The sequence below is a fragment of the Melanostigma gelatinosum genome (genome assembly GCF_949748355.1).
Source record: "Melanostigma gelatinosum genome assembly, chromosome: 6".
NCBI classification, from domain to species: Eukaryota; Metazoa; Chordata; class Actinopteri; order Perciformes; family Zoarcidae; genus Melanostigma; species Melanostigma gelatinosum.
Genome location: NC_136639.1, coordinates 4,580,992 through 4,713,808, shown reverse-complemented (window position 1 = coordinate 4,713,808; position 132,817 = coordinate 4,580,992). Strand labels below are relative to the sequence as shown.

General features: G+C 43.6%; 7 protein-coding genes across 37 annotated transcripts in view; 4 read left to right on the top strand and 3 right to left on the bottom strand.

Annotated features, from left to right (window-relative positions):
* Positions 1-31,213, bottom strand: part of kremen1 (kringle containing transmembrane protein 1) — a 49,654-nt gene extending 18,441 nt beyond the window's left edge. For 2 of the 3 annotated variants that reach the window (XM_079269863.1, XM_079269864.1), the window contains exons 1-3: positions 15,738-16,117; positions 13,385-13,547; positions 6,068-6,159 (exon numbers count right to left, since the gene is read on the bottom strand). In XM_079269863.1, the coding sequence (XP_079125989.1) occupies positions 6,068-6,159; positions 13,385-13,547; positions 15,738-15,909 (427 nt within the window). In that variant the 5' untranslated portion in view covers positions 15,910-16,117. Of the gene's footprint in view, positions 1-6,067; positions 6,160-13,384; positions 13,548-15,737; positions 16,118-30,906 lie in introns of those variants that run through there. The other variant, XM_079269865.1, reaches the window with a different exon arrangement.
* A 15,873-nt stretch (positions 31,214-47,086) lies between these two features.
* On the bottom strand, positions 47,087-62,860 carry susd2 (sushi domain containing 2; the record flags this gene model as incomplete). The annotated part of the gene is made up of 13 exons (XM_079270731.1): positions 47,087-47,199; positions 54,593-54,769; positions 55,030-55,308; positions 56,692-56,943; positions 57,044-57,196; positions 57,651-57,794; positions 58,373-58,641; positions 58,733-58,818; positions 59,697-59,898; positions 60,408-60,765; positions 61,176-61,324; positions 61,933-62,131; positions 62,791-62,860. 13 exons carry the CDS (start codon positions 62,858-62,860, stop codon positions 47,087-47,089), a joined length of 2,451 nt encoding a protein of 816 aa, XP_079126857.1.
* A 428-nt stretch (positions 62,861-63,288) lies between these two features.
* LOC306778083 (retinol dehydrogenase 14) lies at positions 63,289-65,707 on the top strand. The gene is made up of 4 exons (XM_079269452.1): positions 63,289-63,613; positions 64,049-64,291; positions 64,502-64,804; positions 65,307-65,707. The coding sequence occupies exons 1-4, from the start codon at positions 63,493-63,495 to the stop codon at positions 65,564-65,566; spliced, it is 927 nt and encodes a 308-aa protein (XP_079125578.1). The 5' UTR covers positions 63,289-63,492; the 3' UTR covers positions 65,567-65,707.
* A 2,282-nt stretch (positions 65,708-67,989) lies between these two features.
* LOC306778761 (zinc-binding protein A33-like) lies at positions 67,990-70,341 on the top strand. The gene has a single exon (XM_079270424.1). It carries the CDS (start codon positions 68,119-68,121, stop codon positions 69,544-69,546), a length of 1,428 nt encoding a protein of 475 aa, XP_079126550.1. The 5' UTR covers positions 67,990-68,118; the 3' UTR covers positions 69,547-70,341.
* A 2,423-nt stretch (positions 70,342-72,764) lies between these two features.
* LOC306778760 (nuclear factor 7, brain-like) lies at positions 72,765-75,300 on the top strand. The gene has a single exon (XM_079270423.1). It carries the CDS (start codon positions 72,868-72,870, stop codon positions 74,293-74,295), a length of 1,428 nt encoding a protein of 475 aa, XP_079126549.1. The 5' UTR covers positions 72,765-72,867; the 3' UTR covers positions 74,296-75,300.
* Positions 75,301-77,377: 2,077 nt separating this feature from the next.
* LOC306778762 (zinc-binding protein A33-like) lies at positions 77,378-78,802 on the top strand (the record flags this gene model as incomplete). The annotated part of the gene is made up of 1 exon (XM_079270425.1): positions 77,378-78,802. The coding sequence occupies one exon, from the start codon at positions 77,378-77,380 to the stop codon at positions 78,800-78,802; it is 1,425 nt and encodes a 474-aa protein (XP_079126551.1).
* Positions 78,803-79,128: 326 nt separating this feature from the next.
* camk2b1 (calcium/calmodulin-dependent protein kinase (CaM kinase) II beta 1) lies at positions 79,129-132,354 on the bottom strand. 29 transcript variants are annotated; one of them, XR_013772058.1, is made up of 25 exons: positions 132,134-132,352; positions 128,181-128,275; positions 121,848-121,907; positions 120,832-120,886; positions 120,096-120,161; positions 113,406-113,478; positions 110,700-110,802; positions 109,788-109,871; positions 109,571-109,665; positions 108,756-108,878; positions 108,473-108,556; positions 107,022-107,064; positions 104,812-104,907; positions 99,638-99,675; positions 94,832-94,900; positions 94,643-94,702; positions 91,326-91,370; positions 89,095-89,143; positions 86,830-86,919; positions 85,566-85,724; positions 85,127-85,297; positions 84,377-84,452; positions 84,187-84,281; positions 83,421-83,812; positions 79,129-83,108 (listed from the first exon to the last, which is right to left on the bottom strand). XR_013772058.1 is itself a non-coding variant. In XM_079270136.1 (25 exons), exons 1-24 carry the CDS (start codon positions 132,193-132,195, stop codon positions 83,580-83,582), a joined length of 2,061 nt encoding a protein of 686 aa, XP_079126262.1. In that variant the 5' UTR covers positions 132,196-132,352; the 3' UTR covers positions 79,129-83,108; positions 83,531-83,579. The 29 variants fall into 29 exon arrangements, 28 of the variants coding, with proteins under 28 accessions (XP_079126262.1, XP_079126258.1, XP_079126235.1 ...); XM_079270136.1 differs by lacking the exons at positions 104,812-104,907; positions 113,406-113,478 and adding exons at positions 97,590-97,622; positions 115,580-115,652 and having other exon boundaries at positions 83,531-83,812; XM_079270132.1 differs by lacking the exon at positions 94,643-94,702 and adding an exon at positions 97,590-97,622 and having other exon boundaries at positions 83,531-83,812.
* Positions 132,355-132,817: the final 463 nt, after the last annotated feature.

Here is a 132,817-nt window from a genome sequence, read left to right as displayed (position 1 = left end):
TCATTAGCAAACACTACACAACAGGCTTGACTCGTCATCAATACCTTTAATTCCCTAATGGCCCAGGCTGATTTAACCCCAGCCATGTTGAGAGAAGGACGGAGCCAGAGAGCGAGAGATTCTAAGAGATTAAATCTACCTGACGTCCTGTGGCTTGTTTTTGTGAGAGTTTCTACTCTCTAATTTCTGTCTGAGAGTTTCCTCACATCACTGCAGACAGGTATTTCCCCCAAGGGCAGGTGTGGGTGGAGCTATGAGGAGGTCAGGGGTCAGAGCAAAATAACAATGAGTGTGTTCAAGGCTCCCCAGTAAGGACAGGCCTGATACAGCTGAAAGGGGACGCCTCAAGCGGACACATACACAAAAATTAGCACACGTCAAGCGCCAAATAACCATACAAAATGTGCAGGATCTTCGTTTTTAGAGAACTCAAAATGCAGTAAAAATATGGCTTTGTCACAGGCTCCTGGATTCGCTGCTCTAAATCTGTAGTGGCTAAACATCTCTCCTGTTTCTCCAATGTGTAGATGGTTAACAAGTCTAAGCAGAAAGTGAACTTCATACCTATATGGAGGCCATGTAAAAGATCGAGACAAAAACTTCCATTGTACGAGTGCGCAGGTTTTAAGTTGAACCTCTGAATTTACTAATTAATTCGGTTGGAAGGAAATAATCTTTCCGGGTAATTTCTTTATTTACAAGCCTGGGGCGGTGCGGCTAATTTTGGACACTGGTTGCATGCGAGTACACACAAATATTGTTTTCATTGGCTCTTTATGAACGAGGCTGTTTTATGGGGAGCCGCCTGATAAGCTTTTTGTCTTGCTCTACGGGATCATCTGTTAGACATCTGTCTTTGAGTTTTAACAAGTTCCTATTTTGCGGAGTTGTTTTAAACTTCCTTTTCCATTTTTTAAATGTGCGTGACAAAAAAAGAACAGTACGACGGCCTCGCCAAGACTTAACCATCAGCACAACATGACTGACCTCACTCCAACCTTATTCCTCATCATTTTTAGCCTCTTTTAAAGGCAAGGAATGGTTCCCTGTCCTCACCTTGAAGGTCGAAACCTCTGACCGGTTTTCACCCCGTCGGAAGCACAGGAACAAACACACACACACAGACACGCACAGCCCTCTCGACTCAGTGATGCCTGAACCTGCCTCAGTGTGCTGGTTGGTTGATTGTGGTGAAAGCTGGTACAAGACCACCTAGGGGAAATATGCTGCCTCTGAAAACAATGACAGTTGAGTGAGATAAATACTGCAATAACAGAACCTGAAAGCATCCCTGGTTCAGGCTACCACAACAGCCACGAGGCAGGGCTGTGGTGCTTCAGTCTGGTCTCGGTTTCCAGACCACATGTCCGACATGTTCGGCTCGTCTCGGCCTCTTGTTTATTTCGACTCGCAATTGTTCTTGTCTCGGGCATGTCTCAAGCAACCGTTTCACTTTTCATGCCGATTAGAAATTCTTTTAAAAATGCTTTTTCCCCCATCAACCTGGTCCACGTTCTCTTATTTTGGATGCACCGAGTTGGTGCGGAGATAGGTACACCTCATCTTGGGTACCTGGCTCAGTCTTTACATGCCATGACTTGCTTATTTCCCATTTTGGTCTTTAACATTCATTGATTTTGCTGCGCTTCTGTCTGGTCTTGACACCTCTCAGAACCGTTCTTTTCTCCAAATCCACTTTGCATTTCCCTGGAACTGATCCGGACTCGCCTAACACGGTCTTGACTTATTGCAGAACATTGCATTTTACTCTGGATATGAATTTTGTGTCTGTGAACTTCCATACATCCAGTAGATGTGGAGGAATTTCACTGGATAAGTGATAACTTTGATCAGCAGGTGGAAGAAAAATCAACCTTAGTCACTACCAACCAACTGACGATCCATCCAGAGAAATAATCCAACCAATAAAGGAAATAATCCTTAATCGCAGCTCTATTTCACAGCTCTGCTACCTGACATGTTTCACTGTTTGTGAAATTAAAAAAAGACCTGTAAACCCATTGACTGCTCAGTTTCATCCAAAAACATTGCGCACAAGCAACTTGGACATATCTGGTCATATTCATTCAAGCTGGCGGTCTTCTCAAGTGTCTCACAACTTCAAAGTGCCATTTAGCGGCTTCATAAATCACTCTTAATGAAGGCAATATCTCATCACAGCATATTTTCGTCAGCGTTCCGCAATAAAACCTTGGGCCAAGCACATAAGTACTTTGTTCTAATGTCTTCAAGGTGTGGCTGGTTAGCTTGCCAGATGGATGTGGTGCCTCCGGTATTAAGACTATTGTTGCACGGTGACAGACAAGGTTAATCAGATGTTCCCTGAATTGTTAAAGTATAGCCTACTTGAAGTGAGGAATTCAAGTCATCAAGTCTCTTAAAAGTTCAGGTGCTAACACATTGATGGTTTTATAACAAAGAAAGATCATAAAATACCATGAAGTAGCTTACGGGAATCTATTTCCATATAATGAGACTTAATACCCAACACAGCAGGTATTGCACGCCAAAATAATGACAATTACTTTATTGATAGAACATTATTCATAGAAAATATGTTACTTAAGGAAAATGTTTATTAGTCCATCCTGTTAACAGGTCTTATCTTCATTATGAAAAAGTCCTGCATAAGTTACTGTGCTGAACGTTTTTAACTGGTTATGAAACAATGTAATCATGATGACTCTATATGACCTATGTAAACAAGACCATCAGCTATTTCTACATAGTTGTTCATACTTATTCCTCACAAAATCAAACTTGATTCCTGCAAGCTAAAAGGTGGAAGACGTCGCAGTTTAAATGTGTTTCTAAAAGGGCATTGTCCCATGAATGGAAAGCCTCACAGCTGCTGCAAGTCTCTTTTCTGCAGCAGAAGACAGTGGAACAACAAGTTCTTCTTGGTTATACAGTATGCTGTTCAGAGATGAGCGCCGGTCATGCAGATCAAAGCGTCTTTGTCTTGGCAAACGCTCGAGGCCTTAACCTGTACAGTTCCACTCCGCGTCAATGAAATTCAACCGAGGCACACTGTGAAGCAAATGCTCGCCAGCCTAAAGGAGCCACACCAAAGGAAAATATCCTTCCAGTAAGAAACAGAAAAACAGGAACCATCACATTGTCAACGGTCAAGTTAACAATCATTTTGACATCTGCAGATGTCACAACAGTTAAACACGCAGTACAGTTCTGCTTGAAATGTGTAACCACAGCTTTAAAAATCTTTTAGAAAAACCTGTTTTGAAAAACAGGATTTTCTTCAAAATCTCAAAAGCAAGTCCTTTGATATTTAGTCCATCAGTAATATGAATGGATATCACAAGTGAGTAAAATGTACTTTCAAACGGAGCTCATTCTAGAGGGACTGGCCTCAACAAACCAGATTTTTCTCCAGGCCTTCAGGAAAGGACATCTGAACTTCTGAACTTCTGAACAACTAACTAACGCAATTTTTTTATCTTTCGAACCGACTGGTTTGTAGAATCAGAGTAGTGATTTCCAGCACAATGACCCTGATGAAGACCACAAGTCGAAATACAATAAACTTGTTCCATACACTGCAAGTGCTGCTGGGGTTTTACCTCTTTGAACCTATTAGTTTGGCCAGAGGCTCCACCAACAAACCCCTCATACCTCATAAGAATCCTTCTCTGCCTTACGGACTGATGTAAATAAATCAGTAACGAACTGACCTACAGCACAGAGGAAAAGGAATTTCACACAAGAAAAGTCATGCATCGCTGAGCATTTAGTGGCCTGGGAAGCAAGAAGGGCCTCAAAACCAGCGTCCACCGTGACACACCGTGGAAATTTCAATTTGTCCAGTTGTCGATGTGCCTTTTTGAAGTGTTTAGATAATTCCACCACATGATAACTGCTGCCACGAGGGATTACTCGGATCAGCAATGGTCGTGACCCACGCTATAATCCACCCTGTCCAACTATGTGTTTCTGGCCTCATGTGACCTGCCTGGCAGTGCACACTCCAGCAGGGTGTGTCACCGTCACCAGGGTGGCATGACCCCAGATGACAGGGAACCCAGCTGGATAACAGACCGACCGCTGGCAGGCTCCAGGTGCCTCAGCGAGTGGCCGCCGAGTACCGACCACGCGACATCAAACGTAAGCAAAAAAAAAAAAAAAAAGCAGACAAAACAAAAGCCAGACGAAATGAAAACAAAGAGCCCTGTTGCTCTTTCTCTGGCACACCGCTGTGTTTTTCAGCCTTTTGTTGCCAGGCGCTGATTGACAACACCGACACCGAGAGAGCATCGGCATTCTCTCACTTGGCAGCTGAATCTTTCAAACAGCAGCAGGTTGAGAGCAGGAACCGCCGGGAAGGTGAGGCACCAGCGTTCGTTTCTGAAAGCTCCCCGATATCCCCGCAGGGAGAAACCGTCTCACGGCAGACCTCATCTCCCTTTTCTCACATTACGGGGCGCTGGACTTTAAATGTCCACACAGAAAGAGGGACGCTCATGTAAGACATGCATTTGATACGGGCGAAGCTCTCTGCTGTTTGGAAATGGGCTGCACGTCGCAAAGGATGAGTTACACGCTGCACAGTACTGGGTCCTTGACAAAAACAAGGCTGAACCAGCACATGGCAAACCCATCTGGAACAAAAGCTGGCCTGATTTCACCGAAGATAAGGGACGAGCCCGACTCCTCGCAGAGAGCTTGTGGGCTGCTCTCCTCTCTCCTCCCCAAACAACAAAGGTTCGGGATATCGGCCTAGAAAAAAAAACGAGCTAAATGGACAGTAGTCTGAAATAGGTCAGTTAAAAGTCTAATGGGATACACACAAGCTCCTATACACATGAGCACGCAAGCCATTCAAACAGCGCGCTTCAGTCAAGCATGCTACTCAGACTGGAAAATGGTGGGATAGCTAGAGGGGTCCTGAGGTTCTACCCACTGCAGTGAAAACTCACAACATCTCTCAGTCTCAGCTTCGCTCCTCCACCGTCTGATCGCAAAGTTCAAACACATGCTGCACCTTATCTTTTAGACTTTTATCTGTTGTATTACAACAAAATTCCTTCAACGCATAAAATATATTTTTTTTAAATCAGTCAGGCGGAGAAATAGAAGTGTAGCTAGATAAAGACGGGTGTTTAACCGTGTAACCTGCAATTCACGATTGAACAGGTAAATTCAATGTTTATTTTAGATAAACAGAATATTTCAGTTCTGCTTGGCTAAAGTTCAGCTGCCACCTCTATTTACCTTTTAAATTGTGTTCAGTCACCAGATTCTTTTCGTTACACAAAGTACGCAGTGACACTTCTGACCTAATCTGCCATGCAAAGTGAAGAGTGAAGTGAAGTGAAGAATGTGGGAACTGTTGATACAACATCACGTTGCCTTGGAAATACCATCATGTGTGACAGATACTTTGAGAAATGCTCGGAGCAAATCGCTATATTTGAGCCTCCGATCTTTGGCATCCAAAACTGTGTAGGTTGATCCACCTGAGTCGGCTTTCAACGGCAGCGGTTGAAAAGGTGCAGCGAATGAAAGTAATGGGATTAAAGCCAAGCAGCTCTTTGGAAGTGTGCGCCAAACCGGTAGAGAAGACAGAAGCGCAAACTCTCACACATTCATCCAGGAAATACTGGACGTGGACACTCTCACACTCACATAGAGATGTATCCACAAACAGGTAGATGCACATAAGCGCTCACATTTAAAAAATAACTTGTCAAAACAAGCTACAAAGCCAGAGGGGACACCTACAAACACACACACACACACACACACACACACACACACAAAAACACAAACAGAGGCAGTGATTGACAGCTCACATTAAAGTAAGGGCAGGCCCGGGCACGGCCCGAGGAGGGGTGACGGGAGGCAATTAGAGACATTTTTTAGATGATGATAGCTGTGAACATGCCAAACAGCCTCTAAAAGCTACTCAAGGCAGGCGAGCAGATGAGCACAGCGATCAAAGCGGCCGGTCTTGATACGGTCCTCAGGGCTCGGAAGGGCAGAACAAAGGGCAGGAGAGACCGAAAGAAAGACAAAGGCGGTCCCTTACTCTGGCACGTAGGGATGTCGCAGTATCTCCAGTAGATGCCGTCTTCATGATCTGCAATGTAGCACCACGGCTGGACGTCCCCATCAGGATTCCTGCAGACATAGAGGGGTAGAAGTTAGACCATGTCCACGCTACGCTGGTTCAACTTGATAATATATCTTGTTCCTCTCCATTTTGGCTTCCGGTTGAGACTAAGCCGAGTTTGTTTCGGACCCAAATATTCATCTTTTCATAAACTTTCTCCAGATAGGATACAACCAAAGACGTATCCTTCTGTCTGGACTTTTGCGATGCCCTTTTCTCTTGCCTTAGCCAAACCGACGTGGCACTTCTTCAGCTTTTTGCAAAGCCCAGCAGCGAGGCTGCATTGGCTGCCAGTGAAGATCAGGTTTGATTTTAAGATTATCACTTATTAAGCACTCCGTGGCAAAGCCCCTGCTTACATCTCTGAGTTAGTTCCTTACACCCCCGAGCGTCCACTTAGATCTTCCAACCAAAAACAGTTGGAAGATCTGCTGCTTAACTGGTTAACAGCTGCAATCAAATCACTCTTTTTTGCTCATTCGGACGGGTGAGAATCTGCAGAGTGAAGGGGTTGTGTTTCTATCATTCTTTACCAGATGTTGGCTGTGATGTACATTTACAAATATACCGTGAAAAACACAGTGTGGACGCACATCAGCATTTTCAGATCCGTCTGCCTCAGTGTGGAAGCAGAGGTGGGCAGGGGATGTAGGATGAGTGAAAAGAGACGGGGGGGGAGAAGGGAGGGAGGAAGGGGTGATGGCAGAGATATGAGGAGCAAAGAAAACACAAAGACCAACAGACGACTCCGCCGCAGAGGGCTGAATACTCAATATTGTTCGGAGGGAGATGATCTTGGCTGTGTCAATCATCCCCAGTAGCCCCCCTTGGCGCTTGTTAGTTTAGCCTCTTCCTCTGAGGGGTTTGACAACGCATGTCAGTCAAAGGCCAGACCAATGGGTCTTTGATGGGCGGAGATGGTTGGAGGTCGGGGGGGGGGGGGTAAGGCCCTTTGTTCCGGGGCCAGACACAGACCTGAAAAAGCGATGGGTGATGGGGCAATGCCTTTGTCTGAGGCTCTGGCCTCTTTTGAACATCATCAAGGCACTTTTAACCCATCATAATGAGGCCAACAGGCCCCCTCGGTGCTTTTTGCATTTCAGTTTCACTGACAAAAAGCAATGAGAAGTGGGATTGTCGATAAAAAAAGCCTCAAAAGCTTTGTGCAAGTATGCAGAGGGAGCTCATCTTGGTGCCGTTTCAGCGCCTTATTAAACTCTATTTCAGGATCAGTGTGAACTGTAAGAAAAGATACCCGGTCGACTAAAAAAGCCCTGTGAGATGACTTTGCTCTTTTTTTTTCCAGACCTGCCTGTAATTGCCAGAGACCTCGTCTCTTCTCTTCTGACACACCTCATTGTAGCATCTTGAAAAAGCCCCGCAGCGCCGCACGATCCAGTTACGCCTTTTGTGAGCAAAGTTGTGAAGGGCGTTTCCATTTCTTTTCTTCACCTATCAAAAACACGATCCGGAGTTTCCTCCTCTCTTTTCACACTCAGAATGAGGAATTGACAAAGATTTCGGTGCAAAGACTTTTTTTTTTTAGGGTTGAACTCAAGTTTAAGTGCCTCAAAGCTTTTTACTCACTTTCGATATCCTTCTCTCTCCAGCAGCCTGTCGTCAAGTGGAATGTGCAAAGAAAGAGCTCATCTCCTCACATTGTTATTCGTTCTTTATTCTAGCATTCTGCCGTCGAAACAACCCAGAACGCCTTTCAGTCTCAAACGTCCACATGTTCACATAACCTTGTTTTCCGGTAAATCATGGTCCCAGATCTGTTTGTTGCTCCGCCCAGTTTGGAGGCAGACACCTGTTCGTTTGGCCTGAGGCTACTGCTGAACTAAAAAAAGAGCAAACACTCGGTGGATTATAATCCCTTTCTCTATTTCTATCTCCCCTTATCCTTTTCATGCCTGTCAACGAGTAATAGACCTATTTGAAATAAGACTCCCAAGACCTCATCTATAGCCACTTATGTAATTTACTGCACTTTCCTAATCACACCCCAAGGAGGCTGACATGAATTACAACCATCAGCAACAAAAACATCCTCGGTAGACCACCCATCCCATGTCGGACCCGCCGGCATCTTTGATCAGTAAATGACGCGGTGTGCCCCTCCAAGCTCTCGCTCCAAAACCCCTCGTCCCCAAATGTGTTTCATCCTTCTCTTCCATACACACCTGCGCACACACACACACACACACACCCACACATACCTGCACACACCCTTTTAACAGAAGCATGAGAACATCATCCACGGGGCTAAGGTGAATAGGCCAGCCGACATGACAGAGAAACATAATCAATCCTGCCCCGAGGTGCCAGTGTGTGTGTGTGTGTGTGTGTGTGTGTGTGTGTGTGTGTGTGAGTGAGGGAGGGTGGGAAGAGACAGTGTCAGAATAGCCGAGGTGCAACAGTGCAGATAAGAGCAGACCTCGATAGACGGAAATCCATTAGTTTAACCCGACAGCACAGAGAAAGACATCGGTCCATGTGGTGACACTCTGATAAAAGTTGCTGCCAGTGTGTGTATATGTGTGTGTGTGTGTTACGTTTCTGTTTTTGGGATGGGGGGGTTGCATTCACATCCATGTGCATCAGAGATGGCCCGCCAATTGGCTCCGAGTAGAAAAGCTTGTTGAAACACTCCCATACCCAGAGGTAGATCACAGAAGATGTTTGGACACTTAATTGGCACAATTACGCCGATTGACTCATTGTGCTCGGAGTGAGCCACACACTTTGGTACGGAGCCAATTATAGCCACAGTGCGTTTTGCCTCACAGGCTCTATATACGGTCCTGCACTTGAAGGCAAGAGTGGCTTGTATCTGAACACAGAGGAAAAACAGCTGTTCTTGGCTGGCTGCTGCTCAAAAGGTTTCTTTTCATACTTTTTCCACGCACCTTAAATCGGAAAATTTATGGTCAACTTTAAAATGCCTGGCACTGAGAAACTACATATAAAAATCTCAAAAATAATTTACATCAAACTATGTGTGCAAGGGCTGGGAATAACATGCCGCTATTTGTTTTTTTAATGAGGTAAACTTTAAGTGAGATTTTAGAGGGAACTTTGGTACTTTTCAACCTGGACCTTGTTTCCCCATGTTTTTGTGTCTAAGTGACTGAAATTGTTATTATAAGAATCTAACATTATGGGAAAGACCCTACAATGAAATAAAACATTTTTCTTACACATGTGTAGAAAAATACCGACGTTACAAGTAAAACATGATGAAAGCTGATTTTTGACTGTTGTTTTTTGCCCAGGATGTATGGAATCTGTTTCTGAAGATGATCCACAGTAACATTTATACTGTACTGTTTATTGGATGAGAAGAGAAGATGACATTGACTTTTCTGAGCACCAAACATTAAATGGGAGGAGCTATTTTGGGCACACCTAATTCCGGAAGTCTTTTTCCCGAAGAAAAATGTACGTGACTCACAGTTGGAGCACTTTGATCGGCATGAGACTCTACAGGTTAGATCATCAGTACAAAGCTCTGGTTCTCTGACAACATTGAGGTAGAAATAAACTGTAACTACGAAGGTGAAGAAACAATCACGAAGCTTAAAATTCAGGGACGTGCACTGCCAACAGCGGCCGAAAACTAAAGATTGTACTGTTAAAAAAACATATTAAAATCTGAAGCTTAAACAAATAGACTTTTGGATTCTGGGTCAATTTGGATTTATTTGAAATGTGCTGCAGCTCCGATTCACACCTCTGACACGCTTCTACTCTGCAGCAACAGCGGCTGAGGCTCATGGGTGTTGTAGTATTTTTGAGCTATCCGCCGCAACAAACTGACGAACAAAACAGGATTCATCAGAAACAAAGTTGAAATAATTCAAACTGGTGGTTGAAGCGCACATCTGTACGGTTTTTACATTATTCGGAAGACTAATTGCCAAAACTAAAGTGAAAAAGTTTGAAAACCTGTTTGTTTGTAATTTGGGTGAACTGACGCTTCAAAGACAAACGTACAAACATATAAAGGGTACATTTTAATGCATGAAATTGGTCCCTACTCCAATTCTGAGATTACTATAATGTTAGGCTGATGCTTTAGCTCCACGCAGTACATCTTCTCGCGGGACACTTCTATTAACTTCCTCAATTTAACAAAGCTGCGCACTGGGGCCGTAATAAAGTCATACAAACGGTGGACAACTTGGCTGCAGTTTGCTTGACCTCAGCTTTGCACCTGACATCATGGAGATTCAATTACAATCAACTTGGGGAACACTATTCACTCTGGCATTTCCATTATCTCATCTATGTAAGGGAAAAGCATTAGAAACCATAGTGGACGCTCATAAATTGTACAGTACACACACACACATGCATATAAATCGCTGAGAAATGGCTGGCAAAGCTATTCAACCGCCCACTGAACCGTCATGCACTTCACACCCTCGTGCTAATGCACCCGGGGGGGGGGACGGTCTGATATCAGCCTGGGTTGGTTGGAACAATAAACAGAGTATATACCAGTACTTCAACCTGTGTGATGTTCTTCTTATGAATGTCATGAAGTATTTATAAAAAGGTCAAAAAGGTACTTAAGACGTGAAAAAAGCTTCTTGTTTAAGTGTAGAATTGCAGAACGACTGCAATGCAACGTCCAAGCTCAATACCAGACTTAAGAGCGGATCGTTTACTTTCCACTCTCATGTGCACTGAATTCTAAAATCGAACTACGCTGATGATAAGTAGTGTCGAAATGAGTCTCCCTAAGTCTCAGCTTAGACACGAGAGCTGTTGTCCTTTTCCTGAAGCGTTGTGCTCCTTTTTTTTTGCAGGGGAACAATGTGACATTTCCCCTCTGCCCAGTTCCTCCCGACTTTCACTGGGCTTTTTTTTTTACAGCAGGCTATAAAGATGAAATGTGAGGGCTGTTCGGGCTCTTTCTCCAGCACCACTATGGTGGCCCTCTCGACTAAATCACCACCGGGAAAACGCCAGCGACAAGAAATGAGTTTTGTCCTCCGCTTCTCAACGTCTGATACGTGCTTAGAGCCGTGGTAAAGCTAAGACATGCAGCTTCACATTATCCACCTGTGCTTTGGCCTCAGCTCTCACCTCATAAAACCCCAATTTGCCTCAGGGTCAGACATGCCAAAACTGCACTGGCTCTCCGTTTTTTTTATCCCTCCTTCTCATTTTCATTTTGCTATACCCTCTCCCTCCTTTTGTCTCAGAGTTCATGCAACTTCATGCAAATATAGAGATTTGCAATCCAAATTGAGCAACAACGTCCCGAGACGTCTCACTTCCTGTGACAAAACAAATCACACATTACACATCCTGCTTTGCGGTGGGATGGACCCTCTCCTCTGCAGGGACGTACATGGTGAGCGCACGCACCAACGACGCACACGTGGGTGTACGCGCGCACGGATACTTGACCCCTGGAGCAGACATACCATAAATGCCATCCCTCATCTTTTCACAATGAAGTGGCCACTTTGGTCCCCATAGCCCCGCCGATGGGTGACTCTTTACAAGGAGGATGTCTGAGAGGGGACTGAGAGTGGTTGCAGCCACAGTGACAGATATCCCTCTGTCAGGAAGAAACAAAGCTATGAGCTGTCATTGAGTTGGAAAAGCTGCTAACTGCATCGGTGGCCAAGAAAACAGCCAAATCCAAACAATGAAGATGTCCATTTTGGATCGCCTGTTGGACATGATACACTCCTAATGTGCGGGGAAAGCGTTCCGCGATGCTCTGCATGTATCCTACTCATAAATCTTCAGAATTCCCATCCAGTTCAAGTAAAAACAAAACCGTCCAGTTCCACTTCAAAGCATTGCTGCGTTATGAGTTTACAACCATGACTTAGAGAAATGTTTCAGAGGCTTTGGGCCGAGGAGAGGAAGGGAGTGGGGGGGTGTTCTGTTTCTTACGGCTTGGCGATCCGGGCCAAGCCACTGTTCTGGACGTCTCGGTGAATTTGAACTGACTCATGAAAGAGCGTGGTTCCCTGCAAATACACAGTCGTGCACACATCGCCGACAGTCGCACTTGGAGTGTGACGGGCGGATAGAAAGGGTATTCTGGAAACCCAAAGCCACCGTGCCCCTTCACATTCCAGGGATGAGGCATGGAGATTAGTGGACACAAACTCTGTTTTGATGTCCTTGTGAGGGCTAAACGTTCTGTTTGGGAACCACCGGTAAAATATTCAGTGGCGAACGTCTGAGCAGGTCCCCTGTGCTCAAACCCTTTGCAAAGAAACGACTGCGACCTGGTTCTAAATTATTCAGAGAGCCGAGTGCTTTGTCTAGGAAGTTCAAAGCTCTGTTTTACAGGTGCTACTCACAGCATTTTGACATCAATAACATCAATCAGAATTGTCATCACTGCGAATTAGATTGCCAGCCTTACACTGTGAGCCACTGCTGCTTGATGGATATCCAGCACAAGAGAAGATTGCTTTATATAATAATAACAATAAAAAAAACCCGAGAGGGAACAGTTATTCTTCCAGGGCAGAGAGATAACGCATACTTTAAATGAAGGGTGATGAAATGAGTGAAAAGCTTACAGAATAATATCTTTCTAAACTTTTACCCTAAGCTTCATCTGTAGCCTAGTAGGACGGTATCATTTGCTTTCAGCAATCATACCAGCACAGTCTAATCCTGGGGTGGCCAAACTATGCCCGTATTATACAAATAAACTACAATATGGCTTGATATGTCTAATAAATTACACTGTATGAACATTGCACATTCTAGTTTGAACACCAGATGTCAAGTTAAATATTTTACTGTTTCTGCCTGTTTTGTTTGTTTCATCTTAATTTCAAATTAAAATATTTACATCTTATATCATTTGCATCGTAATCTGCTAAATGGGCCCTTAGACCATTAACAGAAAACAAATATTTGGCTATTTCTGCCTGTTTTAACTTTTTGCAACAGATGATGCTACATGTGAATCATTAAGATGAGTGGGACCCCCAAAGAAAACAAATCTGATGCTGATTTGCCATCATTTTTACAGACGGACTGAAATACTAGGTACTTGTACCTCTAAAGGCCTCCAACAAGTTGGCCCAACTTTGCAATAAAGTGTCACAAGATTGGGAAACACTGCTTTAGAGGGATCTGCTATTAATTTCACCCATCACCTCGAGACAATGTTGTCTTTGTCCCTCAACCCTGCCGCCCAATAACTTATTGCACCGTCAACACATTTCAGTAAAAGGGACTCACCTGCAGTAGTTGTGGCTGCCCAAACCACCCTCTCCATTGGGGTATTTGAGGGTGTTGTAAGGGTGCTGGAAGGTCTCATTCCAGAAGAGGCAGGGTTTACCACCAAGCAGGCTGGTCTGGTTCTGGAAGCCCCTGTAGTCCTCTCCATTGGCGGTGTAACACTCTGAAAAGAGAGCAATGAGATGGAGAAGGTGAGAGAAATCCCTGCAATAAGGGATTAGAAGTCTATTACGATGGAAATCAAAAGCTTGGCGAGGGCTTTCAAACATGCTCGTATGAAAGGCAGCCCCATCTGTGATCTGCTTTGTTGACAATCTGGATTCAGTGAAATACCCTTGTGCTTATTCAAATGTTTAAATGTGTTTTGGAATGATCATAGACGTTTCGTTTGGAATAATTGTATTCTTTGCCCAGGTTCAATTCATTACAGATCCGGCGAAACGAGGCAAAGCGAGATCAATCACTGTATTGTTTTAATTATTGTCAACGCGGGAGCACGGAGAAGAAAAAAAACAAAAGGCCCACAGATATGAATCAAAAGCAAACATGGCTCCAATTTCCAGGAAGTGTATGACAACCATGTGGCCAAGTCAGAGAGAGAGATTTTGTTTCCCCCGAGGCAAAACAATGCTGGTGGAAGGTTTTTTTCTTCCCTAAAAGAGGGAATTCAAATAAACAATGGCTGATGGGAGCATTATGAGCCATCAACGCTCATCGCTCTCAGCCTCGTGGGGGTGGAAGGGAGGGAGGGAAGGAGGGGGGGGGGGGGGGGATTCCCGTCAAGTGAGTTTTAGCAGCAACAACTGAATTCCTCTTTTGATTGCATTAGGATGGAAAATATGAATTTATTATGTGACCGTTATGATTACGCATACTGCAGGTGCTCACAATTTTAACTTCGGTGTGGTAAACAGCGTCTATATGCAGCATTTATTCATGAAGTCGCACAAAGAGTCGATGCAAGGGCAACAGTTTGAAGTTCTGATCTTCAGCATACATTAACACTTCATATAGCCTTGACTTATCTGCTTTTCAAATTGTCAAGCAAGAGCACATGAAACTATTTGCCTGTCAATCACACATCACTAAGATAAAACAATACTCGCTTGTTTGGCTCGTCTCTATGGGGTCTTGTTGCTATGTATGCGGTTCGTCAATGACCGGCCCCTTTCATCAAGTCGAGCTGTCTGGGCTACGAGTATGAGCTAATGCGTTGCAATATGACAGTCGTTACACCCCTTGGTGAGCCAGCTGTGCTCAAAGGCTCTTTCTCATTCTCTATTGACGCCAACGTTTCCCAACTTCCTCTTTCTTTCTCTTGCATCCCATCGTCTGTTCTCCTCTCTCGCCGCTTTCTTTTCTGCCTTCTTCTGTCTTTCCCTTTCAACTCATACACAGACAAACATTTCTTTGGGGATCCTTCTAATGCAACTTTCGGGCCATCCAACCTCTAGATGCCATTTCACAGGTCTGGAGGAGTTAGGTAGCATCAATAAAAGACTTCAATAAAAGACTTAAAAAAGGTTTTTCTTTTATTTGTTGGAGAAAGTGTATGATGTAGAATAAACAGGGGGCCTTGACAATCATTTTTTGTAATTTTTTGTGAAAGTTCCATGTGTTTAGTATAGCTTTGCAATATCTACAGCAGTTAGCTTGCACGCAAACACGCATTCCAGTCTCCTGCAGCCCCCGTAAAAGTACTGCACTTCATTTTAGAGTCAATCAAAGGCCCCAGCTGTTCTCAGTGTGTCAGCCAAAGTTGCTTTTAATGAAAGTTGTTTCGGCTTTGTTGTTCAGTCAAGCTTGTCAGCCATCCATCGCCTGGCTGACGGGAGTTCAACAGCAGCAAGGAGCTGCAGGGTGTCGGGTTCCTGCTGTCACGATGCCACTCTGTCGTCTCTAAATTGCTCCCTTAGTGAATTAATACCACCTCGGTATGCAAGGATATCAACCACCGGATCGTAAATCCAGTTCAGAGTGTCTGAGGCCGAACTCCATGAAATTAGAAAAACAGCCTAATGGTGCTACAACAGTGCGTTTGCTGCCCTTACACGAGGAAAGCGATGAGAGTGGTGGAGGACGCTTTCGTTTTTGGGCTTACACACACAGAGGGCAGGCGAGGTGTGTTGAATAAGGCACTTTGAGAAGGTCTCAATTGTTGCTTGTGCAAAGAATGCAGGTGATCAGCATGGACCAGTGTTCAACCTGAAGAAGACTTTGGAGATAAGCGGCTGTTCTGATATCAACATTAATGTACGCTACCCTGGTATAGGTCAAGAATGAAGGCATATGGATATGCATTGTTTAATATGATATTTACAGAAGAGATATGATGCATTTTTATTGCATTTACTATTTTTCTGGCTGCCACGGCATGAGAAAGAAAGTGAAGGAAACACAGCTATTGAGCGTTTGGCAGCGGTACAAGCACAATCATGAGTCACTGCTCCCCAAAAGCAATCACGACTGTTACTGCCCCAGTCACAGAGGACACCATCAGGCAGTGACGGGGCAGCCGGCTGCATCCCGAATGAGTTCACGTCCTTCAAATATCTTCTCCTCGGAAAAAAAAGCAGGAATTAAAATGACTGAACTTGGCTGCTCTGTATCAAAAAAGAAAGAAAGAGCCAAATGACTTTGTAAATGTCTCCCCTCCTCCTTCAGGAAACTTTCCTCTGGAGTTTCAGGATGAAGCAGAGCTCGTCTGCACATGGTCCGCTTGGAACGAGCTGCTGCTGGCAACCGTCCCGCCCTTCTGCGGCCAAGTTAGCTTTCCAGGACGAGATGGTAAATATGGCAGCGCTTTTTGCCACCGGGAGGGAGATGGGGAGGCGGGTGTTCCAGGTGGTTTCAAGGCACCATTTGCTTGCGGTGGGGATGGGAAGCAGCAGATCTGCAAAGGACTCAGAGATAAGTGAGGCCGTCGTTAAAGATGAATGGTCCTTTTAAGAGTCCTGCGGACGACCACACATCTATCAAGCTAAAGGGAAAAGGACAATTTTACTTTGGAGCGGTGTGGACGTGAGCATTTCATCCTTGTCTTGGAGGAAAGGAAGAGCTCATCTGCTGATTGGACCGTCACCACTCCAGGACCACTCCCCACGTCACACCCCTTTCCTTGTCACCAAGCAACTGTTGCGCTCTCGTCACATGGGCCTTGGCTTTCTTGTGGTTTCATCAGAGGCCGTGATGGGAAACAGAACCACCACCGCATGAAAGACGGAGCGAGGGGGGGGGGGGGGGGTGGAGGGGTGGGCTCCTATAAAATACATGCAGATCTACAAATAGAAAAAGTCCGGGAAATGGAAGAAGAGGACTCGCCCTTGACCAAGCCCTGCGCTCACAGATTACTGCACCACCCCGGCGACGAGAGAAGAAGAAGAAAAAAGGGAAACAGCCGAGGATCACTGGGAAAGAGCTAATCGCCCTGTTATTATATTGGTTGGGATTTGTGGCTAATGACTTCCACATTGCAACTTCAAATGCACTTGATGCTCCGAAAAACGAGGGGGGGGGGAAGAGAGCGAGAGAGAGAAGTACGGGGCTTTGGTCATGTGATCTCAAGCACACAAACAAACAAGCTTACAAACAAATGGTTTCTCTGTGACGCGTTGCCGGGTCACACAAGAGCACTTATTTGTCGCTACGAGGGATGAAAAGCAGCGATAATTACAGACGACTGCTTCCTCACCGAGGGCTGACATAAAGAACTTCCTTCCATCTTTATTATATGCTTGGAGCTCTCGGGACAGAAAAACAGGCTTAGAGCGTGAGCAACATTTCCACGATGATAAAATGACACAGAAAGAGTCGATGACAGAAACATGCAGGTACAGAGTTGTGGAGAAGAAAAAGGCACCAACACCACCAGAAAGTGGAGGCTGCACATTGAGTATTCAGAGAACTTCCAACGTCTACAAACAAAGATGACAGAAACTCCAGATTATTAATGCACAACCTGCCACAATATGTTTCCCCCTCCACTGTGTCCTGGTAGCCATTACTGTTGTGGGGCTCATTAACGTCAGTGTAGTACGAACACAGCCAGGGCCAGGCCACACCAGGCCAGATGCAGCGGGTTACAGTTTTCTTTTCTAGTGGTGGGGGGCACAGCTGGCTGCAACACAAGTCTGGTTCCCCTTTTCCCCGGCAGCATCCAATTCCACATCAAAACCGCATCAGACTTCAGAGGATTACTGTTTCCCATTTGGTGTCCAGGTTGGACAGATAGTCACAGATTCAGTGAGGCTCTTTTAATGAAGTCGGATGTTGCTGAGGAGAAGTCGGTGAATTCTCAGAGGGGACACTCGGCAGTTACTGGGCCACACTTCGCCTCCCTGCTTTTCTGATCTTTCTGCTCCAGTATCAGGTTTTTTAAAAGTGCCCTCATGCAAGAGGGTTAATGGAAGTGCAAACAGAAAGCAATAGTGCCTCTCAAGTGTTGAGAACAGATTCCTCTAACTTGTTAAATCTGCAGACGCTGACTTCTCAATGGGGTTTTACAGTCCTTCTTTTCATGTGATGCTTTTGTCGTTGTAGCCCCAGATAACTAGGCCTTAAACCAAGACCTCGTTCAGTCCCAAAATAGCCTCCAACACCGCCATTCTTCCTCTGCAAAAACCCTCCGCTGCACCACCTCCTGAGTTCACTACCACAGTAGCCACAGACCCACAGGACTCCCTGCCAAAGTTGCTGGGTAGCACCTATAAAACATGGCCCCATCTAGTTCTAGTGCGGCCCCTATTATTTAGCTCCATCATGGAAAGAGTCTAATCTGCTGGAGCCAGTGGTGGGCTAAACGCACTGCCACAAAAACAAAAAAACTCCGTTTGAAGTTGCATGTCGCAAAAAAATGGAAAGCTTTAAAGTTTTTTTGGCCGCAAGCTGCTCTCTGGTCCTAAATCTAAGGGTTATGTCTGGAAGGATTTAGAAAAATCAATCAGCAGATATGCAGAATCAGATAAGACATCCACCTTTGTAGGATTTCCCGTAGTGGCCGGGACCTCTGACAGAACACAGCAAGGACTGACCACGGGTTGGCTCTGTGAGTGGACCGCGATGGAACGAGCAGGGACAATTTTGAGTTTTAGTTGGCAGACGTTCAGGGAGTGACTGATGGGCTGCAGACAATGACGTAAAGGACATTCAGGGACTTCCTGAAACCCTGGGAAGAAAAAAACCGCAGTCAGAATATGGACATCCGAGACCGGCCAGCCAACCTGACATGAGGGCGGACGAGGTGTCACGTTCAATTACCTCCCTCTGGCAACTCCTCACCATTTCCTCAAGTCATAATCCACATCTGCGGGAAAGAAAGTGGCCGTATTTCCAAACATGATCAAAAGCTTCTTCACCTCTAATGCTGTCCTTGATTTTCTTTCCTGTAGTTTCGAACACACCAACACATCCACGCGATCACACGCCTCGCCAGACGATAAGACGACAGGGGTTACAGGGTTAAACAAACCGGCACCAATCCAATTCTGACACCAGAGCAAACAAGACTTTCGCAGCCAGGTGAAAGCAGGAACTATATAGAAGCACGGGCTGAGGGTGTTCGGTTCAGAGCTTTTAGAAAGGCGAACAATTAGTGTGTCTGCGATCGATCCATCCTACATTAAATCAAACTGCAATTTAGAGCATTAAGACTGAAGGCAGCAGAGGTGGCCGGGGAAGCAGAATTAAGCAGAAAAGAAGGAAGAGAGAAACACAGAGTGAGTCAGGGTGGGACAAAGACCGTTTTTATTATTATTTTTATGATCCCACAGATTGTTAACCCAGGCTCTAATTTTCTCGCTCTTGTTCGTAGCGGCAGCGAAGTGAACACTGTTTTGTTATAAATTTCCTCATGTTATAGACGAGGCACACAAAGACCAACGCTTGTAAAATTAACAGCAAACACAGAGTTAGCGTCTCCAACACCAGTGGTCCGTCCGAGCATGAAGGTACGAATCTCATCGCAGAGGAGCTCTGCGGCACAGCTGTGCGCTGGGGCCTTTCAGAGGCGACCAAACAACCGACGCAGAAAAATAATGGAGAAAATAACACAACCCCATGTGGGTTCCTCATCGCATGCAGCCTTTGATAACCAGAGGATCTACGGCTTGTGATACAAGTCATGACGGCTCACTGTTGCTAATGGCCGTGCGCTCCTAGCATGATGGTGTTTTAAGCTTGCGCTCCTTTGTTTGTTTTTGCCTGTAAATGGATGGTAAAATGATCTCTCAGTCAACTTGCACCATCAGATGCCCCGATAAACGCATGCAGTGACAAAACATGAGTTAATCTGCACTCCTACCCGCATCATTCCAGCTCCCCCCCCCAGATGCACTTACAGTGAGAATGAAAGGGAGCAATTTTCATCAGTGGAGCAGCCGCAGTATTTTAAGATGGGTGCGATGTGGAGGGAAAGGAGGACACCCACATAAACATGCACACAGGCCCCTTTGTTCCCTCAGTGGTAGGGCCAGTGGCATTGTGGCGATGCCATTCTCACCCCCCTCAATGTAGAAATTGCCCACTGAGTGCATGTGTGTGTGTTTGAATGCACATGTCTGTCAATTCCCTAATTCCTCTCCTTACAATGGGCCAGCCTCGTAAAGGCAGTACTCAACATTGTGTAATCCGTGCGGCGAGTACGGCTTCGGCCGCCCTCGCGTCCGATCTCTCGTAGGATGCTTTTCACGTTTCTCCGACTCCGACGATAGCCTTTTTGATTCGTGCACAATGATGGACCTCTGATCCATGAGTGGGCCCTTCGCCCCGCATGTTAAGCCCCTTTCAGCTCCAACACACCAGCCAGATAGCAACTCAAAGAACGCCGAACCATGAAAGAAAAGGTTGGCGCTCAAACACACCTGCTTTCGATCGTCCTGTTTGTGCTCAGGTTAGCTGCTATCTGAGGAATGCAAATTATATGTGGTTTGGGCTGAAGCTCTGTCAGTGCTGTTGCAAGGGAATTGAGTGCAACCATTACAGCACACACACACACACACACACACACACACACACACACACACACACACACACACACCACCTCCATCTCTTGGCAGCGGTGGAAGATGAGGTCTGACTTGGATAAATAAAGGCCTCGGGTGGAGGGGGGAGGGAGCGATGCGACCTGCCCTGCTAATGCAAACAACAACAAAAAGCACACTGCTGCACCAGATCAAAAGTTCAGCTTATTTTCTTGTTGATTCTTAACAGATATCATAATTAAAACAAGACATGACTCGAGGCAAGAGAAGATGAGGCCATTGTGTAAAGCAGCAGGAGAGATTAAACAGATCTGATATTCGAAGTGCTTTTGCAGATGGTAGTTTGGTTTAGTTTTGAGGATATAAACATTCAGTTAACCTTCCACTACACCATGTTCATGTTCATGGTGCTGAAGGTAAATCCTTTTAGAGGAACTTTCAAACACTTCCTTGTTTCACCTTTGCTGCTGTTTGGAAGAGTTTTTCAGATGTTGCTCTCCAGTTTTGATTAGTTATTTCCTGTTGTGCAGATTTCCTGACAGCTGTCATACGTGACACCATAATAGTATCATTTGGGGAATGAGAACATGTGTGGCATGTGGGAGTGAGGCTCAGAGCCATGTGTTGTGATTCAATGTAACTAAAGCAGACCAATGGTAAGAACAGTTGACGGATGAATATTGAATGCTGCGGTTAACTTAACTTTTTTATTTTGCAGTGCTGGAGGAACCGGCCCAGTGTGTGGAGCGCAAACATGCTCCAATCTGCATCTGATGAATCTCCAGCGTGCTTGCTTGGAGAGCGTGGCAAACCCATCAAAATAAAGAACAAGGCACCAGCGTGTTTGTTTTGTATAACCTTGTAAATTATGGCTGGAGACATTGGTCTGTTCCCTCAGCATTCCTTGGCTTGTTTGGAGTTTTTTAGATTTTAAAATTATTGTACGCTGTGGAAAAAAATCTCCTCTGCATTTAGACATTTTGCCTTAATCTCTGGCTACGCCGAAACACCTTGTGACTGTTGTCGGCTTTATAACAATCAGCAATCACTATCACCAAATGCACATCTCATGTTCAAATCTTTACTTTTGAATTATCGTATGTGACTGACCTGGTCAGAGCATGAACAGAGCATGCATTTCCACTGTATCAAATCACAAAAGGTTGTCAGACAAACCGCAACAGAGTGCACCTCAAAGGACACAATAACAACGGCACAATAGGCCGCCGCGGAGGGGACCAACATTCAGACCCTTTTAAACCAGCCACGTCTCCAGTTCCTGATCTTGATTGTGAAAGCGATCCTTTTTCACTGTGGCTTGTGAGGGCTGTGGGAAGAGCAGGAGTACTGGGAACCAGATGGCTCTGGTAAAAGACAGGGGGGCATCCCACCGGCCTCCCTGAGAAGGGGATCCATTACGGAGGATCCATTGAGGGCCGGCAGATTCTGTTTCACGGCACCGGCCGAGTGTGACCACCCCTCGGTTGCCGTTGGTCGTGGGCTGGTGCCACGTAGGCTGCCGCAGACCCAGCCCTTTTTGTGTTCACCTTGGGGAGCTGTATTCACCTTCGACGCAGGACAGACAACTAAATCGGGGCCTCTTGGCAACTCGGGTTTCACCCCTTTTGAGTTCAAGCCTCTTTCAAAGGGCCTCGCATTGCAAGGGGATATCACTGGCTCCGTAGCTTGAGGGACAATGGCTGTTTGTGAAAAGCGGTTGACTAAGATGTTGGTGTCTGTAAAGTAGGGTCCGAGAACAGTTTAAGCCCAGTTACCTGTCGCCGTGGTATCTCAATTTAATGGATGTTTATTTCCATATTCTTTCAAAAACGACCACACTGAAACATGTGCTTGCGCTCTGACCCACTGCACATTTCCTAGTCACGGCTTCTTAGCTCTGCCCGCTACTGGCTTTGATCCGTTGTTTGCTGTCCACTTAGCTACGTCGGCACCCTTCACTTGTCCAAATGTTTGCTCCGTCCACTTAGCCGTGTCCACTTGCTCTGCCATGTCAAATCAGTGCCGTCTGTGGGCGTTTCCCGCAAGGAGGAAAGGCGACAATTTGCCTCTTCGGCCACAAACTGCTGCAGCTGGACACAAACCAGACCCCGGGGCTCAGCAGCAAAATGACTCTCCATTTATTTAAAGTGGTTGCCATTACTCTACCGCAGTAGAGCACAGACCTAAGTGGCCCCGGCCCAAGCACAACTGCAGTATAAAAAGAACTTTAGGTTCGCCGGACAGGTCATGTCCCACACAGTAGCAATTCAATATCCTCCCGTTATGTTCTTGGTTACGCTTCTCAAAACTCAGAATTGAATGTGACACAACAAAAATACATGGTTGCTTTGAAACTCAGTCTGTGGAGATTCTTGCAAAAACACCCAACCAATCACTGGCGAGATGTTTGGAACATGTTACACGTTTGAATCAAAGGAAGAATAACAGCTAATTTGCCTTGATCATACTATGTCTAAAGCGTTATTAATAGCATGTTCAAAAAGAGAAATACAGAGACAGGAAGGAAGAAAGGGTTTGAGCTTGTACCAAAACAAATCAAACCAAAGTCTAATCGTTTTTTCCAGTCTCCTTCAAATGCAGAAACCTATTAGCGGTGTTAGGAAATAGCAAAGTTGCGCTTCCTTTTATCAACACGCCCAGAGCTGATAACGCTCTATTTGGATTTCACGTTAGCATACAACTCCAGCGTTGAGGACGAAAGTTACAATTCATGTAATGTTTTCACGCATCAGCCACTTCCTGCCCGGGGCCTTAAAACCTTTAAAATTCCATTCTCCGTGAATTAAATTGAGTTTTGATAATGACAACCATTGTTTGTCTGAGAGTTAATAGAATTCATAGAAGAACATGAGGCTCTGTGGTATTTCATTACTGTTCTCTCACTATTTGATTTACCCCTCGCCCTGGAGAGTGTGTTCCAGTTGATGGGCTGAGACTGCTGCAGAGAGCACCAGCAAAGCTGAGAGAGAATGTCATCTGGCATTGAGCGGAGTGGGTTTCCTCATGCATACGCAAATGCCAAGGTGCACGGAGAGGCCAGGGAACACAGCTCATACATAATGGTATTAAAATGTGCAAACGAGGGAAAGGGAAGAGAGAGGTGAATCGGTTGCAAAACAGAGGGAGGGAGAAAACTTGAGATGAAAGGAGTCGTGGAAGAATAGGAGAAGAGGTTACATTGCTTCATCCAAAACCAACAAGTCACCGCTCATTCACAAAAAATACTGTGACTGGTCTTGACTGACCTTTGAGCAGCAAAACCTCACAAACCACCATTCTGGCCACATGAGCGCACTCTCTCACCTCAACATTGTTTATCTCTTTCGAGCCTGACAGTTGTGTACAGCCAGCAGCGGCTTTGACAGCTTAATTCCATGTTGTCACACGGGACCGCCTCCGTGGATCAGGGACCGGAGTGACACGCTCAACCTCGCAACACTTCGTTTGGGGGTTCCTGTTTCTCACGCCGCACTGCAGCTTTCGCCTCCGTCACGCCCCGTCACCTCTGAGGGGTGCAACCCATTCCGCCACCATAGATCCTGAAGCTGGAACTGGCGACGCCCGATACAACAGCCTGAGCAGGTGTCGATTTGCACAAGGTGAGAGAGAGAAAAAATGACAGAGTTGCACTCAGCGGAAGTTCAAACGGAGACACGGGGAGAGCCGGGCAGGACAGAGAGAGAGAGGCACTTTGATAAAACGAATGTAAGCCTTTGAACACAACAGGACGTGAATCCCAGTGGCACGATAATAAGCACGATTGTGTTTATAATAACTGGGTCTGTTTCTCCGTCTTAGTGGTTGGTGGTTTTGTGGGCGGTCCGATCCCTTGGCATGGAAGAACAAGGGCGTTGCCCGCAACTTGACCCTCGCAGGGCACCACCCTGAGGTCATCAGGAAGTAAATGGGCACCAGCTTGACACAGAAGCACACATTTCTGACCTGGAGCTTCTTTTTTTTTCTTCTCTTCTTCTGCGGCCAACTGTGAGCCAGATGCAACTTTACTTTCGGCCAAGTAAATGAGGGAATTCTTCAAAAACTTTGGCCTGTCCTCACAAGTCAAAACATGTGGAGTACCATGAGTGTTGGGATGCAAAAAAAAAAAAGGGAAATGCTCCGCTCTATTTTCTCTCATTTCAGACTTTCTACCCTCTATGTCTGGTTTCTCAATGAGTGGAACTCTCTCTGTCTCCGCATCCATCACGAGCTACTGTGAGCTGGTGTTACTGCCACTGGAGCGCTAGACCTGGAGGTTTGTATAATCAGCTACGGCTTAGTTTATAATCGACCTTCTTGTCAATGACGTACCATACACATGCACAACACTATTGGGTGATGCTCAGACGAAGAGCTTCTTGCTGGCCTGTTATTCCTGAAAAATAGTCACCTGCATTTGCTTGTTTTGTCCAACCAACAATCCTAAAGATATTTAATTTATAACGATATAAACAAGCAGAGAGGCTGGAACTCCCATGTTTGCTTGATAGAATAATGACTCAATTGTCAAAATAACTGCAATACATTCTCTGTCAAACATCTGTCTCAGCAGCAGGGTTGGGTAACATCACTTTTTAAAGTAACTTGTTACTTTGCAGCGTTACCTACTGAGAAATGTAACTCGTTAAGAGTGCTTCTTACCAAAAATGAAAACTGTTGTCGACTGTTGTCAACCTTGTCATGATTACAGTGAGCGATGAGACAATAGGCAGTAAAAGCAACCATGTGTCCCCGGTAGATTGTTCTGTGCTCCTGTGATTGATGCAGACACTTTGCGTGGCCTTGAATGAAAGGCAAGGGACTTACATCTCAAAAGTCAGAAGAAGAGAACAGCTACAAAACTGATGTTTCCTCTTACTCTTTAAAAAAAAATGTATCCCTCTGCAAGCCAACTGAAAAACACTATCATGTCTTTAACTGTCTAACGCTAGGATATTACTAAAATGTCAGCCTTTCTAATACAATAGTTACTCACCCAAGTGGACAGAAGTGCAGGCAAATCAATATTTTTTATCATAAGCAGATTAACCTTTACGGTTGTTGTGTGAATGCTTATTTATTTTATTTCATTGTTATAAAATAAGTTATAAAATAAGGTTGATTGTAGTTTACAAACGCTTTCCCCGTGCTGCCTCTTGAATTACTGTGAACATTGAATCCTAAATTAAAACCTAACTCTACAGACCTGAGTCTGAATTCAACATAAACCTAAACCCAGGAAGAAGTCAGGACCAAAGTCAACCTACTTTACAAAAATGTCCTCGACACAAAGTCACATCCTGACTCGAGGGATGTCACAATACCAGAAATGTAGTCGCTACACCAGTGAAATTCCACGATTCTCGATACCCAATTCGATACCACGGAGTATATGTACGTCAACATATTCTAATTTAGTCAACATATACTAAAAACAGTTTTTTGCAGACGTATTTTTGATCCCCGATAATCTGCCTCAGGTTTCTCGCCAAAAACGAAATGTTACAATTGTATGATAATGTCATTTAACTTCTTCCAATACTCATTTTTACCGAATAGGGCTTGAACGCACCATAATGTAACTCAATGTGACCTCCGTACATTCGCAGTTAGCTCCATGATTTAGCCAAGCAGGACTGTGCTGCCCGCAGCTAGCGTTAAGTAGCTCTCCCCCTGCCAAGTTCAACACAGATGTGTTGTTTACAATGTAGCATTATCCTGGAAATGTTGATCGTCCCCAGGACGAGGTGGCGCCCTGATCCCGAGTACCTGCAGTACTGTAGAAAAACAAGTATCATCACGTTTTCTGAATTTTGGCTTTCACTTCGTAGCAAAGTATCGGTTCTCTTGGCATCTGACTTATTATCATAGTTACTTGGTTAGCGCAGCACGCCCACACACACACACACACACACACCAATATACCTCCAGCGGTTTGACGAAACTTGTGTCTGCAGCACAGAAGCTCACCAGGAGGAGGGGAAGAGGTTTCCATCTCCATCTCTGAACCGGAAAAGCTGAAGGGACCGCACGGCCCACATCTGAGACCCGGACCCCATGCGCCTTCTTCCCATAATGCCCTCTGTTCCCCACGCTGAGCGGAGAGGGTTCACTCGCACACCGAAAGCCCTTATGTTAAACCATTTAAGAACCCGCTGTCTCCCCTCAAACCAAAGCTCCTGATCACCTCTGCCAACACAAGCTCGTGTTTCCTCAGATCGCGGCTGAAGATGGTCTGTTATTATCTTCTGAGACAGACGATTCGCAGCACCTCTCTCACACACACACTCACAAAGATCCCTCTGTCTCAGGGGTCGATGGCAGCCAGTAATAAACTGCACTGTATGGACTACTTTTACAAGGTGAGAGATGATTAAGTCGAGACACATATGGTGATTGGCTGTGTGAGGGAGAGTAGTGTGTTGGACAGACAGCTGTTTGTGTGTATGTGGGATGAGGGAGACCTCTTAGCTTGGCACTTGATGAGGCCCCTTAAAAATCAAAAGCAGGAATGTTTATTCACGCTCCAGATGGCAACAGCTGCCTCACACTTGAACCTTCACTCAGAAACTTAATAGCAGATTCATTGATTACTCATGTGTCATAAAGTAAATCAGCAATTTTTAAAAGGCAAAATGTCAAAGGTTTGTTGTTTTAAAGGTACAGTAAACGTACAGAAGCAGAAATACACACACCAAAATAATCCCTACATGGGAACGCTGAAAAGCTTCTGGCATCCTTTTCCCAGACAGGTAAGCAGGTAAGCACACACACACACACACACCGAACTCTGACTTGACGTTAAGGCCAACATCTGAAAATAAGAACTCATGTACTGTAGACTCCTGTCAATCACACGTCAACTAGTGAACACAGAAGCCGCACGACTGTTGCCAGCATCAAAAACTACAATCCAAACCTCTGCGTGAGCTGTTCAGGAGGTCGTGCGGCGCTTCAAACCTACTGCGCCGCACAGCGACTCCCGGTACCGTCTGCGGCCGAGTGCGCCGATTCTCACAGAGTCCAGGCCAACATCAAGCCCTGCTGGACAGCGATCAGACAGGGAGCAGGAAAGAGAGCGGGGTTGCCAGATAAAACAGAGGATTGCCAGTTTGTGCAGCAGCTTACCGGTATATGCTAAAGAATAAATCACAACACGCGCTCTCATTCAACCCCGCATCACTCTATTTGGTGGCTGCAGTGGTTCAAGCAACAAACAAGAGTTACCGGTGTTGAATGAGAGTAAAAAGCTTAAAAATCTGGTCTGGAATTAATCGAGCTGATTTACCTGTGGAAAGTTGGTTTTGATGAGACACCTCACTGCACAGAGTGCAGCCTTTGCACATCCTCCCACTGTGGCCTTACAAGTTATTTCATGCATGTCTAGTTAAGTAGAGAGAGACTTGGCAAACAGCAGATGAAAAGAAAGCCCATAAGGCACGTCTTGCCTCTTCCGATCAGTGCAAGATGCAGTCGGTCGAGCGCAGCCTGATGTTCAACTGATGTTCACCTGATGTTTTTCTTCATTTGGACTTATTTCTGACAGCTCTGTCTTCTGTGATCATGAGAGTGCATTCCACGTTGCCGAAATGTCACAGCGTGCACGTTTCAAGCCTCAGCTCGACACAACCAAAGCTAACACTTGTCCTTTAAAAGGTAATGGAAAGAAAGTCTGGTGCTCCACCGGATTCATCTTGCTATTATTCACGACCGCGACACGTGGGATCAGACTGATCAATGGTTGCTGACCTTACAGCGACACGTCACGGCTTCCAGAAAAAGGCTGCGTCAACCTGAATAAGACGATGCATCGTTAACATGAAGTAAAGACATGCTGGGGCACTCTGGGACTCTCACCACCGGCCCCAATTGTCAACCTGCCAGTGAGGCCGGTCTCGGACACCATGGAACATCAAACACAAAACAAGTCCCCCGCTGATTAACCAGCTCGAGCTTCTTCACGGCAACAACACCGTCAGCTACATCATTACCGGCTTACAAAGCAACTCAATTACGCCTCATCTTGACAGCTCTGACAGGATTCGGCTTCCACTTGTGTGAACGTCAGTGTGAAGGGTCTAAGCAGCTGCCGAAGTGAGCAACGGTGGGCCGCAGTCAGACAAAGTGAGCGTGCGGGAGTCTGGATGGGTTTCTTTAAAAAGCCTCCGAGTTCAGGAGAAGGGGAAACCGCACACATTAAAGACACGAGTCGGTGTTAGCCAGCGCTCTATGCTGGGAGCGTGGAAGAAGAGCCCATTAAGGCACTTAGTTGCTCCAGCTACAACCAACACATCTCTAACCCACTACATTTTCACTCTTTTCCTCTTTGTGTGTGTGTGTGTGTGTGTGTGTACGCACCGGTATCACTCAGCGCGAGATGAAAAGCACCTTTGCTGTTAATACACTCCGGCTTGATGCGCTGCTACAATTCCACCAGGACAGCGAAAGCACTCCAGTGTAATGATTTTTAGACACAAGTCACAGAAGCAACAGCGCGCTGGCTTTTCTGCCGAGCAGTAACTAAGCTGTTGAAGGCAAATGTTTAAGAATTCATATTTTTCACATGCCCGGGATTCTTCTGACGAGAGTTCACATTCATAAAATGTATCTGGACGACGCTAAGCCGCAAGAATGACGCGGTGCATGATTCAACTCGTCCTACAGATGGAGGAGTTTTTCTGCAGCGCCGTGTGTTTCAGTTCGTCCACGTTCCCTCCACCTGCATCATCTGTTTCCCCTCTCACCAATCAACCGTGAACTTTAATCTCCTCTGATTGGGTCTCTCCTGTTGAACATGAGCACAGAACTACACGTCTGGCAAGAAGCCCCGACTCTTTGATTCTGAGACTAAAAGTGTTCTGCTTTTAAACTCCATCGTAGCTCCAGACATTTAGAAAATAAATCGGTGATTATAAGAAACAATAGCTGAACGAACGTTGACTAGAAGGGTTTAAGGATGTGTCCTTTAGGTATTGTTGGGTGAGGGGCAACCGGCACTAGAGGAGTGCCAGAAAATGCACTGGCAGCAATATCTCGTGGAACTGAGTTATGGCTTAAGAATCGTAAACTTGTGTCATGAAATCATAAAGTAAAAACATTATAAAAGTGGGGAGCGGGCTTACTTCAGGTGTTAGGTTTCACATTCAGTTTGACCCGCACAGTGCAAACATATTAGGGGAAAACAGAGCAAGGAGAGCATCAAACAGTCTTTGCATTTACAAGAGACTGACTTTTTTTAGAAGCATGAAATTATTGTTTTACTGTACAGTAAATATGGCACAGCTGTTAAACTAAAACATAAGTTGGGCCTCTTTTTTTTCTCCCCAGTGTTATGCGGGGGAACACCATTGCTTTAAATACTTTGTTAATACATAGGTACACATGGGAGTACTTACGCACTGGCCCAGATGGTGGACCCTCTAATTTGAAATCCAAGGGTATAATTAAGAGACAAAAAAATTAAAAAGGAAAGCATGAGGATTTGCTGCTTCGACATGAAAAGCGGCACAAATTACAGCAAGCAGAAGCTCGGTTTGTGTGGTCACCGTTATTAGATCTGCACATTCAAACTAAATATTTAAGAATGGGGATCCGGCTGTGACTTTGAAGTTCTGCAGATAGACGCGCACATATCCCTGCGTATTACTCTGAATTTGAGGGTAAATTAAAGGGATGGTATCAGATGACTGAGCTGAGGGTGCGGAGTTCATTATTTCTGGGAGGGGGGGGGGGGGGGGTCTGTACTTCCATTAAAAGACAATAGCCAGTAATGCAGTGCAGTCCACTGTGATAGGCAAAAACATCGTAAAGATGTTCTGCCATGGCTGATGAAAATGGGACCAATCAAAAGGACTGCTGTGTAAACGATCGGCAGCTGATGCAGAACAGGTAAACACACCGGGAAGAGAAGCGCGGAGCGTGCTGGAGAGTCCGGTGCGTAAAAGCTGCCGTCGCATATCTGATTATATCAAAAAACGCAGCCTTCAGAACAACACTACATCGGTTCCAGATGTTTTTGGAGCTCTTTCCAGATTTACTTGGAGCCCTGTTTGGTCTATTTTGTGTCACGGGGACTCTACAGGTCTGAGGACACCGTTGGATGCAGTTTGGAACACAAGTGTTTACACCCTGTAGGTGTGGAGGTAACACTGGAACTGTAATCTTATCGGAGCAGTCACTCCGCTCACATTACCTCACTTACATAACAGCCAAACAATTTCTCCCCCCATTTTTTTTTGGCCGCCCTCTGTAAACACCACCAAGTAAAGACATCGTGTCGTTTGGGAAATAGTGTCGTGGTGGGATTTGGACCAAGACGATGAACTGGAAATGAAGTTATGTGACATGTTCCATTCCAAATTGAAACATGCTTAATTTACATAACTTTAACATTAAAATCAACGAACTCTCACGTGTGTGTTGCACAATTTCTGACAGGATAACAGCCTGTCCGGTGCGCAAAAGAGCAACTTTGGAGACGCTTTCGACCACGCAGATATTCGTCGGAATGCATCCACAGAAAAGGCGAGCGGAAAAGTTTTTACTTACCGGTGTCGAAAACACTAAAAGCCGCAGAAGAAATAGCCCCAGCGAGGAGAAGAGCAGACGTGACTGTCCAGGAATCCATCGTGTGATTAAAGAGTCTGAGCTGGCGCTCAGGTGAAGTGCAGCCAGGCGGACGGATGCGCAGACCGGCGAGCTGACTGACTGACTGACGGACTGACTGTCCGGGTCTGTGCAGGAGTCGCTCTTCAGTCGGCGTTAAAAGTCCCTGAACTTCAAGGCAGGTCCTACAGCCACTACTACACTGACACCACAAAGACGGGAACAGATAGTAGAAAGCAGGGATCCTATTTCCAACCCATGTGACAGGAAATAGGGGCAATAGATTCAACCTGCAGCGCTGGGGAAGCAGCGGAAAGAACGGAGGAGGAGGAGGGAGGGAGGAGGGAGGGAGGAGGGAGGGAGGGAGGGAGGGAGGGTGGGTGGCGCTGCTGGGGTTGGAGGCTGGACTCAGCGGTGCGATGAACAGCAGGTTAATAAAGTATAAACTGATTTTGGAATATCATTCCAAACCTATTCCACTGTTAACAACTAACTGTAAGCACCACACCATCGTGCATTTCCTATTAAGTCTCTACATTAAAGGTGTAGAAGTGATGCTGCAGGAGATCAGATCAGTCCACTGACATGCTATGCAGTACCAGTGACGCACAATACATCCCGTAGTTGGTAGAAATCTATAACATATGCTTATATCTCAATATTTTTTTGGTATGCAATTATGATTTACGTATGTTGATGTCCAAATGTTTAGTTTAGGCACAAAATCTGTCAAGACTGACAAGCTGAGCACATCTGCAGGCCGAGTCCGCAGTCATGCCTCACAAACATAGAAGAGGCACGTAAGGAAGCTCCGGAAATCACATTCTTTGAGCTTTTTTTTATAAACAGTTGCCAGCCCACGCTGTGTGTGTGCTTCGCAGCTATCTGGCGTGCAGTAGGGCCCGTCGTAAACTGTCGGCTGTATATGGGAGTATTGTCTTGGTTTTTATGATGTTGGGGTCTAAATCTAATTGGGGGTCCATTACATTTGGAGACCCCTGGGCTACGACAGTACTCAATTGTAAAATGCACACAAAGGCAAGTCCAAGGCAGTACGTCATTTGAATAGCTATATTATGGAACAGGGGGAGGATTTGCACATGATCTGGTAGAGAGGACAGCAGGTAGCCCTGTGGCTTAATGAAGAAAAGATGAATTAAGACGTGGATGAGGTTGTGGAAATTACTTTTTCAGTATTTTATGTAAGACCAAATCTTTTTTCATTTTCTTTTTATTCCTGCGGCTGGAGTTGTGATCAAGGAAACTTGTGATCACAAAACATTTAAGTGTTTTTTATTTTTATTTCTCTGCCTAACATTTAATCAATAGAAGCGAGTCCCTGGGCACAATTTGGGGGAATCACAAGACTTTTTTTCTGGTGAGATTTTTTGTTGTTGCTGTCCACAGTTAGTTATTAGATCATTATAATGTGTGTGTGTGTGTGTGTGCGTGTGTGTGTGTGTGTGTGTGTGCGCGTGTGTGTGTGTGTGTGTGTGTGTGTGTGTGTGTGTGTGTGTGTGTGTGCGTGTGTGTGTGTGTGTTGAGCCCACTGATGGTGCTTCTCACCTCTTTGCCATTTCACACAGGCAGTCTCATCTTCAGTGTGAAACAGCACCCTCGTGTGTTTTCCCCTGCGAGCATCATGCAGCACCATTGAGAAGAGTCCACGGCATCAAACGCAGCCAGTTGGCCTAAAAATAGACGATCCAGTATGAGCTCACCACTCTTGAGGAAAAGGAGGCCCAACATGTGTTTTGCCAAAACCGACGGCGTTGAGATGAGGAGCACTGGGAAAGTAATCTAGCATGACGTGTGCCCTTTACAGAGACGTAACTGTGTGGCTTAGAGACAAAAAACTGCACTTACATTACAGCGAAAGATGGTTTGGGCGAAAAAGATTGATTATAATTGAACCATACTGACAGTTTACTCAGATGTTTAACCTTTTCTGAAACTAGCTGTCAGTCTAAAGTGACTCTGACATTATATGTAATACATATCCTATTACATTTCCCATCCATAACTAAGGATACTTACTCAATTACTGTACTTAAGTATCATGTTGAGGTACCGTAGTTTCTTATTCTGTACTTTATATTTCGTCGTCACTACGTTTGAGAGGGGATATTTTGTAGCTATGTAGTACTCACAAAACATAATACCTTTAGAAAATATGATGCATTTTTAAAGATTAAACTGCGTCTCAGTAGAAGTAGTTTAAATGAATGTGGATAAGCTACGACAATAATATGTTTGACACGTTTGTGCATCAGTATACTGTGGTACCATTAATTAATTAATTAAATTCTAACATTTGGCTGATCAATCTTTCTATCCGTCTGTGAAGGGCTGCAACTAACACTTGTTTTTATTATCAATGAATTATTTGAACAACTGTTCTTGATAAAGTTCCCAGAGCTGATAGTGATGTTTTCATTTGTTTTGTTTCAACAGTGCAAAACTAAAACACATTCAGTTCACTGTCATAGAAAACACGAATGTTAACACATTGTTGAGAAGCTGGAACCAGCGATTAAGGGGAGACGCAACAGGTGAATATACTGTCTGCTTTCCATACATCATTTGAACATTGGATGAGGCCATGTTCAAAATGATTGTTTCATTGTGTTGACATATTAGAGTCAAAGGTTTTTTTTACAGAGAGAATCTCTTTATTTTAGAAAATACTTTCAACAGCCATCGAGCCATTTGAGGTCATACTTTTAACTGAACTAAGGACCTGAATACTTCATCCACCGCAGCAGCCCATGCATTGCCATCATTACTGAACATGTGACATGTTATGAGTGGGTGCTCGCACAAAGCAGTCTCAGTGCCCTCAGACGATTAACGATATGATCATCAACCTGAATCGGAGTCCTGTCATTACCTCCCATCTTCCCGGAATGCTATCAGTCTGTGATGCTGTGCAGTTGTGGTAGCAAGGCCTCCTTTGTCTTCTTTGTCTGTGTGTGCGTGTGTGTGTGTGTGTGTGTGTGTGTGTGTGTGTGTGTTGTTGGACATGTCTATGCACGCTCCCTGGCCACATTCCTTGTGGTCTGCTGGAGTTACTGTAATTCTGCTCCGTCTTTTTTTGCCCTCTCCAGATAAAACTCACCACTTCCACACATGACATTCACACTTAATTCTTTTCGGGCACTTCGCCTTTTAGACTGCTCGGCTGTTTTTCATTGGGTTGAAAAGGTCGGATAACGAGTATCCAGAGTTCCTCCTCTCGGCAGCGAGAGCCGGTGTGTCCTCCCTGCTTTGTTGTGCAAGACGGCGGATGGAGGTCACAGCAAGAATAATCCACCGAGATCCCTGGCATCCCTGACCTGCCTGCCAATGGGAGGTTATGCGTAGCTGAATTAGAAGTTGGCCCAGATGCTTTGAATTCACAAATGTAGGAGCCAAGACTATGTCATGTCCTTGTATTCTTTTGGGTAAACATGAGCGCCTGGCCCTGAATTTTAATGCCACCTTTTCGACGTCTCCCTCTGCGCTTTGCTTTCTCTCCTTCTTGGCATCCGAGAGAATCTTTGGTTGCATTGAACCTGAAGCTGTCAAATCTTTTGACACGCCATTTCATTTCGATCTCATCTGAGAGAGAGGTACAAAATTCTATTCACTCAGATTACAACAAAAAGAAAAACACTTTCCTGGAGTGGAATCAAAGCATGCAGATAGTTTTTGTGTTTCTTATTCCAGGATTGGAGTCTTTGACATTTCTGCCAGCACTTCAATACAATAAAAGGTGAACGGGAATTCATTTGTGGTGCTCACAGCATTAAAAGTGACATTTAAAAGCTCAACAGCAGCGTGCCTTTTCAGAGGCAGTTTCCTGATTATTCGGGATAACTCACTGACTTGACTTTGAGCAGTGTATGCAACTGCTTTCAATTTGATTAAGTTACACGCTTGAATGAGAAGAATTGATGCTTTTCTTTCTGAGATGACAGCAGACCGAATATCTTTGGGTTTTCTACTGTTGGTCGGACGAAAACAACGGCGTGAATAACTCAATCTGGGCTCTGACAAATTGTCGTCTCACTACTTTCTGACATGTTACAGACGAAACAATAACTCCATCAATCAAGAAAATTAATCTTTGAGAAATTGGGTGAATCGATCCTTTAAAACTAGTATGATGGAAATTCGCTTCTGAGGCTAAATTTCGTTGGGTTGGGGACGTGTGCACCCTGAAGAACCTGACAAGAAGAAGGAGGCAGATTTTTTTTCTCCGTCTATGACATCACCACGTGTCCGGATCATTCTCCCCAGCGCCGAAACAATCTCTGCGGTCGCTTGGCTCATTACATTAATTAAAAACAAAACACGCCGGCGCACACATTGACGCACATCTTCTCGCGTCTACTCCTACACATTGAGTCAACGAGACGACTCAACCAAAGCATCTGGTTGTCGTCTGAAGTCTGTTCGACCCGGCCAACAAACCCAGACGCGGCCACATCAGTGTCCATATGATCCACATCATTAGTGGTTGCACACCCAACGCACATTATTGTGTCACTCTCTGACCCCGGCAAAGCTTTGTTGAGGTGGGCTCCCCTTGACAAATGACTGCCTCTGGCCCTATCTGCAGCAGTAACAACCCCCCAACCACCATCTTCTCTTAACTCCTATCCCCACACACACACACACACACACACACACACACCTGTGCAGGCCCCTGAGCTTACCCGTGTTCAAAGCCAAGATAAAAGCCGACGTTTACATCCAGCCACCTGCACGTAACCAGCAGCCCCCAGCAGCACCACAAACCCTGCTCCGCCTCTCTTCGCTGACACACACAGCAGTCATCCGTCTTGCTCGGCCTCCCGGGTCTCTAATTAGGCTCCGGGTGGGTGACACCCTCTTTAATGTTTATGGTAACATTGCTCCGCCATTATCTCCTTAAAAAAAGGACACAAGAAGAGAAGAAGAAAGAATAGAAAGCAGGCAGAGAAAGCACGAGAGGTGGATGGATTGTTTTTGTTATCAGGACTAAATTGCTGTAAATAAGTTCATTACAACTTGGGTCTCATTGTCATGTGTCATGCGTCTTTTCTATCAGTTATGGTGACATTGTACCCTCCAAAGTAATTGGAGGTTAATATGGAGGTTATCTAGTTGGTGATACAACTAAAAATGTGTCTATAAAAATCTCACAGTGCGCACATCTATGGGACTATGAGTACGTTCACAGGTTAAAAGTTGAACCTCAAAGCCTTGCCTGTCAACTGTGATGGATGTTTACAACTGAGAGTTTAAGTAGTAAGTTTACTGTTTGCCTGTGTTATGTCTCTGGGGGTTTGTTCAAAACATGTCTGACTGCCTGACTGCTTGTGTATCTTGTCCCGTCAGATTTGTATCTAAGAGGTTCACTCTGTGCGTAGAAATCATAGATTGTATAAGAAATAGACGCAGTCGTCATGACGTCACCCGTTGGGTTGTGGACTGCGGTTTTGAAGCCTTGCGTTTTGCATCTTTGGCCATTGCCATCTTGGAATCTTTGCAACCAGTCAACGGTAGTGACCATATTTGGACTGTGGAAGAGTGACGCTGATGGCCAATAAGTCTTTAATGATTAATTCTAATGATTATAACTGTATTATCCTTCTAACATAGAAACATGTAAACTGTTTTTCTGTTGGGCTGTAATGACGTATTCTGAAAATCCACTTGGGAATGGATGGCTCTGGAAAATTCTGGGAAACCTTGTTTTGCTGAAACACAAGAAATACAATCAGAATGTGTCCTTTACATTCGCAAGTGGTGCATTTCTTTTAAGCCTCGTCTTCAAAGAGTTGAAGAAAGTGGTCACCACACTGAGTCAACTTCAATCCAAATGCTTTTTTTTTGTGCACAAACAACTCCAGGCTGTTTTAGCTTTGTGGGGGAATATTGAGGCCAGACTTGTTTTTACACCCCCCCCCCCCCCCCCCCCCCCCCATCTTCTAAACCCCATTCAGAAAGCTTGACAAATCCTTGGCTGCAAATCATACTGAAACTGAAGGAAAAGCAAGTTGGAAGATTTCAGTTTGCATCCAGAGGATTACCTTGCGCTGCACAGTCAGACACTAAGCAGGAGTAGCAGCAAGAGATTACTGCAGACTGGAACTGAATTGCTTAAATTGGACTTTGTTACATTCGTAATCAGTGAACTTCAGAAATGTATATCGGCTTAGACAAACGAGTTGAAACTTGGTGAAACTGCATTTTTTCAAAAGTAAAATGAAGTATTGTAGCCTACAGTACCGTATAAAAGTTCAAGCTATTGAATTAGAAAATATGCCATACAGTTCACATGGATGGAATAAAGTACGATGAATCTTTTCTTCATTAATCGATCATTAATAATTTTGTCTACAAAATGTCAAAAACGTGGTGAAAAAATGCTTATCACAATTTCTTAGAGGCCAAGGTGGCTTCTTTAGATTCCTTGTTTTGTCGGTCGAGCAATCCACAAGACAAAAGCATCAAATCGCCACAGTTCAGAAACTGGAACCAACAAATGTTGAAATGATTGTTTAAAATATTTGCCTATTTTCTGTTGATGGACTGATCAAGTAATTGTTTAAACTCTAGTAATATTGATTCCAACCTAGGAACCGTTAGCTGCCAGCTCACACATCTCCTACAGGTATCGTTTGACTGGAAAAGGTGATGTACTTGGTACTGGGTTATTTCGGTCGATACCATAAAACGTATTAGGATCAGTGAGCAAAGAAAAATGCATATTAAATAGAGAACAGTGATGTATGTATAGCATGTTGACAATTTGTAGTAATTACTGCATGAGCACTGTCGAAACCACTAACCAGTGACTGTCCAGCAGTTCAGAAGCCACTCTGGATGAGAGGACTGAAACAAAGTGAAACTCGTCTTCCCTCCTGCATGAATATCAATAACAAGAAATGAACCTGACGATGCTGTGGCCGCTGTGTCTTCTTGATTAGCGCTGAGCGGGGACGGGGATATGCATACTTATGAGATCTTCAACCTTGTGGGTTCAGACGTGCTGAGGAAGAGACAACAGATGATGAATCACGGCATTGAGAATTCATAATAAGCCCGAGAGAGAAAAATAAAGGACCTTCAACGCTCCTGCGATATGAAAGGCTCATCCAGAAGCAGGAATATGCACGGGCACACACTGAGCAGAACACACAGAGATCCTAGCAAGTGTGTCTAGACAGTAAACAATACCTGCCTCAAGACAAACCTGAGTGCAGAAGTCTTGAAAGTGAGCAAATGTCTCCCAATAAATAAATAGGATGTAAACTGAGCAGACGACCACTCGCACCGAATGATCGCAAAAAAAGCACTGCATGTTGCAATGACTGAATATTAAGATGTTCTTCATTAAGACGCTAATGTCAGTAAAAATAACAGACGAAACGGAGGCAAGTCCGGGCTTGTATCACCTGATATGAATTCATTTGAAAAGCTGTCACTACCACTGCAGGGTTTCAGACAGTATGCACACCCACACACTGACAACCACAAACAGATCCATAGATGGAACTCCACGTGCACAGAGCAGAGATTTAATTCATTTTTATCATATCTGTGCATCGGACAAGTTCCACAGTGCATGATAAGGAGAACAAGGGGGGGGAACCAAGCGTAGATGAAAATGTGCCTTTTGAAGTTGCCTCTTTCTTCTTAGAGCTGGCTTTGGCGTAACGCAGCAAGTTAAGAAGATCATCAAGCGTAATGGTTGGGGAGGATTGCAGAGCTTTATCTCTGATGGCAGGAACAAAGTGCTTGATGATCTGGGGGGATTCTGGGGCTGGATTTGATGGGAATTCCCGTGCCTGCTGGGGCAGTTCACTTGTGCTAATAGACAGGTGCTATCATAAATCTAGAGTCAGCGAATTACTCACTCAGCTTTAACTACTGAGACTTTAAGTTATATGGGGATAACGTTTTCCTTTGGCAGATTACATGTAGTGATAGAAGGTTCTCCTTTGGATAGATGCCATGGAAATGTCTGGCAGTGATGTGACAATAAATTAACGACATGGGGAAACGCATATCAAACTAGAAAGGTGCACTTAGAGTGCAGATGTCCGCAGGTGTGTCTGCAAGGACCAATGCTGTGTTGTGTGATTGAATTAATAAAACCCACAACTGGCTACCCTCTTGTCTAGACACCATTGTGCTGTAAGGCGTCCTTAAACACATTTAATTAAAACTCAAAAGCAAGCGGTGATGTGTGCCAGCAATCGGCTCAAAGTCAACGTATAAGCCACTTCATACAATCAAAAACGAAATTCTAAACTCACCAAGCTGTCTGCCCACTCAGCGGCGCGTGAGGTGTGAGAAGGTACAGCAGTGTGTGTGTACTGGTAGTTGCGTTAGCTGTTAGCCACGCACCAGTCAATGGCAGTATAAAACAGGCATTAAAAGATGTTTTGAGAAAGCGTGAGTCACCGCAACCATGAGAGGTCCTTGAGCATGCATCCATAACTGGGCACCGACAGACGCAAGCGACGGATCGTATGATCCTCCTGGAAGAGATCATTATTATGAGAAGAAACTTTGTATTTTTTATTTTTTTAAAACCTGTTGCTATGAATTCAAGAGATGTCAAATCCTAAAATGTCTATTGCCTTTGCCATCTCAGTATTGAGTAAATAAAAGACCACACAACAATGAAAGACGCGGCTTCAAACGGGATCTGATTGAAGCAGATGCAACTAAATCACAAGAGCTGCATGTTGGGGTGAAAAAAAACAATCAAAAAAAGGGAGAGACAGCGAGATCCTTCTTGTGGCACTGGCACCTCTGCGTCACTCAGCGGCAGTCTGCGTCACTCAGCGTCAGTCTGCGTCACTCAGCGGCAGTCTGCGTCACTCAGCGTCAGTCTGCGTCACTCAGCGGCAGTCTGCGTCACTCAGCGGCAGTCTGCGTCACTCAGCGGCAGTCTGCGTCACTCAGCGGCAGTCTGCGTCACTCAGCGGCAGTCTGCGTCGCAGCAAGTCACACGCAGACTGACGCTGAGTGACGCAGACTGACGCAGAGTGACGCAGACTGACGCCGAGTGACGCAGAGGTGCCAGTGCCACAAGAAGGATCTCGGCCCTGCACGAGAAAGGACTGAGGAGAGCAGTGAAGCAGGGTCACAGGAAGTTGTGTTTGTCAGGAATTAACTCCTTCAAAGGGAAATAATCAACCACGACAGAGCAAAAAAAAAATCTTTGCTGAGAAGAAGTGCCATGGTGCACATCCTTATTCATGAGGACACTTGATCTGTGCATAAAAAGCTTTTGAAAATGGTTTTGTATTCTTTTCAGTTGGAAAATCAGAGTGGAACGTTGTTTGAGGATTGTCGCCACTAAAATGATTTCTCAGGATGAGGATGAGCTTTGAAAATATTTCCCCTCCAGGCAAAATAAAAGGCGAACGCCAACAATTCTTGATTTATTTTCTCCTCTCACTTCGCTGTTGTCCGTGCCCTCCACTGCTTTGCATTTTTGAATCACTCCGAATCGGGAAAACCGCTTCCACCCAGTTGTCGTGTTTATGAAAACACAAGTTTCCAAGAGCCTGCAATGAATTTATATTTGGTACAAGCTACGTAGTGCATCTCACTCCCCCTGGCAACGTGCCCCTCCACAAGCTTTCCATGGAGGTTTGTCTCCCCAGTTTCCACACTGATTGATTTGCTCTTTAATGGCTTCCTGTGTTGGGCATGGTCTAGGACGAACATCTGTAAGGGTGGATTGGGCATGCTGGGGCTGTTTTGCTCTGCTACGCTCATCTGTGGTGTAGTAAAGTGAGGTATCTGCCTTTTCTGTGGCCTGGGAGAATGACGTGCTCCATTATAAAAAGAACTGACTCCAATGAAAAATGAGCCCTGGGTCCTGACGGCCGTTGGTCGCTGAGTGGATTACATTCCCTCAGGGGATGAAGTTCAGCCTCTGATGTTGATGAGTGAAACGGGGGAACACTAGTAGCTGGCTTGTGTCAAAGTTATACTGTGTTTTTATGTCAAGAGCAGTTAGTGTTTGAAGGGAAACTTCAATGAGTCCTCAAACAAGCTGAGGTTCAGCTTTGGGTCGCACAGCGGACTTCACTGCTCAGTCTGCGTGCTTGGTTTGAGCTAGACTCAACAGTGACCGCACACTCTTTGAATGGCACCGGTCCCGGTAGTGAATTTCCCATCCATTTGATACATTGACGTTTTAGAAATTCCAAATATAAAGAGTTTAACCATTGAACCAAGCCAACCAACTACGAGATGAATCGTGACCATAAAATGTATGTGTACATGAATATTTTGAAAGTGAGGGAAGTACTCATCCCATAAACCATCATGACTGGCGGCATGCCACATCTAAAAACTCACAAAAATATTTTTTAACTAACCGTTGTCAATCTAAGATGAAGACAGATTCCGCAGCAGCATTGCTTATTTATCGCCTTAAAATGTTCTCAGAAGCGAATTTCGGTGAATTATTTTTGTAATATAAGAGAAAGTCTCCAAACGAGCCGCCATGTTGGTTCATCAATGGAGTGCTGAAAAGAGACACGCCCAACTTTGTTTTGTGGCGGGTATCTGTTTGTAGCTTCAAGTCACCCGGCCATTGAAAATGACTCGTAGCCTGTTGCGGTGTCACTCATAGTGTAAACACAGCGCTAACCGTTCGTGGTAAACATTTCCATCACGGGTCGTACTCCATGACGTTGATATCATACTGATTTGTGGTTTCTACAGGAGCATCGTTTCTAATGCAACAGCTCTTAAACGAAGCTTTTGAATATTTAGAATACGTAGAATTATTCTTTTTATTTTAGGATTGTCCGATGTTTGTAAAGCAGAAAACATGAAAATATAACAACATTTCTCCTCAGCATTAAGTGTTGCCAGAAACAAACTCAAACTGAAAACTCTGTTTGGGCAAACAACTTAATCCTGAAATCCACCTTTATTTCAACCTACGCCTTAAAATTAGGAGTTAACATCAGAAGGCAATGCTGAACCATGAGGTATTAGGAGGTAAGGGACAAAGCACATCTGCAAAGCTGGAGCTGACATAAATTACAAAAAATAAATAAAACACACCCAAAACAAAAGCCTCATCCAAAAGCCACTTCAGAAGCCTTTCTTCATAATCCAGGGATGTGGAGCAGATCTGAGGAACGGGAAAAGTCCCACTTGAAAACAGGCTTCCACAGAACACATTAGTATTTACTCGCGTTTGAATTTGATCGAACTAATTATGCCGGGTTGTTGGAATGCCAAGCGAGCGTAAACATTCGGGGTTGGAACAGGCCCCCACAGGGAAAGGAAAACCCTCTACTTTCATCCGTTTGCAATTAATCAGCAGCCGACTCTGCAAACAGACGCAGCGGCTTGCTCCATTGCCTGTCTCATAAGCTTTGACTGACACATGAAAGCAGGGAAACTTGCACCCAGTTCGGAGATTATAGTGAGTGAGTCAAATCTGAGCAGGTACTGTGGAAAGACCTCAGACAGCGGCACACGGGGGGCTTTAGTCGTCCTTTGTGAGGGTATCAGGACCCGTTTCACTACACATGTCAAGTGGGTGCACGTGTACTTATTTACGCTCGCAAAAGGACATTTATGTGTTTTTACGTGAAAAAACAATCGTGTCCCATGAGTCCCTGAAGCATGACGGAGCAGCAACAACAGTCAAGTGTCTGCAGGAGCAGCTAATGGACAGAGCATTGCACAACCGCTAGTTAGGACACACTGTACACACGAGCCAAACTACACTTCAAAGCCTTCTAGGTCCAGCAGGCCACGTTATTTCAATTAGTCTCCAACAAGAAGCCTTCTTCTTCCCCAGCCGGACCCCCACCTATCACTCCCAGGGATCAGCCTCACAGGACCCTGTCAGTCTGCTTCCTTTCTACCCCCCCCCCCCCCCCCCCAACCTACGAGAGCTTTGTTTTGGAAAAGTTGAATTGAGTCAGGTTCAAAGGAGAAGAGAAGACCGCGGAGTAACATGAGATGACGGTCCGTCCGGCGGGCCATGTGGCCGTGCCAGACGATGTATACCTGCTGGTTTGAAGAGGGGGTGATTCTTTAAAAACACACACACACACACACACACACACACACACACACACACACACACACACACACACACACACACACACACACACACACACACACACACACACACACACACACACACACACACACACACACAGCCAGTTTGTTTTAGAAATAAAAACAACTACGCAGGACCTTAACTCAACATCATTTAGTGATTCCTTCATTGATTTGTTTGAGGAAAACATTTCCAGATGCAATCAATGTCTTCAAATACAGATATGTAGCAGTACAAGGAAAGCAAGTCAGTGTTGACACAGTTCAAAGACTTCCTGTGATCTCTACGTTACATTCGTGGATTGTTTTTTCTCAGTCACTCAGCGGAACTTTCTTTTGACTGAAGGCTGTGAGCCCACACAAAGGCAGCATGTGGGTTCAAAGTCTTTCAACCGAAAAGATGACCAGGTTCACGTCACATCTGTCATGAACATGAACACATCTGGTATTATTTTAAACAGGAGAAGGGAGTGTGGATTGTCATGTAGATATCCCATGTGTAGTATTTATACAGTTCTCTCTCTATCGGAAGACCAGTCATGCAAAAGACGTGAAACAAAAAGCATTTTCTTTCCGTCTTTACCTCAATCCTAACCCCAAGCGTCATTTGCCACGGCCTGGAGGTTTTCCAAACAAAACAAGAGGGAAACCATGAGGCCAAACAACACGCCGAAAGCCTCCCGTGCCCCCGAGAATATGATTTCCAAATGCTGGGCTCGAAACACTTTCGTTGCCACAGGCTGCACAGTCGAAGGCTTCATTGTGGAGCGGAGGGTTCAGCAGGTTTCTTCCTGAGTTACCATCTTGTCCTCCCTTTTCGCTCTGAAAATACAAACGAAAGTAGAGTCACTGAAACAACTTGAGGATTGAAATGATAAAGGCAACCAACTGGAAGGAACATTTTTAAAATTTATTTTTTACACCACCACTTCTATTTAGTTATGTTCTCATTTCGGAGCTGATTGTCCTCACCTTTCCAGAGTTATTTTGGGGACACAGCCATCCAGTCTGCATGCCCTGCTGCCTCATGGGAGCTCAATATGTGACGTAATGAGGAACGCTTGCTGAATCATCACATTTATGTTCACTACCTTTGCAGTGGAGATGAACAAGCTCAGGAGGATCGTCCTTTGAACAAGCAGCGACACGTGTTGCCAAAAGCAAACTGGCTGTTTGATTAAAGCATTTGATTCAATCTGTATCTCATCAGATATGACACATTTTTTAGATCGTGCATGTTCACGTTTCACCCCCCAAGTATGTCTTAAAACATACACACACAGTAGGTGCATTGAACGAGTTCTTCGTCCTTGTAATTGCTTCTCCTCTCTATCTCTATCTCTATGACCGTGAAAAGGTCCCTTCCTAAAAGCATATTCAATTGGAGGAGATGGGGAGCAAAATCCACAAAATCCTCTATTTTTCAATGCCCACTGAAGTTCAGCTGACACGCCAATATGAGGCTTCGACCATTTTGGTTATCTTCCAAATGTTATGGCCTTTATAGTATTACCCCCCCCCCCCCCCCCCCCCCACCTCAGCTCAGCTCAGCAGGGTCACAATTCAATTAAATTCAATGGCGCTTTATCGGCATGGAAGTATCAGAAAGTTTCACTTTCCGGGGAAACACGAAGAACGAATTTGTTGCCAAAAGAGAAGACCGTCTCAGTGCTGCTGAGCGTTCATATAAGGTGTCATTTTTCCACAGAACTAGGACTGTGGGGAAAAAAAGCAATACCAAGCATGCCTGTGATGAAAGTGGTATTGTTTGCCCGCAGCATATCAGCCAGTAGCTAAAGTGCCGTAAAGAAAAACAACTTCCATGACGAGGGAGGAGGGGAAAGAGGTATTGACCAATATGTCATCACTTCATCATTTTATCCTGTTAGACATTTGTGTGAAATTGTCAAATTCAGCATATGGATTATTGTGTTATGGCCAAAAATGTTTTTTTGAGGTCACAAAATTTTGAAGAAATTCACTCCAAGCGTTCCTGAGATATCGGACCGCCGTAAGAACCCGAAGAAATAATTCCTCCGGTATTCCACTCAGAGACCGCCATCAATGAGTCAACGTAATGAGAGGCTTTCAGATCTCAGCACCAATACATGATGTTGACCCTGTGATATTTTTCAATTTCTGCATTGTCCCATCATATCTATTTCAGATTTCCAGGCATTTGGTGTTTGCTAAATGTGCTTCCTCCCGCACTCGATCCATTTTGAACCCTAGCCAGGTTCAGACAAGCCCCCCCCCCTTCTAACTTTTTGATGTGTCACATAGCAGAAATGGAGCAGAAACAAACGCACATACACACAAACAGACTCGCATCTTATGGTGTAATGACTTTCTTACTCCTGTGGTGAGCTGCCAGCAGACCTGTTGAAACCTGCGGCGTAACCCTAGAAGTGGAAAGTACCCCTGCAAGTCTGAGTCTGAGACACAGGTTACTGAGGCACAGGAGGCCTTCGCTATCTACCTGTCGCACACACACACACACACACACACACACACACACACAGAATTGTGTAGTATCACTGCTTCTTTCCCCCAGACACGCAACCCAGACATCTGAAATCCAGTAAGACCCCCGCTACTTCCATCCTGCTATGCTTCTGATGTTGGGAGGAATCAATGTGTCTGCACTTGTCGGTAGGTGTGTGTGTGTGTGTGTGTGTGTGTGTGTGTCAGTGTGACCACTCACACTCAAGGAATGTATAAAGTTTCTCTTTCACATATAGACTACTGTATACATGCAGCCTCAGTATGTTTCCTGTCTATGTGTGTGTGTGTCTGTGTGTGTGTGTGTGTGTGTGTGTGTGACAGAGAGATCACCTCCCTCACATCTGCCGACCTCTTGACACCCTCCGTCTCTTTTCACACCTGGCCTCCCGTGATCAAGGCTTCAGGGGAGGGCAGGTGTGCTCGCTCCTTGCCCTCACGACTTGAAAACAGCAGTTTCATAGCCCGCCGGCCCCGAGTGCTGCTGGGAGCGGAGGCTGGCTCTTGACTCCTGACATCCATCTTTTTTCATCCTCTGCCGGAGTTACGGCGAGGGGAAAGCCCAAATGAAGTCTATGAGCCCATAAAACGGGCCTTTAATTTGCTTGTATACGCCCAAGGAGAACTGTTAGCCTCTTGTGTCTCTGGACTGCAGTCATGATCCCACAGGGTATATGGGTTTATTTGGTTTGATCAGATCAGAGAGAAATGTCATGAGTAACGGTTAAGAGGCTGGGACATGTTGGACTTCAAACGGGCAGGTGGGATTCATTGCTGTTGTGTCTTTGTTGGCAATTTCGCTACTGAGAGGAAATGGGAGGGGAAGAAGACCTCTGGACCGGTTTTCACAAGGTATCAAGTGCCTCCTATTTCCAACATATCATCTATCTATTCACAGACAGAATGAAAGATATACCGGCGGCTACGGCTGGAGACCTACCAAACAAAAAACAAAGCCATTATTCAGAGTTTGTCTGACCAGTGGAGGATTTTAGTCTGATCTAATCTCTGCAAAGCCACAGAACTCCTTTGGCAGAAACAGAACTTTTACCTCGCAGAACACGGGCGTTGCCGGTCTATCGGCCGCCTCGATCGGTTGGTTTGTTTTTGCTAATGTGTCACTTTCGGTGTATTAAAGGGACAATTCAGAATCACCCAAGTCACACTGTAACTCTAACTCACTGCTACATACATACTCGTGAATGACAAAGACGCTACATAACGAAGGTGACGCATTAAAAGCTCTGCCAATGGTTTGAAAATGGTACACACACACACACACACGTATATATTATTATTATTGTTTGTTTTGTAAAACAATGTTTATGTTGTAAGTAGATGGAAGATGATATATGATGGCTGACACCTACGAATGCAGCATTTTTTTAATTGAGAGAAATAATTCATCTGCAGCAGCAATCAAGTGTAAAAGGCATTATAAATCCTAAAACTGATTTTGATGGTGTTTCTTGTTTCCTATATTGGATCCTGTAGCACCAGTGGAAGAGAGGAATTCATTTTACCATGAAGCGAATCACGTGTGGACCCACCTCTTTTGTTTCCTGTTGTGCAGGTGGATCATTACTCCCATCGTGACCAGCGCTGAGAGGGAACCAACGGCGCCAAGTACAAACCCCACGTTATTAACTGTGAAGATAATAACAACAAAGAAATCAGTCACTGCTATCAGCCATTGATCCTTCTACACGATCCATCCGTCCTCCACAGCTTTTAATATCTGGCTCGATAGAAAAGTCAACCTGGGAAGCATTAGAAGTAAACACATGAGGGGAAAACGATGAGGGAACAGTTGCAGGACGACAGCAGCACAGTGGAGAGCGCAACAAGAGACATCCGTAGAGAACAAAAGAAAACAATAAATACTCAAACAGTAAAGGTATGATAAATAAGTAAACTGCAAAAAACAACAAAAGCTAAAAATACAACAGAATCAGATTGAGTGGAAGATCAATCAACAGTCAGGGTGCCTTTGAGCAAGGCATCAGGGGGAGCTGCTCAGGAGAGGACTGTGGTTGAAGCTCCTCGGTAAGGATGGGTGTAACAGTTTGTGGCTGAATGATGAAATGCATGTTCAGTGTGTTTTATCTGGTAAATAAAGGATTAAGGAGCAAAAAACTTGCTCCAACAATTGAGTTTTTTTCCTGTGAACGTGGCAGCCACAGTGTCGGCCTTTGACTGTTCATAAAACAACAGCTGTGATTGCGGTAAATGTATTTTATTTGCCCCTTTACTTAGCCAGGCTATTCCCATTGCGATCTTTAATCTCTGTTGCGAGGGGGTCCTGGACAAGATGGCGGCGCAAAGGTTACCCCACATTAAAACACAGGTATCTAAAAACAAAACAGTAAAAAGTTACAAACAATATAAAAACATAAACAAATGTCACATAAAAGAGCAGACAGACTGAAAACAAACCAGCAAGTTGCATCCAAGAATTCAGTGTCTGGACAAGTACAGTCACTGCTTAAAGGATCCTTAATCCTGGTTTTGAAATCTTGCATGCTTATAAAATATTCTCGTTTAAAATGTCTCTGGAGCTCAACCCAGGATGAGGGAGCAAAGGCTTTAAAAGCGATGACGTAACACATTTGTCTTCATGAAGAGAGGTTGCAGCTATTTATTGCTTTTAGCGTCAGTGTGAACATAGTTAAGGAGGCAGCTTGTGTATAAATGTAACATGTATAAATGGAAATGTACGGCTTGGTCAGATGTGATTGTTAATGTCACCTTCACTTGTAGTCTATGGCAATCTAACCATCACTTTTCCGTTGTCAATCGATGTCATTAAGCACCTCATATTTTAACACAGGTTGTCTTTATACTTATATCAGTGTAAGAATCCATTGCCCTGCTAAATTAGCCTGTGGGCTGGTTAACTGGTGAAAAGTACAAATACTTTTAAAAACCAATTGAGCTGAATTTATCTGAAGTTACCGTGCAATTCAAACTGAAACTTGTAGGGGGAAAGTTTTACTTCGGTCATGACTTAGGAGACCAATACATCTCTATCTTCTTGCCAATTTGTTATATATTTACTTCTATTTTTCATGAATGTAGGTAGCTAGCTAGCGACAAAGCAAGATGATGTCCTTATCTTTAATTCCGCCCACAACACTCTGATTGGTTGAGTGGGTCTCCAACTGGCCAAAACAGTTGAGCTGAACATCAGAACTATTTGAATCACTGACCAAATCTGAGTGAGGAGCGATTCAGAGGTCTGATCAAATTAGAACATCTGAAATGTTCCTCTAGTTCACTGAACTGCTTTGCAATATATTTGACTATTTATACAGTAAACTGAGCCAGGAGTTCTTCTTTAAAAGGCAGGCAAGTATACAGACGTGCGGAGGAAGATAATTATCAGAGTACCGTCATCCTCTAACGCATGAATGCACGGACATATGTCAAGTGTGGCAGATGTTTGTCAGGTAAGCACTGCAGGTGCTGGTCCTTTTAAAATGCCGTCAGCCTTGGAACATCAAACGAACGCAGGCATGCAGAGACCCAGTGAAATACACACCCACGTGTACAAGTATCTCCTGAAGTTTCTAAACCAATCAGTTTCGCTACCCATGTCCAGTCCTTGGATGCCGCAGCACCGGCATCAAACTGCTGGACGCCGAAGCCTTCGGCATCAGTGCGACAAGCTGCAGAGTATTATTGTAGCGGGAACACGTGGCGGACTGGCAGTCAATCAGCGATAACGTAAAACCTTTTCCTTTTTTTCTGCTTGCAAAATCCCAAAGCCATCTCGTTAATCCACTGTAATACTCCCCTCCTGCTTTATTGATCAAAAAGTAAGGCGCCAGGGAGCGATAGCACTCACTTTGGACCATTACATTTCCAGTGAGAGGGGATTAACACATGACAGACTTCATGGGGTTGAAAGATGATGTGCATCATTCATCCAGGCGCCAACCTCTCGGTCTGAAAAGTGAGGCCAATGCGGAAGTGCCTTAAACCTGCATTCTCTCTACTCGCCATCAGGGGGCGGCGACTCTGGTTTTTAAAAGAAGTCTGATTGTGTAGAAGTCAATGAGAAACTGAACTTCTCTCTTGTTTCATAACGCTAGCGCGCCCTTTGACCCCCGAGCTTCATTCTTCCCACATAGCATTTCTTGAAGGCAGAGTTGGTAATCTTCTTCAAAAACTATTTCAATCTTTTTTTGTTGAAATTCCCATTCCATCCCAACAGCAGTCACGTGATCAAATGCAAGAACAGCCATGTTCGTTGCTTACTTCCATAACGACAATTTGGGGGACTGTCAGTGTTGCTGACTTGACGACTTTCTTGCTAGATTTAGCAACTTTTGGCACTAGTGCTGGTAGCGCTTTTCATTGGAACATAGATGGCAACACTGGGCTGGGGTTTTCGGTTTGTTGATTTAAAAAATTCTCAAGATTAACCCCCCCCCCCCCCCCCTGTCTTCAAGGGAGGTATTCTATTTATCAGAGCTGAGATCTTAAAATAATTCTCTTGACATTTTTTCCTCCCTGGAAACAGTGTGTGTGTCTCTGTACCAAGCTGTTGTCATCTGATATGTGTATCTCACCCTGTCTGACTTAATGTGATGGGTGGAAGTATTCTTGGTATTTGAACCATGTGTCAGATGGCTTCAGACTTCAAATGTTCCAAGTACAAACTGAACAAAAACACCCAGCTGCATAATCACACTACAAAAACACGAAAAAGGCAAAGTAGCAGCCAACTAACACATTTGTTGTGCCTAAACAGGCTTGTTGACTCCTTCCATGGTCAGAGATTCGTACCACACTTTTGTAGAAGCTCTGGAACATGAAAGTGTGCACAGGAATTAGACTCAGCTTCAACAGCTATCTTGTGGTCTGGGACCCTGAGGCCAGGTATGCGTGTCTCTGAATGTAAATGTGTGTATGTTCTTATCCAACTCTATGAATTCTGAGAAACTGAACTCACAGAAATTGAGATAAATATTAGCAACTGTCCTAAAATTGAACCCAGAATGTGCGTTGACTTCATTTCATTTTAATGTTTCAGAAGCAGCGTCTCTTCAAGCAGTACGTTCCGCAAAGGATGTTGTGCTGGCGAGTTGGAATTTCGCGCTTCTTTCTCATCTCTGTTGAGTTCATTTATTTCAGTCCTTTTTCAGTGATGACTGATTGTCAAACTGGATAATGAAAGAAAACTTTATGGCATTCGCTCTCCGGATGAATTAGTTTAACCTGAGCCAAGCCGAACAACAACAACAACATTCATACAGGATTAGTAGCACACTATACAGCTGTAAAATCATGATAATATAAATACTTTGTTTTTGTTTTGGGGTATTGGATCAGTACTCTGTATCGGCCGCAGTTTAGACATCGTATCGGGAAGGAACAAAGGTAACAAAACATCTCTAAACGTGGTTTTAAAGTCTTGAGCTCAAACTCCTCTTCTTCTACGTAAGCTGCATTTACGGTACCAACCGCCTCCGTCTCTCTCCCCCCTCTTATCTCAGGGGAATCTGAGAAGAGAACCACAGGCAGAAAATTGAGTGAGGCTTTGTTTTGCAACCCACGTCACCGTCTCCTGTGAAAATCGCTCTACGCCTCTCTGGCAGCTGTCACCTTTCCTTGAATCACTTTCTTCTCCTCTGCGCAAGGAATTCTATTTATGTTATAATGCCATCAAGGTGGGGTGATCCTGTTATTGGTATGCATCCGATACTCAGCCAGGGCTATTGTTTTTCAGAAGACCGTGACAAGGCGCAGCCGAGCTAGTAAACTCTATAACCTCATACTTCTCTAGTCTCCCATGACCCTGTTTGTGCTTAGATCAAAAACAATCCAAGGACTTTCTACCCAAACCCCACCCTCACCTCTCCAACACTCTCGTCTTTCCAGCCAAAGATGTTAACATCATTCACTTTAAATGGAAGGGACTTAGTGTCACCTCTGCTGAAGGCTCATTGAAGTGACTCACAGAAGAAGTCAAACTGGATGCAGCGGCATTTGTTGTTGAGCGGCACAGCGTTTTCATCTCGGCTACGACTGCAATTCTCTGGCTGTTCAGCCTCCACGCCGTGCTGCGGTGATTCAGATAAAGAGGAGGAGGAGGAGGGATCCGTCGGGGCGTCTCCTGCTCGGGCCTGTATTTAGTGTTGTTTACATGGCTAGAGGTCACATTTGAACGGTGGAGGTAACAGCTCATGCAACACCTGCCATGGAGTCCCCCTGGTCATGTTGACAGTTCTTATCTCTGATTTGTGTAATGAGAGTGCTGGAGCAAGTGTGACCGTTGCCACATATAGCTTTAAAAAAAGGCTTTGTGTGTGTGTGTGTGTGTGCAACACGCATGGGTACAGCCGAGGCTCTACCTCGCCCTGTATGATTGCTTTTATCTATACGTGCATGTGAACGTGTCCGTCGTGTGAGACTCTCTCCAGACAAATCCACAACACTTGAACCCTCGTAGATACTTTCTAAACTTTCTGTCTGATTAGTCCTCGCAGTAAGCCGACAGAAATGACATCAGCTGGTATGGCTTTTTTGCCAGGAAGCATGCCACATGGGCCTGAGTGGTATTACAGTAAACCAGGGAATCCCGACGGTGTGACTTTCAACACCGTCCTAAACAGAGACTCTCTGTTTTCCATTATGCTGTGTTGATGTGATGTATTGTAGTTGGAGAGATGGCGACTGACTGTTCTGGGTTGAGTCTTCTTCGAACTCCATGATTGTCACATGATTTTATTCAACTGACAGTCTGCCGCCAACATCCGCATATCTTCTTTGTTCTCCGTCGGTAGCAGCTGTGTGCCGGGTAACATTAGCGAGTGCGCTGCCGAGGTATCGAGAGTGGGACAGAGGGAACGAGTACAAAGTTAGCAGAACAGGTATGGCTGTGAACGTAGCAGTTCAGTGTGTGTTCAATTCAAGCTATTTGTCCGCGAATAAATGATACAGCTCCCGTGGCGTTCTTGTCACCTGCTGCTGATTTAAGTGAAGGTTGTTCGTCTGAAGTTACTTACAACTTGGTTCAGGCCAGGCGGCAACCTCCGGTTCTGAAAAGGGGGTTCAATGAGGAAGGGTCTTAAACTTGCATTCTCTCTACTGACCAGCAGGGGGCGACTCCTCTGGTTGTAAAAAGAAGTCCCTACTTCTAACTTTACTTCAGTAAACATTGTAAACATGAGTTTATGGTCTCAATCGCGAGTGTCAAGTCTTCTTTAATACAGCATGATGTTCATTTCATGATTATGGTCCATTTAGAGTCAAATAGACCATAAAACAGGGTGTGCTTTAGGGCGGGGCTACCTTGTGATTGATAGGTCGCTACCAGGCCGTATAGAGTGTCTCTACCACAGCGTCACTCCTCTGCAGTCCAAATATGGTCACTTCGGTTCACTGGTTAAAAAACAAAAAAACAAGATGGCGATGGCAAGAATGCCGTACCTCCTAACTTGAACTGGCTTCTTCTTCTTTTTTGGTTGTATGACGGGTGGCAAACAGGTTAAGGTGCATTACCGCCAAGGTGGGCTGGCTTTTAAGTGACAACCCGAGACAAGCCCCGCCCCCTGTCCACCATATACCGTCGTATAACTCAGTGAAATGTCAGAAACGTATGAAAAAACAGATACCACCCAGGCCTAATGTCACTGTGAGCTGTAAGCCAAAGGAGAAATGAAAGAAATAACAAAAACATCACCTGGCTCAATCAGAAACATTCCTAAACAGCGCTGCACTGGATAACAAAGTTAGGAAACGTATAGGTTTACCTAATGAAGGAGCCAGGATCGATTGTGCCCAGCTGTGACCCAGCACGATACCTGGACCTCAATATCTGCCATATGAAGTTGATCCTCCCCCGATTACGATCAAGAGGAAGTCTCTGTTTGCAGTTCTAGCAAGGAAATGATGGAGGCCTGGGGTGAAGCCATGAAGGGATGCAAGAGGAGGTGGATCGCAAGTCAAGTAGCTTCGTTTCTTTGCTTCATCTCACTTCACTTAGGTTTCAATCATTTTAAGGGTTTTGGCTTCATCGCCTGAGAGTATGGTTCTTTTTTATTATTACCCAACTACGTGATTAAAGATCTTTCTGTGCCGTTACCACTTACTTCTCAACGTTTTCTAAAAACCAGCCTGCTTCACACTGCACAATAGCACAAAGAGAGGAAAACGTCTGCTCAGTCACACGAGGAATTTAGTAGGAAATACTGCCGCCTGATGGCGACAGTCGACGACTACAACAATACTCTCAGAGAGTTCACCGTCGGGATGATGAATGAAACCCTCAGACGGACCCAGGTGCTTCTCATTTACAAACAGAAAGCCGAGCCAATCCAGGTTAAGGAGTTCATAGCTTTGTAGCTAATGGTCTGCATGAGCAACCCAGAGCCGACCCCATTGGATCTTTGCGTTCAAAGAGACTGGATGAGAATATAAAACATGTGAGGAGTTAGTCAGTCATTAAAGTAAGTGAGTAAAGCAAATACATTCATGTCGTGCCTTTCTAGAGCAATCGTGGGAAACTGTTACACGAGTGAATAAAAGAGAGAGAATAAAACATATAACACCTACTTCACACACTGACTAGAACGATACAGGCGAAAACCAACAAGGGTGAAATAAATAATGGTTTTTCATGTTTTAACCAAATCTAAATGATATCATGGAAATACGCTGCACTTAAGACTTCTAACATTGCTGCAGCCTTTGGTTTCCTATGTCGTATATGAGTGAACGTGCTGGAGATAAATAATTATTTTCAAAATAATAATGTCATTGCTATGTGGTAATACCAGGAATCTCTGCCGGTCTGTGTTTAAGATAATGTAGATTTGGAAGTTTGTTAAAATTATATAATTCACTTTGAACTTTTCGGTGTCCTCGGGGGTTGATTTCCAAAAACACAGCTCATCCTGCGGCTGGCTCTCAAACCTCTGATGTCAAAGGCTCTGTTAATGTACCACCAAGGTTTCTAGGTATTGTTTATCGGGCAGGTAATATTTATCGTAGACTTAATAATAGAGACGAGCTGTTTCATATTAGAACCAACCTGTTATACAGTAGGGGGGCTCTCCAGTCCAGGTCCCATCATCCAGACAAGTTCGCTCCGTTGAGCCGTACAGCATGAAGCCTTCATTGCAGAGGAAGCTCAGAGCGTTCCTCTCGAGGTATTGTGTTCCATTCTTCTTCCCATTCCTGGGTGTGGGGAGCCAGCCACAAGACACCACTAAAGGAACAGTAACAATAATCAACATTAAAACTTCATCCGGCCGTTATTAGTGACAGTCAAATGTTTTTTTGAGAGATATGCAGATGTATAAACATAAATAACTTATTGTTTCATGACAATAAGCTTTTTTATGGCTAGAAATGCACCACTTTTCCGGCATGTCATTATCTATCTTAGTATAAAAAGAAGAACAAACATGAATGATACAGTTGCACTTTGGCAATAACACACAGGTCTTGTTTCACATGGTGCTGTACCTGGCTCCAGGGCTTCCATCAGGGCCTGGTGATTTTGGTAGGCCCCTAGTGTGGCGTTCCCCATTGCGAGGCTCCGAGCGGTCAGCGTGTCATATTTACAGAACTGTGCTCCTTCTCCAAAGCACATCGTCAACATGTCTGCCACCAGAGGGTCATCCGGCCTCTCAGGCAGAGAAAAGGCGGGAACAAAAGCAGCATCGTGGCTGGGTGGTGAACAGTAGGTATCCAAGAGGTACTTTGAGTCATATGTGAAAAGGGAGGACTCCTTTGAAATGTTCCCTGTGGATACAAATAAAACAAAACACCAGTTAAGTTGTGCAGCTATGTTGGATTGTTACAAGTTTTAAACTGATCCTAAACCAACTCTTTTAATGTCAATAGTTGTAGTTGAGATGTCGGAAGTATCCAAAATCACACAACTTATTATTGCCAATGCAGCGTTTATCTTTGACCAATCAGACTGCTTGGCTTAAACTACCGATCCTCTGAAACACGGTATCAAAAACGAGAGAATATGAGGCACGCCATAATTTGGAGATAAGAGCATAACTCTGAGAGCTCAGTGCAGGACTCACACACAGCATGCCATCATGGTTTCACTTTGGGCGCAGACCTTGATGCACACAAAAATATCTGCAACATTAAATCTATTAGTTCCCACAAGCTTAGGATGGGTGTTTGCTGCACTGAGACGGAAGCATATGCTTTCAGTCAAAAGGTCAAGCGCATGAAAAGTCGTTCCGAGGGATTTGTACTGTAATTAAAGCCGAGATATTATCATCGTGTACGTGTGCGGTCTGGCCCCAACTGATGTTCCAGAGAAGTGGTTTCACGTGCACTGTGTGGTCGCAGCGCCCGCTATCTCTCTGGAATCTACTGAAGCTGAGCTAACTCTTAACATGTGCCTTGTTTTCTTCCCGTGCCCCCTTAAAACGTTTCTCGAAGCCTTCGGCCAAACGTGGCTCAAGTATGGTAGTCGTTAATAAAGACACAATGATGGGTAATTATGAGTGGGTCTCTAGTCCAGGCGCGACCAAACGTTTTTGATTGTGGGCCATATACAGAAAAATACAAGTAGTCACGGGCAAAACAATAGTAAATGCGTCGTTTTTAACCCATTTAAATGCAATAAAATCTGTGTTTCTCGACCAGAAAACCTGATGTGCCACAGAAAATCCAGTTTCTATCAAATAATATGACTACCTAACAGTTAAACGTTTGACATTACATTCATTTATTGGTGTGACCACATGTTATATAACCTTTTCTATACCTGTTGCTCTTAAAGTAAATTAAAAATAATACTTTTAAATACTTTTAAACTCTAATACACTGACTGGCACAAGTGTCCACTTGAAATATTATGATGTTGTCTAAATGTCTTCAGTTAAAATAGGCAGAAATTTGCCGATATTGGCTTCTGTTCATGGCCTTAGGGCCCACCTGAAAGATTACGATGCAAATGTAAATGTAAGAGGAAAATCGGTAAGTCTGCTATCAAGATGTAATAAACAGAACAGGCAGAAATAGTAAAATATTGGTTATTTGGTAGTTTGGCCAGAGCTCTACTTTCTCTATCTCTCTTGTGCTGATTTGGAGTGAAAACTGATTATTTCAGCATATTTCAGCAATGACTGATGTTCAACAGTCTTTCACACTCACAGCCAGCTCCAAAGGTGAAGATCTCCTCCGGCGTGGCGTCGGCTGAGGAGATGATCTCTCCTCGTTGGGTCAACAGGTCATCTAATGGGTCATAGTTCATCCGGCCGAGGAGACCCTGAGTGTGGTTGGTGAACTCTGTGGGCAGCAGGACGGTCGCTGCCATGAATCCTTCGTGCACACGAACCTCAACGCCGACTCCAGAGAGGAAGATTACCGTCACATTCTGAAGGCCGGGGGCGAACACAAACACTCCTACGAAAGAGACACTGGGTTTGTATTCTCATCTTTTATATTGATTTTAGGGAAGATGGCAACTAGAATTAACCGGTCAGGAGTGTCTGAATGATCTCACCCTGGAGGTCCATCCAGCTTTGCTCGGTGAAAGGTAGGACCTTCTGGTTCTTCAGCACCTGAAGCTGGCCCTCGGCGAGACGCACCTCGATGACATCAGAGGCCTTCTCCTTCATAGCCACTGATGACAGCCGTGTGGCTTTGGCCAAGGTACCTTGGTGGGCGACATAAACATCACACTCTTACAGTGGAAATTCCAAACAATGAAGTTCTTCTTCACCACGTCCGACCCCAATAAAGACTGACCGAAAACAAGAGGGAACTGAGGAAATGGGTCATTTTACAGAGCCAACATGTTTCACTCACACGAGGACATGACATCACTTGCAGAACTGCGTAAAAGATAAGAGGGAGCCTTAAAGCGCATGAAAGAGAAGAGTGCAAGCAACAACAACAAAAAGACTACAGCAAGGAATACAAAGGTCATTATGTCTGAGTGAACTCTGGAGGCAGGCAATCAATCTTGTGACTGCTTAAAAAAATTAAAACAAGATACGGTCTCTCCACAAGTACTGGAACACGTTTCATCCAAACAAAGCTGCTACAGTAGCAGCATGGGGACGAAAGAGGGGACACAGACGGGGCTTTCACGTCAAACGTGGACTCACCGTTCTTAAGTTTCACCTCTTCTGTTCTGGCCTGAACACTCAGCTCTCTGTCCGCCGAAGACACAAGGCAGAACTCTCCTTTGCCATTGAAAGTGTAGCCGAGGCCGTCGAACGTTATGAAATGCGGATCTCCGAGGACAACACCTGTGAGGCGCCGAGAAACAAATCACTGATGCGTTTACGACAAATACACACTTTGGCACAAACTGTGTTTATTTCGAACAGCACACAGCTGATCTCTCACTCTCATATCAGTATGCGGCTTATTGTTGCGTTTACAGTGTCTGGAGAGCAGGTCGTCAAAACACGATCCAAATATTAACTCTCAGCCGCGGTCTGTAATCCATTTACTTCTCCTGCAAACTGATCTGGTATTACCTGCTGCTGTAATGTCTGGAGCACGTGTGTGTGTGTGTGTGTGTGTGTGTGTGTGTGTGTGTGTGTGTGTGTGTGTGTGTGTGTGTGTGTGTGTGTGTGTGTGTGTGTGTGTAGCCACGCAGAGGCAGTTAAACAAAGATGAACTATTTCTTGCAGTTTGTGATGTACTTTTTTTTACAGTCTTAGTTTCTTTATAATGCTAAATTTAATACTTGACTTGTTTCTTTACAGGGCATGTACAAAGGCAATAAAGTAGGCCATGAATATGAGTTTACCGATAATTACAATCCCTCCTTGTGGAGGCTGGTTTATCCCTTTTTGACATGACTTATGAATAGTCTCACCGGCTCTTGGGGGCTGGTAGTTGCGACAACCGCTAGACGGCCGATGGTTGAAGTAGATGTGGCAGTGGTCAGACCACAGGCAGCAGTAGTAGAAGCTCATGACATCGTAAAGCCAGTGGGAGTACCCCGGCACCCGCGGTGGCTCCCTGTACGGAGGCGAGCCCCAGTCGTGAGCCCTGTCTGGGGTGCTGCCACCCATCGAGTCTCCCGTCAGCATCAGAGCGCCTGCGCTGTCATAGCAGCAGTGCTGCCCCGATCCATGCGTAGGACTGGAAATAGGAGAAGAAAATCCTGTCAAGAAGTGAAGAAAGTGCTTCTACTTTCACTTTAAAATGTGAGCTGTCCTCTTGTGACTCCTACCTGGCCTGAACTGCTCTGACGCAGTGGACACTACCCGGGTGATAAGTGCACGCACTGCCCCTCTCAATGTCACAGCTAGAGTCAGTCTGAAGTCACACAGTCAATAAATATCTCAGTCACATCATGAATGGGATTTCATGTTATTTGGCAATTAATACATTTAGGTTCAAGAATCAATACTTATTGATCAGTGTCAATGCTGCTGACTTTAACAGACCTGTAATAAAGTAAGTGCCCTTAACGCTGATCACATATGATTCATCACAAAGCATGTTCTCTACTGAAACTCAGGCTCACTAATCACAAGGTGTCTCTCATCGTTTTAGTGTAATTCTGTGTCATTTTGGAATATATTTGCCAGATAAATTTGACCTCGAAAACATAATTTCTTTTCCGATTTATAATATTTATCATTATCTCCGACTTGAACGTTGAATAAAATGTATAATAGGAACTGCGCATACTATTTCATGTTACAATTCTTGGTCTGATATTTCATTTTGGTCTTAAATTAACAGTCGAGAGACGAAGCATTTATTCACCTTGACCATCCTTATATTGCTTTCATATTTTTTCTCGAAAAAAAGGTCTCTCTCTCTCTCTCTCTTTCTCTCTCTCTCTCTCTTTCTCTCTCTCTCTCTCTCTCTCTCTCTCTCTCTCTGTCTCTCTCTCTCTCTCTCTCTCTCTCTCCCTCTCTCTCTCTCTCTTTCTCGCTCTCTCTCTCGCTCTCTGTCTCTCTCTCTCTCTCTCTCTCTCTCTCTCAAAAAGGTATTGAATTGCTAGAGCATGCTGCCATTAATGGCATGCTGAAAAAGCCTCCGCTTTAGCTTAATTAGCAGTTGAAATCATACTTTAAATGTTCATCAACCAATAACTTAGTAGTCAATGACAAACAAAACATCTGAGGCAATCATAACACATTTAGATTAATATAATAATACCAGAGTCACTGAAGTGCACTCACATGAAACCTGCCTGTGTCCGCTCGGGCCTGTGCCAGAGTGCAAGGACAGTCAATGAGCTCGTCCAGGAAGAAGGGCAGCTTCCTCTCCAGGACGTCCCACTGCAGACATTTTCTCTTGGCCCAGGCTGCCGAGTCATCTCTGAAAGGCTGCTCCAGGTGCCAGGCTAACACATGACCTCTGCTCCAGAGCCCCTGCACATGCCTGCAATCAATCGACGAAATCATTACAATATTATCTTAAAATCAAAGTTCAAGCTAGGGCTGAAAGTAATTAAGTGATGAATATTGTGTCTGATAATCGACTAATGGTACAGTAAAAAAAAAAAAAAAGTAAAATGAAGAAACTCCACTAATTTCGAAGAGCATGAGGTGACAGAAATAGCCAAAAATATTCTATTTACATATATGCAACACTGAGAAATAGCAAATCCTCACATTTGAGAAGCTGGAGATAGCAATTATTCGAAAAACAAAAATGTTGTCGATACATTTTCTGTCAATTATTCTGTCAAAAAAGGAAGAGGGTCTCATCCAAAACAGAATCTGACTATGGAGGTTATCGAACACGTGTCAATATCGGCGAAGCGTTTCGGAGATGGAGAGAAATGTTTTTCCGGTATCACCCAAATATGGGCGGAAAGAAAATGTTTCCATTGGATGTGGGACATTGCTAAAATGCTTGTGTTCATCCATGATGCTTATTATGGATACCTTGCTCCATCTGGCGTCGAACTAGCAGTGATGCGGATATTCCCCAACTCCCAGTCAGAGAAGCCCTTTGAGGGTTCGGGGAGGAAGCCGAAGGCACCAGTGTTGGGCAGACTCCTGCCGAGTGAGCGCAGATAGCTCAGCTCGGCCTGCAGAGGAGACGATGCGTTCGTCCCTGCCTCTGTGCTCCTGCTGAGCTCTCTGTAACCCCACAGCTCTATGTTGACCTTCTCTGCTCCAATCAAAGAGCTATTCCATGTCATCTTAAGCCGCCCTGCCGCGTTCGGCGTGCCGTAGTACTGCCACTGTGTTGCATTCACCAGACTGACTTCAAAGGCTCGGTCTGCTTTACTGGGGTGGACTAGCACAGTGAAAACCAGAAAACATTAAGGGGACACACAAGTAAGCAGTTTTGTGTGTAACCAGATGTTTTGTTGATCCAAAGTCAAAGTCAGGTTGTGCAAACATAAGGAGAGACAAGAGAAAAGAACTGCAATAAAATGCTCAATTTGTTAAAAAAAAACTCTTGATGAAACAGTTACAGTTGCATAAATAGTGGCTTCTCAGCAGTAATAATTACTGCAAAATGTCATTTATTCTTTTCAAAGTAGCAGTTAATACAAGAGATGTGTAAAAAATGGCATCTTAAAAGCCATTTAAAAAATGTCTCACTGATCCTAAATCAAGAATGTATGATGGATTCTAAATCACATGAAGGGTTCGGGTGTTTGCAAAAAAATTAAAACATTTGTTTTCATGTCAATAACACACCCGACAAGTACTCTCCATATCTGTCGAAATGTATTCCATCTGTCGAGACGGTGAATGGAATCCAACCCGTCTCGTACAATAAAGGAGAGACACAGGAGCCGCGGCCTTCAGCATCAAGAAACCCTTCTTGATCAATCTCATCCTTGAATCTGTGACAGAAACAGACACACAACACGACTACTTTCTCCTTCATCATTTGGGTTCGTAGAATAACCATTTCAAGTACTTTCATACAAGATAACAATTAAAAACATTCGGAAAAGAATATGTCTGGCTAATGTTGGGCTTCAAAGCTTTCAATGGGATTCAATTAATGAAACATACAGTGAATGAAATTACTATTGAAATTGTACTAATACTGAAATATCGAAGAATTAAATATGCCATTTCAAAGCCACCATGATCTGTTCTTTGTATAGACAGGCTGTTTCCAGTTGCTTTAAATATAGGAATATTATGAAGACGTAGAGCTTACATGAACAGCACACTTTCTAATCACGTCCATCATTTCATCATTCATTTGTTTTGTGACGCTACCTCAATGAATGAGAAACTCCACCGACATGTTTTGTGCTTAACATCTTCAAAGTTTGTAACAAAGTTTGCGAAGGTCCTGAAAACTCCTCTTTGCAACCTACTGCAAAACACATGCGCTGCACAGTATATGCTGTATATGTTTAATGTAAATAATCCCATGATGGAGATATGCCAGGTTTAGATCATGACGTGCGTCAAAAGGTCACTCGTAGACACACACCTGCAGACAAGGCGCCCACCAGGACGAAGGACCAGACCGAGGATCCTGAGAACTCTTCCACCCAACATGGAGCTGGAGTGAGGCCTCACCTCGAAACAGGACTGATCGTAGTCTGCACAGCAGTTCAGCAAAGATACACAGGTTGCACGGCAGGAGCATTCCTCCAGTATATCCCCACACTTTCCCCTGCATGTTTGACCTGGTGAAAAAAAACAAAAAAAAACAGAAACAAATTAAACAAGGAAGTCAAATGCTCCTAAAATCCTCAAATAATAAAATAGAAATAAATCTATGAAATCTATGAAAATTATATTCTATACCTAGTGGTGGAAGAAGTAACATTAGCAATACCTAATATACTCAAAGTACCTAAAGTAAAACTACAGAAGGGCCCATTTCAGAATAATACCATAATTATTGATGCATTAATAATTTTTACGCTGCTGCTGGCTCATTTTAAGAACGTAATATACTGCTAGCTGATCGACCTTATCACATCTTGTTTTCCTGTATTTGTTGATTTTATTTTTTTCCAGTTAATCTGAATCTAAACTACAATTGTTTGTAAATAAAATGGAGTAAAAAGTGCAATATTTAGTAGAAAAAACTCAAATTGCCTCAAAATTGTACTTAAGAAGCAGACAACACTTGAGTAAATATACTTATTATTACCATTGCCTTTATAATACCACATTGCATGATTTGGTTTGTTAAATCTAGTAATACAATGCCAACAAGTCATTCAAAATGCAAGGTTCCTTTCCTCTATGCAAAAGTTGAAATAGAAATGGTCAAATGAATTCAAACAGCAGCTCAGATTCATCTTTAGTCCCTAAAATACCTTTGAAAGTGACTTACCAGCTGTTTCAGATGAGCACATAAGAATAATTCCACAGAGCAAAATGGTCTGTCTCAAGTTTGCTCTCATGTTTAACTCACAGAACAAATAAACACTGCGTGCACACACATACCTGTGCAAACAGTATACCTACCTGGCATTGAGGTGTACAGGGTATCAAAGGTCATTTAAAAACCAACTAGGCAGTTAGGAAGTTATAAATTAACAGACATTAGTTCAACGTAGGTCGTTCATTTTCAAAAAAATTCTTCAGGCGTACCAACACACAATATGCATGCTTCACGACACCCACACTGTCATATTTATAATTTCGTTTTTAAGCATTTAAACCTGGATTTTTAACGACATCGTTAACGCCTGCGTTCATTCCCGTTGTGGCAATATACTCTCGCGATACGCTGCGTGATTTGAGCATTTTGGCGCATGTGCAGTTCGTGTCTGTCCACATCTCTCTGCAGTGCCTCAGAAAGGAGGAAGAGGGTGGTCATCAAATTTAATAACACTGTCTTATGTTGTTTTTAAATTCGTCCTGGACCATCTCTGCCCCGTTAACCGCGACCAGAACCAGAATGGAGGAAGAGTAGGGGGTCAAATAAATGGCGTATTTCTTAGTTAACTAGCAAGCTAACCAGCTAGCTGACGTTAGCACCAGGCTATCATAGTCAGCAGTACTGTTGCTGCTTATATTAAAATACAGGAAAATGTACTTTCTCTACACAATCCTCGCGTCTTTAGTTGCCTTTTTCATTTTGAAATGGATGAAAAAGAGGAGGTATTGCACCGATGTGAAAAGACTTAATGGCAAAACAGTTCTTATCACAGGTAAATAAACAAGTCTTGCTCATTGCAGGAAATTCAAAGTACATTTACTCAAGTACTGTACTTAAGGACGATATGTACATAATGTATTATATTAAGATAAGGAGGAACTTTACCAGCTGCACCAGTAAAGTGATGAACACATTCATTCATCAATAATTGTAATTCAACAGTATTAATACATATCATTTTCTGAAATGGGCCATTCTGCATCTGTACTTTTACTTTTGGTACTTTTAGTATATTTTGATGCTGATACTTGTACTTTTACCTTTCCTATGACTTTTAGTTGTACGAGTGATTTTACACTGTCGTACAACGACTTTAAGTAAAAATCTGAGTACCACTGACACCAAAACATCTTCAAGTCACAACCCTCCTATCAGCACTTACGACGCGTGATGAATTCACTATTTTTGGTCGATTTGCTCTTCGCAGGTGGGAATTCTGGCATTGGCAAGGAGTCAGCCATCGCCTTGGCAAGGAGAGGCGCCCGCGTCATCGTGGCTTGCAGAGACCCTGACAAGGCAGAGAAGGCTGTGAGGGAGATCAAGTTCAAGAGTCACAGCCTTAACGTCCTTCACGTGGAGCTGGATCTTGCCAACCTGCGCTCTGTGAGGGAATTCTGCAAGGACTTCCTCCAGAGAGAGAAGAGGCTTGACATCCTGATCAATAATGCAGGTGAGGTTTGTCCAACACATTGAGGACTCTTGATTCGTGAAAACAATATCACCAGAGAAGGAAAGGTGTTAACCAGCGAACATTGCATTAAAAGATTATGTTACGCTTTTCCTTGTCAGGGATCTCAGCATAGAGTGTTCTGTATACGTCTCTACTTCCTCCACCTCCGTGTTTTGACCTCTTTCCTCACCTTCTGTGGCGCTTCCTCAGGAATGCCCGGCGTCCTCGCCTGGACGGACGACAACTTCAGCATGTGTTTTGGCGTCAACCACTTGGGTCACTTCCTCCTAACCAATCTGCTCCTGCCTCGCCTGAAGGAATGTGCCCCCAGCCGCGTGGTCACCCTCACGTGCTCCAGCTACAAATACCAGAAGCTGGACTTCCAGGACCTCAACTACAACCTGCTGCCCTTCTTCACCTACTGCCGCAGCAAGCTGGCTAACATCTACTTCAGTCAGGAAGTGGCCCGCGTCGCTGAAGGGAAAGGAGTGACCTCCTATGCTGTGCACCCTGGTAAGAGGGGCTGCTAAATTCCTGCTTCTTGTTTTCAATGGGTCTGTTTTAAGATGCCGTGTCGATAAATGTACTTTCTATTAATACCGTCATATTATATTTATTGTAAATGTATTTATTTACAATCAACAGTTTTTATTTGAATTGAAGTACTTAGGTTTGGTCTATGTACAGCGTGCAACAGCACTGTTTACACTGAGATAACAGTGTGTGTGGTTGTATCAGGCCATTGTGGTCAATAGTGATCATTGAGCAGTGCTTCTTTATGACGACATTGTATATATTTACTGGCCTTTTGCATTGTTGATGTATAGTACCTTGTAATTTACTAGATCAGCCACAAGCGGACATTCATATCTGGTCATTTAAGTTTTTTCTCAATTTAATTCATCACGATATATAAACTTAAATCGAGATGTAAAATGACTCGTGCCGAACTAGAGGATGCCAAACCTGAACATAAATATATTCTTTATATCTCTGCTTCCATGTGTTGCTCCAGGTTTTGTCCAAAGCGGCTGGACGTGCCACTACTCCATCCTGTTCCGCATGCTGATGCAGGTGATCATGTGGATGTTTTTCGTGCCGTGTGAGATCGGGGCTCAGACTGTCGTCTACTGTGCTGTGTCGGATGAAGCTGCCAAACACAACGGGGGCTACTTCGTCGACTGCCGACCAGCTACTCTGCGTCCTTTCGCAAGAGACGCCGGTGTGGCAAAAAAACTGTGGGAGGCCAGTGAGAGACTGGTGAAACTGGCCTGATGGTGGAAATGGGGGAAGCTCATCCTTCGATTTGTTTAAGGTTCTGTGCTTTCTCTTTTTTTTTACATTTGTGTTTTTCATTCACATTTTTGTTGTGTACAATGCAGATGTAAAGATTTAGTTTCATGTGTTTGTCTAATTTAAGAGGAAATGTTTTGCACAAATAAAAGACTTTACAATGATTTCTGTCACATTGTCATTTAATTAAGAAAAGATAAGATAGACTTTATTGTCCCGAAGGAAATTTGTCTTGGAAATATACATACAGTGTTTGCTGTTAAAAAAACAATACTCATAACATATTGCATACATGCATTACATACACAGACTGTCGCCAGTCCACATACCCGCACACACACTACTTGCAAAAGAATGCCACCAGCCAACAAATACATTTCACACTGCCCATTGTACAACGCACCAGTAGTGTATAGTTAAGATATTAAAAATAAATAGAAATCGGCGTTACAGGAGTTAAGCTCTGGCTAGCTTTATATTATATTATATAATATATAACTTTATATTTTTTAAATAAGTAAGCAGATTTTACACAGCAGAATATACACAAATTCACATAGAAATCATTTACATGGATGTCTTATTTCAATTTCAATAAATAAAATAAAAAGGTGACATCACAACTGTCATCTCTGTGACCGCAACATGAACACGTGGACGAGTACGATTCCCCCGTGACTCCCTGTCGATTGTCAGTTTGGATGACGTGTCGGTGGACTGAAGACTCTTCAGAACGCTCCTGAACAGTGCCGTGGTGCCATCATCCACCCGGCAAGACGTAAAATAAGGAAATAAATATTTCTTGTGCATTGAACTGCTGTTCCTCCAGAGATTTTCTTTTAACTTTTCAGTTTGTGCAGCTTGTTTATTATTTTACATTTTAGAATAATTTATCTTTCAATGATCAGATCCTTGTTTCAGTAAATAACTTTCTTTCTGTATGAAATCCTTCAGGTTTGTAACTAATTCCTTAAAATAAAATATCAGACAAATACAAAGCTGTGGTGCAGTTTGATGTGTTTGCAAACACAGAAACTGATTCACTTTTCTATTTCAATGATCATTTTATTGATAACACCGTAACACATTTTCTTGAAGTCACAGAAACACGTGTAGCACGTAAGAGAACGGCAATAATCTGAAGAATCAGAGAACTAGAGGATTAATATTATCATACAGAAGAAACCCAACTGTTATTGTAGTTTATATGTCGGGCTGCACAATGAATCATCTTCTACCATCATGTCAGCTTTGATCATTCATACACAATCAGGATGTATCAGAGGTGTTGGCACAGTTTGTTGAGTGACGAATGTAAAACGTGTCTGGAAACAGCTTGTGATATAAGATGAATGAAGGAGAACGGTCGTGAACACCAGTTGTTCCTCCTGTGAGAGGATTTAATGCTTTTCTCTGTTTTATGTCAATGTTCACTGAATATTTGGGGGTTTTGGACTGTTGGTACAAAACAAGACATTTGAAGACGTCACCTTTCACTCTGAGGAACTGAATATCATTGTTTTCTGGTATTTTACAAGAAGAAAATAATCAGTAATTAAAGTAATTATAGTTAACTTACAGTCAAACATCTTGATTCAAATGGAGGACTTCGTAAACAGTTTTTAAATAAGTGCTGAATCAAAACATTTACTGTTTGTTTACATTTCTAAATTATATTTATTGTAAATCTATTCTTCACATTAAATACATTTAATTTGAACTGAAATCATTAGCGTTGTTCTGTGCACAGTCTGAAACTACAACATGTCCTCTCTGTTTACACTGAGCTCTCTCTTTAGAACAGGTTGTGTGGTCGTATCAGGTCATTGTGGTCAATGTTGAAAATATTCCTTCTTTATCACAATATTGTATTTATTTACAGATATTTTGCTTCAATGTGATATAGTACTTTAAAACGTTGATTTTGGATTATCCAGTGAACTAAATACTAAAACGCTAAACATTTTTATCCCATTATTTAAGTTGTATTTTTCATATGCATATGTAAATATTTCATGTTTTTTCATGTGCTTGTGTATTTTAAGAGGGAATGTTTTGCAACAATAAAAGACTTTAAAGTATTTCTCACTGTGTTGGAAAAAGACATTGTCACTTAATTTACCACTTTGGTTGTATAACACATGATTTAACGTGGTGATTATTTCCTAAAACAAGTTAAACTGAATCATGAAATGTTGCAACATTAATGCATTTTATTATGTTGATTTAGTTTTTTCCACTTTAAAATAAATATTTTTTCACAAGTAACAATTCTCAGGCACTTGTTGTGGAAAGTTGCTGTAAAATCTGATAATCAACCAAACATCACCATCTACTGGTAAAGAAATGAAATGTCAGGATAGAAAGTGAAACTTAAAGCTGGTTTCCACGTTGCTGAACAGAGCTGAGAGACGCCATTACAGGGAGGAGTATCGCGTCTATAAACATCACATCAGAAGGATTGTAATCTGTAATTTAAAGGGACACAGATGTGGTGAGTCTTTCTGTTTAAAGATATTCACATATCAGAGCAAATGGCTGAGAAAACAGCTCTTTTTGAAGGTTTCCTGAACTGCCATGTTTGTTCAGAGACGTTCAGAGATCCTGTGTCTCTGAGCTGCAACCACAGCTTCTGTTCAAGCTGCCTGCAACTATTCTGGAAACAAGCTGAAAACAAAAACTGTCCCATTTGTAAAAGAAAATCCTCAAAAGACAATACTGGAATTAACTTTCCACTGAAGGAACTGGCTGACTCGTTTGCTGAGAGACAGAAAACTGGATCACCTGAGACAGAAAAAGGAGAGAAGAAGGTGGAGGTGGTGTGTAGTAAACATGGAGAAGAGACTCAACTGTTCTGTGAGGATGAAGAGAGAGTTGTGTGTTCTGTCTGTGAGTCTTCTCTCCACCAGAGTCACAAGTTGGTTCCTGTAGAACAAGCAGTCAGTGACCTGAAGGACCAGCTGAGATCTAACTTAGAGTCTCTGCAGGACAAGAAGGACGAATATGAAGAAGTGGAGAAAACATACAATGAAATGATTCAACTCTCCAAGAAGCAGCTGTTGTCCACAGAGAGGCAGATCAGAGCAGAGTTCAACAAGCTCCACCAGGTCCTGAAAGAGGAAGAGGAGTCCAGACTGGCAGCTCTGAGGGAGGAAGAGGAGCAGAAGGGGAAGACTATCAGCAGAGAGATGAAGATGATTCAGGAGCAGATCTCCTCTCTGTCAGACAGCATCTCTGCTGTTGAAGAAGACCTGCAGAAACACAACGTGTCATTCCTCAGCAGTTATAAAGCCACTCAGACCAGAGCCAGAGTCCAGAGCTCACTGTCAGATCCACAGCTGGTCTCAGGAGCGCTGATAGATGTGGCCAAACACCTGGGCAACCTGTCCTTCAGAGTCTGGGAGAAGATGAAGGACAAGGTCCACTTCAGTCCTGTCATTCTGGACCCAAACACTGCATGCCCCATTCTCTATCTGTCTGATGATCTGACCAGTGTGAGACATGGAGACACAAACCAGGAGCTTCCTGACAATCCAGAGAGAAACACTGAGTATGTCACTGTTCTGGGCTCTGAGGGCTTCAGCTCAGGGAAACACAGCTGGGAGGTGGAGGTGGGAGACCATCCTGACTGGTGTGTAGGTTTGGTTAAAGAGTCAGTTGACAGGAAGGGAAAGATACATGCTTCACCAAAATATGGACTCTGGTGTTTAACTCATCACAGTGGAGAATACATTGATGTTGTTGGTCAGACTGTCCGAGTGAAGAAGAGTCTCCAGAGGATCAGAGTCCAGCTGGACTATGACATGGGGGACGTGTCCTTCTACGACCCTGAAGACATGACTCACATCTACACTCACAGAGACACTTTCACTGAGAAACTCTTCCCATGTTTCAGTGTTGGAGAGTCTGGTGATGCTAAAACTGCTGACATCAAAATGTGTGAAACTGATATTTCTCTGTGATGTTCAGGGAGGGTGGTGAGGTCTCAGTGATTTATCAGGATTTTTATCATGGTGGTGGGTTTTGTTAACAGACAATTCCAGTTACTTCTTCAATTTGATAATACATGAAGAAAATGTAGAGATCTATATCAATGAAACATAAGATTTGAGTGAATTACATGATGTTTGTGATGTAAATATGCTGAAAGAACTGGGACCAGTAGATTTCATGTGATCATTTTATTTTCACGTTTATCTACAGATTTGTTTTTAATATTATAGATCAGCAACAACCTTAAGTTTTCTTTTTTTAATTTTGAATAGTTTACGTTGTTTAAGTTTTACATTTTAGAATCATTTTTCATCTTTTAATCATGAAATCTTTGTTTCAGTAAACAACTTTCTCAAAATGCATCAATTTAAAATCATTCAGATTAATAAATAATTCCTTTTAATACATTTATTGTTCAGAGTGGATCAAACAGTGAATGTTGATGTAATAATGAACCTGTTATTTACTATCTGTGACTTAACATATTTTATATTATATCAGTTTTATCTATGTGCTTAAACGTAGTCTCGTTCCTCATCTTTGTTTCTTTAAATGTAGAACATTCTGCAGAAATTGCTTCATGTTTATATTTCTTCATTGTTTGAGTCCAAATTAGAAAAGCTCAAAATTGTAATAAAATGTGACATTGACTTTAAGAGTGTGTGTTAGTGCTGCAACTAAAAGCTGTTTCTATTATCAATTCATCTGATGTTTTTAGTTAAATATCAGAAAATTGTGAAATATGCCAAATAAAAACAGCAAATACTCATTTGAGCAGATGTGTAGATTGCTTTCAAGATAAATTATTTTAATTATTGGCCATATTGGCAAAACAATATGGGTTATTAAATTGCATGTTTTCTACCTTGTCAGCAAATATTGTAGTCAAAAACACGACTGAGTGACTTCTATCAATACAAAGCTGTGCTGCAGTTTGTGTTTGCAAACACAGAAACTGATTCACTTTTCTATTTCAATGATCATTTTATTGATAACACCGTAACACATTTTCTTGAAGTCATAGAAACGCGTGTAGCACGTAAGAGAACAGCAATAATCTGAAGAATCAGAGAACTAGAGGATTAATATTATCATACAGAAGAAACCCAACGAGACAAAGGGAAACTAGAAAGAGCCAACTGCAGAGAAATGATTGAATGAGGTCAGAAACAGAGAGACCAAGAGAAGACAACTCTGTGTTGTCAGTGCCACGTCGTCACTGTCTGGAGAAAGAAGATGGCGGAGGTTCAGCGTGAACACGGCGGCTCCAGTTGATCTCAGTAATGCTTCATCTGACTAAACAGCTGAGGGGAAGGCAGCAGAGCTCTCAGAGACCTCCAGACACCAGAGAAGGACTGTTATTGTAGTTTATATGTCGGGCTGCACAATGAATCATCTTCTATCATCACGTCAGCTTTGATCATTCATACACAATCAGGATGTATCAGAGGTGTTGGCACAGTTTCTTTAGTGACGAATGTAAAACGTGTAACCAGTTTGTGATATAAGATGAATGAAGGAGAAAGATTTTGTTCCCCAAAAATCACTGAGGACAACAATCGTGTATCAACGTCATGAAGTCAAACTGTAATCAGGACGGTGGTTCTGGTCATAATTGTGAAGCCCTCATCAATAATTACACCGGAAGCGTTCTCTTCTTCTACACTGATGAACTGCTGTTGTCTCTGACTGCATTGTCTGTCAGATGTGACACTAAAGTCAACTTGTTGTGCAGCTGCATCAGAAGCATCAATGTGCCGTCCGTCGGTGTGTGTTTGTGCTTTACTCTGTGTGACTGCGCCCCCTGCTGGAGCTCCTTCTCTCTTTGAGCTGCCTTTAACCGCTCAGTTGGACTCGAGTGCTGCTCCTCAAAGTGACATGCAGGCTCAGTGAAGCACCAGTCACTCTTGGTGCTGATGGTCAACGAGCGCTCCTCGTGTTCTCTCAGCTACGTGAGGCAGATGTTCTGCACTGACCACACGGAGCCCCATAGAAGAGCATGAGAGGTCATCTTCATCAACACTGTCACTAACATCATCATCCTGATCATCTTCTTTGTATCATATTGAGACAAAAGTATTGATATGCAGTTATAAAGCTGAGAGAACAGACAGAACGGCCGAGAACACCAGTTGCTCCTTCTGTGAGAGGATTTAATGCTTTTCTCTGTTTTATGTCAATGTTCACTGAATATTTGGGGGTTTTGGACTGTTGGTGAGACAAAACAAGATATTTGAAGACGTCACCTTTCACTCTGAGGAACTGAATATCTTTGTTTTCTGGTATTTTACAAGAAGAAAATAATCAGTAATTAAAGTAATTACAGTTAACTTACAGTCAAACTTCTTGATTCAAATGGAGGACTTCGTAAACAGTTTTTAAATAAGTGCTGAATCAAAACATTTACTGTTTGTTTACATTTCTAAATTATATTTATTGTAAATCTATTCTTCACATTAAATACATTTAATTTGAACTGAAATCATTAGCGTTGTTCTGTGCACAGTCTGAAACTACAACATGTCCTCTCTGTTTACACTGAGCTCTCTCTTTAGAACAGGTTGTGTGGTCGTATCAGGTCATTGTGGTCAATGTTGAAAATATTCCTTCTTTATCACAATATTGTATTTATTGACAGATATTTTGCTTCAATGTGATATAGTACTTTAAAACGTTGATTTTGGATTATCCAGTGAACTAAATACTAAAACGCTAAACATTTTTATCCGATTATTTAAGTTGTATTTTTCACATGAATATGTAAATAATTCATGTTCTTTCATGTGCTTGTGTATTTTAAGAGGGAATGTTTTGCAACAATAAAAGACTTTAAAGTATTTCTCACTGTGTTGGAAAAAGACATTGTCACTTAATTTACCACTTTGGTTGTATAACACATGATTTAATGTGGTGATTATTTCCTAAAACAAGTTAAACTGAATCATGAAATGTTGCAACGTTAATGCATTTTATTATGTTGATTTAGTTTTTTCCACTTTAAAATAAATATTTTTTCACAAGTAACAATTCTCAGGCACTTGTTGTGGAAAGTTGCTGTAAAATCTGATAATCAACCAAACATCACCATCTACTGGTAAAGAAATGAAATGTCAGGATAGAAAGTGAAACTTAAAGCTGGTTTCCACGTTGCTGAACAGAGCTGAGAGACGCCATTACAGGGAGGAGTATCGCGTCTATAAACATCACATCAGAAGGATTGTAATCTGTAATTTAAAGGGACACAGATGTGGTGAGTCTTGCTGTTTAACGATATTCACATATCAGAGAAAATGGCTGAGAAAACAGCTCTTTTTGGAAGTTTCCTGAACTGCCATGTTTGTTCAGAGACGTTCAGAGATCCTGTGTCTCTGAGCTGCAACCACAGCTTCTGTTCAAGCTGCCTGCAACTATTCTGGAAACAAGCTGAAAACAAAAACTGTCCCATTTGTAAAACAAAGTCCTCAAAAGACAATCCTCTGGTGAACTTTGCACTGAAGGAACTGGCTGACTCGTTTGCTGAGAGACAGAAAACTGGATCACCTGAGACAGAAAAAGGAGAGAAGAAGGTGGAGGTGGTGTGTAGTAAACATGGAGAAGAGACTAAACAGTTCTGTGAGGACGAGCAGAAAGCTGTGTGTCCTGTCTGTGAGTTTTCTCTCCACCAGAGTCACAAGGTGGTTCCTATAGAACAAGCAGTCAGTGACCTGAAGGACCAGCTGAGATCTGACTTAGAGTCTCTGCAGGACAAGAAGGACGAATATGAAGAAGTGGAGGAAACATACAATGAAATGATTCAACTCTCCAAGAAGCAGCTGTTGTCCACAGAGAGGCAGATCAGAGCAGAGTTCAACAAGCTCCACCAGGTCCTGAAAGAGGAAGAGGAGTCCAGACTGGCAGCTCTGAGGGAGGAAGAGGAGCAGAAGGGGAAGACTATCAGCAGAGAGATGAAGATGATTCAGGAGCAGATCTCCTCTCTGTCAGACAGCATCTCTGCTGTTGAAGAAGACCTGCAGAAACACAACGTGTCATTCCTCAGCAGTTATAAAGCCACTCAGACCAGAGCCAGAGTCCAGAGCTCACTGTCAGATCCACAGCTGGTCTCAGGAGCGCTGATAGATGTGGCCAAACACCTGGGCAACCTGTCCTTCAGAGTCTGGGAGAAGATGAAGGACAAGGTCCACTTCAGTCCTGTCATTCTGGACCCAAACACTGCAAGCCCCTGGCTCTATCTGTCTGATGATCTGACCAGTGTGAGACGTGGAGACACAGACCAGAAGCTTCCTCACAATCCAGAGAGAAACACTGAGTATGCCACTGTTCTGGGCTCTGAGGGCTTCAGCTCAGGGAAACACAGCTGGGAGGTGGAGGTGGGAGACCATCCTGACTGGACTGTAGGTTTGGTTAAAGAGTCAGTTGACAGGAAGGGAAAGATATTTGTTTCACCAGAATATGGATTCTGGTGTTTAACTCATCGTGGTGGAGAATACACTGATGTTGTTGGTGAGACTGTCAGAGTGAAGAAGAGTCTCCAGAGGATCAGAGTCCAGCTGGACTATGACATGGGGGACGTGTCCTTCTACGACCCTGAAGACATGACTCACATCTGCACTCTCAGAGACACTTTCACTGAGAAACTCTTCCCATATTTCGGTGTTGGAAAGTCTGGTGATGCTAAAACTGCTGACATCAAAATGTGCCAAACTGAAATTTCCCTGTGATGTTGAGGGAGGGTGGTGAGGTCTCAGTGATTTATCAGGATTTGTATGATGGTGGTGGGTTTTTAGTTAATTACAGACTATTGAGGTGAGAATCCTGTAATTTGAAAGTACATCAGAAAAAATGTATAGACTAAAGTTAAAGAAAAAATAAGATTTCATCTCTTTCAGCAAGTATCATGAAAGGACACATTCATTGGTTGTTGTATAATGTAATATATTTTCAAAGCACAGAATGAGAAACTAAAGCTAGGTGTGTGAGGCATTATGTTCTAAATGGTGTTTGTGGTGTAAATATCCTACTTTTTTCCCCAATTAGCAACAACTTTAAGGTTACACTAAAAAGGTTGTCGTTTTAAATCACGTGACCACATGAAGCCTCATCTTACCTTGTTTATCTTTGACATTCAACAATGACTTCATTGTGTTTTATAGTAAACTGGTTACTTTCATGAATAAATGGTTCGGTTCCTTCAGTCGTTTCATTTGCAAACAAGAGTTTAGCGCTGATGATGCAGAATAATATATTGATTTCATATAATTTTGAACAAATATTTTCCGATTCAACATATCCAAATACACATTTGATGCTGCTGATGTACGAGTATAATTGTATTCTGTTTAGTTCCACAAGTTGGAGACGAAGTACACGTTTTGGTTCCAGGCTGGTGATAATTTTGATAATTTTTGTTTTCACTTTTTTATACACATTATTGTTTCCTGCAGTTTCACACAAATCTTATATTTGTTCAGGGTTTGGTAGAACATGTCTGTGTTTCTTATTCTTCAGAAGATTTCTATCTGTCCTCAGGGTATCTAGCAGACGATCACAAGTGACTGTTCCTCTTGATAAGATGCTTCATTTAGCAGTTTGTTATTTAATTATCTCAGAAATCAGACACACAAACAGAATCATTCAGAACTTGCCTGTTTTTCGTGTAACTGTAGTATATTTTAAATTCAATTCAGATGTTGTGAATACAGACTGCTACTAAATAAAACACTTTATTCTCATTTCCATGTTTCTTCTCTCATTCCTTCATTTTCTGTTGGTGTTGGTGAAAAACTCCTCTCACCTGTTTAGTGAAATGTAGACGTACATACAAGAGGTGAGGGACACTGTGGGCACCAACACTGGTGTGCTGCAGTTACATATTCCTGTCTGTTCCTGATGGAGACATGAATATCAGTCTTTCACAACAACACTGTGCAGGACTTTATTCCAGTTCCAGAAGAAGATGTGGAATGATATCTGGAAATACACAATACAAATGATAATACATGTTTGTAATGAGGAATATCAAAGCTGTAATGTTCTGGTCTGTTGAAATCAACGTACTGTAGATATTGTAGAGTGGTGCAGTGGTGAAGGAAGTATTCAGATCCTTTACAGGAGTAAAAGTACGAACACGAACTGTGAAAATACTCCAGTAAAAGTCCTGCATTCAAAACTGTACTCAAGTAAAAGTATTGTCAACACTTCTGTAGATACGTAGTTTTAACTGGACAGGAAGGAGACGAAGACTGTGATCTGAAAAGTAACTAAAGCTGTCGGATAAATGTGGTGGAGTAAAAAGTACAATATTGGTCTCTGAGATGTCGTGGAGCACAAACAAAGTTACATTAAATTGAAATATTCAAGCAAATGACAAGTACTTTGCATATGTACTCATTTAGAGTACTTGAGTAAATGCACTTTGTTAAATTCCACCAATGAAGTGGTGAATAAATGTACCATCAGCTGGCTTCTGCTGCTCTCTATTGGCTAAACATGGTGCAGGATAAAGATGTGGCAATGGTGCAACAGTCACAATCTGGTGCAAAAGGGCAACCTTGAACAAATAAGATAAATGACAAATAAATGCTAAATGTTTAGAACACACATTGGTGCAGTATTTAAGTATAGTAGCAAAGTAACACCGTGTTTTTCAACCTTTTCTGAGCTGTGGTACAGTTTTTACATTAAAAAGATCCCGCGGCGCACCAACAACCAAAAAAGTTACAAAATGACACATTGTAGCATAATACTGCATATTGACGGGTGTTTTGTTTGGAGATGATGTTTAAGCTTGATTGGGACCATGGATCTGATGGATCGCTTTTCCCCAAACATCAAGCTTAACGGAGTCGGTGCAGTCGGATCCCCGGTGAAGGTAAATCCAAACGACATAACTTTCGCTGTATTACCTTGAACTCAACGTTTTTTCTGTCTTTTGAACACCACTCATACGAGGCTTTTCATCAAGGTTAGAAGTTTGTTCAAGGCCCAGTTCAGAGTCTGAATTTTTCCTTTTCAAATATTGAAAACCACTGACCTGCTGAATGCACTTCTCAGGGACAACACGCTCACATGTGCTCAATGTCATCAACATGATAGAATGTGCAGCATGTGCACAGGATGTGACGGCACGGACACATTCTACTTCCTGTAAACGTCACAAGATGGAGACAAAGTCCATGTTGTTCTTTGCTGCACAGGTTGATCAATAGCAGCACCTCTTAGCACTTTCTGATGGATTCTTCTTTTCACACAGATCCTTCACAGAAACCCCGTTGTGTTTGTCTGACGTCCTGTTTGTCCAGAGTAGCTCACAAATCCATCACTGCTGTGGCTCTTGATGTTGTTGCTGCTTCATCAGCCACCAAGTCAGTCAAATCCTCTCAGAGACGTTATTCAGATTAGATTATATCTCAGACATGAGTCTTTTCAGCTCTTTAGAGGCCCACGTTTATTTTGTGCTGCTGTACCGTCATCATCAAAACTCTCTTGTACAAGATACAGATCAACACTGAACCTACATGTGGTGGAATGCTCCCCAGAGAATGAAGAATAGGGTGGAGGGTTGTGAAAGCAGCCCTCAGGCTGGCTCCTCCCACAACCAATTCCTAATCAGTGGCAGATAGAAGTCAGCTGTTGGCATCCCTTTTTGGGGGATTTTGACATTGTTGAACAGACCTGAGACGCCATTATAGGGTGTGAGAGTTCTGCTGAAAAACACACGTTTGGAGTATTTGAACCAGTGAAGAGACGGAACAGTAACCTGGTGAGTCTTGTTGTTGAAAGCTAATTTAGACACCAAGACAAATGGCTGAAATATCTCTTCTTGAAGGTTTCCTGAACTGCCATGTTTGTTCAGAGACGTTCAGAGATCCTGTGTCTCTGAGCTGCAACCACAGCTTCTGTTCAAGCTGCCTGCAACTATCCTGGAAACAAGCTAAAAACAGAAACTGTCCCATTTGTAAAACAAAGTCCTCAACGGATGAACCAGCAGTGAACTTAACACTGAAGGGACTGGCTGACTCGTTTGCTGAGAGACAGAAAACTGGATCACCTGAGACAGAACAAGGAAAGGAGAAAGAGGAGGTCGTGTGTGAAGAACATCCAGAAGTTCCTTATTGGTTCTGTGAGGACGAGCAGAAAGCTGTGTGTCCTGTCTGTGAGTTTTCTCTCCACCAGAGTCACAAGGTGGTTCCTATAGAACAAGCAGTCAGTGACCTGAAGGACCAGCTGAGATCTGACTTAGAGTCTCTGCAGGACAAGAGGGACGAATATGAAGAAGTGGAGGAAACATACAATGAAATGATTGAACTCTCCGAGAAGCAGCTGTTGTCCACAGAGAGGCAGATCAGAGCAGAGTTCAACAAGCTCCACCAGGTCCTGAAAGAGGAAGAGGAGTCCAGACTGGCAGCTCTGAGGGAGGAAGAGGAGCAGAAGGGGAAGACTATCAGCAGAGAGATGAAGATGATTCAGGAGCAGATCTCCTCTCTGTCAGACAGCATCTCTGCTGTTGAAGAAGACCTGCAGAAACACAACGTGTCATTCCTCAGCAGTTATAAAGCCACTCAGACCAGAGCCAGAGTCCAGAGCTCACTGTCAGATCCACAGCTGGTCTCAGGAGCGCTGATAGATGTGGCCAAACACCTGGGCAACCTGTCCTTCAGAGTCTGGGAGAAGATGAAGGACAAGGTCCACTTCAGTCCTGTCATTCTGGACCCAAACACTGCACACCCCATTCTCTCTCTGTCTGATGATCTGACCAGTGTGAGATATGGAGACACAAACCAGAAGCTTCCTGACAATCCAGAGAGATTCACTGAGTATGCCACTGTTCTGGGCTCTGAGGGCTTCAGCTCAGGGAAACACAGCTGGGAGGTGGAGGTGGGAGACCATCCTGACTGGTTTGTAGGTTTGGCTAAAGAGTCAGTTGACAGGAAGGGAGTGATACCTGCTTCACCAGAATATGGAGTCTGGTGTTTACTTCATCGTAGTGGAGAATACACTGATGGATCTGGTCAGACTGTCCGAGTGAAGAAGAGTCTCCAGAGGATCAGAGTCCAGCTGGACTATGACATGGGGGACGTGTCCTTCTACGACCCTGAAGACATGACTCACATCTACACTTACAGAGACACTTTCACTGAGAAACTCTTCCCATGTTTCAGTATTGGAGAGTCTGGTGATGCTAAAACTGCTGATATCAAAATGTGTGAAACTGATATTTCTCTGTGATGTTCAGGGAGGGTGGTGAGGTCTCAGTGATTTATCAGGATTTTTATCATGGTGGTGGGTTTTGTTAACAGACAATTCCAGTTACTTCTTCAATTTGATAATACACGAAGAAAATGTAGAGATCTATATCAATGAAACATAAGATTTGAGCGAATTACATGATGTTTGTGATGTAAATATGCTGAAAGAACTGGGACCAGTAGATTTCATGTGATCATTTTATTTTCACGTTTATCTACAGATTTGTTTTTAATATTATAGATCAGCAACAACCTTAAGCTTTCTTTTTTTAATTTTGAATAGTTTACGTTGTTTAAGTTGTACAGTTTAGAATCATTTTTCATCTTTTAATCATGAAATCTTTGTTTCAGTAAACAACTTTCTCAAAATGCATCAATTTAAAATCATTCAGATTCATAAATAATTCCTTTTAATACATTTATTGTTCAGAGTGGATCAAACAGTGAATGTTGATGTAATAATGAACCTGTTATTTACTATCTGTGACTTAACATATTTTATATTATATCAGTTTTATCTATGTGCTTAAACGTAGTCTCGTTCCTCATCTTTGTTTCTTTAAATGTAGAACATTCTGCAGAAATTGCTTCATGTTTATATTTCTTCATTGTTTGAGTCCAAATTAGAAAAGCTCAAAATTGTAATAAAATGTGACATTGACTTTAAGAGTGTGTGTTAGTGCTGCAACTAAAAGCTGTTTCTATTATCAATTCATCTGATGTTTTTAGTTAAATATCAGAAAATTGTGAAATATGCCAAATAAAAACAGCAAATACTCATTTGAGCAGATGTGTAGATTGCTTTCAAGATAAATTATTTTAATTATTGGCCATATTGGCAAAACAATATGGGTTATTAAATTGCCTGTTTTCTACCTTGTCAGCAAATATTGTGGTCAAAAACACGAATGAGTGACTTCTATCAATACAAAGCTGTGCTGCAGTTTGTGTTTGCAAACACAGAAACTGATTCACTTTTCTATTTCAATGATAATTTTATTGATAACACCGTAACACATTTTCTTGAAGTCATAGAAACGCGTGTAGCACGTAAGAGAACAGCAATAATCTGAAGAATCAGAGAACTAGAGGATTAATATTATCATACAGAAGAAACCCAACGAGACAAAGGGAAACTAGAAAGAGCCAACTGCAGAGAAATGATTGAATGAGGTCAGAAACAGAGAGACCAAGAGAAGACAACTCTGTGTTGTCAGCGCTCCTCGTGTTCTGCACTGACAACACGGAGCCCCATAGAAAAGCATGAGAGGTTCTCTTCTTCATCAACACTGTCGACATCCTCATCGCGCCACAGTCACTAACATCATGCTGATCATCTTCTTTGTATCATCTTGAGACTAAAATGATTCATATGCACTTAAAAAGCTGCGAGAATAGACAGAGAAAGGTCGAGTATAACAGCATTCAGTAGGAAATGAGAAACCAAATAAAAAGAAACACCAAAAAACAAGTGTCCAGTTGACTTTCATGCAAAGTAAATGCCAGCTACGCTGTTGCAGGTGTGTAATACTGTGTCCTCCCTCATTGAAAACATGTGAATCCTGTTATGTTTCAATACTTTCAAGGCTTGGAACACAGCAAGAAGAACAGAAGAACACCACCTTTGGACATGCTGCTATCTCTTCTTTTCTTTGGAGAGGGGGGGGGGGCATGTTTGACCAGCACGATCCCACAGGAACACCTTCAGGTAGCCTTTGACCTTTTAGTGTTAGAAGACGGTCAACTCGGCGTTGACTGGTACTGGATGAGACACGAGTACAATACAATGTCTCAGTGGTTCATTTGTAAAAAAAAAAAAAAAAAAAGCTTCATCATCTTAAAGAAAAAGAAGCTTTTGGAGCATCAGTTCACTCAAAATACAATCCTGAATTATATGAGCTTAAACGTGATAGATAGCCCACTCTGGCAAAGTGGTGATGACCGTAGTGGAAGAGAGCGATGTACACCATGAAAACAAAAACAACCCCAATCTGAAGTTGCAGAAGGAAAATCGCAAAACATTAATTCCCACCATGTTGGTCGTTTCAGAGAAACACATGCAGGATGCAAATTGGGTGTACTATCCCTTTAAAAAAAACTCACGCGGAGTACACTCCCTTTCAACAACAGACAGTACTTGCACAAGTGCGCGAGTTGTGTAACAGGAAAACTCAAAGAAAGAGAAAAGCACAATAAAATGATCCACTAAAATAAATAAATAAATATTCAAAATAAATAGAAACCTGAGGACGATTCATCAAACCGGCTGCCCGGTCTCTTTCATATCTTGGTCTGACCAATAGGGGCGAGACAAATGTGAAGGCAGCCAATGGTGGACGAGCAAAGTACAGAGGAGCTGATCGCAAGTCAAACCCCCTAAAAAAACAACTCTGTGCTGCAAAGTCCATCGGATTAATCTTGCCACCCCTGGCACAAGCACGTAATATCATAAAAAGCTGAAAACACAATACGAGAAAAGAAAAAACAGATCAAATCATAATATTAAAAAAAAAGCCGCTGGCTGCAGAACAAAATCATCATTGTGAGAGAAGAGGCATGTCACTGCTGCTGTGAGCAAAACACAGCGCTCAGTTTGTCATGTAAAAATATTGTAAACCTTCGATTTTACGGTGTGACATATTTCTCTCATTAACAAAATATGTCATAACAAGACAACGTTCTTATACTATCACAAGTTGGTTTCATAAGATAAAACATTGTTTTTTAATCCTTTCTCATTTGTTCATGTTTTATGGGGCATTTACATGTTTTGAGTCCTAATGAGCGACACAATACAACATCTAAGCGAAATGTTTAGTCCAGGACTTACGATAAACCAGTTTACTTTAAAACCGTACTGGGACTCGTGTCCGTGCAGCCTTTAGTAACTCTCCACTTCATTTAAGATGATTCTGCCTTTAAGAGGTCCTTCTTCTGCATAGCCCTGCATGTTTGAAAAATATAATTAATGTCTGCTTCTATGTGCTCAATTAAAGCTAAATCACCCTCAAAATACCTCAGTAAAGTAAAGTAAAGCATCAAACGATACCCGTTCTCTCATATTGGCTGTGATCTTTCCTCTTTCAGTTCTTTATATAACAACACACCAACTTATTTTGGGATAATGTGTAGAAATGGGATGTGTTATTACAACATGAAGTTTCTTGTTGAAACAAAACAAGTCAGTATGTCGTCGACAGCATTAAATATCTTGTCATATTTTTAAAAAATTGTCTCATTGTGATGAAAATCATGGAACCAAGTCAGGAAATATTGTCGTATGCTTTGTATGTTTGAAATGTTGACGTTTTGAGGCAGGAAGGCACTGAGCTCAGCTCACCGCTTTTACATCGCAGCAAGAGAAAAACGCACAGCAGCTTCCTGAAACTGTACCGAGTCGAAACGTTTGAACTAGTGTGTGTCGGGCTTACATCACCACAGTCTCTCTCTCACACACACACACACACACACACGCACACACACGCACACACTCTCTACATTCACACATGACACCATCAGACACACCCCTTCCAAAAAAACAACAACAAAAAGAAGAAAAAGAAAAGAAAACCCCAAAAACAAACTAAAACAAGTTGACCATGAGTTCGGGCGCAGTATTATAGCTCACATACACGAAGCAAATTACAAAAACTGCCAATATCATATCCACTTAATAGCCACAATAAAAAACATGCTTCCTTAAAAAGATAAAGAGAAAAACTAAAAAGATTTCATTCAACTCTAGAAACCACTGGCATCAAGAACTTTGAATTATACAAATTACATATACGATTGCAAATGTGTAATAATAATAATGACAATAATTATAATAATAATAATAATAATAATAATAATAGAGTAATGATAATAGATTTTACTTAAAACTTTACATACTGTATTTCCAGTGCAGTGTTTATGTCACACAAGTGTAGATTCACAGGAGGACAAGAGGGTTGGTGACACAACAATTGTGGGGAAGGGAGGAAGAGAGCACAGGAAGAAGGGATCACACCGAGTGCTGAAAACAACCCAAACCCCCCCCAGTGTGCCGGGGGGAAGAAGAGGAAGGACGTCGAGCTGTTGTGGGGCGGGTGACGGTGGTAAAAGAAGAGATGCATGCTGGGGGTTGAGCCGGGCGTCCAGTGTGAGAGGGTCTGTTGTTGAAGGGCCTGTCCCCAAACCAACCCTGGAGTTGTTCTTTCATCCTTTCATTCCTTCCTCCTCCTCCTCTTCCTCCTCTCTCTCCAGCAGAGCACTCCTGACAGACATAGTTATAGCACTCAACCCTGAGAAGAAAAACAAAACAGTGTCAAATCAATTAAACATAGAACCCTATTCCTGTTAGTGCGCATTATGACTTAATACTCTGAACACGTTCGTGAACGCTGGCTAGCAAGTTTTGTTGGTTTGGTTTTTCAGAACGGTCTCTCTCTGAGCCAATACTCATTTTTACTGAACAGAGCCTGAACGCGTCACAACCAACCTTCGTTCTCCTCGTGTCGATTTAAACATATTTCGTTTTTTTACAATGTAACACTATCAGAGATCGGCGACTAGAAAAGCATATACGATGGCGAACTGCGAGGGGGGCTCCGTACCGATCAACAATGGTCCGTTACACCACGAGTTGTACCCCATCCAAACAGGCGACAAAAACTCCACACAGTACATGAGGAACAAACACAAAAATGCTCCGAAAAAGGAAAACCTTCTGCTGTCAGTTTTCTCCCAGCTGCCCCGGTGCTGTGGTCCACACCTCACTGGAGTGGCGCAGCTGGTGCGCCTGAGCAGTGGAAGTGGATGTTCTGCCACTTGCTGTCTCTGCGATGCCAGACGCGCGTTTCCTCCGACTGGCTGGACCGCGGCCGACCCTGGCTGTCAACGAACTGAGTCAGGCGGATGTAGGCGATGCAGGCCGCGTCCTCGCCGATCAGGTGGACGTGAGGGTTCAGGATGGTGGTGTGGATGGGCTTGCTGTTCTTAGCCAAAACTGAAAAAAGATGACACGGATAACGTCAGGAGAAAGAATGAGCAGGATGACACAAACGATGCAATGTGATGCGTGACACTCATCGTCACACTCTCCGTGGATGTGGGAGCTGCTGTGGAATATATCTTCTCTGTGGTTAACCTGACCCTCCAGATGGTTTGTTGCACAGAACCTTCTGAGAAGCCTTCATTAAAAAGTGTTTTGAGCCTCATTTTGTGATTCAGACATATCAGATGTGTCTGTTTACACTAAAACTAAAGAGAAACAAGATAAAACAATACAAAACTAAATGAAAAAACATAATTTACAAGCACCGCGAGAAGCGATTTAAAAAGAAAAAGACAACAAATAGCAAAGAAATCCATCTCTCTTACGGTTCTCAAAGTAGAATCTGTGGAAATCCATCCCCTCTACCAGGTTGCCCAGCGCCTCCGGCTCAAACGAAGTCAGTCCGGGGTCGCAGATCTTACTGAAGAGGAAACAGAAAAGACATATTAATGAAGACACGCGTTCGCTTTGAACTACGCATTTGAACCCAAACCACCAACCAAAACGCAGACTCACGCGTATGCCTCAAAGTCTCCATTGTTGATTGCCTCTATCAGCTGCTCGGTGATCTTGATAATTTCTTGTTTGCGCGCTGCAGTGGACAAAAGGCACAGAAGCTAATCAGAAGTAATCGCAACAGTCGGATAGATGGAGAGCGGTTAGCTTCATAAATCATTTTAATTTAATGCAACACACGACAGTTAGAGCCCAAAATGCATTCATACTCACTGAGAATGCTGTTACTTGTGAGAAACGGAACTTCTCTCGTTTACATGATGAGCGGGAAAAATATGCTTTGTAGTGAAACAGCTTTAATTGTGGATTCTGTACGACACATGTGTAAAGATGCAAGTTAATTCACTCTTGAATTAGTTTGTGAATACATTTCTTAATCATGTCAAACAAAAACAAATCTACACACAGACCCATGTTCATCTCAATATATCACCGCAAACAACCACATCCGACGATTTAAAGACATCCCGACCAGTCAAAAGCAACCGAACGATGCGTCAATCCGTGTGCAGTCAGCAGTGCTCTCCGTGGCAGACTGAAGAGGTTCATGAAGCTCAGAAGCAAAACGCACACACATCCAGATTGCTCAATTTCCAACTGAGCTGACCGCAACGTGATGTACTTTACTCGAAGTACTTTCCAAAAGCAGAACACGCTGGCTGTTAAAGACGCTCGCTGCAACGCCGTTTCATTCGGAACCGGGATCGGCTAAGACGCGTAGGGTGGCGGTGGGTCACGCTCGGTACTCACTCTGGGAGGAAGCCAGGGAAGGGCTGGAGGGGGAGTGAGGGGGAGGTGGGGATGTGGTGTGTGCAGGGGGATGGGTGGGCCTGGCGCTAGGTACCGGTGCAGCGTCACCCTCGGGTGCAGGGGCCGCCGGCACCCTGCGGACGCTGCTTACCAGGTCTGTGAGCCGAGACACTGCGTGCCGTCCAGGCAAGATGGACGGATGAGTGGGTGGTGGTGGAGGAGGAAGAGGAATGCAAAAGAACAGGTAGAGAATAAAGGAATGAAGAAATAAGGAAATCCCTTTAGGAATGTGTGTATTTGTGGTCACAATAACTATAAATAGCAAACCATAGCAACAGAGGAAAAGTAAATGTTTTGGATTTATTTTCATGGCCACTTTTGTTCTCTCCTCCAGCATCCGTCGACAGTACACTCCCTGTCTTTGCTCTTTTCTACTCACTCTGCATGGGGACAGCGGGGGTGTGTGGAGGGGAGGTGGCAGAGAGGGCAGAGAGGGCAGAGAGGGCAGCGGGAGGTGGAGTGGATCTCCCTTCCCCGTCGGTTGTGGGCCCTGAGCCCCTACGCACTGAGCCCAGCAGGTCAGCAAACTTGGTGGCAGCTGAGTTCAGGAGGGATGAAGATGGGAGACAGTGCACTTAAATGGAAGCATTGTGGTCATACAGACGAACAAACTCTGTCTTGGAGAGCACTAAGACGAGCCGGCCGCCCAGCCGAACAGCTCTCCAAGACAGAGTGTGACTCACGGACGGTGAAGGGAACATAAAAGACAAAAGTCATGCTTGGTAATGTCTGAAAAACAATGTTGAGACACAGACTGCCATGGAGGTGTATTGTGTTGCTATTCCCATTTAAGTCCATGAGAAGGAGACGAGGAGGCAAGCTCCATTTCTAAAAATGTAAGCCAACGCGAAAGTGCCTTAAACTTGCATTGTCTTTACTGGTCAGCAGGGGCAGACTCCTCTGGTTACTAAAAGAAGTCAGAATGTATAGAAGTCTATGAGAAAATGACTCCACTTCTCTCTTGATTTATTCCCTCAGTAAACATAAGTTTATGGTCTCAATCTCTAGTTTCAAGTCTTCTATACAGCATGATGTTTATTGAATAAATTATGGTCCATTTAGAGTCAAACAGACCATAAAGCAGGGAATGCTTTAGGGCGGGGCAACCTTGTGATTGACAGGCCGCTACCAGAGACGTATACGGCGTCTCTACGTCACTCCTGCACCGTCTAAATATGCTCACTTCCTTTCACTGGTTGCAAAAAGCCAAGATGGCGACGGCCAGCAAGCTGAACGCGAGGCTTTTAAAACGTCCATAAACCAGGGGGTGACATCACGGCAACTACGTCCATTTCTTACATGCAGTCTATGGTCTAAACACAAGGGGGGCGGGGCCTGTTTCTCAAAACGGAATTTTTTGTTTTTGACTATTTACGTGATTATTGGATGTTTTCAACTCTCCGATAGTGAGACATACAAAATGGTGCTGACTAAGAAGAGGAATGAAGCGCAGCATAAATCAGGCTACCAGAGGGATTTAGTGGTGCCAGATGTATGCTTTTAATACATGCAGGGACACTAAATGGAAGACACACAAGGGAGGATTTAGTCAAGGTGAATTTATAGTACAGCATCATAAATGTGTGTGTGTGTGTGTGTGTGTGTGTGTTACAGGATGCATTTGGCGGGCCATGCTGACTTACAGTACACCGCAGGTGAGGAGCCCTGAGTGCTATCTGGCTGGGAGCTTGTGCTGGACTGCGCCTTAAACGAGCTGTTGTCTAAGCTCTTTCCTGATAACATGCACACACACAGAGAACGCAGAGAGATATGACAACCAGCCGCACATATGGCGCACAACAACACAACAGAAATGTCACAGTGGGGAATAATGGGAAGGGCAGAGAGAGCATGATATGACATGGGGGGGGGGGGCAGATAAATACAAGATGATAAACCCCGTCAACCTTTTATAGCTCGGAGGAATTACAAGTAACATTTTCCTCGTTATCCCAGTTAATGACTCCATTACAGCAGGATCTACAACGAAAGACTTTAATGGAAGTCTTGCCAGTGAGCAGAGGATGGATGATGGAACCGGTGTCGGCGGTGATAATGACGGAGAATGGGATGTTACTCATTACCGCTCGTCTGTTTAATCAGCTGTCACAGAAGGAAACGCAACAATTGAACACTCACTGACAAATAGAGGGAAGTAAAGCGTCCCTGCAGGAAAAGGAAAAATAAAATAGATGGCAGGAGAGGAAAGATATCAAAAAGAGTTTTGTTTCCACCAAATTCACAGACCAACGCAAACAATCCACAGCAAATGCATCAATACATGTAAATGATCTCAGAAAGATGTCAGTGTGCAGCCCACACTTGCTTGACTGACAGGTGATCCTTCAGAAGACAGAAACATCCCATCAATTAGCACTCAAATCCACAGACGTCACAAAAAGAAGAACTTCAGGATCGTCAATCTAACAGCTAGCAATCCTACAAATTACAACCGACGATGAAAAGTATCACCTACAAAACGAAACTGTAGATTGAAGACAAGCAGCCCTCAGAAAACTCTCAGTGACAATATTCTCTGCTGTAAAAGTATTGAGAGTAACAGGACAGATATGTGTTCAGATGCTCCAAGAGCCAGCACAGGTGTCAGGTTACTAAACCAGCTGTCGAGCACCCCCTGACCCGACGAGACCCGACAAAAAGGCCGACATGTCACACACTGTCCCGCGAACCAAACACCCCCGCCCTCACCTGGCGCTCGTAGTTTTCTCCGGTGCTGACCGTGCTATCTGCGGATTCAAATCTTAAGAGTCTGAAAAGCTTCTGTGTGCGAGACCGATACTATCCAAGGGTGGCGCTAGCAGAGCGGTGTGTGTTTAACTCCTCTCTGGGCACGCCGTCTCCTGCCACCAGGGCTAAATTTAGGACCCCCCCAAGGTGCCCTTGCCCTCTCCTGCCAGAGGGGCGGGGTGGTAGGGCTCCAATCTGGGACCTTGGGTAAGAGGGGGGAGCAAACCTTTCACTGTGTGTACAGTAGAGGATAGGATTTCAAGGTACCGTGACGCTCCTTTGGGCTAACCTCCTTCCATCAAGGGTATAGTTTTAAAATAGGATTAAATGTATCCCTGGTACTGTAATCAGTCGGATTCATTTTGTATTTTTCCTGAGGTCACTCTTTTGCTTTTTTGGAACATATTTACTGAAGTTGTGTCCGTGATTAAAAAATCACTGTTATCTATTGTTGAAAAATTGCGGTCTTCTATATATATATATATATATATATATATATATATACTAAAATGATACATTCATGACTCGATTTAGATGCATTGTACTCAGCTTGGATGTGGAGAACAGTAGGTGTTTGAGTGTGTTGGCATAGATAAGCACAGGCACACGCACACAATGTCGCACGTCACACAAACACAGATTCATTCCCACACACACACACAAATAAGGCTGGAGACACAAAGGCACTTTGTGAAGTCGTGTGCGATTTGTGCCACTTACATTCATTAACATCAAGTCATATTAACAATTCCAGCCACAAGCCCCACACACACACACACACTAAAAAATCCAGCAGAAGGACGCACTACAGCCAGGCTCCACCAGGGGGCAGTAAGAGGTCAGCTATCAGCCGGCTGACATACTTCATCTACATTCTACACATAATCCACATCTCACATCATGTGTACGTATTACTATCTTTAAAACTAAGTGTTTGAAATATCTGCTGTCACTGAATCTTTCAAAAAAAAAAAAGTCATGAAGTTTTTTGGTCCACATTCCACCCGTTAGCTTTTTAAAATTTGATATTTCTCCACCGACTGGCAGCAGCAGAAAACAAGTACATCAATAAAGTAGAAATGTCAAGTGGTGATCGAAAACTCCTCGGAAGTCTTCTGACCTCCAGCAAGTTATGATCTCTTGTATCTCTGGGGTCTTACCTTTCACATCTTCATCCTCCACAGTGGTGTTGCTGCTGTCTGATGATTCCTGGAGATCAGAGACAGACTGTCAGCTCGAGTTCAAACGTCACAGCGCACACATCCGCGCTGAACACGCATGAAGACACGCATCGCACACGAGTGGTAAAGAGACTTGTTTTACACGCGACAGAAGATGGGGGCCGTATTTTTACGTCGCCATGTCTTCACGAAAGCAAAACTGATTACGGCGCACGGAATATATCATTAATGCAGATTCAACTCGTAAAACAACGATCCAACCGTTGCAAATGTGAAGTCAAACCATGCCAGCAAACCCATCAACCTAGTAGCTCATTATTCCACTGTGTCAACATCTTTGACTTCTTTTAACCCTCGACCTGAAACCTCTTTTCTCTTCTTCTACTCCAGGAGGAGCTGCCGCTTCGTTCTCAGTGTGTGTGTGTGTGTGTGTGTGTGTGTGTGTGTGGACAAGTGGCTGCTCTTGTCTCTTGTTGAAACTGACGGAAACTCAATGGGATGTGCTCCATCCATTATTTCAACAACGGCAGCATGCAGAAGGGATTCTCAAAGGGCAATTAGTTGGCATCTTAAGCTCGGCTTCAGATGGCTTCAAATCTATCCATCTACCTTCTTCTGTCTGCCTTTCTCTTCTTCTTTGTGATTTCCAATGAGCAGATTAATTCTTAAATGAGCCTAAATTCCCCTGCATGTGGAGGAGAGTCAGTGACCTCATTAGAAGTACACGCGTGCACCAACAGCACCACGAGCACAAAGCACCAAAGTGGTGCTATAGCCTTCTAAAGAGCAGCTGGTGACCCGAGGAGAATAACTGTGTGTGTGTGTGTGTGTGTGTGTGTGTGTGTGTGTGTGTGAGGGACAGAGCTGTGGCAAGAATCCTCAGATATTAGAAACATCATTGGAAGTGTTATGACACCTACAGTTTGTTTCTTTTTGGTTCTGAACCACATTCAAGTTTTCTTTGTGACATTTAGCATCTTATTCACGTAGTTCCATCCTTTACATTACAGACACGCTTTCAAAATCTTACAGACTAAAATATTTAATAAAATAATACACTGTTAATTTTGCAAAGATAGGATTTCCAAGCATCGCAGGCTGCTTGCTTTACTCATACACCCTTCTATTTTGGGTTGTTTATTTTACAGAGTTGACATTATGGGAGCACAAAAGGTCAACATTGCTAATTATCACATTCCCAGATCGACCAAACAAAGTGAGCAAGTGTTTTAAAAGTCTCGTAAGCTGCTCTAAACCTGCCTGGTGTGAAAATCTAAATGGCAATGTCGCAGTATTCTTCCCAAATACTTTCAGTGCCTTCCTGATTAGCCTCTCTTTGGACTTCCTCAGACCGGCTGCTGTGCACAATTCAATGCCGTGCACTCCGCTCTGAGGTCCGACCCAAAATCAGATGGAAAGGTCACTCTGTCGTGATCTGGTCACTCTGTCGTGATGCAAAACATGGATGTGGCGTCGGAAAACAAAGTTAAGTTACCGTTCATCTTCGGCTTTAGACTCGGCAAAAACAACTTGAGCAAACACAGTGGAGCGCACACACACACACACACACACACACACACACGGATAATAAATGCTTGGTCAGACCTACGAGGAAGAGGTCTCACTGCAAAGTCATGCGGGTTCATGCACATCCTTTAAACACATACAGACGAACTGTAGCGACTACATTTGAGAGGATCAGTGATGCGACCAAAAATCAATGGTGACAATTATATAAAAATCTCTCTATATGTATAAAAAACACATCATCATTCAACTACATCAGAGCTGTCTGACAACTTCAATCTAGATTCTATGATCTGTTGAAAGATCTTGTTTTTGCATTTGTTTGAAGCATATTCAGCAATAAAGCTCATTATGCTGCACAACAGATGCGGAACAAAGGCAGGACGAGGAAGAAGCATGTGACTGGATGATACTGGGTGTTTGAAGCTCATCACAACTACTACGCTGGTTAAAGAGGAACATTCGCCGCCTCAATCACCACTTGTTCCCTTCGTGTTATGAAGTAATTTATCCGAGTGTAATCTCAAGCAACACACACACACACAAACGTGTGCACGTACGCATTAGTAAACCGACGCTCACACAGACGCATGATGAAAAGAAGGAGGAGAAGATGAGGAAGAGGAGGAGAATGGCAAAGAGGATAGAGAGTAGGTCAGGACTGGGGAATGACACATGTGTACCTTTGTCCTGTCCATTGGATTATGGATGACGGTTGTCTGAGGTTCCTGGAGGAAGAGGAGGAGGAGGAAGAAGAGGGACATGGAGTAAATGAGAGAAATGAAAGAAAGGGGGAAAGAGAGAAAGAGAAAAGATTGTGATATAAAAATAGATGGGTTAAGTGTAAAAAAAAAGAGGAAAAAAGACAGATCGGACAAAGACAGTGACATCAATGTGCTTGTTAAGGTTGACAAAAGGAGAGTGGGAAGAATCCTTCAAAGAGAGAGAGTGGGTGGATGAGCTGAAAACCGTAATTTGAAGTCAGAGAAGTTATTGAAACTCAGGCTGAAGTATCTGCCATGAGCACATCAGTACTCACACAATTTCTCTCTCTCACACACACACACACACACACACACACACACACACACACCAAGCATCATTTCAGGATCCCTTTTCTTAAAAGAAATTTGGTAATTGCTGTTATTTTGTCAGCATTGTGTGCTCTGTCATTGCACAAGATCAGCCATATAACGTTTCTCCGTGTTGTTTCGTCTGCTACCAACCCTCTCTGAATCCCCCTGCTGCTGAAACTAAAGCTACAGCTTCCACTTACAGCACATCCAGTTACAGTTGTCTTTGTTGCATCGAATATTGCAGTCACTAAAATCAAATGTGCACTTTCTGCTATAACACATCACGTTTTCAGCACAATAAGTGGCTCCTTCCAAACACTGGTACTCGAAATTTGGGGCTTACAAAGTCCACCCTCATCACCTTTAACATCAGGCACTGATTGCTGATGATTCAGAATGGGAGACGGATATATTGTTCTGCTCAGAACTGTCATTTCATGAACAGACCCCCCCCCCCCCCCCCCCTCCCATATTTCTTGCAGCTCTCTTCCCCCAGGAAGTGACACCCGTGTGATGACTAATCATCAGCTTTCTCCCTGGTGATGATGGCGGTGTTGTCGTGGCAACCGTCGCCCAGGGCAACAGGCACCGGCGGCTACTTGGGAGTTGATGACGAGGGGGGGGGGGGGGGGGGGGGGCGAGTGCTGACGGTGTCAAGCTCGTTTCCATCGACCCACAGAACTGCTTCCAGGTCAGAAAATGAAGGTTGTGTAAGTGCGTCTCTGCTTGGCCTAGAAGCTCCGTAATGAAGGAGTTAATGTACCGAAGGGCTGAACGGTAGCTCAGCTCAAGGCCCTAGCAACGGCATGGAGATCACAGGTGTCCTCCCACTCGCTATTCCCTACAAGGATCAGAACAAAAGAGGCCTCTTCTGCTCCATGGTTCTGGCCACGCGCACCCCCAAGCATATACACTTCCCATCGAGGGCTTTTCAGGTACCTTTCATGTCTGCACATGTGCAGAGAGGACTGGCGGGCTAGCATCACATACATGCACACACACACACACACACACAAAAACAACAACAGGAACAACTGTCACTTTGCCGTCTCTGACTGACAGCAGGCGGTTAGTTCTAATCGCTGTGTCAAGCCGAGGCAACCGCTGGACACACACCATCAACAGGTGATACTCACACCAGGGCCACCTCTGGGTTACATCTGTTAGAGACCCACTGACCAAACATTAGATGCTGTCATTACATGCTGGTATGGAGCTTTTAAAGTGAGTGTGAAACACCTAATGCTCTTATTCCCTTGCAAATGTAGCTCACTGCTGGAATACAGTTGAAATGATCCAATTTCATGAAGATGAATCTACAGAAGTTCACAACAAAAGACGTATATGATATTTTGGGAACACTTTCTATGACGCCCATGTCTATACTGCAATATAAACATACTGCTAATGCATTATAATCATCTCATGTAAATTCATAGTTATACGCCCTTATTAATATCTATAATATATTTGTAAACAATACTCAAAATAGATTATAAAGCAGTTTATAATGACTCATACGGTCAAGCATCATAATACTTCATAACTGCTTGTCACTCACTGTATTATAAGTCCCATAGTTGTCATACATGATAATCTTTTTTTATAATGTGATTATAAGTTACTTTAAGCGGTCATGGTTTGTTTTAAGTTAAGTAGAAATGTGTTGTACGTTTTGTGTTTTGTTCTTGCATTGATTTAATGATTTGTTTTTCACAAGGAACTGTGATTAAAAAAACAACAAAAGCATCTAAATTAGAATTTAAATGAGAGTAGCTTTGAAAGCCAGTTTGGCAAAAATAAAAGAGCACATGCTCTGAAACTGTCCCCTCCTGTAGCGCTTCACCCTGAACATGAGCTTTCTCTCATGACAAACAGAGCCAGGGTGCAGCTTTTGCATGTTTCTATAAAAAGGTGACGATAATCTAAACAGATGAATGACGACAGTGGAGCAACATGGAGGTCATTTCACCAGCAATGTTTTTGGCACAAAAAACAAAAGAGTGATAGAAATCTTCTGAGAGGAAATAGGATCATTAAAAGTAGGATGTTAACAAAATGTCGCTGATGTCTAACAGCTACAGTTGTCCTGTGATGTCTGTCGACTAATGAACACGAGATGTTTGACGTTATGTGCTGTCTCCAAGCAGCCTTTACAAGGTTGATCCTTCACTTAGCTGGTGATGCAGTAGTGATCAGGGACCGGTTTTGACTTTTGTACAGCACTGACATGAACTGAAACGAACGGCCGTCTGGAAGGTAGGACAATTGAAACTTTACAGTATGATATGCTCTGTAAAATGTTAACATTGTGTTAGCGTTAACATACACATGTATTCATGAGCTTATTCATGCAAAACTACATTTAATAAGGGTGTATTGTTGGGTGATCTTATTCTAACGGATTCACAAATAAAGATGGCTTTTAAAAATAGAAAGTGAGGGGAAGTAGGAATTGTTGCGTCAGTTCTTAAGTCTACATTTCACCCGCATGAAACATGTAAATAACACAAGATCCGAACAGATCAAGACGAGAAGCACAAATAGCAAAGAGGCCCAATGCCGAGTAAAAGTCCTGCTCTTGCTTCTGGACTGTCCTCCCAGGTGTTAACGTGCATAGATTCCCTCAATAATGCATGCAGATTTGCATTCTGGCCAATCTCACTGGTGTTCACACCCTCAACAAAAGAGGAGGAATTAATCTCTGAAATCAGCTGGAAGGACAATCTGAGGACCCTTTTGGACTGTGATGCTCGCGCGGTGGGGAACCGCCTCTCTACAGAGGAATACATACGAAGCAGGGGGTAGATCGCAACGACAGTCCCAGCAGGCACAGGCTGTCTGTTCCTCTTTGAAAAACGTTTTACTGACAGAGAAAATGAAACAACAGCATCATTTCAACCCGAGTCACATAGCATCCACACCTGCCCGTGGAAGACCCACCCGACCCTTGGGACCCTCGCAGCGGCTGGGCAAAGATCAACCTCAACAGACAAGATGGACAGAGAGGAAAAACAGACATAAGTGAAGGCGTAGGGGGAGCGGGGTAAAGTGAAGATAGGGGTCTTGATGGACACACATACAAAGGTGAAGGGAGAGGGGGAGGTAAATACCAGAGCAGGTGAAGAGACGTTTCCTTTGGGGCTGGTGACTGTGCTGTTTTTGATGCTGTTTGTCTGGGGCTGTGCAGGAAAGGAGAGGAAAGGGAGGAGACACAACAAAGAGTGTTAACAACAGCAACAAGTGGGTTTGTGAGTGTGTGTTGTGTGTGTGTCCATGCATGTGTGTGCTTGTAGGCAAGTCTGTGTCCTGAGCTTTTCACCTCGGCGTTTGTGTCATCTTTTTGGTTGTCAGTTGGAATTGGAAAAATAATTCAAGAAGAGGTTAAGGTCGGAAAATTCTCCCTCCACCCAAATGTAATAGAGGTTACTGGAGTCAAAGTCCAGTTTGTCGATTTGGAGCTAGTCGTGGTTAAGAGTTGTATAATAGTGACACTCGTCATACCCGGAGAGGTTGGAAAGAAACATACGTTACAACGTTTCTATCGAAGCACATCATTAACTAGCGTTAGCACTTACAGGAGTTGTTCCTAATTTCACAGTCCTCCGTCTCGATCACCTGGTGATGTGGTGGTTCACTTTTAAACTGTGATCTGTAGGCTTTACCGTCTATCTTCACCTTTTTAACCTGTTTTCACAGCTGAATCAGTTTGCCATCCTGGATATATCCTTGAAACGTATATTGTAGTGACAGTGAGGGCTGTTAACGTAGGTCAGACGAGTAGATGGGGGCGGGGCTTAATTCACCTATTCACCTCTACTGTGGTGAACCCATCAGTATGACACCACAAGAGGTGAGGAGTTAATGATTTGGGGGCGAACCAACCCTTTACTGAACTTTAGATTGAGCCTTAGTTTTAGGGTTTAAGGTTACGCTTTTAGCTTGCAATAGGTCCGTAATGGAATATGTCAAATTAAGAGACGGAGAATAATAGTCTCAGAGTAAACTGAAGGTCACTGAAAGTCCAGTTGACGGCAGGCTGCAGCATTGATGAAAGGGTTACCGAAACCATTCATTCACAAGACTGATCTGTAATTCTGAGAGGGGACATGAGGGGGCGGGTGACACTGCCTGACATCATGACGTCGTCACTGGTGACTTCATATGTGTTGACCATAGTAAGGTGCTGCCGAGGTGACGTATTTTTGTACCTCGAAGTTAGTATCGCACAGGTTCCCTCAACAAAAAGCCAATGGGATCTTTCCATTGGATTTTGGATTATTGCAGAAAATAAGCTCTGTGGCAAACAAACATTGACTTGCACGTTTTGTTCAGCATGATCATTTTCACAAATGTATGATCTTTGAAGCGTAAATGCAATCACCAGAAGTCAAACGCTAACGATTGACTTGTTAGCAACCAGCTTTTCTTAAAGACGCAAAAAAGCTTCAAAATTCCAGAGAAAGGTATTTACTGGCGCATTTAATGCCGTAGAACTAAACGCTGAAATCTCTTAAGCTTGTGTTAACCACAGACTTTATTTCAGGCAGCTAATCAAAAAACAATTAAAAAAACCATTGACTTAGAGACGAGGGAACAGGAAGGAGAGGAGAGGAGAAGAGAGGAGGAAGTGAGCTTGGACGTCAGCACACACAAGTGCAAAGAGACAACACAAAGCATACACACACAAAACAGCCTTGGAAACAAAAGGTGGTGTAAGTGGACAATAAGCAGACATATATAGACACACACACGCACACAAACAGTGAACTCTCTCACACGCCCGTGCTCAACCAAACGCCCTCATTCACGCTCACATTAAAACCAACGTCAGCCATCGCTCCGCTGTCTCTGTGGAGCAACAGGAAATGTATTCTTCATCAAAGTAACTGGTGAGACGTCTTGGTCAAAGCTTGTTTGCAGATCAGCTCAGGGTCTATTGCGTCGTGTGCGTCCGTGGTGAGAAAACTCCTTACATTCCCAGATGGTATTTAATAAACTGGCATGATGACCGCAGTGCTGAGCAAAGGTTTCGCTAGCAGTGGTGGAGACGACTGGTGACGTCCAAAGCCAAACACTTGCCATATGTCGACATGATTAAGCTTGAAGGTATTCGTCGAGAGGAGATCACACAGATTGAATAATGCTGAACAAAGAAGGAGAAGGTGGGTAAAAGTATGGGTAAGTGGTTCTCCAGGTGGGCAAAGAAAGCAGTGCATTGGGAGAACAAAGGCGGAAGAAGAGGTGGGAGAGATGATGGGCATGTCGAAAAAAAAGTGACATGCCAGGTCAGAGGGAAGAGAAGGCTCCTCGGGGCAGAAATAATAGGAACAAGTTCACCCTCTATAGCCTGCCTATAGCAGGAGAAAGTGTGCCCCCATCTACCCATATTGCTCTTCCTACTTTTTGATTGAAGATCGTCTTGTAAGACCAAAGACTTCTGTGTCTAAACTACTAGCACCAGCGCTGCCTCTATTCTAAAAGTGTGCTCCTGACAGATCTGGAGCAGAATCCCTGGAGTAACTCTGATGGAGCTACAACATCCTGCTTCTAGCATGTTCTCAGAGAAATGTCAGGGTTACTCCTAAGGCCGTGCACTTTGCAAGCGCCAAGGCTGCGACTTCTGCCTGGCATTTTCTGATGTTTGACTTTCTGTATTTGTAGTGGAGTTTAGCCATCGCTGCTCATGTTAGTTTCTCAGTTTCTGTACTTGTGTGACAGAATAATAACTCAGTGAAGTGAAGGAGACTCCATAAATAGATGAAAGGCAGAGGAAAAGTGGATAAAACAAATACAGCAGTTAACAAGTGGAGAAAGTAGGAGGGGGGGGGGAAAGGAGTGACTGGACAAATGCATAAATAGCATGCTCACCATATACTGGACAGTAGAGCTGGACTTGCGTTTCTGTCCCCAAGCGATTGATGGATGGATGGATTTATTGACAGATGGATGGACGGCAGAAGAATTGAGGGAAAAGATAAAGTAACGAATGACATAAAAAAGTGAATGGATTGTTACAAAGTACACAAAATAATTTGCAAATCTACACCAAAACTTGTGCACTTTGACGGCAACGCAGATTTAAATCCTTCATGAGAACAGGATCAGACTTTTCCAGACAGCTCGGACAAAGCAGAAGAAGGACGAGTGTTTCCCCTCCAGAGTTTTTGCAAAAGTAGGGGGGGGGGTGCAAGCACAAGAAAAAAGAGCAGTGGTTTAAGTGGAAGTCGTCAGGAAGCAGATCACAGAAAGGTGAAACTGTGACACACTCGTCGTCTGCTGATTAAGAACGTTTGGAGCTACAAGGAGCAAGATGGAGGTAAAATACAATCGCAAGACAAGGAAATGCTGAATGTGTTGTGTAAGAATATAAAAGAAGTTGAAATCAAGACTGGCTCAACACTTCTAAAGGTGTTACATGTAGCATTTATACAACAATAAATTACTAGCAAGATAATTTGAACTGCTGATTGGAGTGGATTTTTACTGGCAGTAGCTGGCAGCACGGTGAGGCTGACGGTGGTGTGTAGTTAGTGCCAGCAGAGAGACAGCCTGCTTGCTCTGAGCAGGTGTTACAGCTGCAAAAACGTCAGGTTCCATTACGCATTAATGAACCTGTGGGAGGAGGAGGAGGAGGAGGAGGAGGAGAGGAGGCCAGAGTCGCCAAAAGGACATGTGGCGGGAAGAAACAAGAGAAGAGGGAGGGACGGCAGCAAACGGGGGAGACGCCGTTAGAAATGGTTTGGGGCAAGTGTGTGGGGAGCCTGTTGCTAGGCAATGAGTGCGCCGCAGTGGAAGTAAGTGTCTATTTCTGTCGTCTGAGTTTCCAGGGTCCAGACTGGCAGCTATTCCTGGAACCGGAGTCACATTCCCGGCTGAACCGACTGAGCAAGGAGAACGGGAAGGAGCAAACCACACATGCGGACACCCACGCTTACGCACATCTCGATGTGCAGGCATGCTCTCACACCCCCCCCCCCCCCATTTGCGCTTTCGTTCTCTTTTCAAACCGACAAATAAATGTGATATATTCACACACGCACAGTCACATTGAAATCATACGCAAACACACAGCGTCTGTGCACGCTGAAGCTCTTCTCGACATTATGTGCAATGCTCGAGAAGCTAACGCATTCTTTTGCATGTACACCGTGTTCCGAGCTCTGTCGCACACACAAGACACATCCGTGGAAGCGTTGTGTGGGATGTGTGACTGCGGTGTGTGTGTGTACGTGAGGAGCGTGGGATGGTGAGAGATCTTCATTAAAAGATGAACTGGAATGTGGGGTTGAAGACCAGATGGGGTGAGTATGGACTAGGAAGCACTGAAAGAGGAGGAAGAGACAGAAATGGAGGGATGAGAGGCAGAGGAAGTGGTGAAAGAAAAGGGGGGAGGCTGACAGATGGTTGCATTTAATAATGGCGATGGAGAGGTGGCTATGAGCTGGATAATACCAAATCAAAATAAAGGGTGCTTTCAGAAGGATGTGCTACTTGAGGCTGCAGCTGACAAAAGCACACACACACACACACACACACACACACACACACACACACAGATATGCATCCTGGCTTTTTACAAAACAAATCTGTGAGTTTCTCTTCACACGCCCAAAATGGTGTGCCAAACTCAACAGAAGCCCTGACACAGACGTACACCATCTGAAAACAAATCCACAATCTCCACATATATCCCAATAAATCACACATCCACTGGGATTATGACAAGACACACAATTCATGACAAACAAACACATTCAACTACAAAGAAAAGAGAGCGATAGAAGGCAAAGGATAAGGAAAGAATCAAATAGCGGTACAGAGCAAAAAGCATCAGAGAAGAAGAAGAAGAGGGCGTTTGCATCTCTGGAAAATTAAGCAAGAGGAGAGAGAAGTGGGAGACATGTGATGACCCTTACCTTGACATCTGCCTTTTTGTTGAGCAAGGACTTAGCTGCTGCAATCACAAACACAGGGGAAAACAACCAGTCAGAGGCGGAGATGAGCAGAGACAGAGAAGCAACTGTACGTTTCCAGTGATTCACAATACCTGCTACATCTTTACACTACATTGAAGAGATTACATTTATTTGACTTAAGTGCCTAAACTTTGTTTTGCAACTGCAGCACTGTGACTTCAGGAAGTAAGAGCCAGGTTGTAAGACCATGATGTGCTGTGTTATCCACGTTTTTTGTTCTACTTGTGATGCTTTGCAGCCAACATACCTTCTAAAAACAACCCCCTGCCACAAATCAATACGGCATCAAGCTCCTTACGCAGTCACACGATCTTTGAAGATATTTAAAATCCCCACCCCTTCGACATAGGTGCATTAGAGTGGGCTTTTACAGATCTAGCGAGGTACATCCTAAAGCTGTTTGATGCTAAAGGCCGAAGCTAGTTGGTCAGGTGGACAAGGAATCATTCCAGTGTTGCATCTCAACAAAGACGTCCGTTGTTGTTGCCAGTGAAATAAAAATGTACTCCAAGTCATTGCTCTCGTGCCAACGCCCCCTCGTGGTTGTGAGGAAGCCGAAAACAAAGATGGCTGCCCTGCCTGCGAATAAGCCCAGCCTTAAAGAACTCTGTGGGGGCCTTAAGGAGGATTAGACTTCCGTCTGCTCTCTAATGAAGGGCAATGAGGGAGGAGGGGAGGAGAGGAAGAATGATACTGCAGACACTGGTCCTCTGACGAGGGGAATACCCATAATCCCTTACAACAGTGAAAACGTCCGCAGGGCATCCATCACGACTGCACTGCTTCACGCAAAGCACGCAGAGCAAGGTGGTCCGATTGTATCAGATAGATGCACGTTCACCCAAAGGGGCCCAGAAAGAAGAGCCAGGCTCTCTGTCATTTTGTGTCAGCTGGAGGATGCGGACAGAGAATTAACATCAGCAAGACCTCCGATCGGAAGCTTGGACGAGCAAATGTGCGTATTTCGACTGTTTCAAGAGTAGATACCAAAAATGCACTGGGAGACCTGTTGGTGCTGTCCAGCACCAACCAAACACACGCACTAAAAAAAGACCTCCGGCATACAGGAAGTGATGAGTTTTACATTTCCCATTTTGGATGATTATAAGTCTAAAAGTTACAAACTATTTCTCTGTGGCTGTGTCTCCGTGATGGTAAATTGACCGCTGCCGGGATAATAGTTCAACAATTTCCTCTATCAGTAAAAGAAAATGAACTTCATGAGCTAAACATATCCACAGGTCCTGATTAACTTGGGATACATTTTATTTTCAAGCAATAATTAGAGTGAATTGCACATTTTTTCAGATAAAACTTTAAATTATCTTTGTGAAATGTGACAAAAAGAACCATAGGCTAGATTAGCGCTCTATATGGGAAGCTTTAAGTGGTAGACTTGAGAGTCTCCATCAGCAGACACCAGATGCCACTGTTTTAGAGCATTAGTGAAAACACTGCATTACACCAAGAGCCAAAAAACAGGTTCGAATATGAGATAATTTGATGTCTTCCTATCTGGGACGGTTTCTACATCAAGAATGAACAGCGATATGTTCTATAATAGTACGGCTATACATGATAAACTGAGTACACCAGCAACATCATTTGGGAGATGCTGGTGCCTATAACCTGTCACAAGTCCTAGACTCCTCCCCTCTCACTTACTTCCCAAGACGTAAGCCTTGCAGGGACTTTTTAAAGGGGCTGAGTGCAATTTCAAGTCTAATCAGATGCAATCACATCAACAGCCAGCCAAGTTACATAAAACACTATTTCTGGCGGTCTGGGATTTTTTTCTTCTCTTCTCTCTCTGAACATGAGACACAGCTGCTCTTCGACTTTCTCACTCTCGTTTCCAACCATGTTCCGAGCCAGCTACATTGAATTTTCAACAGGAGCCGAGTTCCATGAAAGTGTCCATTGGGCGGTGATTTCTTAGGAGGAACAGAGGTCCAATCCCAAGGAAGCCAATTAAAAGTCGAGTGAATTCCTGTCCCTTTCCTTTTAAACAACAATAAAGGAAAAAAAAACACACCTTCCAAAGTGGACCTTTAAAGCTGTGACAGTGATCAACAACCAGCCACCTTATGTCTGATCTCGTATTTCATGTCTGAAGTAAGGTTTGCACATTCAGCAGTCAAGGATGGAGCAATAAGAAGTGACAAAGAAGCACTTCATGATCCGGAGGGATGTGAGAGTGGCATGAATGTGCATGGTTTATTGGTGTGCTGTTGTTGTTCCTTCTTCTTCCAAAAGGCTGCTTGTAACTGCGGAGAAGAAATGGGGTCAGAAGAGAGTCAAGTTCATTCTCGCGTACTCTCTGATGGCTCGGTAGATAGGAGAGGATGTGAAAGGAGAGCAGAGAGGAAGAGTAAATAGAAGATGAACGAACGGGATCACTGTGCTCCTTCCAAACACCACAGTGGCAAACTGGATCTTTAAAAAAAACAAAAAACCTGCCATGTTGCTGAAAAAATGGCTTGGATTCCAGTAACGAAGAAAATCTCGGAGGGAAACCTGAAAAAATCAAAAAGATAGCACAATTTAAACCGAAGGTGGAGAAGCAAGGGGCGCTCCTTACCTTGCCACAAATTATACATGAAGCAAGAAGAGACAGAAGGAGGAGATTAAAACAAAACAAAATCACCGCAACAAATTCCCACAAGATGCACGATTGCGGGAGAGAAGCAAGGATGGGCTTGGATTCACATGAAGATTCGGGGGATAGGCACAAGCCAAAAAGTGACGTCTGGAAATACAATAAGCATTGGGAGTGCAAGAGTCACTTTTTCGACACATACACTGTTGCATGTTGAGGGCCGTGACACATTTTAAAAGATGCATTTACCCTCCTCCTGCACAAGAATAGGGCGAGGTCTAGTAGAAAGCGGTTGTACTTGTGTGTATCAACATGCGAGGTAGAGCGAGGCCTCCGGTCAGCCAGTGAGGCAGAGTGAGGCTGATGGGGCGAGGCAGCCCACGATAAATATTTGATTGGAGCCTAGTGGCGGCTTTGGGACACAGAGAGGACTGTGGAGTCTCAGCGGGCCACAGAAACAAGGACACTGCCACTACTTCTGTCTCCTCAGCTCGATCCTTGACGCTGTTTTTCGTTAATACCTGCGGTTCATTTCTGCAAACCCAGAAAAAATTTGGGCTGGTTCACGTATATATCATAATGTCGTCCGAATCTACGGCTCTCGCACTTCACGGGTCAAATATTTGTGTTGCTGAAAGACATTGAAAAAAGACAAGACAAAAATGGCGCTGACATCATCCATAGCTCTCTGAAAGAATGTTTTTAAGCTCGTTATTGGGTCCATCAGCACTAAAATCCCACAAATAAACAGTATTTCTTTTTCAGAACTGCCACAATATACTGTAAAACCACAGACGTGTCCAGCAAACTAGCTCAGCTGACTGCTCAGGATGCAGATATTTTTCTGAAGAGGCGGCAAATCAAACCGCTTAAGGCGAGTAAATATTAGATTTACATTTGTCAGGGGGACAGAAATAACGCTGTCAGCACTTCTTTCTTTATAGAGTTTGACGCAGAATGTTTAATTTCATTATAAATGTAATATGTATTTAGTTTAATCAGAAAAAGAAAGTTTTAGAAGCGTATCCTCATTTGTAAATAACAATCCATAATTAACAGCAGATACTTGCTTCATTTATGGAGTCGTGCATGTCAATGCACTGCCCTGCAAATATTTCAAAATAAAAGCCGTGTGTTAACAAATGAAGGGATTCGGTCCACAACAAGACGCTTTATTTTGTAATGGAAACCAAATGTGATCAGTTAAATTACTTTTTTTCATATCCGAGACATGTTCTAAGGCTAACGACATCGAAACTGTAGTAATGTTACTGGCATGATGTCAATATGCTGCCAAAATGTTAAGAAAATACATAAAAATATGAATTCGGAACTCCATACTACTGTGGGATTTATAGTCGGATATCCCCAATGCAAAAAGCCCAGCCTCGAATCTTCCAGTGTTCACCATGCACCACAGTCCCTCCCCCCGCGTTGCAGCACATGCACCAGTCCAGTGCCCCATGCAGCATTCACCGGCAGCTCTTTTCCGTCCTTAAAGGGTGAACTTTCCAGTGTCATTGTCAGACAGGGAAAAGAAGAGAGAGGGGAAAGAAGAGTTAGGGGGGAAAGTGAGACGTGAAAGTGTGATGTAAAGTGGAAGTGATGCTGGTGGAGTTATAGAAAAGTGAGTTGAGAGGCATCAGGGACCACCGGAGAGTTCGAAATGACAGATTATAGGAAAGCGAATGCGGTGAAATGGAGTGCTGATGTGAGAGGAAGAGAAAAAGTGAGAAGGATAAAAGAGAAACAAGAGGGACAGGGGAGCGGTTTGGTTTGGTCGAGGCCATGCTCTGATGCTGCGTCTAGAGATGAAGATGATGATGACCAATATGGGTCAGTGGCGATGAAAGAGCAGTGACGGGAACTGCACCCATCCTATCAGATCTCAGACAGGAGGCGACAGATGTGCTGATGTGGAAAATGACAGCATTAGCTGTGCTCCCATTCAAGTCCTTTACGAATTATGAATGATTATGAATGATGTTTTCCTTAATAAAGAAGTTCTGCAATGAATAGCAACAGAGGCACATTTGTCAACTGAGCTGTGAAGTAGGTTTGAAATGTTGGCTTTATCCACGATGAATTCCTCTCATCACTCTCTGCATCTACTGAGATTGGCCCATTAATGGTGTTTAGCAAATGCCTTACTGAGATAAGAACATATAATATGGCATATAACAGCTAAACAACACATTTACTAACAGCACTGATTCCTCTTATAGATGTATTTAAGATTGAAAAACACTTCATTTCATTATTGTCTTAACTCCGACTGTGCATAAACCCTGCTAGACAGTAAGATGGAAACATAGCTAACATGCAGCAGATGATTGAGTGAATGGGAGATGTAGTGCGTGACGTGGTCAGCCATCATGCTCTGAGCTCCCATGCCTAGGAAGGAGAGAGGGAGGAGGCAGAGAAGAACAAAAGAGGGGAAATACAAGAAGGGGAGAAGACAGGAGCGGAGCAGGGGGAGAGGAGTGGCATGCCCATGGGTGAGCCACTACGCTACCTTGTTCCACCAGCCCTGCGGTGGCGCCGGCGGCTGCAGCCACCGCTGCTGCTGCCGCAGTGACAGACGCTGGAGCGGTGGTCTGTCTGCTGCCCACTGTTAAGAGTCCAACAGCCAGTCAGGCATGGGGAAAAAGAGTTAAAGGGAAATGGTAAACAAGAAAGGGGTGAATGAGGAGGTATCACAATTGAGAAGTGGACACGGCGGGTAGGTGGGCATGATGACGTGAAAAGAAAGAAAAGGTGACGGCGGAGACAAACGGGCCTCATCAGTTGAGAAGAAGAGGGAATAATTCATACACACAAACCACCGACAGTATTTGGCAGCGACTGCTCTGCCAAAAGGATCATCAGAGAACAACGTCAGGGAGAGACGAAAAAAGGACATAAACTGAGGACATAAACTGTAGGGAAGGGATATACACTTATACAATTTAAAACTTTAACCTGAACTTCATCCTGTGGTATAAAATACGACAAGACACGTGGAGGGAAATGCACCTCCTCTTTGTCAGCGCAATGATGTGTAAAGTGCATGATTCATAATGTATGATGACCATATAGTAAGCCGTTGTGTAAAGCGCTGATGTAGATTTATGTGCAAAAGGCCTCATCATCATAGGAATAAGATACACAGACTTTATAGTTGTTGAGCTTATTTTTGTTAATTTTTGTTGTGTCCGTTTGTAGTTGTTATGTGTCTGTACATGAAGAAATGTTCAGGTCTTTTGTGTCTCTTTGTTGTTGTTTTGGGCTTGTTGTAGTCGTTCTGCATCTCATTGGAGTCGTTTTGTGTCTCTTTTGGGTCATTGTGATTAACTTTGGGGTCTCTTTGTGTCTCACTGTTTTGCATTCTTTTGTCGTGTTTTTTGTCTCTTTGCAGTTGTTTTTTTGTTTCTTTGTGGTGAGTTAGAGTCTCATCGAGTGACATTTTGTACGTGAATACCAGGGGGGCCCTGTCACTTTGGGGCCCTGGGCCCAGTAGGCCCGTTCAGTAATCCATCCATAGATGTAATGTGTCTTCTGTTACTGAAGGCCTGCTTATTTTTTTTTTTTTTACTTTTTCGTTATTTCTCAATCACCTGATGACCTCACACTCAGAATGGAGTGCTGCTTCCAAAAGAAGTGGAAAGAGAGCGAGAAGGAAACAGGAGTTGAAGAAGGTGACACAGCAAAGCTGTGAGTGAGTGGGTGTTCGAACCATTTCCCATTTCAGTGTCAAGAGTAGCCGCTGTGAGTCATGTTCACTGAAGCAGCATGCGCACATACACACTAACATCATCACTCGCATCTATATTAGTAAAATACATACATATTGTACATGAACAAAGGATCAGAGGGTGTGATGTCATTAAAACAAAATGTGTTAAATTTCAACAATTATCAAGGAACGGCTCTGAATTCGTCCCGTCAAAACATGACCATGATTTACCCCGGAAAATACAGCAAAGCCAAAAGTCATTCATTCATATGAAGCTTACAAATTAGCTTCATCCAAGCCTGGCTGAACGTTCCGCCACGCAAACCCTGACATCTTGTTTTAAACTGAATGTTTTTTTTCGTTTTTTTCAATTTAATTTCACTGACAGATTTTTACATATATTTGGCAAATAACAAGAGATAATATTAAAATCAACTCAGGGACACAGCCTTAAAACTGAGAACATGTTTTCTTCTTCATTTCACTGGGATTTTAAGTACATTGGGCCCAGTCGTATTACCTTAGAAAAGCAAATACGTGAATAAAGCAAAAGGGAAACACTGAAGTTGCACCAAAATGAAATGAAAATGTGACAGACTTTACATCAATATATTTCTCTTTGGTCAAAGGAGACAAATACTGTTTGTCACTGAGTTACTGTATATTTACTGTTTTCAGTGTTTTCAGTGTTTTAAAAAGGAACAAGCCACCATTTGTCAGAGTAGGACATCTAAAGGAAACAACTTAAATAGGATAAGTCAGGTTTTGGGTGAAGGAAAATGGTGGCATGTTCTTTCGAACCAAAGTGACTTGCTTATATTCAACACATATTTGAATCCCCCTCGGTATTCAAGTACTCAAATATAGCAATAAGACTGGCATGCAGACAATACAATCCCTACATTTTGTATGTTGACGGACACTTTACATTGAGTGATGTTTGGTTCACTGATAGGATGGTAGAGTTACAGTCATGAGGGATACAACACGTATGTACAGGCAACACTTACCAGAGAAATTTCGAGAAACCAGCATGGTAGTAAGAATGGCCCCCTGAAAGGAAAAACAGAAAAGAAGTTCAATTTAAACCACTTAATGTAAAAATGTTTCCCTTTTTATCCAAATATACAATATGTTGCCAACTTCTGACTGTCACTGACTGATCTCAGTATCAATCAATATCCAGACGATTAAAGCTTGCTTTTCTGAACCCAAAACAAAGACGAGTCTTTCCTTGGAAAAATCCGGACTCACAGCAGGTGAAACTTAAACTCCATTAAGATAAAAATCCAAAGACAGAAGTGCACTGAAAAAGTATGACCGACGCTGTAAGAGAGAGCATTTCTTTTCTCTGGAGAGATCATTTACAACTGCAGCTGACAACTTTTTAAATGGCTGTTAAAATGGTCGTGAATTGCAAAACGAGCAGGGAACTTAAGCGCTGTGGAGGTTGATAATATACTTCATACCTGAACAGAGATGCCACTCGACCAAAACCGAAAAACAAAGGCGGTGCAAACACTAGCGCAAGTGGGTGTCTTTTTTTTCCTGCTCAATGGTAGATATCGTTTCTTTCGAACACATTTCCTTGTACTTGAAATCTCATGCACAGCTCATTTTCTGTCCCCACGTTCTGTCTGTTTCATATTCATGTTTTCATAGAACTCCTAAGTCAAAATAAGTTTGGGAATATATACTGTATGAGGCACGTACAAGGCCTCGAGCTGATTTTGTCTTCTACATGACTGTCATTTTTTGTGTCTTTTGATATTCAACAGATGATTTTTCATTTTTGGATTTGCCTATCAAATAATGTGCACGTACCAACATTGGCGGGTAACTTTTCTTTTATCTAAATAAAGTGGGTTAACTGAATCCCTGCCTGTGAATGTTGCTTCCTGTATGCTTTGATGAATTAAGAATGAATTGTTTCTCTTGTTTACGATGTAAGTGAATGTCTAACCTTGCCATTGTCCATTTCTTTCTAAATGTGAAAAGCCATTGGTTCACGCTGATGAACGGTTGGTTGAACGGTCCAACATTGGCCTGCAGTCACCTGCTTTTCTGCTTCCAGTTCACCCATGTGCTGGTATTTGAGCCATGCCAAGGCTGGGTTAACGGTCTTGGCATAACGGTGGCACGCAACAACGGCTAAGCTGTTGTATCCACACACACACACAACGTCAGCAATAAATCAGTGAAGAAGGGAAACTATGCATGCAGGACAAGTCTGGATCTAAAGTCTGACTGGCTTTTCAAATGACCGCAGCGCCAGAGGCGGGAGAGAAAGCGCCATCTACATGTCACCATTTTTTTTTACATTTTATACTTTAGGCCTGGAATTTATAGATCACAAACAGAATTATTCATGAATAAAGTTGAGGAAGAGATTATTTTATCCTGTACAGGCGCTTATTAGAGGGAGAGGGAGATGTGGGAGAGGGTGAGCATCCGAACACACCTTGAGTTTCCTCCTGGCGTTGAATTTCTTCAGGCACTCCACGGTCTCCTGTCTGTGCATCATAGACGCCACTGTGGACCGTTGCTGGAAGAAGGAAGGAGACAATGAGGAGGTGATGAGGAGGACAAACACAGGTTTAGGAAGAGGAGGAAGAAAAAGACAAGAAGATGTCAGTTAATAAAGGTTTTTGTGTCTGCGGTGATCCAACCACTTGTTTGTCAGAGTGTGTTTTCTGTGTGTGCAGAAGTTGTCTGCTTGTATATCTCAAGCAGGCGACACTTACGCAGACCCATGGGTGCTTGAGGGCCTCCTGGGCGGTGATCCGCTTGGCTGGGTTGATGGTAAGCATCTGGTTGATCAGGTTTTTGGCCTCTGGGGTGACTGTGTCCCACTCTGGGGAAGGAAACTAAAGGGGACAAACACAACCACGTCTTAACATCCAGCGTTGAGCTATTAGTTGATTAATTACTTCTTGGATTTAAAAGAACACATTTAATTCATAACAATTTCAAAGATGCAAGTTCAAATCTTCATTTGCCCTCAAAATTCTAAATGATTAATCTAGACGGTAACGTTCTCAATCACATATTAAATGTGTTAAACTCTACAAAGTGCCGAATGACAAATCTTTAAAAATACAAAAATGTGCAGAGATGGAGAGACTATCAAACAACATAGGTAGCAGGTCAGATATGATCCCAGGCTGTCGCCAGTTCATGTAACTTCAACATGATCGCAAACTGAGAACCCCCTGTGGGAGTGTTTCTCAACAATATCAGAAGGCCAGGCCGAGCACAGCCCCAAGCATTCTGTTAAGGAAATGTAAACCCATGCGGGCATGTTGTGTTCAGGCATAAATGTCTAGGTCTGTGTCCTATGAGCCCAGAATCCCTGCCAGAGAATCAGTCTCTCTCTCTCCTTCTCTGTTTGGCATGGACTTGAATGTGATCTAAGGTGAGGCTCCCTCTCTTGCACCCCCTGAAATATGAATGAGGTGACTGAGTGACGTAACTGCTGCCAGAGAGGAACGAGGGCGCTTGGAGGAGAGGGGGAGGGCATTACAGCAGGAGGGGAGAAATGAGAGCAGAGGAGACTCACATCGTAAGCCCCGGCTTTGATCTGCTGGTACAGCTTGTGCTGGTCCTCGTCCCAGAAAGGAGGGTAACCCACCAGCAGGATGTAGAGGATCACCCCTGAGACACACACACACACACACACACACACAGAAAATGCTAAATGTTAGAAAATGTCCTAGCTAGGAAATGCCATGTGTGTGTTTAGTGTGTGAATGATTGTGTCTCTCTGCACAACTCACCGCAGGCCCAGATGTCCACAGGTTTACCATATGCCTCCTTCCTCAATACCTCAGGGGACAGGTACCCCGGTGTGCCAGCGAAACCTGCATTAAACACACACACACACACACACAGAGGTTTGATTGACATGCTCAAGGCAACAGATTTTGTATATGCTACCCTTGTGTCAGTACAATACAAGTACTGTCACCAGCAATGGTACATCATCTGGGTTATGCATCTTTACAGTTCCTCTTCCAGGACCACAATCCTCGCGTCTTTATTCCGTTACCAAGCATTTATCACACTATTGCAATCCTGACAGGAACTTATATAAAATTCTCACCATCACTTACAGAGCACTTCATGGTCAGGCTCCGACTTATGTAGCTGATCTACTTCGCCCCTATTCACCCGCCCGCACTCTCAGGTCAAATGCTCTAGGTCTTCTGTCAGTCCCACGCACACGATTTAAGACCCGTGGTGACCGAGCCTTTGAGGCAGTGGCCCCGAGGCTCTGGAATGCTCTGCCTGCAACTCTACGCCTCGCCGATACTGTGGATACTTTTAAAAGCCAGCTAAAAACCCACCTGTTTAGGCTGGCGTTTGTGTAAAAGTAAACCCATGTCCTAGACCTGCTCTTAACATTTGTTTTACATTTTTATTTTATTTTTATTTTATTCTTTAACATTTTTTATTCACTCTGTGTATGTAATTTATTGACCGTAGGGTCACATTGTGTTTTTTATGCTTTTAAATGTCTGCTCTGTTAAGCACTTTGTGATAGTACTGTCTGTGAAAAGCGCTATATAAATAAAATTCATTCATTCATTCATTATTCTATCACTGTAGTTATACTGAGCCCCTCAATAGCTTTCGGTAAATACACATACGATGATGATGCAATGGGCTCCTGTGTCTGCTGTACCTACCGAACCAGGCCTGCTGATCCCCCTGCACCTCGATGGCCAGGCCGAAGTCGGCCAGCTTCACTGCGGCATTCTTACATTTGCTTGCTAGGAGCAGGTTCTCTGGCTAAAGTGGGCGAAGGGGAGAGAAGTGAGGTTACCAAACATTTTGAACTGAAGGATAAAAGATGTGCAATGTCACAGTGTGGGGGGGTGGGAAGAGCCGTAGGTAGATATCCTCAAAGTTTTCAAGCACAGTGTCTGTATGAACACTCTCATCGACACTGCACTCAGCACACACACGACACAGATACACACCGACATAGATGTCATTTGCATAACTTGGGTGGACACAAAAAAGCTACATAATAGAAGTCCAATAACTTTGTGGACTGACTTTGATTGTACTGTGAAGCTTTATGTGTCCACACAACCTCGTGAGTCTGCGGTGCTTTTTTGTCCTCGCCTCATGTGGTGTGCTTTTGGTCTATAGGCTCCATCTCTGTGTCCCAGATAATGCAGCCAGCCTCATTCTTCTCTGTCAGAGGAGGGCTCTAATAATGGGCTGCTATCCCCACTGGCCCTTGCTCTCTCATTGCGTCTCTCCACAGCTCTCTCTCTTAACTCTCATTTAAATCGGTGCCTCTGTAAAAGCAACTGGTAATGTCCAGTGACAAACAAAGCTCTGTTTCGAAATATCACGTTATATTGAGGCGATTTTAGCAGCCGGTGCCTTTCCTCCCTCCGCTCTCAGCCGCTCAGCCAATTAATTTCGAAGCACAGGAATACGGTTTGGTTTAAGTGCAAGACACTTAAAAGTGTGCTTTTACAGCCTTTGAGCCCATAAAGTAAAAGATAAGGAAATGAGAAAGGAGGAGAGAGAGACTGTGGGTGAGCGAGCCAGTAATCCGAAGGCGCTGTGCCTACCTCGTGTCGTCATATTCTCCCAGCTCTACCGCTTGGTTACGCGTTACTCTTTTGTAAACGAGGAAGTTAGAACTTGCCAACACTGCAGCAGAAAGTTAATCCCTGAAAACGGATGTGGGTGGAAATTGTGATGAAGCGTGCACTTCCATCAAAAAAGGTGCATAAATGCAACGAAAAACATCTCGGCCACATGTCCGGACAAAACAGCAGCGACCGCCGTCGCTTTTCAACACAAACGCTGCGCCTCTTCAGCACACACGTACACTTAGACATGCACGCACAGCTGAGCACACCGATGACCAGCAACTGTTTCTGTTGAACGGGAGCGGGAAGGCGTAAAGGCGACGGAGAAAGCTATATTTGAGAGCAGTTCACGAGTGGTGGTTCCAAATGAATGTATTCCGCCTGACCTTACATTGAAGAAATGACTGAGTTTGTGTGTCTGGATTATAGCCAGGGACAGGTATTATTTTAAACGTTTTGATACTATTGACACCTGAAAGAAAGAAATACCAAAAACAACTAAAACAGTGCCTGAACGTATGATTTAAATAATAAACCATATATATATATATATATATATATATATATATATATATATATATATATATATATATATATATATATATATATATATATATATATATATATATATATATATATATATAGACACATACACAGACATATTTCAGTTTGATTCCCAGCCCTGATTAACATATTGTGACTATTAATGAAATCAGACTAAAAATACTGCCCTTCATGGTGACATATAATCTGAAAGGCAGTACACTTTTAATTTCTGAGATGACAAAAAACCAATACACTACTTGCAGCACACTGTGGACAATATAGTGCTGGCACACATATACATTTCTTTGCTCTGTTGTCATCTCATTTGCCATAGCCTAAATTCTAATTCGGGGGATCTTGTCACCCAGGCTGTCCTCAGTCATCACACCATGACCTATTGCATGAAATGCTCTCCGATGCTTTGGGTGTGAAACCAGATAGGCGTGTCGGCTAAATAAAGAAATAGCCACAACGGTTCTGATAAACACAACGCGCCTTTGCTGGAATGCTGGGACTGACATTTGCATCGAAGAGCTCCACTTGACGAAGTGCACCGTGCAACACAAGATGTGACACACAAGCATGCGCACACTGAAACACGAGCGGGTACACGACACGACGGCGAGAGGACCGCAAATGGTTTGATTTCTATCCGGTTTGAAGCAGTTCCACAGCTGTAACACACTTGTTATCAGTTCATAATTAGCAACTGGCTCGCCCTAAAGAAGACCAGGTCGTCAGCGAATGTCCCAACATCACAAGTCAATCGACAGCAGTTCACAGAAAATTAGGTGTCGCATTTGAAGAAGCGAGGGTCATTAACTGATCCAAAAAGGCAATGAATACCACACATGGTGCCTCATAATCAATGGTCATCACATTTCTCTGACTGGTAAATGATTAAGTATCCTCTTGGGCCGTCTGGGATGGATCCATTGACAAAAACAAAGGACCGGCTGTGCAGTTCCTAAAAGGTTACAGAGCAGCAGCATTTGTCAGCCAGCATGACTGGTGCTGCATGCATGCCCGAAATCTCCACAGAGCGGGAATAATGTGATTCAACCCTCCCTACGTCCTGAGGCAGTGCAAGTGACATGATGTCCACAAACATTACAGTCAGTTTCTCTTTTACACATCAGACTTACACAGAGAACATAACCCCCCCCTCCCTCCCTCCCTCGTACAAATATTTAAGCACACTCGAGGGACAGAAAGATGATCCCCATCACTCACCTTCAGGTCCCGGTGCACCACGCCCATTTGATGGCAGTGAAGCACCGCCTCCACGATCTGCTGGATGCAATGACTGCATGCAAACACCAAGGGGGGAAGGGGGGGGGGGGGGGGGGGGCGGACGCATGTTAGTCTGAGCAGCGCTACAATCCTGTGCAAAGGCCAGGGGTGTGGGGGGGGGGGGGGGGGAGGTGTGACGGAGGAATGGTAAGGGGTTGAGGGGTACGAGGAGGGTTGAGAGGGCTCCTCTGTTGCCAGCTGTCACACGTTCGCCTTTAACACCCGATACTGCAGCAGATGTCATCAATGACCATCATTAGTGAGGTTGTTGGGGGTTCGACCCAGTTGTCTGAAAAGGCTGTGGGTGCTTTGCAACAGAAGATTCCTTTGATTGAATTTATTCTGCAAAAAAACCATATGGAGCTATGATCTTCTTAGATGCTCTGTTCTTCGTAGATGAGTACATCCATGGACACAGTTGAAATTTCATATTTGTAATTCTAGATATTCCCACCTCCTCCCTCCGTGTTTAAGGAGGGCTTCGGGTGATGAAAGAGGGTGTGAGAATGTGGCTGGACATTTGGGGGGGGGGGGGGGGCACAGATGTCGTTGATGAAGGAGATGAGGGAAGGACTGAGTCATTGTGCAATTAATAACATTTAAAAGATGTGTTTGGGATCAATGCCATGTCTACTGTCAGCCTAGCAGGCCTCTGCTGACAAGAGCTGTCATTCTGATGTCAGTTTGCTACCGGACACTGAAAATAAGAACCCAAAAGTCAAGAACTGTGCGAGGGACACGGAGGGATGCTGCATGTGTGCGTATAGGGCCAGCTGTGGACTGATGCAGAGCTGAGTGAAAGCACACACACACACACACCCACACAAGCACCTGTGCTGCCTGGGACGTGGCGCTGTGTGTGGACAAAAGCTTGACTTCCTGTGCACTGACCAGGGATCATCAAACACCAGAGGGATGTTTTTTTTTTTTAATGGCATAATGACATAATCTCAAGAAATAAAATTCCAGAAATGAGTTTGTACAGTCCCTCAGGAATCAAAAAGAAAGCGCTTCGAACTGAACTGGCTCTTTGCGACGTTGTTCAATCACAAGAGACAAAATCCACTTTGGGGGGCTGATTTCTTGCCCACTGGAAGCCCAATAGACTAGGATGCCATGTAGCCACACAACATATAGCATTTTGAATTGAGCCAATCAAATACATGCAAAGATGTACATTACTTTGAAAAATGAATGTTTTATTTCCGCTGTTTAACGGTCGATCGTCACACTGAAAGACACAAGGACTGACGCCGTGACTTTAAAGCAGTGAAATCCTCCCTCAAGGTAGAATGAACCGCTGTGCAGTGCGTTGGTGCGTGTTTTTCAACGTAAGCCTGTCTGAGAGCAAACAAACTGCTGAGAGCAGCTTAATGGAAGTTTTGGGATGATGGAATAAGACGCTCTCGCAACAACTTTCCGCCTACACTTTTGGAAATTATGTTTAACGCATATTTTCTCTGGCATTCTAGTGTTTGAATTATTTATAAACACTTATGTGCTCTTGTTTTTTTTCTTCTTTAATTTCACATGTTTCTGAACAGGCCTGAATTGTGTTGTCACAGACAAACATGGAAAGGAAAACTGCTCGACAGCTCCTCCGTGCAGGTCATTAGTTTCGGCATTCAGGGGGTTGTGGCGTATAATGGCTTATTTTTATTTAACCTACTATTAATTTGTTTGTTTATCATATTTTATTGTACATTTTCTATTCTTAAAATCATGTCTTCTGCTAATGCACTGTGCTTATTGTCACGCACCAGTCCCCAAGCCAAATTCCTTCTTACCTCCGCTAAGAGCTGTGTGTGTGTGTGTGTGTGTGTGTGTGTGTGTGTGTGTGTGTGTGTGTGTGTGTGTGTGTGTGTGTGTGTGTGTGTGAGGCAGGCCTGGGTCCTCCAATTAAATATAAAAATGCCATGAATTAAAAAACCAAAAAGGAAACATAAGAGCATACCAAGAGACAAGGCGGACAGGCGGACATTAGACCAGCAACTGACGACACAAACGGACGAGACGGAGGACGGGAGGAGGGAGGAGGGAGGAGGGAGGAGGGAGGAAAGGGACGGAGGAGGGAAAGGAAGCAGGGATGCAGATGCTCCTCTACACATACTAACCTTCAGGTCCCTGTGCACTATGTCATGTTGGTGAATGTGATGGACACTGTCTAGAATCTGATGGATACAGTGACTGTGAAGACAAAACAGAGAGATGAGGGACGGTGGGGGTGGAGGGAGGGATGAAGATAGATGGGCCGTGGGGATGTACGGAGAAGGGATGAAGGTGGAGAAATGGTAGAGGAGAGGGGTGGAGGGTGATTGGTGCGGATAAAGATGTTGGAAGGGGAGGGATGGGTGGGTGGATGCAGGTGGAGGAGACAAAAAACGTTTCGTTTTGCTTTTTTAAACATGATGAGAGACAAGGGCAGCCACAGCAGAACAACCTGGCAGACAGAAATCACAACAAACACCGACACAGAGGAGGAGGAGAGGAGAGGAGAGGAAAGAGGAGGAGACCCAAATAAAAAAAACAAAATAGGTGACAGATGGTGGGACACTTTTGAAGAGCAAAAGAGAGATAATAAACACATGAAAGAGATAGAACACGTATGTATAGCATGAGTCTGAATCATAGAAGACTGGTGGGCTGATGCCAGGCTATTTGTCCATCACTAAAGAGTAAAACACATCACTGCGTGCACTGCAAAAGATACACGTACATACCACCTCACTCTATTGTGAGGCTTGGTGCAATGAGACAGAGAGTGCATTATGTGACTAATAGCAGGCGCAAAGAGACAGGCGGCCTGCAGGATCCACACCCACACAGTGTCTAGTTAGTGGGTGGACTGAGAGAGAGAATGAGAGAGATATGTGTGCACGCTTGCTTAGAAACACACACACACACACACACACACACACACACACACACACACACACACACACACACACACACACACACACACACACACACACACACACACACACACACACACACACACACACACACACACACACACACACACGTTTACTTCCATACACGCAAAGACGCTCAGAAAACCCGACACAAACAGTTTATGATGCGACACTCCTCGACACCAAAGGTGTATTTGTATTGTAATAGCTGTGAGGACTTTGTATTGTCTGCATTCAATTCCTGATCTTCAACATTAATCCGTGACCAAACGCACATGATGCACCATAGTGCCTCCATCATAAATAAATGGTCATTTGACAGTGGCATCCGCCAGGACACACAATGTATTAACATTCCTCGGTAGGGCCGGGCGATAATTCTATATCATTTATCATCTTTCAATGGAGTCATAGTGTGATGAAATCATATCGCGATACTGTGATAAACACTTTTGTTGTCTAAATTGTTAATAACAAGCACTTAACAACTCAAATTTCTCAGAAAATCTGATTATTTTGCACAACTCCTGTGTTTGTCTAAAACCATGACGTCATTCCAAAGGACTTGTCTGTTTATGAGCACCTGGTGGTGCAAAGAGGGAGAAAAAAAAAAAAGAGAAAGTGCAGCGCTCGTCACACTTGCCAAAAAATGTGACTTGCTCAGCACTTTGAGCTACAATGTCCCACTGTTCTCTCTGCAGCAAAGTAAAGTGATACTGGGAGGAAAATCAACAGACTGAACCAGTCTGTGTGTCAAGACAAGGCACCTTCTGTCCCCCTCATATGCCCGAGTATCAATACTAAAATACACAACAACAAGAGCATATCATAGAACACTTCACCATGGAAACTAAAGCATAAACTGTCCAGGGCAGCAGATAGTAGCCAAAAACTATGAACATTTGAATTACATTCATCCGGCGGACAGAAGCGCAGGGCGCTCGTGTTGCTCTGTGTTTGCTGAATGTGCTGTAATTGTTTGAAAAAAACAACAACTTTCAAATCAACGGCGCTGTGTTTCTGGAACTTTGTTCTTGAGTCGGTCTGCTCCTCAGTGAGGAAAAGACGACTTGATTCAGCTTCAGGTGTAATTTGGCTCGACTCATAATGGCCTCCTCCACCCAACCGAACGCGACTGAAGAGAAACTCTGATGGGGGGGCCAACAAGGTGTGATGCAGCACAGTTTGGGGTCTGTGTGAGTGTATGTGTCTGACTAATTATCGTAGCTAATTAGAGTCCCAATTCCTGCTGTTCTCCAAGGGAGTGAGGGGGGATTGGGGAGGGGGACTGGCCTGGATGACTGAAATTCAAAGAAGTGAAGGGAGGGGAAAGGAAAGGGTGTGTGTGTGTGTGTGTGTGTGTGTGTGTGTGTGTCCGTGCATGAGCCAAGGATGAGTACTGCAAAGGTGGGCAGGAAAGACAGCGATCACTCGTGGGTTTAGATTGGCAGGTATTAGTACTGCAGCATACGGTACTGTAGGTACATGGCACACACACACACACACGCGCACACACACACACACACGCACACAAACACACGGTACAATACTGTTACTCTTACTCTGTTCTTAGCGCACTGGAGATGAACAGAATCTAAAATCACGTCAAATTAGCTCATGGAAATTGAAATCCTTGAGCACAATTTTTACTCAACCAATGACCGTCTTGTAAAAAGCAACAAACAGTAGAAGCCAGACCTTTTTAAATTTGATATGGTCATGATGGCGTGAGCGAGTAACAGACAAAGCTGAAAGTTCGTCGATACAAATCTGTTCTCTGAGGTCCTCTGAGACGCAGGGAAGCAGATTCATCAACTCTTGAAGACTGATGGAAAGGCTTTGAAAGGGTCCACACTGCTGTCAGCACTTTTATAGGCGCTATGGATGTAATGAAATAACCTCTCCCGCTCTCTCGTTCTCGTCTACTTCTGCTGCTGTCTGCAGTAGAATGTAGGGCTGTCAGTTCGTCATCTCTTTGACTGTTTAAGTCTTCCATCAGAACAGAAATACTTCTATATTACACGTCTCTGACTGGCTGCCTCAGATATGCTGTCACCATCAGTTAACACATTAAAGGGGGTATTCTAGTCGTAACTATATATCTCATGCAGGTCATTTCACTCGGACACGCATAATGTTATTAAATGGCATGTATTAAAGCTTTGCTTGGGAAGAGGAGACACATTCTGCAATCATATTTGTGCTAGAATAATTTGAGTATATTTAGCATTTGTCTTTCACACAATGTGTAGAAATGTGCCGCTTTCATGATACATGAGTGCGTTCACTCTTCTCAAGCTACAAGTCAAACAGAGTGGAGACGAGAGCGAAGGACAACCTTTTACTCTGCCATGCTGGCATGAGTAGAGCCGATATCAGACTCTTCAGTTTCATTTTTAATGTTGCTGAATGAACACCCACACCACAACTGTCATTTCCAAGTATCTCTCTCACTCTTATCTCAGTCTATTGTCTGGCCGCCCCCTCCACTACTCCATTTCCTCTCCCGCCATTGGTTGAAGTGAACTGTGTGTGTCGATGAGTCAGCGCGAGCGGTGGGAGTAAGATATAAAGATATAAAACAGCATTGGGCTGGTGGAGGGTGAATAAGAAAGTAAAGAAGAGGGCAGAATGAACATTGAGAACAGAAAAGATACAGAGAAGGTGAGAATGTCCACATACACAAACACTACAGCTGGGCAGGGTTCATCTGTTTTGTTCCACTTACACATTTGTATCTCTCATACTGTTTGAGTTAGCGCAGGGGGAAAGTGAACGGGGCTACATGACAGTATGTTGGGTCATTTAAAAGACACATACTGAAGGTTTGACCAACAAGAGTTTGTTGACAGCATTACAAGCGTCAAACACCTACTATGTGACAGACAATGCCGTTTTTTACTGTTAGCAGCAAGTTTATAGTTCAGAGGTCAATAGAGTTCAGAGTTTGTTGTGTTTGTGGTTGAATTACTGTTTTAGAGACTATTTTGTTGCAACTTGGGGAAAAAAAGATGAGAACACAACATGTACATGTTGGTTACTATCGAAGTTACAAAAATCGGTATTCGGGACAACCCCGAGGGTGACGATCACAAAACGCTGGGCTGCATTTTGAAATTGAACTGTGCACTAACTCTCAGACCTTTAACTCCAATTCAATGTCAATTTTACTTCAGTCGGGCATTGTGTAGTTCAAAATAGACAACATCCACCACAATTTTCTGATTTGAAAAGCTAATTTTTTGGCGTTCAAAACTCAAATTGGTCAAACCTGGGATTGGACATGAAGGTCGCTCCTGCATCAGTGCGTGTGGTGAAGTACTGTGGCATTGATGTGAAGGAAAATGCACAGGACAGAGGAGGAATAGTGAAAAGATGGAAAGAGCAAAGAAAAATATGACGAAAATAGTTAACAGAAACGGAGAGCATGAGAAAACAGAAAAGGCAATAGAAACAAAAGAGGACAGTAAAAACAAAAACAAAGAAAGAACAAGAAAACATGCAGAGAAGGAATGTGAGGAGCAGAAAACAGGAAAAGGAGTCGAGAGGAAAGCGAGAAAAAAGAGGAACGGAGAGCAGGAAAGAGAGTGAAGCAGGAACAATGCTTCAAACTGAGAAACAACAGACAAGAGAAGACAACAGAGGACAGGGGCCGTCTGAGGACAAGGAGAAGCCCCCTCACACACACACACACAGCGAGTGAAGGCAGCACTCCTACCTGGCGTCGGCCTCGCTGTAGTACTCTCTGGCTACGATGTCCTCAAACAGTTCACCTCCGGTCACCCTGCCATTGAAGCACACACATACACATTCATATTCATATTGGGACGCTTGGTTGGAAAGAAGTGTGGGGGGGGAGCTAGGAATCCTACAGCCCCCCCCACACACACACTGTTACCATGGAAACTACAGGGAATGGCTGTGGAGGGCGTGGGTGGTGGTGGTGGGGGATATAGTCGAGAGAGTTATGTAATTGTATATATAGGCACGGGTGGGGAATCAGGGGAGGAAGAAAGGGGCAGAAGATGAGCATGACGCTGAGAGGAGAGGAGAGGATGAGAGGGGAGGAGAGGATGAGAGGGGAAGACAGGAGAGGAGAGGATGAGAGGGGAAGACAGGAGAGGAGAGGATGAGAGGGGAAGACAGGAGAGGAGAGGATGAGAGGGGAAGACAGGAGAGGAGAGGATGAGAGGGGAAGACAGGAGAGGAGAGGATGAGAGGGGAAGACAGGAGAGGAGAGGAAAGGAGAGGATGAGAGGGGAAGACAGGAGAGGAGAGGATGAGAGGGGAAGACAGGAGAGGAGAGGATGAGAGGGGAAGACAGGAGAGGAGAGGAAAGGAGAGGATGAGAGGGGAAGACAGGAGAGGAGAGGAGAGGATGAGAGGGGAGGAGAGGAGAGGAGAGGAGAGGACGAGAGGGGAAGACAGGAGAGGAGGAGAGGAGGATGACTTACAAGTCAAACAGCAGGTAGTGGAAGCCCTCCTCTGATATACTGTCATGAAGACGAACTGGAAGAGAAAGAGAAACAGATTGACGGATAAATGTACGTTTCTCTGTGTCATTTTTTTATCGTGTTTTATTATTGTGGAACCGAAAATCTTTTTTTTTTTTTTTTTTTAATGCACCCTGCCGACCATTTCTGAAAAAACCCAGAGTAACATTTTAACTCGGAGATTAAAATAGAAGATTGAGAGGACTGGAGAGTGTGAGATTGTGTGTGGTCGAATCCACAGGGAGTCATAATAATTGAGTCTTACATCATATATATATATATATATATATATATATATATATATATATATATATATATATATATATATATATATGGGGGTTCTGGCAATAAAGGGGTCTATCAAATAAACGGAGATATATGGCTATTCGGTCACACTTGTGTATTACAGGAGAGGTTCTCAATGTTTTTAAAAGACCCTTTACAAGAATATACCAGGCACCACCTCATGCATGTCCAATGGAATGATTTGATGTATCCTACTTGTTACACTGCTAGTCTTACTTATGTGAAAGAGGAATGGAATAAAAAGTGATTAGACATGAATTAACTAAATAGAATAAAAAAATGTAAATATTATTCGTTGAACAACGAAAGCTTTTGTGAAAAAAAAAATGTTCATACGTCAATTTAAATGGTTGCAAATTACACTACAGTATATTGCTACAACTACACTTGTTTCTGCTAGTCAGTAGTAGATGGGTTGTCTTTTGTATTGTAATAAATGGGTTTACTTTCTTCTTTTTTTCTTCAAACTGGTCTCACTTATCAAAACGTAGTGGAAATGAGATATATTTTGTAATGAAAAAGTAACAAATGGAGTGTGCAGGATCAAAACAATTACAAATAGGTCTTCACTTTCAAGTGAACGTGAAATAAATGGGTTTCATTTTGATTCATTTAATGAGACAGAAATTGGTGGTAAGAGGAGCGAAGATAAAAAAAAGTCATGTCTTCACCGATGTTGGAGTGTTTCAACAGGCGACAGATCCGAGCCTCTCTTTCCAGCTTCTGGTGATCTGAAGGGCCAGGGAAAGAGAGAAAGAGAGAGAAAGCGAGAGAAAGAGAGAGAAAGAGAGAGACAGAGAGAGAACGAGGAGTTATTCCTAAAATCTGACTGCAAATACACAATATCTCCATTATGACCTGATATTGAAGCAGCCTGCTTCAGGTTAAATGTGAAAACGTCACGACAGTGTGCTGAGATATAGTTTGATAAAAACACACTCGGTTGAGTCTGAGGTCTGACACACACACACATTCACAAAAGAACTACAGTTTGTAGATCTACTCAACAGGCGTAAATCTGACGAAGCAGAGCTGCAATAATGAGAAGTGTTGATTCTCCAGGTTAATATCGTAGAGGATTCTCCCCAGATGGATGGAGAGATTAACATCAATCAAATCAACACAGTCCATTCAATCCATCTGTTGCAATGAGGGTTTGACTCGAACGTGGGGGCGTGAATTTAAAAAATGGACGTACGAGACAGAGTGCAAATGTTTGTCAGTTTGAGTGCAGGTTGAAAAACAAACCCCAGTTTTATCAAGACACGACAACTTATACCATTAGACACAGACTAGCGTGGGGAAGAGAAAATATTTAAAAATTTGACAGGAAAGAAAGATCCGTTAGATTCATGACAGAAATGTAAACTTGTAAACTCGTTGGATTGCTTTGAAGGTGCCCCGTCGAGCTTTCTTGGATGTAAACAAATGTGTATTTGTACATTCCGCCAAGTTGACCCACTCCGAAAAAAAGACGGCTCCACGGTGCTACTCGAGGTCAGATCCATCAGGTTATGAATGCAACATCATTATAATATCATTCCCTGTGATTCAGAATACGGGTTAAGATTATGCATTTACATGTGTGTGAGCGTGTTCGCTTATATACCAGCTTAATGATGCTAGTCACACACACACACACATGTACAAGCTGCATGGCCTTAAAACACACAAATGCACACACATGTACAGTACATGCAGGCACAAAACACGAGCGCACACATTCACGCTGGCATTGAGGAGCGACAGTGAAGTGTAAGCCCGGCGATTAAAGTCTGAGAAGATGAGAGGAGCGAGGCGGGGAACGGAATGGAGGAGTGTTGAAGGGGGGACAGAGGGGGAGGGAGGAAGGGAGGAGGGGAGAAAAAAGAGAACGTCAGGGTAATTATTATCCATGCAGCCCGGGTGTTTCAAAGAATAAGACATTGCTGATTGCTGTTGTTGTTCCTACCAACCACCGCCGCCGCAGCCTGCTACTTGTTCACCATATCGATTCGGTCATTTAGCGGTTAGCGTGCTGCAAAAATGAAGCGGCCTATAGCTGATTATTTTAAAAAGAAAGACGAGGAGAGCGAGAGAGGAGAGGAGGAGAGGAGAGGAGAGGAGAGGAGAGGAGAGAGGAGGCTATGGACACACTGTTAATGGGTTCAAATGTAAATAAATAGATGTATCTCTTTACAGTATATCAGTATGTTCAGAAATATAGTGAATGAGGTCAATCATTGGGGAAGAGGTGTCATATACACACAGTATATATATATGCGACAATTTTTCACGAGTACTCGACATGAAATTTCACATTGACGATCATTATGGAGCGGAGACGTCAGCCACTGTTTATTGCATCCACGTCTCCAAAATCTCAAAAGTCAACTCGCCGAGCGACTCTCGGGCAGCTGTGAGCTCTTACAGAGAGTCGAGCTCGCGCTCGTCACAGCCTTGTACTCGTGGGACCGCATTTGTGCATATAAAGCACAAGTTCCCCCTCACGAGGATGCTTTTGTGCTGGTACACGCCACATGCCTGTACGTAGCGGTGCACGGCGCATGAACTCAGCTGCTACAAGTAAATGTCATGCATTCAAAATCTTACCTCACGTGTTACATTGTTGATGCAGTAACACATAAGATGCATTTTAATGTTGCAGCTGGCCGGCTCCGAGTAAACGCACCGGTTCATCTTCGCTGAGGCTAAACGCTGCAGTGGAAACCATATCGCCAGATGTATTGGTACAAACTATTGATTGTTTTATCATTCATCCCTTACTTTCTTAGTTAGAGTTTTAAAGTAAAGCCAATATACAAATCAGTTTTGACAATGCTGACGCAGCAATATTCTGTCATTATTAAGCCTCGCTTAAGCTTGAAATCTCTTTAAATGGAGATCCGAATGAGTCATCGAGAATTTGTCCGGGGATTTACAGCTGGAGATGAGATATACCAACCTCCTTTGTAATAAGGAAGGTTGCTATGCAGGTTCTTTTTTATTTAACAGGCTGGCTGAATAAATGGGAGATGAACCGACAGCCAACATGGGGAATGACAGATGACCTGACCACTCAAACAAGGTTTTATAACGGCTGCTCTTCATAAGGAAGGCCCACGGTGTGTGAGATAACTTTGGGGTGAGGGGAGGTGTGGGAATTTAGTCAGTGATAGCAGTGGATGAATGGTTATGATGGTCTCAGGTATCATAGTCTTATTTGATGTTCCCACAGCTGTAGTTCTAAATACAGATAGACTAGCTGATGGTCTTTGGACCTTTAAGGTTATTCTCATCTTAGTGAGAAAAAAATGGACTCTTTGCTACCAGGAAACCCTGTAATTCTATGCTTCTGATGCAGCAATAATGAGAGGAGAGGGAGGAAGATGAGGACTGATCCTGAGAGGAAAAGAGAGATAATGGGACAAGCAAGAGGAGATAGAGAAAGACGTAAGCACTGACTGTTCACTAACTGCTGTCCTTGGGTTATCTCATTGAGTGAAGTGTGCAGGAATCTATGTGTTTGGGGAGCAGAGAGGAGAGGAATAAATCTGGGTTAATCGTCAGCGGTGAGTCTCCAGAGAGGAGGGGATGTAAAAAGACAGTCACAAAGACCGTTACAACCATTGTTCCGAACATTCGACTCGCAACATTAGAATGACTCTTGCCAGTTGGGAAATGTTGAGGATGCACTGCGCTGTGGTCAGGGAGGTCAGGAGGCAGCCTTCTACAGAGTCAAGCAGGGATGATGTATTTTTGCAGGCAAACCCGGAAGTAGGTAGAGGATCAGGATCAGAAAACTCGGAGAGCATCAAGGTTTTGAGTCACGGACCAGATCAGAACAAAATAATAAAGTGAGCAAAATATAACTTCTAGAGATAGAGCCCCATCACGGTTTTTGCCGCCGATGACAATTGCTGATTGTTAATTATCCTTATTGACCGATACAGAACGTTATTGTTTTGTCTTGCTTCGTCATTGCCGCTCGTCCTCTCTGCCTTCTGGTTTCTCCTGATCTCACATCAGAATGTTCGACAGTAAAACTTTATTCTACACTGTGACAGTTAAATACCGATGATGGATCAACTACGGTCCGTTACACCACTAGAGGTTAGCATCTCACTGGTTCCCTCAACAAAAAGCCAATGGATTTTGGATTATTGCAGAAAATAAACTCTGTGGCAAACAAGTTTATGATACTAAGACGTTTTGCTCAGCAAGATAATCTTAATCTAAAAAGTAGAGGTAAATAGGGATTACAAACAAATCAGGATTTATTTACTCATAGGCTAAGTGTAATTACAGCTAATGTAATTTGAATGTACAATGAGGCTAAATATTAAAAGTTGAATACGCATTTGACTGAAGCGACTACATCTGTCCTGGTTCGTTGACACTGACACAAAGCTAGCTGGCCAAAACCAGGTCAGGCCACTGCTACTGCATTGCAGGTGAATCTCATACAGCGCGCACACACACACACACAACTACTCTCCATCATCACGATAAATGAAAAGGCCACACGGCAACCCCTGTCAAGAGATCCCTGCCAACAAGCTCTGTGATTGGCTAGAAGCCTTGCCCAACAGACCTGTCCTACATTTCCTGTTGATGTGTGCTGGATTGGCATTGACCTTTTTTGCGGCTGCATGGAGGTGGGGTTGAGTGATTGGAAGATGTTTCACACACACACACACACACACACACGTACAGAGGAGAGGCCTGGATGTGAGTGTTGGCATGTAACATTACGAGCAATGGACAAGAAATGATTTTCTTGTTGTAGCTGTGATAGGATTATTGATAGAGTTCACCGGGCAGTTGACCGAGTGCATCGCAGTCTCAGCTCCTCTGCTATGTCTGAATATCTGTTTGAGTGTGTGTGTGTGTGTGTGTGTGTGTCAGCGAGAAAGAGAGTCAGATGAGAGTCCCGTGCTAAAGGCATGTAAGCGTACAGGCGCATGGCCCTCACAGCTGCCAAGTGCCTGGGGTGCCTCCTCTCGCATGACCCCTCCCTCCTCTCGGCTTCCATCTCCATCTGCCAGTCCGAAGCAAACGCTCCTCTTGATTTGCTGCAACCCTATAAGCTCTCAGACCTTACCTGGTGCCTGAGAAATAGCACAACAACAACAACAACAGCAGCCGCAACGACCTAAACCAAATGCCAATTCTAAAGTAGAGCAGCAACTCATCATGACGGCCATAAAAGCCGGCTCCCCATGTCAGATAGGTCATGGAGCTATGAATAGGGTCTGGAGTAGCAGTAGCATGCAGCGGCTCCAACGGTAACCTGCTGTTTCTCCAATAGTGAGCAGCGCAGTCAGACCAGTCCTCCTGTATACTATCGACCGAATGCATTGTGGAAGCAGGGAGATCGTGCTGTGCCTCGGCTAAAGCAGCTTGAGTGAAACGTAAAGGCCCAACGACAGCACAATTTACAGGTGAATTATTTATTCTGAGTGTATCTGTGGTGCTTTAGTTCTCATCAAGCCAATTGCTCGGATTAACCGTCAGCCTCCTGCTAATAGCGGCGGGATAATCTCGGATGGGTTTAATCTCATTAAAAGCAGCTCGCTGCACTGACGTCATAGTCAAAATATGACAACAGTCACATAACTGCTGCCGAAGACGATGGGACACAGCATTCAAATCACGGAGATTTGTTTTACAAATGGTTGTTTTTTTTATCCTGCTTAGGTTTGATGTTCAGCAAAATTCAAATAAAAGCTCTCACTGGCTTGTTTTTACCCGTGCACATAGATTCCTACACTGAAAATACAATGTGACAGCGGCTCAAATACAACAAGTCTAAACAGGTTAACTAATGGATCAATGTGGGAAGCGGAACTATCTAAACCAGCAATAACTCATTTCATGGCAACTTGGGGGCAGCAGAAAACAAGTTGTGAACACTAAATTGACACGTCGTCCCTTTTATGTTGAAACAGCAAACTTGTTGTCAAACAGCTGTTCATATACACATCCAGCTGTTACGGAGCAACTTGAGCATTCATTTGGAGTTGCGTCTCTGCGTAACTGGCAAATGTAAATCCAAAATGTTCTCTCTTTAAGCTCTATTTTTGGTCTCCACCAACGCCTGAGGGAAATATCTGGTTCTAACTGCGTCTGTTGAGTCCGATGAGAGTGGACCATGTTGAAATGCAATGACAAACGTGCATCACAACATAACCGAATGTATTTATTGACAACACGCTGTTTCCAAGCGCCTGCTTTCTCTAGTCTGACACTTTCAAACAACTTCGCTCGAGCACTTGGTCTCCAGACCGCTGATCCTTGAAAACCTCCCCGTTCCATCACATATATCATCACAAAGAACACAGCAGAATTTCATGAATGGTCCGCATGCAGCAAGCAGTTGTGAGGAGCCATCGATGTGAAAGAAGTCAAAGTTCAGAGGCTTTAGTGCTTTTACCCCTCTCTCCATTAAGTGAACATTAAAGGGTAGAGCGCCACAAAATGCAACGGAGGTTAACCTTCGCTTCGGTGGAGAGAACAAAATCTTACAGCCACATAATTTGTCCATTTGCTATAGATATAGATAATACTCCTCAATCATAACATGTGACTTAGAATGACTCCTAAAGAAAGGCTTTTCATTTCGGCCGATGTTTAACTTCAACAGCTCTTCTGTGAACGAAGTTAAATAAACGAGAGTAAGATGCGCGACGTTAACGTTCGACATGGTGAAACACCGTCAGTCAGCATGTCCATTATATATATATCATGTGATTTTATTAAATCAGAGTTCTGCTGTGAGAAACATCACAAACGTATCAGCAGAAGTGTGAGAAGAGCGAGTTGTGAAACGTCTGATAAGTTCATTTATATTTAAAATGAATTGCTGTTAGATATCACTTATATCACCGCCTACACTGTAGGTGTTTGAAGCACAACTTTACGAAACCACTGTGGTCCCAGCACATTGGTCCAGCTGCAGTATGTGATGTGTTATGAAAGTTGCAAACACGTGACGAACAATCCTGAAATATGGGTGTGCTTACCTCTCGCAGATAACTTTTTGGTGTTGATTATTTTGGCGGCATTCTCCTGTCCTGTACACAGCTTAACACATCTGCGCACCACTGAAAAGGCTCCCCTGCAAAACAAACAAACACAGAAACAAAATAAACATTTACGAAACTTTGATGCATTGCCATCAGTTGAAATATGATATCTGTGCTTCTCTAATTGCATTACACATCTTTTAATGGAAAGGTATCATCAACTTCTTAATGAGTGACAAAGAGAGTGGTGGGGGGGCCGCAGCTCAACTTAATGGCGATGGCTAAGCTTTTTGCGAACAACCTTTTCTGCACAGCCGGCATTTTTTTCCCAACGCTGCTGAGACTCGATGGCACTTGCTCGCGTTAACTGCGGCTAGCTACATTAAAAGACGACAGTGTCTGGATTTGTCTGCTTAATAAGCTCCCGAGAGGTTCCCCACGCACAGTCAGCACATTCTAAATAACATGCACACATGTGGCGTGTGTGTGTGTGTGTGTGAGCGTGAGCGTGAGAGAGAGAGAGAGAGAGAGAGAGAGAGAGCATTGCTGCTATGTGTCACCACAGAATGCGATTGAACATTTGAATTGAAATGTGACTGAAAACACTGAACATCTGGATGCATTTGGACATAAGAAATACATTTAAGCAGCCTCAACACGAACGGCAAAACTATTCTATTCTCATTTATAAAACGATGCGTAGAATCGACACTAAATGTTGGCTTGAGGACAAATGAGGAGATGCGAATCCGACTCGCATCCCGCACTCTACACGCCCACATAGAACCGCGTAAAGCGCCTCGTGAATGATTACGCACAGAAATGAGCCCGCTGATCAATGTGTTGTCAGCGGGGAGTCACTGCAATCACACTGATTGCTTCCAAAAATGATCGTGACAACCGTCGGCATCCCCCAACCCTGGGATATCATTTGAAAATGGAAGTTTGAAAGGTGAACGCAATTGATTGATTTAAATATTTATTACAGAACAACCAACAAGGTCAGAGTCAAGAGGTGGAAGTTGTGAGACCAGCTGACCTGAGACTGAGTTGAGCGGACGGTGGAGTAAAATGTCTCCGTGGAGGCACGAAAAAAAACCAGGTATTTCTCTCCCGTTTCAGCACCTGATGGAAACAACAAGCGGCCGTGTTTGACATGCCCCGTCTCAGGGTCTGGACTGGATTAAGTGTGGTGGTGGAGAATCAACGCTCTTACAGAATGCTCTACGGTGACCAGGTGCGCTGTGGCGAAACACCACACAAAAGCAAGAAACTCACTGAAACACAGGTGTGTTTAAGACACCACACACACACACACACACACGCACAAACAAATTACTGACACCAAACTCCACAGCTGTGCCTGGAAAGTTCACACTCTGTGAGGTAAGTATCCATCGTCAGGGCTAAATATGCTCTCACACACACACACACACACACACCATGAATCTTAGCTTTTCAAAGTCTGGCTTGACACCCACTAAAGTGCAGATGGAGGGATTGAAACTGACCTCAAATCATTTTTGAACAAAACGGGTGCCTGCAGCAGCCGAGGGGTTCTGTAACGGGATAACTCTGACCTGCTGGTGTGCGGTTCCAGTCTCACAAGCTGGGACTGGATGATCGGGGTTTGTAAATCTACACTCAAAAGTCTAACTGACATGAAACAAGACACTCAAAAACAAAGGAAACTTCATGAGCTCTACTTGCTGTTACACAAATGTATTTTTAGCAGCATGCGTGTGAGAGAAGGACAGTTTTCTGAGATGTGGGTTTGTTAATTTCAACGAGTAACTGGAAGCGACGTTCAAGGCCGTGTGAGCGTTCATGATGTTGTGAAAATCCTCCATAGTTTACAGTCTGTGCTGGAATGAATTGTGAAGAATTCATCTCATTAATGCGGTGTCCTTTAATTAATTAGATAAGACACTGATATGTTTGATGATTAACTGAATAATACGAATGTGAAACCCGAATGGTGAAACATAACAACATATGGAAGACATACTAAACATACTAAAAGCTGAAGTGTCACAAGCTCTGCTGAGAAAGTGACAAAGTGGATCTGTTGCGTCTGGGGCTGCCTACTCTTTGTTGATTGGTCGACTAATTGGTCGTTTTTTTGGTCTTAATAGTCCACGAATAACAGTAACTTCATGCTGAATGACTTGTTTCCAAGACACGTTTGAGCACATCTCTGGTAAACAGGCGATATAAAGAGGTGCTTTTGAGTGACTCTTTGTGGAGAAACTCATTGAAACGAATCAATGAGTCGACAAAATCCAAGCTGTGTCTGTAGTCGCGCTTTGCACCGAGCCTCCGAGCATGAACGGAGGCGCTTGTACTCGTTTGTGTTCGTTGCATTATTCTCCAAACAAAATGAAGTATGGAAAATCAAAAAGACAACGAGTGTAACCGGCATGATGCTGAGGAGGGCTTGTAATTATCTGTAAGCTCATATCTCATATTCATGGACTACTGCATTGCCTTTGCACAAGCACTGTAAAGAAACAAGTCAAGTATTTCATGCATTATTAATAAACGAAGGTTTAATATCCTGTAAACTATGTTGATGGTGGACCACAGCCCAATCTGTCATACTGGGCTTTCATATGTCTCGTTCAAGGAATGCATCACCAAACAGGTACGTTTAGTATCAAACATTGGCCTCCTGTAGGCTGACAGCTCTAGCACGTAATTAAAGAGCATCTGGAGCCAGGACAGTGAACTCAAACATTTTGAATCAGCAAGGCAGACTTTAAAAAACAAAGAAATGTGCAATCGCTGCAATACATCACTGATACCACTGTAATTATCCTCAACATTTGAACTGTCAAGCAGCATTCCTGAAACACTTTTGTCTCTTTTCACGACAGTACTAATATATTGTAATATGTTTATCATACTTTTCAATCTCTTAAGGCACTACACCAGTGTGGTGTTCAAGCAGATGTTTGATGACAATAACGACAATTCAATTTAACAAATATTAATAGTCATAATATCTTCTTCTTTTTATATGTTGCTGGAATATTTGCACAGTCCTTTACATTATGAGCGACATGGTTGTTGGTTCGGAGACATTTCTGTCTGTTTCAGGTCATTGGTTAATCTCCAACAAATACATGTGCAGTTCATATACCTTCATGATAGATGAGAGTTGTTTTTGTGTGTTTTTGGCTGGTGCCAGTGCAGAAAGTCATATCTTGTGTTATCTGCCACCACAATGTTGCAAAAGAGCCCGCTGAGGAAGCGAGAGCTGTCACGCCTTCACATCACCTTCATGGCTGGAAGAAGTACTTGTGTTCAATACAACGCGTGTACATCTACATGTGATTCATTCTGACTTCAACAAACAGCGAACAACAGGTCAAAGGGCAAACAGATGGCTCATGAATTATTCTGGAAGATATCTGATCATTCCACTCAGAAACAGTGATATGTGCAACCATAAGAGACTGCACGTGCATTCACTGTATTCATCACATGTGTAAACATATATAAAACATGTACTTTATATAAACTACATCACTACACATTGTTGCATATTTTATATCGCGTCATGCAACTGCACACATATTGTCAACATTGTTGCAATTTGCGGCAGTTTTGTTTTGTGACGATCTCGCAACGCACGTGACAATATATTATGAGAAGAGCAAACATCTGTTAGAGAGAGAGAGAGGCATTTACTTAAAGAGAGAGAGAGAGAGAGAGAGAGAGAGAGAGAGAGAGAGAGAGAGTATTTTCAGAGCTGTCATCCCAAAAAAGCACACGCACGCACGCGCGCGCACACGCACGCACGCGCGCGCACACGCACACACACACACACACACACACACACACAGCTGGCCTGCACAGTCGCGCGGCCCTAACCTTCCTCATCCAAAGAGTGCACAAAAACAACAAACCCCCCAAACCCCCAAACACTAAACACGAGTGGAACTCACTTCCCCAGCTCCTCGTACAGCTGATACTCGTCTGTGAATCGCGTACAGGTTGTCGTGGCCATGTCTCTCGCTTCTTTTACTTCTGTCAGCTCCGGAAAAACAAAAAAAAACAAACAACTGCGGTTAGTTTGCGCTTGCAAACAATACGGGTCCACTCAGCAGCGAGACGGCCGTATGAGAGCGGTGCAATCTGAAGAGTGCAGAGTGGAAGAGGAGGGTTTGAGACTGAAAGACGAGTCTCTCTCTCTCTCTCTCTCTCTCTCTCTCTCTGACAGCTACCGCGTTTATAGCGACCCGTAATCAAGCCAGCTGGATGAAGTGAAGCGACTTCCTGCTAGAATTTCCAGAATAAAACTTAGCTGCGATAATAAAAAAAACATTATTATAATAAAGAATGCCATTTTTGTAGAATCATTGTATGCTCCTCAATCAATAAACTAAACTAAATGGAGCCCCTGCATCCACAATAAACTGTAAAAATATAAAAATATAAAATACATACTATTTATTGAAGATGTAGATTTTCTGGGGGTTCTTCTGTCCCCTTGCAGATAAAGTGGCCTGACCGTTTTAGCGAGCTGCTTTCTCTTAGCCTTTATATACTTGATACTTAATACTTAATAACTCAGTGACGTTATATAAAATATATTGCTTTATATATAAGATTTAGAAAATAAATAAAAT

Bases quoted from the DNA above. Each gene is read 5' to 3' on its own strand.
- LOC306778083 (XM_079269452.1), top strand. From the start codon at position 63,493: ATGTACTTTCTCTACACAATCCTCGCGTCTTTAGTTGCCTTTTTCATT. The intron at 64,292-64,501 runs GTGAGGTTTGTC...GCGCTTCCTCAG, and splicing joins CATCCTGATCAATAATGCAG to GAATGCCCGGCGTCCTCGCC. The intron at 64,805-65,306 runs GTAAGAGGGGCT...GTGTTGCTCCAG, and splicing joins CTCCTATGCTGTGCACCCTG to GTTTTGTCCAAAGCGGCTGG.
- LOC306778761 (XM_079270424.1), top strand. From the start codon at position 68,119: ATGGCTGAGAAAACAGCTCTTTTTGAAGGTTTCCTGAACTGCCATGTT.
- LOC306778760 (XM_079270423.1), top strand. From the start codon at position 72,868: ATGGCTGAGAAAACAGCTCTTTTTGGAAGTTTCCTGAACTGCCATGTT.
- camk2b1 (XM_079270109.1), bottom strand. From the start codon at position 132,195: ATGGCCACGACAACCTGTACGCGATTCACAGACGAGTATCAGCTGTAC. The intron at 120,162-120,831 runs GTAAGTCATCCT...CTTCAATGGCAG, and splicing joins CACTACCTGCTGTTTGACTT to GGTGACCGGAGGTGAACTGT. The intron at 86,920-89,094 runs GTAAGACCCCAG...GCATGTTATCAG, and splicing joins GGAGGATGAAGATGTGAAAG to GAAAGAGCTTAGACAACAGC.